The 112,420-nt window shown below is 41.2% G+C and overlaps 3 protein-coding genes across 5 annotated transcripts; all 3 read right to left on the bottom strand.

Moving 5' to 3' along the window:
• Positions 1 to 17,533: 17,533 nt before the first annotated feature.
• PLCXD3 (phosphatidylinositol specific phospholipase C X domain containing 3) lies at positions 17,534 to 93,261 on the bottom strand. The gene is made up of 3 exons (XM_056514488.1): positions 93,053 to 93,261; positions 45,859 to 46,567; positions 17,534 to 21,331 (listed from the first exon to the last, which is right to left on the bottom strand). Exons 1-3 carry the CDS (start codon positions 93,153 to 93,155, stop codon positions 21,175 to 21,177), a joined length of 969 nt encoding a protein of 322 aa, XP_056370463.1. The 5' UTR covers positions 93,156 to 93,261; the 3' UTR covers positions 17,534 to 21,174.
• Positions 93,262 to 106,923: 13,662 nt separating this feature from the next.
• Positions 106,924 to 108,550, bottom strand: LOC130264759 (E3 ubiquitin-protein ligase RNF185-like). 2 transcript variants are annotated; one of them, XM_056513224.1, is made up of 2 exons: positions 108,001 to 108,550; positions 106,924 to 107,820 (listed from the first exon to the last, which is right to left on the bottom strand). In XM_056513224.1, the coding sequence occupies exon 2, from the start codon at positions 107,776 to 107,778 to the stop codon at positions 107,365 to 107,367; it is 414 nt and encodes a 137-aa protein (XP_056369199.1). In that variant the 5' UTR covers positions 107,779 to 107,820; positions 108,001 to 108,550; the 3' UTR covers positions 106,924 to 107,364. The 2 variants fall into 2 exon arrangements, with proteins under 2 accessions (XP_056369199.1, XP_056369198.1); XM_056513223.1 differs by having other exon boundaries at positions 106,924 to 107,784.
• An 81-nt stretch (positions 108,551 to 108,631) lies between these two features.
• On the bottom strand, positions 108,632 to 111,900 carry LOC130264757 (uncharacterized). Of its 2 annotated transcripts, XM_056513221.1 has the most exons (3): positions 111,727 to 111,900; positions 111,262 to 111,546; positions 108,632 to 111,188 (listed from the first exon to the last, which is right to left on the bottom strand). In XM_056513221.1, the coding sequence occupies exons 1-3, from the start codon at positions 111,811 to 111,813 to the stop codon at positions 110,580 to 110,582; spliced, it is 981 nt and encodes a 326-aa protein (XP_056369196.1). In that variant the 5' UTR covers positions 111,814 to 111,900; the 3' UTR covers positions 108,632 to 110,579. The 2 variants fall into 2 exon arrangements, with proteins under 2 accessions (XP_056369196.1, XP_056369197.1); XM_056513222.1 differs by having other exon boundaries at positions 108,632 to 111,510.
• Positions 111,901 to 112,420: the final 520 nt, after the last annotated feature.

The raw sequence follows: 112,420 nt of genomic DNA, 5'->3' as shown, positions 1-112,420 counted from the left end.
CCTGCAATTATGGGAGCTGTACTCTTCTCCATGACTCAGAATGTTTTATTCATGATCCATTTATGATGAGACAAAGCACAGGGAACTCTGATGGTTCTGGAACTCCTTTGCATGCTAATGGCAAGGGTTTCAGCTGTGAGTCCCTAAGTCTCATGCTTTACACTGATATTTCATGTTTGAAGGAGAGTTGCATTCTGAACCTACTGCATGTGCATTTACCTGCACATGACCTGCACACAGAGCCCAGCTGGCAATGTAAATTTGGCAGTGTAAAAAGTGTGCATGCCTCAGAATGCAAGGATAACTGCATGCATGATTCCTTGAACACCTGTATGAAGATGGAAGAAAAATTATACACTATGCTTTATTGTTCAGGCAGTCTCCTTCTCACTCTTCCCATCAAGATCCTCCAGAGTGATGAGACCCCAGGCTGACCCAACTCCCAGCTTGCTACCTCTCACTTGCCCTGTAGAGCCTTCCACACCCAGAAAAATAAAGGGAGATCTATATTATGCCTGCATGATCTACTCATGCTGCTATTTCCTCTGTAGCAGACATAGGTGGAAACCCATACAGGTAGACTGATGAAGAGGAAGAGCCCACTTCTGCCTCAGCCCTCATTGTGAATATTCGTGCAGCCACAGGCTGCTCTTTCCCCTGCCCAAGGTGTCAGTAGATCCTTGGTGAGTCCTTTTTCAGTTTCTGATTTTCAGCCTTATCTGTATTGACATATTTTAAGGTGTTCAAGACATGGATCCAGTAGGTCATACTGTGATTTTGTTGTAAGTCTACTCTTCACACAGTTCATAGTTTAACATTTATTTTCAGTTGTCTTTAAAAGGTTTTGCAGGAGGCATATGTTCATATTTATAAAGGAACTCAGTGGTTATATACAAGTGCCCACAAACATAACAATTAACTGACAGCTTGACCAGGGTCCACATGATTCTTCTTATCTCCTGCTTTGGAAGCAGGAGGCAAATAAAGGAGCCTCAAATCCCCATTTACAAGTAACTGAAATCTTAACCTTTCTAATTGCTTTCAAAACCAGCAAAATCACTCCAAAAACCAGCAGCAAGTCTTTGACTCCCTTAACTGTCCCTGAAAACCCTAATCTAAGGCCTTGCTCCTATTGTCATTGAAGTAATTAAATTAATGAAATTCAAAACAGGGCAGCAGAGGGAAGCGTAGTCCAGACAACCAAATACCAGGTTAGGAACTAGAAATTACAACATCTAGTCCCATACCTCCTTTTCTACAGATTATGCCAAGTCACTCACTTTTCTTGCCCTTTTCTTCATCTATTTTTATACTCAGGGGTTTATTCATCTACTTAAAAAAAGATCTGTTCATCTCTGCATCCCCTACATGATCTTCAAGTTATTAATTTTCTTGGATAAAGACATCTCTGACAGCCAAATCTGTTTCTCATCACACATTTTGGAACTCCCTGGACTTCCTTTTTCACTGCCTGCAGCTGTACAAACTCCCACAAGAGACGAGAGAAGACAGTGCTGTGCAGGAAAGGGGAATATACCACAAAGGCTTTTCTGTGCTTGTGCACCACAGGGATGCAGGATGCCAGAAGTCTGCTGATGGAGGAAGCTGGTGAAGATTCAAGCCTACAGTGCCCTCCAGGATATAACCCACAGGAAGGAGGTCTCCTGACTAACACAGTGTGCTTGGCCCCTGGTGCATCAGCATTGCTAACTGCAGGCCTTTTGAGGCTTGCTTTCCCACCCACACCTCCTCCACTGCATCCACCTATTCCCATGTTTGGGCATGGATAGCCCATGGATAGCTCCATTCTTTATGCATTCACAGTACATAACCAGCACAGCTGTCAGACTCATCTTTCCTTGCCCAGATGGTCCCTCAGCAATGACCTGCTGCTGCTGTCCCCCAAGGGTCCCTTTCTCTCCAGCCAGCCAGCCCTGCATGCACTCACTCACTCAATCCTCTCTGCACAGAGGCTTGGCACCACTCTGGGCAGCCCTGGCTGTGGTTTCTCCTTCACAGGCTGCTCCTCATTGCCATCATGGCACCACAAACTTGGCACCACAAACTGCACATAGGCTTCATGCCTTGGAGAGGCTACCTAGAACACAGCCTATACAGAGTTAGAAAATAAAGCAGGTATTTATTAAAGGCCTTCAAAAGATACACCTTGGACAGTGCAGGAGCCTCCCTGAGACTACACCCAAGAAGGATGACAGTACAAGTTTCTCAGACTGAATATAATTTTGGTCTAACTAGAGGTTAGTTTTCCAATTTTAGCTTCAGGTAATGAAGTCACATTCCCCCAGTTTGCTTCCCCCCAATTCACTTTTGTTTATACTTTTCTGGCCTGAATCTGAAATGATGACCTTAGTTCCTGTCTAAGAAAGGGATTGTTTTGTCTGACCATACTGTGAAGAGAACTTACTAACACCCTATATGAAGTTCAGAGTTATACACGAATGCAGTACAGCATCTAAAAAATATAAAAGCTAAAACTTAAGGCATCAATGGTGACTAAGAAAGGGTATCCCATGATAGTGGGTTTGGCTATACAGCTTTCCATGTCAACATCAGAAGTCAGTCTTGGTGCAAGAACCTGGAACAAGCTGGACAATTACTGCAGCATCAGCATATTGCAATTGCCAGCCATACAGAACGTTACATGAACACTTGCTCAACACCACCTTTGCCCTGTAAAGATAGTCATAATGAGAGGGTTTTCAGCTCTGCTAATGAAGGCCAAGAAAGCTGACTGCATCACTTCAGTAATTTAGCCCAAGGGAACCTGTAGAAACAAATGAGGCAACATATATCACAGATTTGCCTTTTTTTTTCCTGTTATTCACCCTAGCCAACAAGGTCATGCAAAATATCTTTCATTTCATTACAGGCAATTAGAGTCATTAACGTCAAGCTGCAGTGTTAATTCTGCTCTGCAGAGGTAAGAAAACGGCCAGTGACCTGAATTTTGCAAAGACAGTGTAATTGCAATGCTGCAGCCAAGGTCAGTTCCATCTCTGGGTATAAACAGGCTGTTCCTTCAGACAAGGATTAGAAAGTCACACTGTGTTGGGTCTGACCAAGGTGAAGTTCCCAGTCCCTCACAGTGCTGTGCTCTCCATCAGAAGCTGGATGGGGGCTGGCAGCAGAGCAGTGCTCTGGCTACTGACATTCCCCACCAAAGGGATGGGACTGGGCAAGATCCTGGGAGGGAACACAACCAGCTGACCCAAGGGGATATTCCATCCCACATGATGTCAGCTCAGACATGCAAGCTAAGGAAGAGAGGAGGAAGGGGAGAGTATTTGTGAGTTTTCAGTGCTTGCCTTGCAGAGGAACCATACATGTGCTGAAGCTCTGCTTCCCAGGGAGTGTCCAAACATCAATGCTGATGGGATGTAGACTGGTCCTTTTCCTCTTTAGCTCTTGTGCATGCAGATCTCTGCTTTTTTCTTTCTCTTTGCTGTAATAAAACTGCCTTATCTCACCCTGCTGGTCATTCTGCATCTTATTCTCTCCTCTGTCCCAGTGGTCAAGAGGTGATAGAGCAGTTAAGGGAGCACTTGGCACCCAGCCAGGATCAACACACTACACAAGAAAGATCATAAACAGATTGGGAAGAACAGTAAAAGACTCTTAATTTTAAAATTACTTTAGGTATTTTGTGATCGTACTGGCTGGATTTTTTTTTTAATTAAGAAAATAAAAGCAAATCAAATGAGAAGATTCTCTGTTTCTGTCAGCCAAACTCAATGAGTGTAACAAAACAGAACTATCAAGAGGAGGGATTAGTAGGACAAGTAGGAGCTGGAAGTTTGGAGAAGTTTATGACAGCAAAGAGGACCACATTCTGTATGACCAAGCTCAAGAAGGAATTTTATTTATTTTTGAACAAGATAAGTAAATACAAAAGGTATTGTATCACCACATTAATGTAGCTTCATTTTTCCGTATGAATGACCCAGCTGAGATTCGGTTTTACTGACAGGAATTCAGTTTTACTGCTCTGATAACTATAAAATCCTGGTGGGAGAATTAGAAGAGTTGAGGAAAGGAAGGATCCATGGCCTACAAAAAAAAAAAAAAAAAAAATTTACCCAAAATATGAACTATCTATTTAAATATGAACCAGTTGATGCCTCATAGTAGCCATGCATAGAATCCTCACAATCTGACTAAAATGAAAGATGATGTGATCTAGAAGGAGTTTAAGGACTACTGGATTATAAGCAAGAAATAACTAAAACTATATATGGTGGATTTGTAAGACACATTCAGCACAGTGCTGTACAAGAGGGAGCTTGTGCTGAATATTCTCCCAAGAGGAATCACAACTTACTTGATACAAATATAGCCTTGAGCATGCCTGCATGTTTATTATAGCCAGGCTGTTTTCTGCCTAGCACAAGACAAGAATGCTGAAGAGGTGCTACTATAACATTGATTTAGATTCTTAAATGTCACTTGAAGTCTCACTGCACTATTCACTTAAGAATTTATAAATATGAGCAATAACCAATCTTTTCCAAGTTGTCAGGGATAACCCTGAAAGCCAGATCTGTAAGAAGTCACAGCAGAATGCTTGTTATCTGCACTCAGGAGTGTGTTTGCAGACCCACCACCACTCCCTGGAAGGGGAAGCAAACACTGCTACTTAATGCCCTATCAGTTCAAGAATTGCTGTGCTTTACTGTGTTTTGTATATCACTTTTAGGTCACATGCACTGCTGAATCAAGCAGCAGACACTTACAAATCAAGTCATGTCACCCTTACCAGTGGCTGGAACTGGAAACAATGCAGGGAGCACTTGCAGAGCAAGTTATAGACTTCAGGACCAGAGAAGCATGTATTGTATTTGGCTCCTTAATGTGGGATTTTGAGAGTTGTTGGCTGCTGTAAAGAAGCAACTTATCTTGATTTAAGTCTTAATTTGTTCAAAGTACCACACAAACAGGTCTGGCTGGTGACACTAAGGTAAATTGTGCCTGCAGCCCCACCGCTGCTCACATCACATATGCTTTGTTTGTCAAAAGTCCTTTTTCACCCAATTTGATCCTTGAGCAACACTGAGAAAGGAATTATCACAGACTCATGCAACCCAGACCCTCTAAAAGCTATCGATTTTGCAAGCACATTTAAGTGCATTTCGGTTTTAGTAGGAAGAGGATGGAGAAGGAGGGGACACTGTCCTGAAAGTAGATGTTTTCTTGTCCCTTCCCCAGGAAGAAAAAAATCCATGCTAGACTTATGCTTTGAAAATAGAAGACACAGTAGAGATGCCTGAGCACAGCTCAGTTCATAATTACCCACTGCAATATTCCTGGAAAATTATCAATACCAGTGAAACAATCTTTTCATGAGAAATGCAGGTCAGTCTGACAGGGAGTATTTTGAACCTTGATGATTCCCAGGAGAATGGATTCGATTTGATTACACAGTAAGTGAGACATAAACACAGATGAGACCCAGACAATAAGCTAATACATGTTCTGCTTCAATAACAGCAACAGGACTACATGGATTTTATAATAACTGAGAAGTGGATCCTTATAGGATGAGATGTTCACAAGCCCTAGTTTAGTCTGAAGAATGAGCTCATTAGAGTCAGATGTCTCTCCTGAATTCCCTGAAAATTCTTTCAGCAGCACACAGATATGCTCAGGGCTGCACAGTTCATCACCTTCAAAGCAGCAGGATCAGTGTAGCATGGAGACAGTGTTCCAGAGAAAGTATTCTTTCTGCCATCTGAACACACAGCAGCAACACAGGGGCATCTGGACTTGCTGTGGAGCCATGCCTATGTCCTGACATGACTGGGAGCTATCAGGAAGGTGTTGCTCAGACAGGAAAGCCAGCTGCACTTTTGAAGACAAACTTTGAGATACGGTGAGGAAATAGAGGAGCCATCTCCATCAGACATAAGCAATTAACAGGATCTCAAATGACACAGCTTAGATACAACAGTCAAAGAAAAAGCTGCTTCTAAAAACAGCATGAAGACGCAGAAACTCACAGTCATATTGAGCTTTAAAATGTAACATCCTTTCCAAAATGATGCAAAGCCTCTCCCAGCAGATGGGAAGGCTATTTCTTCTCACCCTTGGGCAGCCAGGCATGAGTGGGACACCCAGCCTCCACCACTGCTGTCCCCAACTGTTTGAAAAATCCTCAGAGAAGCTCCCATTCCCCAAAGCTTTCTGCTTTTTCCAAGTGCGTTCAAGGTGTTCACAAATTAAAGCACCCATATAATCTATGCCCTTTGCAGAGGTATAAATGTCTATGAGGCAAGCTCCAATCAAAAGGGCGTAACCAGGGCACAGCCCTGCAGCAGAAATGCTGTAAGAGGCAAGCCCAAGACAATTACCTGTTAAAAGATCACACATGACCCCCAAACAGGGTGTGCAAATATAAATCAGAATCAGCATCTGTTTGCAGAGGGTTTTCTGTCTGGAAGGTCAGTGTGCTCTGAGCCATCTGCTCCAGGTGTTTGTATAGCAATTCAAGGAGAGATGGATGAGAAAAAAAACAGTAGACCAATATGTTTTGTTCTGTCTTCTCCTTTGCTTATCTGAAGCTACCCACCCCTTTGTAATCACAAAATAACAACACTAAGGTGCCCAAAGCATTTTGTTCCCTTCCAACTTGTTCAATTACTCGAAGAGTATGGACCAGAATCAAGATATTCTGTTTTCCACATCTATCAGTATTTAAGTGTTTTATGCAACATAAAAGAGCCCAGGAGGAGAGAATGGAAGAGCTTCAAACCAGCTGGCACATAGACCTGTTCATGGGGAATTGCCTGGGGCTGAAGCCCAGTGATCTTGCATCGCTAACATGAGACATGTTAGCAGCTTTGTGTTGAAAAAGCATGTGTTTCTGTAAACAAGCTTCAAAATGGAAAAAAAAAACAACCCCAAATAAATACATAATCTTGTAAATTATAAAAACACTGGACAACTCCTCTTTGAAGGGTGCCCTCTCTTTCCTTTAAGTGTATTAAAGTGCTCACATTTATGCATTTATGGTGCTTACGAGGCAGAATCATTATTTCTTTTTTTCTGAGACAATAAAATATATAAAAAATAAAAATACTTAGACTTATCTTCAAATGGTTCAGCTCCTTTGCCTAGCTTTTCAAAAATAGTTCTTGCAACTCATTAGGATAAATTCCAAATGCATCTAAATGGCACTCAGATCATTAATGCTACAGTATTTAACACTTGCCTTTAGGTAAAAGAGAACTTCTACAAACCTGTGAATAAATCCCATTTATATTTATTAATAAGCTATTTCTGAACATGCCCTAGGTCGTACCAGATAAAACAGACCAAATATTAATACTGATATTTTGCACTCATTGAATTCCACTAAAACACTTCCTTCCACTCACCTAATCTAAACAATGCTAAAATGCTGTAATAGGAGCTGCCAAAAATTGCCATGACATGCCAGAGGTTAACAGCATTTTTATCCTGGTTTCTGTCCATCATGCCCAAGAAAGAGAAGAAAAGAATGCCTTGCAGCAGTAGCAGGTTGAAACATTTTGTTTGATATGTAAAGTGAGACATTCCAGTTCAATTCTCTATTATTCTACTCAGTGCTATGAAACTAAAAGTTATTACAAAAATTGTGAACATAATTCTCCGAGCTATTTATTTAATTTTTCTTGAAGGTCAAGAGATTTCTTCTGAATGTCTGGGAAAAGGACCAATTTAAAAAAAGTAGCAGGAGGTACATGGAATAATTTAGCAAAATATTTGCAAGTTCTGAGTATCAGTAACTTGGTCTTTCAAATTAGGCTTCATTTTTACTCTAAGAGTTGTATTTATTTAATCCAGAATCTTATCTTCATTGCACAAAAAGAACATCAGAGGAAAAGCTCCTCAGAGCTCTCCTTTGATAAACATTATGATTATGATTATGATTATGGGCAAATTAAAGCACTTTACACATACATGTTTGCTAACTGCAGCCTTTGCACAACTTATGCTTTCAATGAAGAGAAAGAACAGCCCTGAAAGCTGAAAAGCAGCTTCATCATAAACTGTTGATTTACATTTCTCTTTGTCAAGTCCTTTCAGCCTTAATTGAGGACTCAAGGTTTAATTAAAAAATGAAGCACAGGGAAAATGACAGACATTTGAGAACAGCAGCAGCAGCAGCATCATGTTTCCCCCTTCACGTGCAAACAGACCAGGAAGGATGCATTTGCATTTGCTTTCATTTGCTCCTATTCTTGATTTAAAATCACCAATTCCTCCTAATCAGGCTAAACTACAGACAAATTTTATGAAGTCAGAACCATTTAGCTGAACTCTTAGAAACTTGAGATCCTACCTGGTGTGTGCTCCTCTGGACAGAGTGGATGGGTAGCCCAGGGCACCAGCTCTTAATACATCACTGCCCATAAAAGCCAAGAGCCTAAATTTCCTGTATCTTAAGTTCTGTGTAATGGCTGGCTAGGATTTTCTTGTTCCTCTTCAGCAGTAAATGTAACCAGCCTTAGTCCTTGCTGAAACATCAAGAGTACTTCAGCACTTGCTTGCAGAGCCCATTAGCTTTCAGTAGCTCTGCCACGCACAAGCTTGGCCCTGCTGCTCTCCAAAGAGGGGCAGCTGATCCTGGCCCAGACCTCCTGCTCAGCTTTGGGCTGAAATCACAGTGCTCAGACACGTGGTCAGTTCTCACAGTGGCACCAATCAACTTTGCAAGAACCTTTTAGAAAAAGCTTCCTCCTGCCTTCCCCGACACACACAGGCCAATCATGCAGATAATACAAAAGGTTTGGCCCAAGTTTAGCTTGCTCCTTTAACTGTTGTAGTAAGGAGAATATAGATTACCTGATTTTCTTGCAAACTGTGTTGTCTGCACAAATAGATGTGCAGAGTAATAATCCTCATATTACAGAAAAGCACCTGATCTGACCATATTAGAGCTTTAGTGATGCAGTAATTCAAGCAGGCAACAAACTCATCTCCAAAATGTTTGATTAATTGAGGTGCTGCTGTTTCGCAGCATACCCTGTGAATCTCAGGTATGATTACCTCTTTGTATAACTACCTAGCTAATCACCCAGAAGAATTAAATGTGGGAAGCCTGCTTTTGAACTGGAAAGGGTTGTCCTTGTTTCCTTGAACATGGAGCAGGAAGACCCAATAGCTTGTTAGACCAGACCGTGGAGACAAGGCACGTGGATTGGTTTGATATCAGGCTCTGTGGCAAGCTGTGACTCCAGCTAATAAAGTTCTCCTGGCTCTTCACTCTGCTCTGCAATATATGCACAAATATTTAGCCCACAAAACTACTGTCACCCAAATGTGGACCAGGAAAATATCCAGGTAGTCTCATGAAAATCAATATATCAAATAGATGAACGAAGACACAACAAAACTCTTTTCTCCCAGAAAATGTTTTCAGCTCCTGATAATCCTGTCCAGCCAAAGGTATTAGGAAGGATTAAAAATGGAAATAAATGAAGCTGAAGTATTCTGTGACCCTGTGATAACAAATCAGAAGGGTTCTCAAGGGGCACTATCAAATCAGGGCTTATCTTCACATGCATATAATACAAATTGACTTTTCTTCTATTCATCACCACACAAGTGCTATCAGATTTTGATTAGACTGCAAGACTACTTCATTTAGTATCAGAAGTAATATTTGTTTCTTTCTGCTAGGAAGCAACTGCTCCTAAGCAATCCCCCAGCACCAAACTATTCACAGCATAGGAACTATGTGAGATGAGCCCACTGCCTCTGTATTAAGCAACCTTCAACAAGTTTATTTTCATGAACCTGCCTAATCTTCCTTTGTTCTGATGAAAACGTTCAACACCCATGGTGTGATAAGAAGTGTTGTGGTGTAACTACCCAGCAGGTGCAACTCTCTCCTTGTGTCTGCTCTGAACATGCCTCTGGAAGGATCCCAGTGATGTCTCATCCTGCTGCTTGTGGGCCACCACTTGCAGCTGTGGTTTGATAACCAGCTCTGACACCCTCTCCTATCAGCCTCATCTCCAGTTCAAGAAGTCCTGATTTCATCTTCCCTGAGCTGGTTGGTTGTTGTAACTGCTCATCTTTGTGTCCCTGACTGAGTCATTTCAGGCCTGCCACATGCTCCTTAATGCTGGCTAACCAAACTGCACTGGTATTGATTGTGCCTGGGTGAACACATAATGATGTGCTCTGCTTTGTTCCTATTTCTTTCCCCATGATCCCTACTGTGATTTGCTTTTTTGACTGTCAAAGCAAATTAATTTTGTTGCTTCATTATTTAAAGTTTGTTTCAGTGCTGATGGTAACAGTTAATAGAGGGTTGAAAGGTAGACAGATGACAAATCTACATTTCTCAATAGCCTGGAAAATAGACTGCAGACATTTGCTGTTTGTATTCACTGTTAATTGCATATTTCGTTTCAGTTAAAATATAAAATCATACACTTGCTCTTGAAGCAATCCCAATGGATTATTAAAATGTATTGGCCACTTTGGGAGCATGCAGTAACTCTATACGAGCAACAAGGTCTAAATAAGGTAAAAGTACACACAGAATCATTTTTCATTCTGACAGCTTTCACACTTCCTATTTCTCAATGGTGTAATTAGAGGAAAAGCAGAGATGTATTTTATAGGGTTGCAGATACATGGCATAATGGAAAATCAGTTTGTTCAGATTTTGGGTCAAGTGTTTAATGAATGTGGGCAAATCTTCCCATTACTGTAGGAAAATAACGTGATGATTTTTTACTAAGAAACCAACCCTCTAAAACCTTTTGCAAGATGTCAGATGACTGCCACTTTTATGAGTACAGCACTAGGGAAAGGTGAAAGTGGCAAACCCTGGCTGGTGTCAATATTCTTGTCCATAGCAGGTCACATCTGCACCGGGGCAGGCAGGGCTTGGAAACTTAGGAACAAGGAACTCATTCAGGTATCACCCAGTAACATAACTCCCCCTCCTCCTGGGTGTGAATGCAATGACAGATGGGTTCCACTTTTCTGAGTTTATAGAAAAGCAGAGCCAGAGGACTTAGTCAGCTGGCTAATAACAGGGTTTTTTTGTTTTGTACTCCTTGGTAGGATCTATCCTGGCTATTTCATCAGCACGGTACCTGACATGTCCGACACATCCCAGCTCATGCCCTCAAATTCTTCCTTGAAAACTTCACAAACTTCAGAAATGTGATGGCTACCCAGGGAACAGAAGTGGTTTGTTCAGACAATAGTTTTGCTAGTGAGGGTGATGCTTGCAACCCTGGATTCTGTACAGGAACAAAGAAACTGAATGTATCTGCACAGATGTCATGACATTAATGAGAAAGGGGCATGTGTATCCTGTAAATCAAGCAGGATTTTTAAAAAATTCTCCTCCTTTTAATCAGAATGCTGTGAGGGAGCAATAGCTAGAAAGAAGCACTGCAAACTCTCACCTGCCTGCAGATTATTGTTCAGTCTTTAAGTTTCTTTATTTCCATGGCCTCATCTGGCTCAACTATTTTTGTTTGAAGATGGATGTGCTCAGGTATGTCTTTCAGGCCATATTTTCAGGTTGGGCTGAGTCTGTGTGATTGTGATAGAGACAAAAAAGGTACTGGGTCTTCAAGTGTATCCTCCCCCTCTCCAATAAATCCCCTCTCCCTTTCCAAGGTCTCTGATGTTAAGTGTAGTTTGTCTAAGACAGGAACACCAGGTGAGTGTTTGCATTGGCTTTGGTGCACACTGGCCTGCTAAAGTGTAATGTCTATATAACTTAGCTCAAAGCTACAAGGTGCTTATACAGCTTGAGATATAAGATTTCAATATAACCTGATTACATCTATATAACCTGATATCAAAATGACCTAAATAATGACATTTTATTTTTCTATATAACCTGATACCTATATAGTCTGAATCATAACTTTTATACCTCTATAACTTGATATAAATAACTTTCTATACAATGTAATAGCTATTATAGGGTTAACTAGTTCCTTAATTCTGAATAGAGAAAAAAGAATAAAAGAACTCACCAGGTGGATATCTTTAGAGATAGGTAAGTATAGTACTATGAAAAACTATATAGAACTATGAAAAAGTTGGCAAGTGCAAAGCCAATCAGCCACAAAATAAAACTGGCTGGTTAGATCTAGACAGATCAAGGAACACTGCAACTGCACATGCTCCAAAGACAGAGTTGAAAAGCTCAGGTGTGAAGAAGACCTTGGGAGCCTTCAACAAAGACCCTCAATGACCCTGAACTGGGGAGACACAAGTGCAGTGCAGAAGAACTGTCTAGTAACAATGAGATCATGCTGTAAGTTAGGTCCAGCACGTGATGATGTTGTAGTGACAAAGTGATATTAAGCAATATTTACTGTATAAGTATACCATGGCACTTGTCAAGTCTGGGTGAGTTAGGTGGAGATACCCTGCAATAAACAAATACCTGCTCTATAGACACCAGTCTGAGGAGATTTATTTCCAGGCTATTTTCCAGGCATCAAGGGTATGAAATGCTGCTGGAGACTGAAACAACTGGATCTTCCAAAATTGCAGGCAGTTTCTGTGTGCATATTGCTCTGCCAACCCCACCCCTACATCTCCCTGCCCCTTCCCAGCAGTGATGATGCCTGTAGAGTACATCTAGCCTGAACACTTGGATATCGAGTAAAAGCACTAAGAGCCATCATGCTAAACTCAACCCCGAGTTTGACGTCTCTTCCAGCTGACCAGCTCCTGCTGCAATTTGTGCCACCCCCCATATGCTCTTGTCCAGCAGCCCTGCACTGCCAAGACCTGCAGATTTTCACTCCTCTGTGTGCAGGTGAGCTAGCTGTTGATAACCATATGAAAATTTGGTATCCCTCCCAACATTTTAAAGAGATTGAAGCTGGGCTGATTGATACTGATCCAAACTAAAGGCTGCATTTACTGTTTATCAACCACTTTAGCAATGGTAAAAATTTATTCGGCATACTGACCAATTAACATGCTCCTGTGGGTAAGACCTGTGGGGTAGGAAGAAGTGGGAAGACATTTTAAGCAGCAGACAAATTTAATTCATAGGTTTCTGCAGGGAGTAACTGAGAGACTTGCTCATCTTTTATGGTCTCTTCTACTGCAACCCTGCAGCCTCACCCGGCTCCCTGCCTTCACCTGGGCCAAGTGAGAGGTCACAAAGAGTAGGAGGGCTGGGTTTGCCTGTGACACCATAGAAGTGAGCAATAGAAGTTTGCCCTGAAAAACAAAATTTCTGGCCTTGCTAGGAAGATAAAGTAACCCCAACCTTAAACTTCAAGCTTCTGCCATGCAGAAAGGCTTTAAGCTTTTAAAGTGCCACACCCAACTTTTGTGGAACGCTGAGTTGTCCTGTTCTGAGGGGGTCCCAAACCCTACAGGAGACACCAGGGAGAAGTTGGAGGCACTCAGAGCCCCAGTGGCATGTCCTGGAGGCAGACGTGGGGCAGCAGGCAGCCTGCTCCACTGCACCTGCAGGCAGGAGGGGTTTGGCTTGCCGGGATGGGGCAGAGCTCACCTGGGCAGCAGCGTAGGGAGGGCGCAGGGGTGAAGGAGACAAGGAGCCAGAGTGGCACTTCAGAAGTGCTGTCCCCTGACTTCCAGGTGCCACCACTTGAGCCAGCAGGCTGCACCACTGCCCTTGTGCTTGGCTGCTTGAGGCAAACAGGGCTGGAAAGCCCCACTGGGGAAAAGAGGCACCGGGAGCCCGCTGTGTCCCCGGCAGCACGGACACATCACAGCACCCTGTGGCATTGAAAAGTGCCTATAATAGCCAAGAGAAAGGACACTCCCAGTGCAATGCCCTCACAGGGCAGTCCAGCACACCTCTAGTATAATAGCACAGCCTGTGTCTAATGCATGGCTCTGCCCCATAACCCCAAACTGTGCTTAAAAAAAGCATGAAAAGCCTCAAATGAAGCAATGAAGCCATAAAACAAGAATACAGGTACCAGAGCTTTATTAGATGTTTCACTGGATACAAACAAACTGGATTTTATATTACCTTTTTTTTTACTCTAAATACACATTCTTGTCATAAAAATTCACATTTGTTTTACAGAACTGTAGGCATTTTTAACACAACATTTATTAAAATACCATTAAACAGATCCTAAAACGAGAAGGTGCAGCTCTGTGAACCTTTGTGGGCACAACACACAGGGAGCTCCATGTTCTCAGTGTTACACAATCATCCTTCCCACCAAAACAGAGACAAGTCATTCAAATGCTTTAATGCTCACTGGGAATAATAAGGCTTCTGTACAGAGACCCTGAACAGTGTCAGGAGGCAGTGTGGCAATAACATGCTAATAATCATCACCTAGATGATACTAAACTACTGATGACTGAGGCAGTCAAAAACTTAACTGTCCTGGCGAGCCCATATAATTTTTATTTTTCTTTTTAAAATGTGTTTTTAACCACATATTTTTATTTTCAGCAATAGCAATTGCACATAGCTCCAGGATTCTGCTTTAAGGATTCCAGTTTCACAGGAAAACTAATTGCAGCTACTTGAGGAATTTCTCCCAATCAAACTAACCTTTGTAGGATCAAAGGCTGAAGGAGGAGATTAGTACATGCTATCTTACTGCAGAAACAAAAACCCCTAAGTGCACCTCCCTCTGAGGAGATACTCACTGGCCAAGGTGACTCCTCCTTAAGAGGATGTGTGTTTATAACTTGGAGCATAAAGACAAACCATCCTGGGACATCAGATGAGGCCCACTACCAGCTTTCAGCCCCACACACTTAACATCTTACATGACCATGTGGACTGCTATCATGTACTGAGGCTGACAAATATCTGGTATTCACAGCTGGCAGGGAAAGGGATGCGAGTGGACAAGTCCAGATAAGCAGCACAGAGCAGAGGCAAAGGAGAGAAGTGGGAAGATGCTGCAATTTAACTGGACAACTGAAGAGGCTCTGAAATCAGACTTGTGCCTTTCCTCAGTCACTTCTAACTGAAGCTGACCTCATACCAAATGTGCTGCTGGAGGGCAGGCACCCCACTCCAATCAGCCAGGCACAAGGTGGACACTCTCTGTGTTTAGTTAGTACCTCTTTCCTAATTACTTTTGGCATCAGGCATCTTAAACATAAGCCATGAAGGGAGAGCTAGACCTGGCTGTGGGAATAGTGCAGGAGTCATACCTGTAGGCAATGTAGAGATGCCTAAGTAGGTCGTTCAGGGGCAAGGAATTATTCTAGTTTTAAAAATTTATTTAAAGATACCACAATTCCTGAAAGCAGAATGCTGTACATGGGCAGGCCAGGCCAGGCCATGCTGGTCAGTCTATGGCATTCACAATTTTTACATGAGGATTTTTTTTTTTGATAGGTCCAACCTATACTGGAGCAAAGTTCAAAGCTCCTCCTGAAAATTTAAAGCTATTTTCCAACACAGGACATGAGCAGTATTGCATAGCATCCAGGCACTTCCTTAAAGCCAGGATATCCCCATCCTCCTATCATGACTATATTCCAGAAGATGAATTTTAGGCCACTCATTACATGATCACAGTTCCTGCTGACATCAGCAGGAGCTGTGTGTGCGCAGAAGTGATTTGATCTGTAACACACTGGAAATCATGTCTTTGCCACCTTGTACATTCAAGGCAGTTGATCAGGCAAACATCCTGTTCTTTATTTACAAATCTGTAAGTGAGCTCCAAGTAACTTCAAGTTTAACTCCTTCGTGCCAGAAAGTGAGGGAGTCAGCTCTATGGACAACCCTTGATAACATCTGAAACAGAACTGATAATTACAAGATTTAACAATATTATCCTAATGCATTAAGGCAAGTCACATAACTGCCCTTTTCCTTTAGGATTAATTATTATTTCCTTGTACACTGTAGACAATCCATAATCCCATTTACACACATACCTACGAAACAGCAGCACAGTAAAAACTAAATAGACCACTGAACTCCAAATACTTGTAATCAATACATTACACATACTATACAGCATATTTTAACCTCATCATTGGGTAAACATATACAATTCAGAACAACATTGACTGTATGTAACACAGAAGCTACCACTGAGATATGGCAAATACATCATACACTACTAGCTTTTGCTTTACTGAAAAGGAATTTAGAACTTTGAAACAGTGTTACCTGAACTCTTGAAGTCATCAAATGGCCTAATCAGTTGCTAATAACTAGTGTTTCATATACTAAATTGAGGATAAACAGCACTGGAACTGTGTTTTCAGGGCACTCTTTTTTTTTGTTTTGTGGAATTAAGCTCCACAGTTTTAAATTTCATTTGCAACACAGCCTATAATTACTACACGGTGACCATCTGCTCACTCTCATCTCAGGGTAAAGGCTTAATAACTACTTTGAAGTTAGTAGAAACTGTCTAGATTTGTATCAGTATGACAGAAAGATTGAGCCCAGTATACAGGATCATACATGCCCTCTCAGCCATGCATGCATATATATTTATATATACATACATGTGTATATTTAAAATAATGTTTTGAAATGGCAGGACCTACAAAACCAGTAATGTATCCAACTGCAAAATAATGCAAATAACCCACTAATTCTAAAACTACACTCCTGTGGTCTGATTCTGATTCACTCCTCACTGTACAAGGCAGGAATTGCACTCCAGGAACCACCTCCTGTTTGGACTGGATTTCTGCAGGTTAGATCAGTGTGGAACGAAGATGTCTCAGCACGTGCAAGCTGAAAAATGGAGCCAGGTGTGTTTACACAGCTGAAACATTCTGTGTGCAGCACAGTCACCATTTTTCAAGTATGGGTGAAAAGAAATGGTCAGGTAAACACATGAAGCTGCCAGAAAACAACAGCACTTGATGTACACATGATGAACATAGTGAGGAAGAAAAGAAGCAGAAGAAGCGAAAAAAATGTTTTGTCAGTGAGTGACATGAAAGTAGATGCTTATACAGATCAATAGTGTAGACAGGTGTTTTTTCCTTGATGGAAAACTATTGGTTTGATGGCCAACTAATTTCCCACGCAAGATTCTTCACAATACACTGTGAAGAAACCTTCCAAGTTAATGGGATCAGAATATCAGAATCTGACCCAACCCTCCAAGCTCATTTCTGATTGAAATCAAAGACAATTTTAGCTGCATATGGGTGGCAAAACTGGGCTCGTGAATGGTCCAGTTGTGCTGCATAGTACTCTCTGGCTTGTTCTTTTTTGGCAAGATCCCCAAACAACATCAACAGGGAGTGCATCTCCATCAGGACTTACAGTTTTAGGCCCTCACAGATGAAATCTTCAGAAGAGCATGGATAGTATATCCCCACATGCACTTTTTTCTTTTTGTAATTAAGGCAAGTTTGTTTACCTGTTCCTACCATAAAGTGCTGTGCTTCTCCAATAGAAAGATCAACAGCTAAATGAAAACATTTTTTTTCTGACCAGAATTTAACATTTTGTATTCTTCTCCATTAATGGACAAATGTTACAATTTGTCTATTATTGTTTCTTGTCAGAGGATTTTTTTTTTGCTTTGCTTTTATTTTCTATTTATTTCCAAACAAGAATTAGAATAAAGTTGACACTAAGCAAACATTTCATAACAATGCTAACAAACTCTAGATAGCTCTATACTTATTCATATATACAGGCACACACACATACACTTTTTAAAATACAGCAAAGCACTTGCCTTGAGTACACCTCTGAGTAAGCGAAAAGCCTAGTGTGTCTGGGGTGTGTTTGAGCAGGGGCACCAGCAGAAATCTGGTGTTGATGCTCTCAGATGCAACAGAATTTCAGCCAGAATCCAAGGGGAAAAAAAAAAAAAAAAAAAAAAGCAAAAAAAAAAAGCCTAATTTTCACTCCACCCAAGGATTTGGATCACTTTACTGTATTGGAAGGATAGAATAACTCTTCTGACTATATTTAAGCAGCTGAAGAATCACTAGAGGAGTCTGGAAACAACCAACTCCAGCTAAATGGAAAAAAGAGTGTTTCACACCATACTGCCAATAAATATGCAAACATTTTCACATATTTATGTAGGACACTCACATAGGTGTGGATTCAATAATTTATTTTCATGTTTAATTTTATATGCCTGTTACATAAATTTTACTTGGAGAGCCTGTGGAAATCAGAAACAAAATCTATCAAGCGAATCCATAACTTGCTTAGTTGTGGGTAAAGCATTAAAGTCATACCCCTTGTCCCACAAAACCATAACTTGTGACTCTAGGTAAATTTGTTGTGCAGTGTGGATGAATTTCAAATGCCATAAAAAACCTAACTAGCTTAGATCACAGATTTAATTTAGGATGACTCATACAGTCCTAACCTATACAGAGGAGAATGCTGCTGAAAGAGCCATAATGACTTCATAACAGCTGCATGGGTTTTTTTCAACCAAATTTATAGTAGTCCTGTCCAGAACCCCAAAGATCATTATGCAAGTCTACAAGAACATCTGTGTTATACACATACAGTTAAATGTGTCATTACACTACATACACTTAAATTATTCTTTACTCTACACTCACATGTGCATACACTTTTTCCAAGGCACCCTCTCAGTACAAATTAGCTGGAAGTGTTCTGTTTATTCCACTCCCTAAACTAAAGCCACAAACCCCCCATGATGCCTATGTGTTCAATAGTTACCCAGCTGTTCAATATGACCATTTCTGAATGTCTAAACTCTGATGGGAGATAGTAGTCATCATCATCTGACAGAAAATAGCAATGGACTATATGGTGCAATTTTCTCTTCTCACTCAACCAGAAGTTCTGATAATATCAACAGAAATTTTCCATTAACTCTATCCCATAAATCCCTGCAATATTTCAAAGAGCATTTCCTTGTAAGATTTTATGGCATCTATTGTTTTGTGCAGATGAGATGTTTTATTTTCCAAAGTTGTGTACCCATGTATTGATATGTCCATGAGATAAGACTGCCTGTATTTTATTCAGTTAGGTATCACACAGTTGCAATGCTCTCATTTTATAAATTACTGAGTTTTCCATTTATTTTTTATATATGTTTCTTTAAAACTAGGATGATCAGTGATTTTGTTGCTGGAACAGTGCCACTGAGTAGATTTTCAATCTTGTGTTATGCAGTATTATATCCCACAGACAATTTAAGGACTACAGAGTACTGCTATTAGCTAGAATTGAACTAGTACACTCTTTAGTACAGGAACTTTTCACTGATGAAACTGGCGCTGATTTTTTGTAATCAGTGGAAAAGTGTTCTGTTCATAGCTGCCTTAAAGAGAAGCTTAGACTGCACCTATTTTTAAGTGCAGTTTCAGTCTTGCAGAAATCAGGTTTCCACCATGGGATAAAATACTTACTGCACATCATTAGCACGCACAACACACTTACCTTATGCTCAATCCATGCTAAACACAGATGTTTTCCTGTCCAATGGATACAGGATCAGGCTCTTACATAAGATTAATCCTGGGAAGAAGTGGTGCTCAAAGCTGGCCTAACTGTGTTCCTGCTGGACCAGGGAAAATACGCACCAGTAGCTGTCCCTTAGAGGTTCATATTGTGACCAGTGTTATTTAATATCTCCATTAATGACATAGATGAAGGAATCGAGTGCACCCTCAGCAAATTAGCAGATGACACCAAGCTGGGTGGTGCTACTGACACACCTGAAGGATGAGATGCATCCAGAGGGATCTGGACAAGCTGGAGAAGTCGCCCATGGGAATTTCATATGGTTTAACATAACTAAGTGCACAGGCAGCCCCCAGTATCAGCACAGGCTGGGCATGAACAGCCCCAGCCCAGCCCTGCCCAGAAGGACTTGGGGGTGCTGTGGGTGAGAGGCTGGACATGCCCCAGCCATGGCACTCACAGCCCAGAGAGCCAAACGTGTCCTGGGCTGCATCCAGAGCCCCGTGGGCAGCAGGGCAGGGAGGGGATTCTGCCCCTCTGCTCTGCTCTGTGAGACCCACCTGGAGCACTGCAGCCAGAGCTGGGGTCCCTGCACAGAAGGGACAGGGACCTGCTGGAACTGACCCCAGAAGAGGCCATGAAGTTGATTAGAGGGATGGAGCACCTCTCCTCTGAGGAAAGGCTGAGAATTGGAATTGTTCAGTCTGGAGAAGAGAAGGCTTCGGGCTGACCTAATTTTGGCCGTGCCGTACCTGATGGGAGTCTACAGGAAAGGTGGAGAGAAACATTTTACAAGGGCATGTAGTGACAGGCAGGGGGGGAATGGCTTCAGACTGAGAATAGGTTTAGATTAGATATTAGGAAAAAATTCTTTGCTGTGAGAGTGACTGAGGCACTAGAACATGTTGCCAAGAGAAGTTGTGGATGCCACATGCCTGGAAGTGTGTAACACCAGGCTGGATGGAGCTCTGAGCAACTTGGTCTAGGGAAAAGTGTCCTGCCGATGGCCAGGGTGCTGGAACTAGATGATCTTTAAGGATCCAACCCAGGCAACTCTGTGATTACAGAGTGAGGCCAGTATCACATATCTGCTGGCTTGACCTGAGGCAGAGACATTGGAAACCCCCATTTTGAGAATGAAAAGCAAGCAGGATTTCATCTGTGCTTTGTGCAAGCTACACAGTACATCATGTTTACTGTCTGCTGATTATGGTACATAGCACATCATGTTTACTGTCCACTGGTTATGCATGTGTTAGAAGCACGACTTTGGATTTACGTTACAAAGGCATTTAAACCTGCAGCTCATTGACAAATATGATTAGTTAAACCACCTAACAGATGAAATGTAGCAGCTTAAAATTTTCATGCCAGATATACTGTCCTCAGTCATCTGGTGCAATGCTCACACCATTGAGAATCCTGCTGTGAGCAGGAGGAGGACAATATATACATCCCCTTGCTCTGAAAACAACAAATTTCTTGGCACTGTTCATAACCACAGAAGACACATGAATCACATTTGGTACCTCATGGAGAACCTGTACATGGCCTTCTTTTATCAAACACTGTAAACATGTTGAGTTTTGCTCTTCACATTAAACACAAATATGAAAAATGATAATAAATGATGAAAACATTTCCCTTATGCCCACCCACTAAAGCCCTAAACACCTCAGTGTGTTACAAGATGAGTGTTTTACAATATAATCCTTTTAGAATACAATCTTTCTTTTTTTTCAAATTCTGAATAACACAACAACACACATATCACAGTACTATCAAGTAGTGTCATCTTCACCTTCATCCAGAGAGTAGTTGAGCTTTATGACTGTGCTGATAAAGTCACCAAGTTCTACAAAATCTGCAGTGATAATATTCACACCACTCTCTCCTGCTTTCTGAGTTCGGACCCACTCCATCATTGCAGGAAGAGCCCTAAGGAGAAAAGAGGAACAATAATTACTCATAAATCAGTTAGGCAAATGCATCAAGGCAGGATTTACTGACAGTGTCTCCCACTGGTCTTACTTGGTTCCTAAGGGAAAGAAACCAAGTGAGACAGGACACAGGTTGCTGCTCAAGCTTTTTTAAAACTTTCTAATTTTCATTCTCTGGGGAAATAATATGTTGATTGCACTTCAGCTTCTCAGTAGAGAAGAATGGAATGAAGATCATGCAGGCTTAGAGTAATTACTGATTTTGCCTAGCACAAGGCAAACCTGGACCATGGGCCAGATACTTTTTGATATCATCTGGCCATATGACTCCAAAGGAATTGCTTATGGAAAAACAAGTAACAGAGACTCAAGCCATTTGCAAAGCATGTTTTGCACACTCAAGGAAATGCTGCAAATAGTATTTTGAGAAACACAGAAACAACCATGATTTCTTCAGTAAAAATATAGCATATATCAAAAAACCCTTTTTTCATCACTATTTATACACAAGTCATAAATTATTTAGACTAAATCATAAATCAGTGGTTAGCAACTGAAATAGCACCATAATCATATCAACTCTTTTCTAAGATGGCAGATTTTATTTATGTCAGTTCCTTACCACAGGAATACTGGGGTCTAAAGGATATCTGCCTGTGTTTCTGAATATCAATAAATTTTTCTGCCATTTTATGCAAAAATATAAACTAACAATCACAAGAAACATCTGTAAGAAAAATAAAAGATTCCTTAGTCCTGCTGAGGCAGCCAAGCAGCAAAATCCAGTCTATAGAGGAGAGAATTTAACAGAGTTAAAAAAAAAATAGAGTACACATTTTTCAGAGAAAAGGTATTTTTCAGAGAAAGGGCATTTTTCAGAGAAAGGGTAATTGACCATTGGTACAAAATCCCAATAACTGTGACAAACTCTGCAGCACTCTGAGTCTTAAAATCAACCCTGGGTATCATTCTGAAATTATACTTTTGGTCAACTTCAAGCTGCTGAGTTAAATAAAAGAACCTAAGGTCTGGGCAGGGCTGCAGTCAGTTTAGATGAACACTGTGTTCTTCCTTTGCTCTAAGATCTATAAATCTGTGATTTCCCCATAACCAGCATGTTGTGCAGTACTTTTCACAGATACAAGGTACATGGAAAATTTTGGTCTGATAGTAATTTAAATAAAGGAGAACATGTTGAACCTATATGTTTTCTCAAAAGCTTTAGAAAACAGATCTAAAGAAAAGAGAACTATTAGCAGACAGAGATTGTACTTGTCAGTGGCTACTAGAATTAGTCAATTTAAAAAATAATTTAATACAGAATAAAACCCAAGCAGCTAAAATTATTCCTCTCTATGATTTCACAGAATACCGAAGTTTTATTTTACCAAAATGTATTTAACCTACTATGAGATCCACATATTGGCAATAATTTTTGTTTCAGTCGTTGATTCAGTATGACTGAAGCATTGTATGTATGTACACCAGTTCATAAAACCAAATTCAAGCATTCTGCTGTTTATGAACCCAGGCAGCACCTTTAGATGTAAGTTTATGTAATCCTGAAACACTGCACTCCTATAGAAATGTAACAGGACATGGGTCAGGTGTTAAATACCTGGCAACATCTGGACTGCTTGAAAAGATCTGCAAGCAGCCAGAACCAGGACAGATCTTAGCAGAGCTGCACAGACCATCCAGGTGATAAAAGGCAGCTGTAAACTCCACTGCATCTTCACATGTGAAAGGTACTGCTGTACTCTGTGCAGAATACAAGGTCAAAGGTGAACTGATTCATTGATTGTAGGCTCCTTCCTTCCTTCCTGGAATCCTTCCTTCCTTCCTGGAATCCTTCCTTCCTGGAATCCTTCCTTCCTCCCTCCCTCCCTCCCTGCCTCCCTTCCTCCATCCCTGCCTCCATCCCTGCCTCCATCCCTGACTCCCTCCCTCCCTCCACATAAGTTCATAACCTCGATATTTTACTCCCCCTTGAAGCATAATTAACTTCTTTAGGTGTTTTTTACTTGTACTGAAGCTGGTTCTGATGTAATTATTTCTTCTTACCATGCAGTTTGCTGTCCATACACTTACCCATATTGACCAAAATACTATTTTCCGTTTCTTAATGTGTTCATAGTAAGTCAGACTCCACCAAATAATCATGCCTTCTTTTGATTAGTGCTAAAGTCAGCTGCCTTGCCATTTAATCCACAGTTGGCTTGGTTAGTTAAATGGGTTATTTTTGTTTTACTGATATTTCACATAGGACACAGTTGCATGACCCTCTCATATGTGAATTGCTAGATAAAGTCACGGAAATATTTTCTTCTTGAGACTAGAGATCATTTAAAGATAAGTCAGAAATGAATCACATTATCAAACAAAAAGCTAATTTGCATTAGCAAAGCCAAATAACATAATCCTATTAAAAAAAAAAGATAGCTAAAGAAAAGATTCCACTGACCTTAAAGATTTGATGTAGGTTCTATAACTCTGTTAATGACAGAAGTTAGTACAAAAACCATAGAAATAATCTCTTCCCCATGTGCCATCTTGATAGTGGATTACACCAATGATTCTAAGAAACCACATGTTACTCAGCTTCAGTGTGTACCTCAAATGCTCACAATAATTATTAGAATAAGCTTGCTTTAATATTCCTTGGGGTGCCTTTGTGGTAGCAGTACAAACCTTGCTCACCCTGCCTTGTAATTTCCAAATTGTGCCTCAAACTAGTGATTGTTCTCACCAAGGGTTTTAGTTGGGTGAACAAACCACCTACATGACTGAGCTCACAAAAGCCCAGTATGTACCGTAGGTCTTCATGGATATTCTTATGTAATTCTTTATCAGACATGGAGGAAGCTTCTAGAAGCTTCTCACAGAAGCCACCCCTGTAACACCCCCACTACCAAAACCATGTCACACAAACTCAATCCATCTTGCTGGGGTGGTAAGAAATTATTTTATGCGTGAGCATATACACAGAAGCCTCTCAGCCTGCAAACTCTTAAGAGCATCACTGCCTCTGTGTTAGGCAGGTTCTGGCTCTCCTTAGAGGGATATCTGTGCTTTAGGGTGCCTTCCACAGCTGGTAGAGTCCAGCCCTTATGGCCACAATCCCAGTTCTCACAAGGAATCGTTTCTAACCCCTGTGGGCTCCAAGCCATGATGTAACCCAGAGCCACATTCACAGAAGGTGCTGCTTGTCTTTGCATAGAGCCAGGGAGGAGAGTAGGTGTGCTCCTGCACAAGAGCTGTGCCAGGAGAAGGAGAGGAGTCCTCTCTTACCTCACTTCCTGGGACACTGTTTTCATCCTGCTGTAGCTCCTCTGACCTGGGTTGGAGTTGGCTAGATCTGACCCTGCCAGGTCAGTGCAGCACTGCCCCACAAACCAGCATCTGAAGTCAATTTGTTTTTCCACATCCCTGGTGGAAGCAGAGGGGTTAATGGCACCAGTAGTGTAGGGAGAGCAAAGACACAAGGCTGGGGTGCTTGAGTGCTGGCAGGGAAAGAGGTGAACGGCATGTTACCTCAGTTTAATCATGGATTGAGATCAGTAATCTTGGCAATAAATTTTCTGGCCTGAAGGAATATGTAGAGTATCTCATTTCTTTTCACTAGCTGGAAATTAGGAGGTACCAAACAGCTGCCCCTCACTGCCAGGATGGTGGCAGTAATGCCACTGTGACTGATGGATGTGGGAAGACCTCATGGGAAGGGCTGTGGTCCAGCCCCACCACCACCACTGCACCTCCACATAAGCAGACAGATCCACCACCCAGTGATGTGCCCAGCTGCCTTCTGGAGCAGCATTTCCACCTGGCAAAGACTGCATGAGAAGAGGTAGAGTAGGGGAGTAGGGACCTACCAATGCAAGACAATGCAAAGTCACACGGAGATACTTGATGTTACTGTATTTCTTCTGAGACCCAAGCTTTTATCTCAGGTGGCACCTCACTAGCTCAGTCATAATTTGGGCATGACCCACGTATCAGGATGGTTTACACCACGACTGCAAGCATGCCCTACATCACCATTTTCAGCCTTTTTTTTTTTTTTTTTTTTGGGGGAGGGGGGGAGCCATATACTTTTTTATATAGCATTGCTACAGCAATTTTCATTTACAGCACAGTAAAATTTAGGCTTAGCTTTGACACTTATTTTATTACCTCTATTTTCCCTGTTCTGCTTGCTCGCTTATATAAGCAGAAATGTGCACATATATTTATTTTAAAGATTTTCTTTTCAGTTCAAGAATCATTTTCTGATGCATTAAAGGCGATCTGCTGAGAAATACTGACCTCAACTACAAAACAGGCATAGCCCTTTTTAAAGTTACTGAATATTCAAGAACTCTTTTTTCTTTTTTTTTCATCTATCAAAGCTCTCAAGTGGACTTCAATAGCATTGAATTTTGTTTAAAAAATAATAATTAAGCATTCAAGTTGCTTCAGTTCAAGCAGTAAAATCATGAGTCCCATTAAAAGCTTTCAGAAAGAAAATATGACCTAATTAGTTGTATTAAGATTTGCTTTTAGAAAACTGTTCTTAGGCTATTTTAGTTCAGAAAGAGAGCTGGTTATTTGGTTTTTTTAATGCCTGAGTCATGAAAGCCTGACAATGTGACAGAAGACTAATGACAGCAGTGCTGTAAGACAGGACCTCCCATGGCGGAACAGCCGCTCCTTTCTGCAGAGCTTTCAGAGGAGAGGAGAAGGAAAAGCAATTCCACAAACACAAAACAGACTGGCTATTCATGATTAACAAGAGTTTGATCACTAAAGGCAGAGAACAGGTTTTCTTCTGGAGTGCAGGGAGTCAGTACAACCTAATCCACAGTGAGAAATTGGTCCCATTTACAGGGTGTGATGCTGCCGAGCATTAAGTGCCCATTCCCAGTAACACCAGTGAGAACTGCAGCAGGTCTCCATGCTCAGGGCAAAGTGACATGTGGCATTTCTTCTCTCTCCATTGAAGCACACACCCTGCTTCCTGCAGCCTTTTGCAAATCGGTGTTTCTGCTGAACAAAACCAGCACCCCTCTGCAGGAGGCTGTGCTTGCAGGAGTCCCTATATTCCTCAATTTTCCCCCCTCCATTCAATTTTACCACTGTCTGCAACAACACTGAATTCCAGAACCATAATTCAGCATATGCTCACCTTGGCTTTTCAAGGATGCTGAGAATTAATCGCTCCAGTGGGAGCAGTGGATTTCCCGCGTGTCAGTGAAGCACAAAAATCACAACTACAAAGAACTTTGATAAGTAATCCAAGTTCATCCAGCCCACTCTGAAGAAATCAACTGCACAAAGATCAGTGATCTGATGCACAAACCACTCCTGATTCAGCTTAATCTACTTACAAGCCCCCAGTAAGAGAGATATCACAACTTCTCTGTGTATTCAGAGCACCCCAATACAGATATTCTTATACATCCTCATTAGCTTCAACTGGAGTACCCAGAAATGATGGTGTTGTGGGACACTGCTCAAGTGTTCACCCATGACCTCACTCTGCTCCTGCTAAAGATTTACTCTGCATCTGTAAATAAGTTTCCTGCAAAGGATGAGCCTTAGGTACCATTCCACGCTACATCATTCTACCATAATTTTCTTTGTGGCAAAACTACTTTAAAAGGTCCTCCTCTTTTATATGCCAGCTGTTTGTTTCCACTCCCTCATCAAAATTTACAATTCTCTCAGTTGTGCTAATAGACCTGTAGAGGCACAATTAATACAGCACATGGAAATGGTCTGAATTAACAGAAACAATCAAGTGGTTTTGCTCTCCCTCTATCCCTGATTCATTGACAAGTTTTGGTTTGCTAGGTCCTCACTAACTATTGAGATATGACAAACAAGGAAGAATTGAACTGAAGCACAGAGATTTACATGAGTTCAGCACAAAAAGCCTGGAAAGGAACTCCTCAGATGCACTTTCACATCCCTTGAATCCTCTTTAGGCAGCAGTAGCATTGTCATAAAATTGGGACCATCAAGGTCAGATTGACACAAATCATAAAATTTGGGCAACATTGAATTTGGGAATTTCCTTCTGTGGATCCTGAGTGAACATTACTGTAAGTGAGCTGCCATGTTGTAAGAACTACGTAGATTAATATCTAGTAACCTTGAATTTATTCTTCTGAAAACCTTGTCTGTAATTCAGTCATCCTCAATTGCTTCATACAATTTGGAAATGCAACTATTCAAATGACACAGAAAAGCACGCCAGGAACAGATGAATCTTTTAATGTAATTACCTTAGCAGCATACTCTGCAGAGTCACCAGGGCCAGATGTCTTCCTTCTCAGATTGAACTGGTGTTGGCTTTCTGGGTTTCATTTATAAAGGGCGGCAGAAATGAGCTCAAAAGGAATATTCCTGCCCTCCCTTCAAAAAATATTTCAGCTAAATTTTTAACCTACATCTTGTACAAAAATGCAATGGGATATCTAATAGCAGCAAATGGTGGTTTCTGGAGGTAATTAATGTTCAACACTCCATTTCTCCCTTATTCTCTGTTTTAAGCCTTTGCATCTGGAGCATTAACTAATAGCATTAGGAATGCAGGCAGCAGGAAAAGGACTCAGTGGACTCTGTAGTATAAAATATCTCATTAAGGAGATAAGTTTTTGGCTACTCTCTTGGTTCATGCAGTAGGGAACTGAAGTGGCAAAGACAAAGCTAAAAGTTTGAGCTGCTGCCATACAAACCCTAGTGTTTAGCTTTTACATTATGACTGAAAAAGGCTTGTAAAACATGTAGTTAACCTTGTATGGGAAATACACAATAGCCAAAGTATTTAAAGGAAAAATACTACTATACTTGCTATGAGGACGTCTCTGTTCAAAGGCTGGTTTTTCTCAGTGATTCAGCAGATCAAATTAGACGAGCTCATCAGCTGCTTCTCTAATCTGGAGCTGAGCAAAGCATTTGACATGGTCATGATATCCTTGTCATTAAACTGAAGAGACATAGATTTGGTGGATGTATCACTTGGTGAATAAGAAACTGGCTGGAGAGTCACACTTAAAGAACTGTGGTCAACGGCTAATGTGCAGGTGGAAAGCTGTGTCAAGTGGTGTTCCCCAAGGGTTGATACTGGGACAGGTGAAGTTGATCTTTGTTGGTCGCATGGACAGTGAGATTGAGGGTTCCCTCAGCAAGTTTGCTGATGACACTAAGCTGTGTGGGGCAGTCAGCACACTGGAGGGAAGGGGATGGCATTCAGGGGGACCTTGATAGGCTTGAGAGGCAGGTCTCTACAAACCTCATGAAGATCAAGGTCAAATCCAAGGTTCTGCACATGGGTCAGGGCAACTCCCAGGCTGGGAGCTGATGGGATTGAGAGAAATCCTGCAGGGATGCTTTTGGGGGTGTTGGTGGATAAGAAGCTCAACATGACTCAACAATGTGCACTCGCAGCCCAGAAAGCCAATCTGGGCTGCATCCAGAGCAGTGTGGTTAGGAGGCTGGAGGATTCTGGGGATTCTGCCCCTCAGCTCCACTGGGGTGAAACCCCACCTGGACTGCTGCATCCAGGTCTGGAGCCCCCCAGATAAGAAGGAAATGGACCTTGGAGTAAGTCCAGAGGAGGCCATGAAGATGAAGCATAAGGCTGGAGTACCTCTCCTATGAACACAGTCTGAGAGAATTGGGATGGTTCAGCATGAAGAGAAGGCTTTAGGGAGACCACAGAGCACATTCCAATACCTAAATGAGGCCTATAGGAAAGCTGAACATGGATTCTTCACAAGGGCATGGAGTGAAAGGACACAAGAGTGGCTTCAAACTGAAAAAGAGCAAGTTTAGATTATATGTTAGGGAACTAATTTTTCACCATGAAGGTGGTGAGGCACCAAAACAGAGAAGTTACAGATGCCCCATACCTGGGAGTGTTCAAGTCCAGTTTGGACAGGGCTTTGAGCAATCAAATCTAGTGGAAGGTGCACCTGCCCATGGCAGGGAGCTGGCACAGGATGACCTTTAAAAGGTCTCTTACAACACCAACCATACTATGATTCTATGTTAATCAGTTTTCTCTTGGAGATCACAGAGTGGTGATCAGGGGGGTCAGAGTGGTATTCAGTCATCATCCCTTTCAACCTCCTTCTGCACAAACACCAAGCTTGGACACGCATTAACACAGGTACCCGGATAAGGAATATTTTATCTGTGTGGGACAGCTGGTCCTGCTCTCAGTTCCACATAGAAATCTGGGTGCTCAAGAAACATTACAAAATTCACATAAATGACAAATGCATGGAATATGCAAACTGGAATTGAAACTTATTCCACTGTCTGTGAAACAGAAAACTTCTGCTTTACAGAAGAAAACACCTGTCATCAATCAAAGGAACAGCTACAGGGTTGGGTTTTTTTTCCTCCCTCACCTCGTAGTTCTTTAAAAAAAGAGTTATGATTTATTCATACATCCATTACACCTGAATCCCTGTATTAAAACATCCAAATCAGGCATTAGAATCTGTCAGCAGAGCTGGAACTCCTTTGTCACAGATGTACGTTGTAGCCAGCACCAGACCATTCACAGCCAAGGTTTCCTCCACCAGACTCAGCCAAGGAGCTGCCACCATGTGTTATCTGGGACCTTTCTCAGAGCTGTCCTGCTGAGGAACTCATTTGGGTACTACAAAGTATAGAACTGTTCAGCTACTCCCTATTTCAGAGTTTCACTTGCTGCTGCTGCCTCATCGTGTTACAAAATTCACATTCTTGAAAATGTAAAATTTGAGTGATTCAAGGAAGAAGACAGAGATTAAGAGGGGGAAAAAAATAGAAGATAGTGGATTGAGGAAATACTCTGAAATTTAATGTGGAGGACAATAAAAGAGAATCTACCACACAAGAGGAGAAGAAGTGATTTTTAAAAGCATCTAGCCCTGCCTAGAACCTTGGAACACAGATGAATCAGCAGAGTGATTATGAAAATCATGCTTTGGAGTAACAGGAAAAATTAGTAAAAGGTATGTAACACTAGCAGAGAAAAGCAAAGCAGCTAGGTGAAAGGCAAGGTTTATTTAAGAAACTTCTGACTGCCAGCACTAAGTCTCTGCTGTACAACTTGTATAGAACTTGAACAGTACGACTTGAAACAGAATTTTACACATCATTGCACAGTTTCCTCTGAAATTGTTGCTACAACAAATCTAAATTACTTAAGTAAACAGATAAAATATTAAATTTGTTTCCTGACTAATAGTGTAGCCTGCAAAACTGTTTTTTCCTGCAGACACCTTGAAATGAAAGTGAATCTCACCAATATTTGACTTCTTTGTTATTGAATACAGAGACAACCAAAAAGTACAAATCTGCAGGTGACTGTTTGCATTAGTACCTTATTCAGTATATTCCACAATATATTATTCAGACAGACATATGCAGAACAATTCATATGGAAGGCAAAGTTGAAACATGCAAGGAAAGTAACCATATTCAAATAAGAGAAAGTCGCAGAAAAGAGATGCATCTAATGGTGTTCCCAGGAGTTTAATACTTTCTCACTGTTTAGAATAAAGGTGAAAATGTGCTTTGTTCATGACACATTCAGGAAACAGATTATGATGAAACAATCTACCTAAGAAAGTTTAAATGGAAAATTATAAGAGAAAGAATTATTTCTGAAGAAGAGAAATAATAGTTTTTCATCCCTACTGCTATTTGGACAGCAAGAAGCAAAGAATATAGTAAGGGTTTCAGGCAGCACATCCAAGTAACAGAAATTTGGCATAATTACAGCTCTGATTTGAATGATGTTGTGATTAAAACAAGTCAGAAAATTAGATGGTGGAAACAAAATGACATAGGAACACACAGTTTTTCAGTTAATTAAAAATATATTAAATGTGTAGCTCATGTTCAGTATAGCCAATTAAACATTCTTTTCTCACTCCTTGGTCTCTTAAAACTGTCAAAACACTTCAATATTTCTAAAACACTAAGGCTGAAAATATTCGCACGTAAATGTTTTCTTACATATTTTTCTCATATACAGCTAGTCTTCAAGTTTGTACCCTTTTCACAAATAGAATCTACAACATTCACAATTCTGTTTTCCCAGCACATTTCATCTAGCACAAGAACTCCTCTCTGCTGTACCTCTCTACATCTGAGCCATCACTTCTTCTGCTTCCTGATGTCTCTTTTTTTTTTCTTCACCAAGCCATCATCTGCATGGTTGGCTTTATCATTTCCCTTGCAAGGCATGTATTAAATGGATTGACAGCACATATAATAAAGATGCTTATTTCACTGCTGTCATGGCCACCTCTAGTTCTGTGGTGCCCCACAACCCCAGCCTGGACCACAGGAACACACCTATTAACTCCTCCACAAAAACTGCTTCATCTCACCACAGAGAAGGATCAAGCTGCTTATTATAATTTATACATCTTCTGGCTTCTAGCTCTGGACTCCCACAGCTAAACCATCTTTGTTAATCAGCTGGATCCCAGAGGCACTATCCTCCTAAATTGCATCCTGGGCATTGCTGTGAATCATTTACCAGGAGCAGCCTTCCCAGAGCTATTCCTCATTCCTTCTACTTAGGTTTCCTCACAACCTAGAATTAACAAGCCCAAAGCATTCATATGATAAACCCTTTACTATGCCAATTATAATTATCCAAAATACAGTACCCAGGAGATACTACAAAATAGTCACTGCTCTTTTACAGTGAGAAATGTTTGTCCTGGATACAGCTGGTGGAGAAAGGCTCACCAGGTTATTTTTCTGCCAAGCTGGTCCCACATCAGGGGGTGTGCCCCTAACACAGACTTCTCTGGTTCCTCAATAACCAGTGGGGTCATGAGTGAATACTGCAAGAGCACCTGCTTCCCCACCCCCAGGTGAGAGTCCCCATCCCATGTCTCAATACCAGAGTTCTCCCAGGACTCCCACAAGCAGACCAGCAGGGAATAGAACATCATGAGGTCCTGTCCTCCCATCTCCAGTGACAAAGCCAGTGCCATGGACAAGACCATGCACAGCTTCCTTTGGTAAAGCAGGTTAGCAGCCACAACATTCTCCTGTAGAATGGGGTCTGGGAGGAACTTGATAACTAGTGATCTCTGTTCCTCTTCCAAAAGCTGATGAAGCTCATCTTAAAAGCAGTCAGTTTTCTCACTCCCACTTTTCCAGCTGAAAAACTTCACTGCTAGGGTGCCTTTCTCTCACTTCCAGCTAAATTTATTTAGTCAGTGTATACTTGTTGAGAATGCTGGTCCTTAGCCTAAACTGTTTTCCCTCACTGGTATTTATTCCCATGATATTTACAGAGAGTTGGTAATCACAGAAGATCTCAGGATTCACTGTGCCAGGATAAACAAGTTTTCTCAATGTCTTCTATAATTCACTCCCTGTTTATCCTAGTTAGTGGTCCCTCTCTGCAGCTCTGCCAGTTTTATCTACATAGAACGTGGATGACCAAAGTTGCATGGAACACCCAAAGAAATATCCTACCATACCTCAGATGGTAGTATCAGCATCTTTCTGTGCATGCTGTGAATGTCTAGGTGCATAGCACGAGGGTATCACCCTTTCTTTGCCAAGGTTTCTGCTGAGGGCGAAGATTTAGCCAGCCACGGGTGATACTACAGCAGCTACCTTGCCTGGCAGTCCCAGCTGATGAGATCCTGCCCTACAAGAGCATGCTCCCATCATTATGACCTTACATTTTATACCACTGAATTTCATCTCACTACTGCAGGACATCCAGGTCTTGCTATATGTTACCCCTCAGCTTCCCTCACTTACAATGACAGACTCTTACTTTGTGTTATCAGCAAACTCCCTTATTCTTTACAGCAGAATTCAAGGTCCTTAGTGGCAAAATTAAAGACAACCATGTTCTTTGAGGAAAGCAACCATTTCTACAGTCTGGTACTTCTAGCAAGTCTAACTTAATATCTGATTTCCAAACTCCATTTCAGTTGATAAAACACCACTCAACACTTTACCATCTGCATTAGGCATTTACCAGCTGCATCAGGCCATGCCATGTGTGAAAAATAGGGAAGTAATTATGCCCTTGCCCTCATGAGACCCCACCTGGAACACTGTGTCCAGCTCTCAGGTCCTCAGCACAGGAAAGACATGTACCTGTTGGACTGGATCCAGAGGAGGCCACAAAGATGATCAGAGAGCTAAAGCACCTCCATGAATACAGTATGAGAGAGATGGGGCTATTCTGCCTAAAGAAGATAAGGCCTTGGGGAGGCACTGGCAGAAATAACACCTGCTTCTTCCATTTTGTTATATAGTTCTGCTGATCTCTGGGCCACCCTTTTTGACACATTACTAGCACATTTTGTAATCTAACAATAATACTTATTGTTTCTTTTAACCTTATAGCCAACAGTCTAGAAAAGTTGAGATTATACCATCAATGGCAGCATAACATGACGGACAGCAAAATGTGGATCAGTCAAAAAGCTGTCAGCCTCTTGCATATTGCATAGTCCTGAACCACCTCTAGGCTATGTCTGGCCAATATGCTGCCTGCCTTGAGTCCAAATAATTTTAGATTTTAGAGAAGGCAGTTGGGTCATTTAACTTCTAGGCAAAACAAAGCAATTGAACTTTCTCAGAGAAAAATTCTGATCAAAATTCTGATTTATTTCTCCTGCAAAAAAGTAAAGGACCCTGAAATGCACCACATTATTACTTAGACAATATAGTCTCCTGAAGAACTCCATCCTTCTACATTGTTTATTATTGTGCACACCATGTCAATTAATACTGTTAATAATACTGATGCTTTGCTTGGCTGATGGCGTTCACCTTACAGATAGCAGATAAAACTGTAGGTTATAATAGTCATGAGCAAAGTTAAAATGGATTTTGAGAATGAGAGAAAAAGACTGTCACTTGCTCAACTGTGTTACCAAGGGCAGGCGAAGGCTGGATGCTTCAGTTCCAGACATCCACTGTGGTACTAAACAGATGTGAAACCAAGATCCTGAAATCAGGAACTGCTGTTCTGTTAAACTCCAGCATTTCAAAATCTGATTTTGTTTCATATTAGAAAGCAAAACCAAAATGTTTGCCTTTCCACAAAATAAAGTCCAAGAAAAATGAAAAGCTGTGAATATAGAAACAGCATTAAATATTGTAATTAAGAATATAACATAAATCTAAAGACAAGACAGAATTATTAGGAGTGAAAATCGAAATGTTTTGACATGACGTATTTTGCTAAAATAGACTTTTCCCTGGGGAAAAACACTGAAAGGAACATTCTGAGGGAAAAAAAAAGAGTAGACTTTACAATAAATTGATGGGAAAAAGAACCAATGGCTTTGTAATCTCTGGGTTGAAAAAATTCACAGAAACATGTACTTGATGTCACATTTAAAAAACTAACAACTGTAGACCAAACTCTTAACAAAGGAAATAAAATATTAAACAATATACTACTGATGTGATCTCAAATTAGCTTTAAAAACAAAAATTTATTTGGTGACTTGGAGCACTCTTACTGGTTTGATCAGCACTAAAAATAGGCAGACATTGTGAGAAGTCTCATGTTTCCAGTAATACTGATAACTTTTGAATTGATCTCATATTTTATTTAACGAGAACTCCACAGCAATGAGCCATGGTTGCTAACCGTCAGGGAAGAGGTAGACTAAAAAATACATTATACATCTTGTAAAAATTTACCAGGGGACTACAGAGAATGCATCAGCAATAAAGTAAAATACCCATGGAGAGAAGAGAGGTACTTGGCTGAGAAACACTTTAGCAAAGAGGTCATGGAATAACTGAACTGTTTGGGTTGAAATGGAACCTTTAAAAGTCATCTGAGGGACACAACTTGTCACTGACGTCCATCAGGAGGACTCTGAGCTGTTAGCAACTACACTCTGGATATTTATCCAAGCCATTCCTCTTTCATCAAAGTCTATTCCTCAAATCCATCTCTCTCTGATTTAGAGAGAAGGACGTAGTGAGGGACCACTGTCAAAGGCTTTACACAAGCTCACACAGATGACATCCCCTGTCCACTGATGTGGATACTCCATCATCACAGATACTTACTAAGTTGGCCAGGCAATACCTGCTCTCAGTGAAGCTGTGATGGCTGTCTTGAATCACCTCCCTGTCCTCCCTGAGTGTCCATGGAAGTTACTGTGATTTCCATGAGGAACTCTTTCATCATCTTCTCTGGCACAGATGAGAGGCTGACAGGTAAGAGTTCCCAGGGTCGTCCCTTCTACCCTTCTTAAAAATGGGTACAACATTTCCCTTCTTCCAGTCACCTGGGACTTCACCTGACAGCCATGAATTTTCAAACACCATGGACAGCAGCTTGGCAAGTCCAACAGGATGCATCTCATCAGGTCCTATACACTTACATACTATCAAGTCCCTAAAAAGAACATTAATCTGATCTCCCTCTTATAGTGGTTTTCCTCCCCTGCTTTAATTTCAATTCACTTGAGATACCCAGGAAGAAAGGGTGCCAAGAGAAGCCATTCTCTTCTCCATCATCATGGCAAGGGACTCATCAGGATCATTGTGTCTAACTCCCAGCCCTGCATAGCTCCATCCCAAGGATTGTGCCTTAGAGTGTTGTTCAAACACTTCTCGAGCTCTGTCAGGCTTGGTGCTGTGACCACTTCCCTGGGGAGCCTGTTCCAGTGCCCAAACACCCTCCAGGTGAAGAACCTTGTCCTGCTGTCCAACCTCCCTTGACACATCATCATGCCATTCCCACGATCCTGTCAGTGATGAACAGAGAGAAGCGATCAGTGCCTGACTCTCCATTTCCCCTCGTGACAAAGCTCTAGCCTGCTATGAGGTCTCCTCTGAGACTCCACCAGGCTGAACAACCAAGTGAACTCAGCCATTCTTCACACAGTACCTCCTCTAGACTCTTCAGCAACTTTGTATACGTGTACATCCAGTTACTAAAGGATAAAGCAAAGTCCTTCCAGAGCTGAAAACTATCTTTCAAACAGTCCACCTGTATTTCTTATGAGAAATAGCTTAGAAGAAAAAACAAAACAAAACAAAACCAAACAAAACAAAACAAAACAAAACAAAACAGGAGCTCATCATATGGATTAATACCTCCACAAATGTTCCTCAGACTGCAGAGCTCAAATGAGGGGTGCCTTCCAACCCAGAGAAAACCATTCAGCTGGATTTACGTCTCTCCTGTTCTAGCACAGCCAGACACTAACAGCACTGAAACACTGTCTGATGGAGAGAGGAAGCCAGCAGCAAATACCACTAGGCGAGACAGATCATTATCAGCCAAATGTTCTGAGCTGCAATTAGCAACAGGCTCAGAACTCGCTGTGCCTGGTGTGAAAACAGGGCAAGAGCATGGCTCTTGTTTGCAGAACCACAGCAGTGACCTTGCTCACCTCCCTCAGCTGAAGGACACCTGTAGCAGAAGGACACTTAAGATGGACCAAACTGGGCACAGACCCTCCCCACACCATATGCTCTTACTCTTCATGGAAACAGAACCAGTCTTGGACAACACACAAGTACCTTGCTGGCATTCCAGCAATGAGCTTCAGGACCACCCACCTGGCACCTGACAACAGCCTAAAACAGCATCCCTAAAACATCCTTTCCTAAATCTTTACCGTCTTTAAAGGCTGGTAACACTCTGGCATCAGATCTATATTTTCACCCTAATTACCCAAACCCTAACCAGCACCTCACATGTGGCCGAAGTAGAAATAAAACCTGCTTGGCTGATGACTTGCAACAGCTTAGAGGAAAAAAGCAAATCTAAGTAAAAAGTTCATGTGGGAGGAGAGAGGTAAAGAAAGGTGGCTAAGGTAAGGATGTGACAACATTATTCCTTTAGTATAGACAGATCTTCCTCCTGACATGGGGTGGTTGGCATAAGACCCACACAGTTGGACAGATCAGTTGAGAGAGTATGAAAAGTTGTGAGGAGCCAAGTCCTCACTGTTTCAGCGTTTTCCTCAGCCAAAAGCAGGGAACAGAGCAGTGGCCTTGCTTTTCTCCTGGTAAGATGTACAAATTTAAGACAATTTGCAATGAACTTAGCTCTGAAAAAAATGTCTGCTCACAAGGAGGCAAGTTTCTTTCCAATATCTACTCAAACCTTGGGAAACAGCAGTGAACACACTGTACAAAATGACCCCTTCCCCATTAGTCAAGCAACACAGTGCACTACTATACCTGCAGGAACCATTTGGGATTATAGCCTTGCCTCAGAGCTGCAATTTGAACAGGACTCACTGGAAAATCAAAGAAGCCAGTTTCAGACATCAGAATATGTAAGTAAGTTGGATGGGAGTGTTGGTCTGCTGGATGGCAGGGCTGGATCATGGCTGAGGCCAATGGTGTGAGGTTCAACAAGGCCCAGTGCTGGGTCTTGCTCTTGGGTCACAACAGCCCCAGGCAGTGCCACAGGCTGGGACAGAGTGGCTGAAAGGACCTGGGGGTGCTGGTGCCAAGCAGCTGAACATGATCCAGGGTGTTCCCAGGGTGCCAAGAAGGCCAATGGCATCCTGGCCTGGATCAGCAATGGTGTTCGATAGCAATCTCTGACCTGACAGCAGGACCAGGGCAGGGATTGTCCCCCTGTACTCAGCACTGGTGATGCTGCACCTCAAATCCTGTGCCCAGCTTTGGGCCCCTCATCCCAAAAAAGATGTGGAGGTGCTGGAGTGAGTCCAGAGAAGAGCATCAGAGCTGAGAAAGAGTCTGGAGAGTAAGTCAAATGAGGAGTGGCTAAGGGAGTGGGGATGTTTTGCCTGCAGAAAAAGAGGTTCAGCAGTAAACTTTTTGCCCTCTACAAGGCTGTACAGGTTGCAACAGGTGGGGTTGACCTGCTCTACCAGGCCAGCAGCAACAGAACATGAGGAAATGGCCCCAAGGTGTACCAGGTTGGACATCAGGAAGAATTTCTTCCTGAAATGATGGTTAGGGATTGGAACCGGCTGCCCAAAGAGGTGCTGGAAACACCATCCCTAGGAGTGTCCAGGAAACTACTGGACATGGCACTTTGTGGTGCAGTTTACTTGGCATGATGGTATTCATCAAAGGTTGGACTCCATCTTGGAGATCTCTTCCAAGCTTATTGGATTCTTCGATTCCAAATCCAAGTAAGAAGGAAATACAGATCCATGGCAGTCCCTCTTTGCTGTCCAACAGTAAAATTAATGTGTCCGTTACCCAAGATCTAATTTCATGATTTACTACACAACAGTGCCTGCTCTACAGAACTGAGATTGTAGGGTGCCAGTTTCAATACCTCACCATGGAACAAATAATGGTAAGGTTCATCCTTTGTGCTATAGCTCTGAAAACAAGAATGTTCAATAGGAAAGTGCCTGCATCTCACCATGGCTCCTATTTCACTCTAACTACTTAGTCTCCTTCATATCTTAATACTCTTTTATGATATAATACATTCTGGATGACAGTTGCTTAGCTACAAAAACCCTCAGATCAACAGCTACAGTATTAGAATATTGCCAAAGGTCAAATCCCACTGTATGATCATTCAGCATCTTATAGATATGTCTTTTATTATTTTTCTTAGTGTCTGAAATAAACACTGAAAGACATTTTAATATAACAGGCTGTGCTCTCTAGGGCAACTACACAGCCCAGGACAATACACTGCAATTATATCATTATAATTACAGTCAAATTCTTTTTATAATCTTTGACTACACCAAGTTTGTATATTAGACCTAGTCCTCACCTCCCACTCAAAAAAAAAAAATCGTTCCTGGAGAAAAATATAATTATTAAACATTTGCTTAAAAGTAAAGTTATAAAGAAAAGATCAATAAAAGAAGGCTAGATATTTGCAGAAAATTTGTATTCATGAAATCAGAATCTTTCACAGGGACAGTGGCTCCTTAAGAAAAAATTACATTGCAACCCACAGGCATTACCAAATTCCTAGGGGAAAAAGTGTATCACCTCTGCTTCAACAAAAGAAAAACATGGGCATTTTTATAGCTTATGGAAATGCTGCATCATACAGAAGGTGGTACATCAACAAGACCTTTGGCCTGGCTGCTTTCACTATTTCCAGTCCCTTGGTGCAGTAATCTCTTTTGAACAATTGTGGCAGCATGTGCCAGAATCCCTACTGCTTCCTCTGCATGCTTTATCCAACTCATCTCTGGCTGCAGCCTGCATGGCCAACTGATCATTCAGCCAACAAAGGCTACTTTGTTTGTTTGTAAGCACGGGGAAGCATTTAACCAAATTAGTTGCAGGCTTGGTGTATCTTCTGAAAATGGATTTAAGGGGTTTCTTTTGCTAAGACTCCTTTAACACCCCTTCCTGTCTTAAATCTTTCCTAGGGAGATACCCACTGCAGAAGCTGAGGATACGCAGGTGACTTCTCCAGGGACAGTGTGGATGCATCTCTCCAGATTGCATTTGAAAGCCCCCTAAGGTTTTAGAGGCTGCTGAGAATTGCACAAACCCATTAGAAAAGATACAGCATGTTCAACATTGCTTCTAAGAGCTGACAGGACTTTGTTTCGACATTTCTATTCACATCCTACCCCTCTAGGACTGTGGAGCAGCTACAGAAAATTAAAAATTCAAACTTTCAAACATACAATGAGCATGTAGTTCGTGCAGGATTGTCAAGATCTCTACTTAAACTTCGACAAGGATGTGCCTATAGATCTACTTATACAGTCCTGAAAGCAATGGTTTGCAGCATGCAAGAGCTAACACAACACAAAGACACGGACGTTGCCATATCTACTGAGTCTGTATTTGCTTGAGTTTGTGTGAAACATCTTTTTTTAAAAGAAAATTATTACCAACTTGAACGCCACCTTGTTAATACATCTGGAAAAGCTTGTTTGTATAAAGCTCTGTGCTCTTTTTGTACCTTATAAATGAAGAGCAGAAGGATCAACTCATCAAGGAACCATTTCCTTCACAATGAGGTAAAAGCATTTACACAGACCCAGGCCCAACATTAGCAAATGCATTTTCCCTGGGGTCAGCACTTGTTAGCATCTATTAGCTTTTGAGTTTCCTTAGTGATCTGAGTAATGCAAAAAGATCAAAGAAAACCCAAGCAACTTAATGAGACATTTGCAATTTCACTACAGCAGCTGTAAAGATTGAAGTGTGAAATCTTTGAGACAAGTAGATGTTAGAGACAGCTTACAGCAGTGGAGCAGAGAGAATGAACATTTCCTTTTTGGTGATGAAAAACACTTGCTGCTGTCTGTATGTGTAGGGTCACACTGTGCCCAGAGTGTGATGACAGGGAAATATAAATTATATTTACAAGTAGTCACACAGCGCACACAGTAACTGTAAGCAGGTGTTTTGATGCCCAACATGATAAAACTCACCAAACAGAGGGACTCCAAAAGCACACCAAACAGAGGGAAAAATTGTGAGACAGCCCTACCTGCCACAAGAAAACATCAAGACAACTACCCCAAACAAACACCCAAAAGCCAAGCCACTGATCATGGAGGTCACTGTGGTGATCACCACACCAATCTTCTTCCTCCACCAAATCCCACAGGCTATGTAGATAAATGGCTTTTGCAAAGTTATTAAAAATCTGTGCTCCTAGTATTTTGCAACAAATTAATACTTTTCTAAGTTCACCACCAAAGCCATCAGACACAGCCACACAGCCCTTCCTATGGGAATGCTATACTAAAACTCTCATGCAGACAGATGGTCTGATGATGAAATGCCATTACAATACACAGCCCATTGGGGATTTCATTGTGCAGGTCTGTTGACGTGGTAGATAGATTCTATGAAATCTTCCTGTGTTGTGCTGTGCTGCTCTGCATGCAAACACTGAGATCGCCTCTTGTGTAGAAAGAATGGAAAAGTAATTAAGGATAGTTTGAGGAAGGACAGAAATACTAAGGATTTGTCTGGATTTCCCCGAGTTCTTTTGAAATGCCATTTTGTGCCTTCTGTCATCAGGAAACAATAACAAACAAAAACAAAAACAAAACAAACCCAAAAAAAAAAAAAAAAAAATAAAAAAAAGCTGTATGCCAAGGCAAACATGGTGTGGTCAGGCCTGCTTGTACCACACGCATTAGTGAGGGACTGAATGTCCCCTCACCTATCAGCAGCTAAAGAGCTGACACATCAGCTTCTCAAGTCCTAAAATCAGAACCAGCTCACTGGAGACTGCTGCTCTCCTGCAGCCTATAACGACGACAGACAGCAAGGTTACAATCAGGAAGGCTGCAGAAAATTAGGCAAATACAGTTGCCATTGTTGCCATTTCTGTTGTTTTTCTTTTTCATATAAAATAGTTTAAGAATGGCATCAGTCAGTATGAACTGCAGATTAAAATATGATCAATTCCCACTCTTTCTTCCACACAGAAGCTCAAAAATTCAGCTGACTGGCACCATCAGTAACTGACTCAAAAATCCCACTTCTTGCAACTTCAGGGATCATTTTTCATACAATATCCATCTATTCTCTAGCTAAATCTGACTCTGCTTAGTTTATGACTGTACCCGGAGATGGATTTTCTCCTCACGATTTCTGTGGCCTACTTACCACCCCTTCTGTTAATACTGTGGATTGGATGCTTTGCCTCCACTTCAAAAGGTTCATTCTCATGTGCAGGATATTTTTTTTTTAATTTGGTTTGGTTGCTAAGGAGGAAGCTTTAGCATGGTAGGCAAGGATTTAGTCATATGTGAGCCACAGGGAACATTATCCTTAGAGATTAATTTGGAAATCAAGTGACAATTGGTGGGGTATGTGTTTACTTTCTATTTTTTGAAAGCTTTACAAGTACCACAGGATTTCTGCATCTTCTCAAGGAGATTTATTCTTCTGCTACATTAATAAATGACAGAGAAAACAAAGAGAGTATCATGCTTGTTTCAAGTGTCATAGATAAAATTAGTAATTTCACTGCAAATCAGAAGACAAACTAGATTATTAGGAACAGCTCTACATTAATCAAAAGGGTGTCTCACAATCACCTTTCAGATACACTGACAGCAGCTGCCTCACTGTGAAGTTAATTCAATGAGCACTGCAAATGTAATTCATTTGGCATATATTGTTTGCTAATCAAAGAGCATTTCTTGGCATCTAAACTGTGTGTGTGACAGAATGTTAAGCCTGGAAACACATTGATATCCTCAAAGTTTCTCATCAAATCCAAGAAACATAATGTGCACACATGCAAGCCATTCTCCTCTTTCAAGTAATGAAGGTGAAATCTGTATTATCAAATTTAATTACACTGAACTGTGGTCCTAGGAAAACCTTACAAGAAATGGCTTTGTCCTCTCGTATTTGTGCAGGACAGAAAGCTTCACAACTTTTAATTTCTCCTTCTTTTCAATTACTGTACCACAGAACACTTCCTGTGATGACAGCAAAGCTGTGAGCAAATATTACCAATGTAGAAAACTCCTGGTATATCTTCACTGAATTGAGTCTTAGCAGCATAAAAATATTTTGGTGTTTTGGTGGTTTTTGTTTTTTGTTTTTTTTTTTAATTGAGGTTATTTTGGGCCTCACAGCTTGCATATCTGCACTCTAGAGAACAGGTTAAGGAATAACATCCCTTCTCCTTCTGAAATATATTGCCTTGGAAAGCTGCTCTACTGCAGTGTGTGTGTGGACCTCCACCACCACAGGCAATCATGATGAAAAGCCATTAAACCAACCTTCCTGGTTTCAGAGAAATATTTAGCTGTGCTCTTTCCCAACACAGGCTGCAAAACAGCAGAATGGAGTCCGGATGGGATTGCAGCATGGGGTCTGCTCACAGATTTCCTAGTCCAAGGGGTGCTGTGACTGAGGGAAACCATGCTGCCCTCTAAGCTAGCCACTGCTCTTCAAATCATAAACAATTTCATGACTAAAAACCAACTTCAGAGATCAAAACCTGGTATGTTTTATTGCATCTGAGAGGATCTAAACTTTACTCTCTTTTCAAAACTAGATTAATATGTAAAAGGCCACTGTACAGATGGAGAAACAAAACAAAATACATTACTACAGGTTTTATGTGAAAATGCCAAAGGAGCATTTCTTAAATGTAATACTTAATTTAGGGGAAAAAAAACCAACCCAACCCAAACCAAACCAAATCAAATCAAACCAACCAAGCCCCTGCACCAGGATTATTTGAAAAATTAATTTTCCTGATTCATTTGCACTCAGAACTTTTAAAATTCAATGGGAGGGAAGAACCCTATCCAAGTACTGTCACAAAACTGCTTCAAAAGCAAGATAATTTCATTCATAATATAAGAATGCTTCACCAGCATTTCTTAATAAGGAAAAAACAGTATAATGTATAAGTCTACGCAGTAACTGGCAACAAAAGCACATATGGTATCTACCTGGACACAAAATAATATTTTTACTAAGTGGTGGTTCAAAGTAGCAAATGTAGCACAGCAGGAAAGTACATCTTGGTATCTTTTGTATGGATTACATATTTTTAAGCTACTGAAACTTTAAGGCAGTGAGATGGAAGACAACTGTGCAAATTCTACTGTGTAAACTGTACTTCATCTTTTAATTGCTTGCCTATTTATTTTTTAACAGAAGCATCAAAAAATGAGAAGCAGTTCTGAATATATTTGATGCTTACTTTTAGAGCAGTTAACCCAAAGTACAAGCTCAGTATTGTAAATTCCAAGCCTGTTTCTTCCTACAGTGTATTTTTGTATTAAAAATAAAAATTCAAAATGAGATGCCACACTTGGAAGACTAAATATTAGCCTTGGAGATTATTTTGAAGGTTTATTTCTCTCATAATAGCTAAAAGAATTAATGCAAAAAAGGAAACAACTTTTCATGTAGCAGATGTGACTACACACTTGGGGATCATGTGAAAAATCTCAGTTGAAATCTGGCAAAACAACATTTCCAGGTTTTTCAGCCCAATTGTTTATTGATTTTTGAAAGTAGATGCAATTTCAAGATTTGCTGTTGGAAAAGGGATACTAAGAGTTCAACAGCTCTACTAAGAGTTCAACTAAGAGTTCAAAGCTCAGTCAAACACACTCAGCATCTATTTCAAGTTTGCTTTACAAACAGCTTCTAAAAAGCACATTGTAAGCCAAAGATGAAGAAAATGGGGTTTGACGGTGATTTTATTGATACAGCAAGTTTTCAAGAACAACCTGTTAGTTTCCTGATCGTGCTGCTTCATGTTGTAAGGATCACTCAGAAAGATCTCACCAAGGGAAAAAAATCCCTGAACAAGGTGTTTATTGGTAAAATCCATCAACAAAGCAGTGTTTTAGTGTGGAGAAGTGCTCTTCAGTCTCAGGAGAGAGGGAGACTCCCCAGTCCGATGGAGCCCATAAAACACAGATGAAGGATATACCAACAGCTGCAAGTGCAGTCACACAAGGACTTCTAAATAACATTCCACTGCTCATAAAACCTTCCACGTCAGTGTTTTACCATGTCAGGTAAAGTTTTTACCTATTTTTTCAAGCTAACAGCTGCATTGGAAAGCTGCCATAAAAACAGCTCGACCTTTCTCAAATATGAGGGATGTTTTCTTTGCAGACATTGCATCTTTCATCTCACAGAAGGGGATATGCTCCCAACAGACTATCCTGTCACAGCCACATCCATGCAGAGAGCAAAACATTAGCATGCCATGACCCCCATGGTAAGTATTTTTTTACACTTTGCAACCCTTCTTTGTTTTTAAGGAGAAAAAGAAAATAGTTCTTGTGCCTTGGTATTAAATTTCAGTTTTCTTACCAAGTTGTCAAGAACAGAGTCACAAATATATGCCTTTAAGATCAAAATCGGCTGTGATTTATCAAAGTCAGAATGGTATAAATAATGCATATCTTGCACAGGTGTCTTTTTTTGTAATGTAACAACTAATGGCCTGTCAACAAACTGTTCCATCTACAGAACCTATGCAATGGTCTGCTGTCTCTTTCCTGTGTGATATATAAGAAAGACTTTAAGGAATCAAATTCTCTCTAGTGGCATCCTGTTGTCTTTGACACAATGTGTGATGGTACAGGACAGAGAAACTACGTATCTTTGAGGAGTGTAAAGGAAAAATTCTGCAGCATCAGGCTTTGCTGATGAGCCAGGACAAAAATTTTTCAAATCCAATATCTGAGGCCCAATCCACAAATAAAACTTAGATTTTCTATATAATACAGATAGATTTGTCTAGAGATTTTCCAGTAAGAAAATCCTAGACACGGTCTCAATGCTTGTGGTAAGAAACCACATTAGAAAACAAAACAAATTAGCAAAACCTGTATTGAGAAAAAAGAGAAGGTTAACCCAATCCCCTAATATTTCATTATGCTTCAGTGGCAGATTTTCTTTCAAGATGCAAGAGCCTGTCCTTCAATGTGCCTATCTTTAAATATTTCAGGATTATGCTGAGTTCTGACTAGCCCTCAGTAGCACGGAAGGAATGCATCTGCTAGAGTGCCTTTAAAAGGAATTGGGAAAACTCACTATGAATACACATTCATCACAGTCAGTGCACCCTACCAGCCACAAACTCACCTCTCTGTGATCGTTTCTCTGAGACCACTCGCAACCCCTTTCACCACCGTACTAGCCTTTGGCGTCAGCACTACTTGAGATATGAAAAAGGAGCCTTTCTTTCTTCTTTCAGTGATTGATGCCTGCAGGAACTGAATCAACTTTTCCGTATCCGTCGTGTTTGCCCAGGGAGCTGGCATCATCTGGCCTGGCCACAGGAAGGCGACCTCGACAGCCACGGGGCTGTGGTAGAACACTAGCACTTGGTGCTCCTTTTCCCACAGGTACTGGAGGCTGACTTCGTGGGCAAATATAGCAGGACACATTTTGTTGCCATAGGTGTCCTTGAGCATCTGGACAAGCTTTTCATGATGGCACTTCTGCATCCCATAGAAATGATTGAAGTCCAAGAAGACTACTTCTTTCGGGTGCTCAGTGAGAAATGCATTGATCTCCTCCAGACCTTCCTTGACTTTGGCACTGAATAAGCCATGAGCAAAGTAGAGTTCATTGTCTGGGTCTCTGGGCTTGGTGGAAATTCTGAGATCAAAATACCGTATACCTGCCCCCAGCTGGCTGGTGAAGTTCATGGTCTGTGTAGCCAACCACTTCCTCATCAGCTTTTTAGCCACAGTCCCAAAAACTGACACAAAATTCTGGACCGTCTCTGGCTGTTCAGGCCCGACTGGAGAGGCTTCATCAATGTAGAAGCTAAAAGAGTCATGAGACCCTAAAAACACAAGAAAGAAAAATTATCAGCATTGTACTCATATATTAAAAGCCTTTAGTAGATTTTTCTCAATGAAACTAATTTTCTGACCTGTACCAACACCCACCAACCACTTCCCGTGCCTTTTCCCTCAACAAGAGTACATTTGTCTGGCAGGATTTTCCCCAACAACACCTTGTAGGAAACTTGAAAAAAAGTCTGTTTCACTCCTTGTCTGGGAGCTCAGTCACTCTCTTCCAGGTCTTACTTATGCCTTTAGGCTCAATGAACCCAGTAGTCCCTGAACATCAAAGCAATTCTGGTAGCAAAGTTAGTCACACAATAAATCCCTTGAGCCAAGGAGGAGAGTTTGGCCCTGCACACTTAATAATGCACTGTCTAGTCTGTAGAATCAAAGGAAAAAATCAAAACAAACTAACATCCTTTCACACACACCTTCATAGCCAGATAAAATAGGAGTTGGAAAAATGTCAAGGAATATAACCTTTCCGTTCTTAATTTCAAGTCTCATCTGGTCATCCACAAGGTTTTCCTTCTTAAATTTACTTCTAAAATTCCTTACTTTCCTTTGCTAAATAAGTACAACAGATAGAACCAAGAATAGCATTGCATTCCACAGATAAAATTGAGAAACACTGCTGCATGCTCTTCGCAGGAATGGGATGTAAAACTTAACATGCCTCTGTACAGGAGTCACCATTTTCTACAACATAAATACATATGGCACATGAATAGAAATACGTTTCGCACTCTCCTGTATAAAATTCTCTGTCTCAAGGTATGTCCATTCGTAAAACCTCACAATCTCAAAAGCCTCAATTAACAATGCTCAGCATTCAGATATCGACATGAAATGCAGTTTTATGGAGAGATAAGCTGACCCTAGGAGATGCTTATCACATTTTTCAACCATTACCCTGCTGAACACCTGGTGTTTGCACCTGACAGTTTACACAGAAACACTGTCCAGCTGCTGGCAGAGCCACACTCCTGCTATTCCAGCCATAGATGCTCTGGTCAGACTCGCAGCAGCAAGCAGGTCTGCTGCTCAGCCTGAGACATACTGCCTGCAAAACTCCTTCACAGTCAGCAGGACTTGTATTCTGGAAATGGACTGCAGTACTAGGCAGTCAGAGATCCAAATGCTACAATCTTAATGAGTTCAGAGCACTAGTCTTGCCTGTCACCACTGCTTTTTGCAGGTGCTTTTAAAAATTACTTTCCACAGCACATATGCTGTAGCAAGTATCACATTAGTGAAATTCGGCTAGTCAGTTATTTCTGAGAGCAATGTACTTCACCTGCACTGGAATAAACCCTATAAACTGAAGCAGCAGCTATAACATTTTCTTCTTTAACAATAAATGGAGTCATGACAAATCATCTAGACTCTAGCTTGGATTTGGCTTTGTTTAATCTGAGAAATGTCTTTAAATTTATAGTATGCACCTGCTTCTTGAGGTTATCTCTTTGAACTGCATTTTGCTTTAGATATTAGATAAGCTTTCCATTTTGATGAAGCTTTCTACTGCTAAGCATTGAAGTGATAATATATTTCTTGCAGAACCTGATTAGATCACAGCAGTATCTGGTTACACATTGATATCCTTGGGGACTAGATCTGCATACAGAATTCTAATTGTAAAACAAATTATTAGATCAGTGACCTGTGTATCAACAGTATTACAGGGAAAATCAATGAGATGCATTAAATGTTCTGCTCAGTGTAACCTGCACTAATCTAGAAATCAAAGTAAATCCAGTCTTGTTTAAAACAAGGCGCATCTACTGATATTAGGAAGGGATGGATTTTGCAAACCTGCCCTTTGTCCATTGAATTCTATTTGATTTTTGTAGGGTTTTATGCCAGATTATGTACCTGTGTAAACATGATCTACTGATTAGAGCAGTAGTCTGAAAATGGTATTAATGGTATTAATGGTATTAAGACTAAGGTATTAAATCACTTGTCATATGTCTTCTGATGTGCAGACATGGGTAACCTGAAGTTGCAGAAAACATAGTAGCAAACCTTGACCCCAGCACTACCAGTAGGCACATAATGGTTTAAACTATTTCTTAAAACTACTTTAGTCGAGGAAGACAGTACAATTCTCACAGCAGAAAATTAAGGTGAACAACCTGACAGGAGGTAGCTTTTAGCTACTGGTAATGAAAAACACAGAGAAGTGTGTATTTGTGTATGCGTGTGTGTATACACGGCAGTTAGAAACACCTGAACACTGCAAGTAGGATGGTATAAATATAAAAATATTTTCTCCTCAGTAAAGTTTTTGTGCACATATTTGAGCCTAAAAATAGGTATTCCTATGTGGACAGTAATGAGAAACTGCACTGTGCTCTGAGAATTTCCATGTTTTGTAACCCAAACAAAGAAGCCCTACAGCATAATACAAAAAGGAATAAGGCTTAACTTGATTGACACAAAATGAAGCAGAAATCAGCTGTTCAAAACTATGTAAACATTTCTTCTGACCAAAGAATACAGCAAATATTTTGTCTTTCCACATGTATAAGTAATTTGAACAGGTCAATTAAGATTCATTTCCATCATGCACTCATTTACATTTCCTTTTGGCTTAATCTGCTCTGTTGTTCCAGAAAGCTTACTTGTTTAACTTAGAGAAATTCAAAATCATTACACTTAGCAGAGCAAATTAGGGTACTGCCATGCCCAAAATCACTATTTTCCTGGTAATGAGAGAATCCTGTACGAACTTGCTTTCAGCGACCATGCTCCCTTCCAAATCTTTCTTTTGTGCATGGGGGCATTCCCCTTCCACATTTTCATTGGAAAGTGCTCATGCAGGTTCTCTGTATCACCAATCTTCCATGAAGAGAGGATGCAAGTTACATCTAGGAATACAAATGTGATGATCACTGCAATCTTTGGAAGGTGGCATAGTGCACATTATGTATCTCTGTTATGGTAGGTCTGTACATAAACTTCATAAACTTCACAGTCTGAGGCCTGGAGAAGCAAAGAGGGGAAATGGCCCATCATTCCTTTTATGTGCAAACATATTTTCTTGCCGTTTACTTAGTGTCTAAAATTTTCTTAAAATATTGTCCACTGTTTTCCCACTATTTCAACAATCCAGCATATCATTGACCCAAGAAGTCAAGAGTGAAGGCTCACAGATCAGAATGATAGAGGTAGCAAAGAAGGGGTTAACATGGTGTGCACATATTATAGACCGCCCAGTCAAGAAGAGAAAGTGGATAAAGCCTTTAAAAAACTGGAAGAAACTTCATAATTACATATTTTCATGGGGGAATTTTGAGACATTTGCTGGCAGAGCAGAGCAGCAGTGTAGGAAATCTGGAGAGCATCAGAGACTTTTTCTCCTGCAGGTACTTCTTTAAGTAGTGAAGTAGCACTGTTGGATGTTGTATGAATTAAGGAAGAAATGGATAGGGACATAAAGGCTGATGACAGCCTTAGACTGTGTGACTGTGAGGAGAAATAAGAATTTGAAATACTCAGGAAAGCAATGAAGGCAAAAAGCAGAATAAAGATCCTGGATTTCAGAGCAACTCTCTTGGCTTGTTCAGGAAATTGCTAAGTGGTAGCCTGGAAGAACTCAATTACCTTAAATACCAAGAGACTCAGGAGAAAGGGCTGAACTTGAAAAGTAACTTCTCTAAAGTATATGAACAGAGTGCAAAGAAACAAGAAGGTAAGTCAGGAGGCAAGTCTGGCTGAAGGGGTAGCTTCTGAGTGGCATCAAACTTAAAAGTCACTACAGAAGGTTTTAGCAATGACAGATTGCCAGGGAGGAACAGAGGATGAAGGCACAGAGGGAGTTAGGAAGGGCAGAGCTGGGAAGGGAAACCTGCAAGGAATGACAAAGGTAACAGAGCTTCTGCTGATACATCAGCAGCAAAAGAAAGCACAGAGAGAGCTGGTCCACTACAGAACAGGGCAGGAGACCTCCTGAAGGATGGGGATGCCATCCAGAGGGACCTGGAAAAGCTGGAGAAGTGTGTCCATGGGAATCTGATGAGGTTTAACAAGGCCAAGTGCTGGTGCTGCCCCTGGGTCAGATCAACCCCTGATATCAGCACAGGCTGGGCATGAACAGCCCCAGCCCAGCCCTGCCCAGAAGGACTTGGGGGTGCTGTGGGTGAGAGGCTGGACATGCCCCAGCCATGGCACTCACAGCCCAGGGAGCCAAACGTGTCCTGGGCTGCATCCAGAGCCCCGTGGGCAGCAGGGCAGGGAGGGGATTCTGCCCCTCTGCTCTGCTCTGTGAGACCCACCTGGAGCACTGCAGCCAGAGCTGGGGTCCCTGCACAGGAGGGACAGGGACCTGCTGCAGTGAGCCCAGAGCAGCACCTTTGATCATGAAGATGATGAAAGGGACTGGAGCACTTCTCTGAGGACAGGCTGAGAAAGCTGGGGTTGTAAAGCTTGGAGGAGAAAAAGCTGCTGAATATCAGCTTTCCGGTACCTAAAAGGGGTCTTATTTAGAAGAGGGAGCTGGAGGACAAGGAGGGATATTTTTAAACTAAAAGAGGAGAAATTTAGATTAGCTGTCAAGAAGAGGGCAGTGTTTCTCAGAGGGCAGTAAGGTACTGGATGAAGTTGCCCAAGGAAGTTGTGGATATACCATCCCTGAAAGTGTTCAAGGCCAAGTGCTGGATAACATTTGTAATCAGGTCCAGCGAAACATGTACCTGACATGGTTGGGTTGGAACAAATGGTCTTTAAGATCCTTTCCAACTGAAACCACTCAATTATTCCATAAGAAATTATCAAGAGACACTTAAAATGTCTACACCTAGCCATGACTCAAAGAACAGAAGTGGCCAGTTTCAACCAGTGAAACACTAAATTTTCAAAAATTAGATATTAAATTGTGCAGTATAATTTAGATTGCTAGAAAACACCTGCTAGTACTTTTACTAGGGAGAATTGTCTACTGTTTTCTTTACTGGATTCCTGTAATAGGGCAGTTGGGAATTTTTAACCCACTACAGCTCACTATGGACATATTTATGGCTTCCCTGGAGGACTAACTCCCCCCATTTAAAAAGTAATTGGGCTTGGTGCTGAAAGAAGTCCCTAAGGGAGAATGCATTTTAGTTCAGAATTGTTTCTTCAGTCTCTTGGAGATTTACACAGAGGCATGGTAAATCTACTATTTTTGGCAGCTAAGCTTAAATACATCATTCACAAATATGACAAGTGTAGCTGAGTTTTGCTGTGCATTCCCTTGCTTCCCTGTCAGCTCTGGCCATCCCTTGGCAAATACAGCCTTGTAAACAGCACCTAGAATTGAACAGCATATGACCATATGCTCCCAACAGCAGCAATCACACACTGAAGATCTGCAAGTATCAGAACAAAACCACAAACAAATAGAAGTAATAGTTCACAGCTTTGGGCATGTTTTGCTCTCTTTCTCTTCTCCCATGGATCTCTTGTCTCTGTGCTAGGAGTTGTCCAATAGCTGTTGGAAGTGGAATGATTTACTAGCGCCTTGGGTGTCATTAAAAGCTTTACCCATTGTCTTTCTGTATTTAGGAGATGTCATCCCTCTGTGACTATTGCTGAAATGTCACATGCAGTGTCACATAATTTCTTTAAAGACATCCTTATCAATGAAGGATCTATAGTGACTGACAGTAGGTAATATGTTTCTTGGATGATGTAGAGAACAGCCTGGACAGAATCCATGACCTCTGGTACACAGGAGTTCAATGCAGGTGTTCTTGCAATCTCATTTAGTCTGTTCTCCCTGTCTTTTTTGACCTTAAAAATCAATCAGTCAAGGGAGAAACCCTGTCCATTGCCAGCTAGTTGTACTGCCACTTCAAGGAACAGCAAAGTCTAGTCATGAACACTAGAGTTAATGCACCTCAATTTTGCCTTCTTTTTAAGATGGCTGAGCACTGTTCTCTTCATCAAAGCCACACCACATCTCGGGAAGTCAATAGGGCTGCCAAGAGCAATGTGATTCAGACTTGACAGTCCAGCTCCCTTTAACATGTAAACTTCTTGGTTGATATCAGCTTTGTTTAATAAAAACACTACACAGGAAAACAAAAGCAAAACTGGGAGAAACAGAGAGATTATAGATTGCCCAGTGTCCAAGTGTTCCCACAGGTAACTGCCTTACTTTCCAGTTTTTCTTCCTGTGTTCATCACCAGCTGTGTGTCCCTGACCCCTGCTGCAGGTTACAGAGCTTAGTCACATTCACACTCAGGAGTCCACAATCTAAAGGCATGGGAAGAGAGGTACACACTCCTCAGGTAAAGCAAAAATCCAGATACTGAACAATTCCTGAGAACAGGAATACTTACATGACATTAAAAACTGACATACATGTACATGTATACACCATATATACACTGATATACTCCAAGAAATTACACTCTTCTTGTATCTCATTCTGCCTTGAAGACATTGGTTATAATCTGTGAAACAACAAGGAAAGGAAACGCTCGTATTCTTCTTGCCCCATAACTTCCAAGTAGTTATAGTACCCCACCTCTCCTCCTGCATCTTCACTCCAACATCAGGGGAGTTCTGGACCAGTCACTGAAATTGCACATAAAGGTAATTTAGACTTTGGTCCTATGCCTGGGAATACAGCATTGGGAGTCTGGACTGTGCTGCTTTACTGAGACTGTCCTGCAGACAAAAGGGACAATCTGAGAAACCAGGCAGGAGTGCAGTAAACACCCTGCAGGCATTTTAACATGGCTTGCTTGCAAGGGTGAGCAGAACTACTTTGTATTATATTTTGCCAGCCTCTGCCTGGGTTTCTAACGTGACTTCCACCGGGATTTCCCGGCCAAAACAAGAAATTTCATATGGATTGAGGAGCCCCTCAATCCATCAAATGTCCAAGCACAACTTCAACAGACTCATCAGCTACTGGGCCGATCTAGGACACAGCATAGAACTGCACATACAAAACAGTTCAAAAACCAGGACAAAGCATCTGCTTCTTGTTCAGTTTAACATAGAACACAGAGTTTATTTTCAGAGATTTGCAGGACAACTGAGTTTGGAAGAGACTCTGGAGATCATCTGGTCCCATCCTCCCTTCTCCTGAGTGAAATAAAAAAATTATGCAGAGTTGGCAACAGATTATTGAAGACTTCTCCAGAACACCTCACTGAAGCAGCTTCTTAGCCAAGAAGAAAGCAGAACTAGTAGACCATCGGTCTGAAAATGGCATTACATATCTAATGGCCACCTTTCAGACTTGGGATGACTTTGTTTTGTTCTCCCTATTAAAAAAATTAATCCACACAAGAGAGGATTTTAAACAATTACTTGCTCTCGTTCCTCTTACATGTCCTTATCACCTGTGAAATACTCTTGTGAATCACTTTGGTTTGTACTTTTGAACATGGCTATAATTGCTTCCATGGGGAGCCTACTACTGTTGGCATTGCCAGCACTCCATGACCATGATGAAGTGCTCCTCACTCAGGCCAAAGATGTTACCATTTGAAGCTGATAAGAAACAGTTAATGGAATATGGCAGTGCCTGCACTGGGAAGTGTTTCTGGTCACTGGATTGAGCCAAGATTAGTGCATTGCCTAAGTACTGCTCCTTTCCCTAAAGAATTCACTTCTGAAAAATAAAAACGGTAAGGAGGTGGGGATAGATTTGCTTGGTATTAAGGCCCTGGGTAGCTAGTAATTATCACAGTATGACAGGCAAGCTTGGCTACAAATCTGATTAGGTTATTCATTATTCAATTCATACTAATATGTTTGGTGTATAGAAAAGGACCCACATTCAATTTCTTGAACTTCCCTCCTGCCAGCACAAAGACCAGCTCCTATTCCTTTTAGAACACTGCATCAGTCAATTCCACTTTTCAAATTCTCAATACTGTGTTGAAAAGTAAAGAAATAGAAAAAAAACCAAGCTGTAATTATATTTCTAGCTCTCCAAACATGTGTGAGCACATTCACAACCACAGCCATCACAAGCTCAATTTTGTTCTTTAACAGAAGTTTAGCACATGCTGCCCCCATGAGAGTTTTCCCTCTTACTTAGTAAGTTCTTTAATGTCCTGTAATTGTTTGTGTAGGATGAGGTGGAGTAACTTTTTCTGAAATGCTGCCAAGTGCAGATAGCCTCCCACTTCTTCCCAGGCAAACCACCTCCTGACAGATTTCCTTGGAGGCTTCCTGCAGCCAGCACTAAGAAGGCAGCATGGTGCAGCAGTACATAGACAACAGGGGCTTTCAAAGAGCCCTAGATTATGTATTTTCAAAGCTCACCTTAAAGGGAATAACTAGTTAATCAAATGCAGGCACTAAACAAGGCAGATTTTACACAGGCAAATATAAGATTAACACTGCTGGAGCCCAGAAAAAGGGCAGCAAGGCCAGGACACAGCACAGGGTGGAGCAGGCTCCTTCTCCTGTTTGCCCAGCACAGCAGAGCCCTTGCTCACCAGTGTTGCAGGAGCAGCAGGGCAGGCTCAGGGCAGCAGCCCTGCTCTCCAGGCCCAGAGACATCCCCTTCTGCTCACCCTGAGCAAGTCAGGCTGCCAGAACTCCTGCAAAGTCAAAGGCAAACAGAAGTGTGGGGAACATTTTGCGTTATAGATGTAAAAGCTGAAAGGATAATCAGGAGGACTGAGAGATTCAGCTGGTGTTTTTTTCCCGACGTTTTTTCCCAAATGTGGTCTAAACCCCTCATCTGTACTCAGAAAAAAGGCGAAGGAGGAAGGCAGTGATACTGCTTGTGCATATACAACATTAAGAAAAACAACCCTGTTGAACATTTGTGCATTGCACTGAAAATTTTAAAAGGTGCAAAAGGCCTAAAACTTTAAAAACTTGCCCAACAAAAAGCCACTAGAAAAGTTATATTTTTTGCATTCAAGCGGAACTCTAAACATGATTTCACAGTGTTTTGTGTGCAGACACATATCACAAATTGTCTAATAGAAGAAGGCACCCTTCATCTATCAGGCTAAAACCCACCAGGATTCATGAAGAACTTCAACCCAAACTTATAAAAATTAGTAAATCAGCTCCTAACTTTTGGCAGAGCAAGAGTAAAATAAAACTAACAGTTTTTAAAAATAATCTTAACATCAGGATTGACCAAGCACCTAAAACATATGGTTTAAGATCATCAGAATTTATAACTTCAGCAGCAGACTGGACACACCACCGCAGCTTGCACTGGTGCAGGCCAAGTGCTGTAGTGTGCAGATTGCATTGCCATGGTCCTCTTGTTGCAAACATTTATTCATTTTTTGGATATATAAAGATTGTATAGAATATTCTAGATCACATAAATTAGCATCACATTTATACAACCTTGTATTTTATGTCCAACTATAATCTGAAGACAAATTAACTACCTAGTCACTTGGAAAAAAAAATTAATTGAGGCAGAGCTGTAGCTACTATTAGCCAAACTCTAAAAATGAAAATTCTTTCAAGTCTTTGCTCTTCTGTGAACAGTGCAAAAAAAATCTAATATTACATCTTTTCACCCTGCAAGCTCACTGCTGTGTGTTCAGATGCATGAGAGATCTCTATCAGAGCTCACATTTGAGTTAAACACTAGTCTCAGAAGTACTGTAATAGCAATTTTTTGTCTTAATTTAGGGACTAGCAGACAAGAATGTGAAGGAAGGAAAAAAGGAGGAAAAAATAGCAAGAGGTATATCTGATTCTCTGCATAAAATTATTGTGCCAGGAATAGTTTGGGGCGTATTTTGTTCCAGCACCAGCTCTGTCTGAGTATGTCATCAGCACCCAAGTCATATCTCCTGGGGCAATCAGAAGCACTAGAATTGTGAGCCAATAGCTTTGGGACTAGTGAGAGGCTGTGATGATACCAGGCAGCTCTGCTGAGCCTGCTGAAACGGCATCTGCCAACAGTGAACACCTTCTGACCATAATTCTGGTTCATAATCCAAATGTCATCATTGACAGAAAAGCCTTGAATGCACCTGAGAAGGCTCCTAAAAAAGAGAGGGATCATATTTCTTCCCCTCGGCTGCACACAAAGAGCACAGGAAATTCAATGTTCACACTCTAAAATAGCATCAGATCAGACAACTTCTGTTTCTTGAGCTTTTACTTGATTTACTTTCATGAAAAACATTCTTTAATACTCTTAAATATAAGAAATTTCCCTTAAAATAATTGTCTCTGATTACACTGATATATCTTTTCCACCTATTGTACCTTTTTGGCAACACAGAAGATTTTGGATACTTGGTTTTGTCTTTCCCTCACCTCTTGCCTATGCTCTCTTCTTTGATTTTTTTTCCCTGACAGTACAGCCTTTTCCTAATTCACGAATGCACTGACACATCTACTAGCCTCAGTATAGCTCTTACTTCATTGAACTCTCCTTTCTATTTAAACAACAGTAACAGTAATTTTAAAAACCTAACAATATTCAAAAGGTGCAGTATTTTCTACTGAAGCTGAGCATCCCTTCTAAACAGTTCTAGTGATGTTGTAGCTGACAGAAACTACTTGCACAGCATATGTAGTTTCTGCATCTTTACCCATAATTTTAAGGCCAAGAAAAGGACAACCAAGAGGTGTGTCTGGATAAAACAAAACTTCATTGCAAAGCCAGTGGGAAGAATGATCCCTTAAATCAGGTTTCCCATAAATTTTAAGATCTCCACAAGACAATCACTGCCATCTGAGATGGATTGCCATAAGAAATTTAAAAGGCGAGATTTTTCGGTTTTTCAAATATCTGTGCTGCAAGAACATCTGCAATGCAGAGAAAAAGAACTCTTCCTGCACTGCATTGAGTGCACTGGCAGTCAGTTTACCAGAACTGTACAATGGCCTGAAGACAATACAGATAAAGTCTTCTATTACCACACAAGAAATCCAGGTTAGCTTTTTTTCTTTTTCTTGGTCACTGAGTTTGAAAAACTGAGGCAAATCTGAGCAGTTCATCTGATGCTTGGGGGGAAAAGCTGCAAAACATATCCTGGGATGGGAGAAATATTATATCCTTTTCTGAGTCAGTCTGCAAAGGCTTTCACAAAGAAATACTCTCAAAATATCACTTTAAAAAGCTGTGCATTTAGACTTAGCTGACTGACCACACCAGGCCTGAGAGAGAACAAAAGGGTGCAAAATACTGCAAAGTAGAAGGAGTAAGAGAGAAGCTTGGCAGGTGTTTTATATTTTGACCACTGCCCTTGTTAGGTACTCCTCCTTATCGTTTGATTGCCTCAACGTTCACATTAGACATTATTCTACTTTGCACTGCTTGGCAGATTTGACAAACAAAATAACTCCCTAAGCCAATTTGCTGAATGCAAAACTCGTCTTCTGAGATCAAGTGCTCTAAAAGAAGTCTCTCATCCAGAGCCTCTCCAACTATAAGCAAGGACATTGTAATGCTCAACTTCACACACCCTAGACAAAAATACTGAAGCCATTTCCCTTAGGATCCCTGAGATACAAACGGAAAACACTAAGTCCTTTTTGCCAAAGCATTTTTCCTGCCAAACTCCAGAAAAGCATTCCTAGGACATTGAAGCCTGAAGTTTAGGGATTCACCAGCTACACATGCTCAAATGGAGCACTGCTCCCATGCAGTCAGTTTACTTTGCTGTAACTCAAGAATGGGCTAGTGGAGCAGTATCACCACAAGGGAGCACACGGGCTCATTCAGCTGGCCATAAATATAACTGCCAAGCCTCCATCCCATGGTGTCACTGGCCTTCTCAAGCCCAGAGGTCTGCAAATAACAGCACAGCTTCTGCTTTTTTACCTACACCACTGCTTTGCAGCATGACTGCCTCAGACAGTAACTACAGACAAAAAACCCTTCTAGAAGGCCTCACTGTCTCTTCCACATAATAAGTATTTATGTTTCAGATCTGACTGCATAACAAGGAAAACAGTCTCATTCAAAGATTTTTGTATGTTCAAGCTGTGGCCTTTCTAAGATACCATGAGCCACCAGGAAACAGCACCATCTGAGCTTGGTGGCACCCGGAGACCAGCGCAGGTGTCAGAGCACATCCTCCCTGTCAGCCCCATCCTGCACCAGGCTTTGCTGCTCAGATCCTCACAGAAGTTCTCCAGTCATGTTTAGTTACTATAGACTATCCTTTCTAACATGTATGGAAGATAGAAATGTCCCTTGCTACACACTGAATGAAGAAAAGCAGCTACAACACCTGTAAAACAGAGGATCAATGCCAGAAAAATACCCTCCTGTTGTGAGGCTGCACCACAGCTGGAAGACAATGAGCCAAGAGGATTTTTAAAGGAAAGCAGCAGAGAGATGCACCAGTTGGAAAAGAAGAACCCAGAGAACAACTTTAAGTAAAACTATTTTTTTGGTGATGGCTAAATGGAAATATAAGCAAAGGTGAGCTGTGTTTCTAGCCATGAAAATATATAATATAGAACAGAAAACACAGCAAAACACCAGAGGTATCAATCAACAGACAGGAAATGGTACACACCTGAATGCTATTTCAGCCTGTAGATGAAACAAAAACTGAACAAACAACTGAAACAAACCACCACACTGTGATACAAGAAAGAATTACAAGTGCCACTGTAGGAGGAGTCTTAGCTAGGGCTGCCAAAACCTACCTATCTGCCTCATCACCTGATTTGTACCCTCACCAGCCCAGTAATATAAAGACACTTTTAATTTCATTTTGCAAGCTGAATGAAGACAAGTAAAGACGCATAGAATAGAGAGAACTCAAACTGTCAATACCCATCTTCTACCATCTCTTCTACCATCACTAAAGAGGCAATTTAAGGGCCACATGATCAGTCAACCCAGACTCCTGTCAAACACCTTGTAACACCTAGCAATCCAATTTCAATCAGTTCTTCTTGCATTATTTGCTGCTAACATTATCCCTGCCTGATTCAACACAGAAATCAAATAAGCCACTACACAATACAGAGGGCTACAAGAAATGAATGAAACCAGTTATAAAACAGTATTGATGCTATTTCATTTTCTAAGTTTCCAGCCTACAGTCCACACCAGATCCCCAGCTGGCATTTATCAGTATAGCTCTAATGATCCATTAGGCCAATTTAGACTGCTGCAGATCTGGCTGTTAGTGTTAGACTTCAGCATTAAGAAATCAATGAAAAAGCACAGGTGGTACTATTGATTAACTGAAAAATCAGACAGATGATCTGTCCTTTTTTCCAGACTCAGGATACAACTAATTTACACTGGATATGCTTATGTCTTCAAAAGAAATTATTAGTTTAGCTGTTTCATACTAAGACTATGTAAAATACCATCATTTCAAAGCATTTTCCTAATATGTAATTGCATCATCCCCTAACTAATTTCAGCTGTTTTCAAAGGTTCAAAAGCTAACCTTAATTCAGTAAAATTTAAAATTAGCAAATGCATTGTAAGGACATTTCAAATCACCTGAAAATGGAAGGTTTTCAGTCTTGTATATGCTCAAAAAAGAAGCCATGTCTTCCCTAGACATAATGGCAATGACTACAGCCCACCTTGACTGACAATGCTTTGGCTTCAGTGTGACACATAGCTTAGAAGTCAAAATATTGTTATCTGTAGTAATTCCACAACTGGTGATACTGGTAAACTAAAGGTATTAGTAAAGATGACATTTAGAGTGTGATGATAATGCCAGCAAATATTCTTTCATGCCTCCTTTGAATTCTCAAACAACCTGTATGTCACCCTTTTCTTGTGGATAGAGATTGCCTTTATTATTTGGTCAGGAAAACCACAGATCAAACTGCTGTAACATCCTCTTCCTCTCCACTTTTTAGCTCTATGTCATCCTGAGTATTTTCAAGGTACTTGCACGGACTTACTAATTTCTTACCCAGTTGTGTGAGGATGTAAGTGGTCTGCATGGAAGGAGACCCTTTTCTTTAAATCATTAAGTAATTCTTCAATAAATTGACACTGGCAGACAGCATCTCTGTTTAACAGTTGCACCTCAAAGCCAAACACAGTGCTGTTCCACAATGCTTCTAGTGCTGCTTTTCAAGGAGACTGCCAAAGTTGCACCATGACCATTGGCTTTTTCTTCCCTCTCTACCTGTCCTCCAGTTATGGACCAATACATTAATTCAGCATTTTGAAAAATTTTGAGTAGCTGAGATATTTTGAAATATAAAGTTTTGTTTACCCAATTTAGGCTCAGCTCTCATGAGTAAAATAACAATACAGCAAGCCACCTGCAGTGACCTTAAAGAAGACCAACTGGCAAGAGACCCAGATCTTCACATGTAACTCTGTTTAAAAAGCTTTTCCACAACTTTAACATCCCTGTTGGATACAGAACTGTACTCTGATTGGGACATCACTGAAGCTGTGGGGCATGTGAAACCAAAGTTCCCAGGACCTCTCATCCTTCCAACTCACAGCTGTGATTGAGAGAGAGGTGTGAAAGACAAATTCAGGACATAGCTTTGGTGGAAACCTCTTCATCGCTCAATAGTAATTTCTGCGATACTGAGCTAATAATACACTCTCAAGGTGTCCTAGTAAGAAGTCCCATGTAGGAACTAGGTATTGCTGGATTTTTAGTTGGGGCAGTGTTTGATACAAATACACAATCAATGTCTGTACAACGTTCTCATTAATGCCAACCACAACCATAAGAATATCCACATTGCCCACAACAGTGCAGCTACATTTCCACTACCCTGCAAACCAGGGATTCACCCTGCAAACCTGCACACCATGGGCAGCCAGGGCCCCTCAGTGCTGCTGCCAGCTCATCCAGCCAAAACCAGCCACCACAGAGCTGCAGAGCCTGTACTTCTGCCCTGATGGCATATGGTGCTCCAGATGGTATTGCAAGGACATTGTCCATCCTTTCCTGCCCTGGAAGCAACGTGAGCTACCAGACAGATCCCACACACAACAGAGGAGTCCTGTTCATAGAAGTTCAGATCTGTGCTGTGCTCATGACAGTAAACCATTCACCCCTGCATATGGTTAAAATGTCTAGTATTTAAAAAAGAAGCATAAAAATAATCACAGGGCAAATTGTTTCTCACCTAGGAAAACACCTGGTCTGTAAATCTTCTATAATTAACAATATCACTGACACATAAACAAAAAATAAATACCTCCTATCAGAGTGCATGTTTTTAAATCTAAATATATTCATCAAAATTAAAATTTGTAAGAAGCTCCAAAATCTTTCCTACAACTGGCAATCAGCCATTTGTTTACATTAGGTTACTGACATACTTTAATTAGCTCTAATTCACAAATTATAATCACTAGGAAAATTGTGACACATTTGTTATGAAGCAGCTGTGCATCTTTATCAACTTGTGGTCACCTTATTCTTATAGAATTCACTAGGGGAAAAAAGGGATCTTTTCCCATCATGAATTATGACATACCTGTCTTCCACTTAAGTACTCTGGTTTTCTGAAAATCATGTACAAACTACTAGCTAGAAGCATTAGAATCTCTGTTCATTGGAAACAATCAAGAAAAAAGGAAAAAAAAAAATCACTCCCTTGCAATAGAGACTAGTACTTTTATCAAATACATTTCAAGAGGACACAGAAACTAATCATCAGTTCTTTTGAAAAAACTCTTGAGTATATCATTCCATCTTTCTGTTAAGGACTTTTGAGAGACCCTGACTTGTGGGATTCTGTCTATTGCTGTGAGTCAGTGACCTCTAGGCTCTTCCAAATGAGATGGTTTTAAGCCTGGTGGTGTTTAACTACATGCTCTAATACTGCTATTGAGGAAACACAATTTTAAAATTGAAATTAAAGATTTCAACCCTTTATAATAATGATATAGCTGTTGGTGTTACTGAAGTTCAGGTTTCATACAGTTCTTCAACACCCACAGTTGATTTCCAAGCAGTTCCAGGCAGTTTTATTTGAGCTCAGTTTTCAAGTGCAGAGTTTATCTGCTGGATTTGCTAGGTGAAATGCAATCTTCCTGAAGCACTAATAACAAAAAACAAACATGGTGCAGGTAAGCACAAGCCAAAGGAATAATCAGCACAAAATCTTGAGAAGAAAGGCTTTCAAATTGCAAACTCTATTGTCTGAGAAGAGACTGGCAATACAATGCTTTCTATATTTGCTGAAGTGCACTTGAAGCAGAGGAACTTCTTGCTTTATGTGCTTAGCTACTCAGAAAAGCAGAAGATACATTCCACCTTTTGCCTTATTTCATCTTACATATCCATTTGTGACAAGGTACAAATTCACATAAATCATTAATTGTTTCCCTCTTTCAGAAGTCAGCCTCCCTTGAAGAGCTCCAGAATCAAGATAGTTCAGTTATTTGCATAAAAAGAGCCAGATTTAATGGCACTGACTGATTTTCACCAGCCAAGCAGGAGAAGAGAGGTACAAAAGGGAACTATGCTCTGGGCAGTTAATGACATATGACAAGCCAAGTGTGAATGTAAGTGCTAGACATGGGCTTCTGTATGATGCCGCACATCCAGAGCCCATAAGGAGGGACAGGAGGCAATCTGTGCTGAAAGTCACCCCCACTGCATGCTCCTTTTAGTGGCTGCACACAGGCACATCACCCAAAAGGCTCCCCCATCCTGTGCAGCAAGAGCAGCTGCAATGGAGGCAGAATCTGGCCCTCAGTGTAGGAGGAAAATGAACAGTGAGCAGAACAGCAGTTCCCACCCTCATGGCACCATTTAACAGTTTTGCTGGTATGTGACCTTTTGTTTGCCATCAAATCATCTCCCTAGCATTCGGATCATATGTTTGTCTATTCATCAAATCCCCTGAACATTCAAACCACATACACAAAGGCTGTTTGGATTCTTCCTGCCTCTATTGTGGCAGCTCAATAACTAAGACAGGGAGTTCCCAGCTGGGTATCAGCAGCACAGAAACACTGCACAGCCAGAGGGGAAAGACATGTCAGTAGAGCACACTTATATAGGGAGAAAATTAGAGTCTGGTAACTCACCAAAAAGTCATCCCTTTTCTTTGAGTGTCATAAAAAAAGATGCTCAAAATAATTACTACACTAGCAATGTTTAAATGTTAATTTGTACAGTACTCTGTGGCACATACAGCTCTGATTGACATTTTGGCTAGAAAAATAACCTTACTTAGCAATCTCTGTTTGCTGAATTAAAGCATTAATAGAGGCAGTTTGATAAAAATTATGTCACCCTGTTTGAAACCAAGCCAAAGGAAAGATATACTTTTATGATTTTGCCCCTGCAATTGTATGGTGATATTTAGACCTAGAGACTTTCAGGATGGATTTCAATCCTCACCATTAAAAATCAGGAACTAGGAAGTCATTATAAAATTATAGCACTAAAACTGCCCCCAGTTGAAGAAGTTCTGTATGCAGCAGCAGCAATTCATTGGGTATTTAATTTAATCACACAGAAGCACATTGACTTAGCTGGCTCATTATTATCACACCAACTATCTCATCAAGTTGCAACCACTTAAAAATGAAGCCTCTTATCTAAACTGGTACTGGTTATCTAAATTCCTTCTGAGGTGAAAGACCTCTGGTGTCTATTTACCTTGTTCATGTATCTGTGACTAATGTAAGTTAGGACACTTCATTAGTGAAGGTGATTCTTTTTCTCCCTCTTCAAATGAGTTAAAAACAGCTCACTTCAGTCAGCTAAAACTGAGTTGTATCCAAGAATACGTATTTCTACTATTAATGAATGGGTTTTTAAGGGGAGGGAAATCTTATCCCTTTGTCACTAATGGGCAAATTGTGATCCTGAGAGGCTCTAAGTTGTACTTTCAAAGAATTTAAAGTCCATCTACACTGAATGTAGAAGTTTACAGTCTAAAACTGTAACCCTGAAAACCCTTCTGTGGCAGACAGGTAATTAATAGAAAGTCTTATCCTCTTTTCTGTCTCATTGAGGTCCAATTATAGCAGTTACACCTGTACAGGGCAGCTTGAAGAAGTCCTCAATAAGGAGCATGTCTGCTTTGCTCTAGGTAGGAATTGGATAAACTTCTACAGAGATATAATACAGGGATGGTCTTGTATATGCTGGGCAGGGCTTATGCAGAGCCAAGGTCTTTTCTGCTTTTCACAGTGGCACACTAGCAAGGACCCAGCATGGGAGGCTCGGGGGAGACACAGCTGGTGACTCCAGATGACCAAAGGGATATTCCAGACCATGTGACATCATATTCAGGACAGAAGGTAGGGGGGAAGAAGAAGAAAGTGGAGGGGGGGATATTTGGAGTAATGGCACTTTGCCTTCTCAAGTAACCATTCCATGTGATAGAGCTCTGCTTTCCTGGAGCTGGCTGAACACCTGACTGACCATGGGAAGCAGCGAATGAATTTTTTGTGTTGCTTTGTTTGTATACGTGGGCTTTTCTTTCTCTGATAAACTGTCTTTATCTCTGAGTTTTCCAGCTTTTACTCTTCCAATTCTCTCCCTGATTTCACTAGTGGGGCAATGAGAGAGCAGCTGTGGTACTTAGTGGCTGCCTGGGGTTAAGCCACAACAGACTGCAATAAGGCTCCCAGTAATACACACAAGCATAAAAGACAAAGATTATGGTTTTGTGGGAAATGCTGACTCAGGTTCAAGAAGTAGATGCCATTGCTAAAGGGATGCAGGTTATCAGGACTCTCCAGATGGGCAGAGGCAAGCTGGGCTCTGGAACCAGGGGTGAGCACCCTGTGTTCGGTGTTATGGGCAGGAGGTGTGCACAAGGACAAAAGGAGTGGGAGCCTACAGGACCAGAGCTGCTGCTACAGGTCATGTAGAAACACCTGTAGGGAAACATATCCTTCTTCTGTGTGTTTGCTCTGTTTGAGTGATGATGCATGTACGTGGCTTCACACAGCCCAGACACTATCCACCACTACCAAGTGTTCTCTGTAAGCTGTAAGAGAGACAGAAATCCTACTGGGAGAAACACCCGTAACACTTTCTGTTTAACAAACTAAAATTACACAAGCCAACTTGGTATTTCTCCCACCATGACATGAGAACAGTGTCCAGACAGTCAGTTCTTGGTGTACTGAGGGAAAGCATTTTTGGGAACCCAGGCTGGAATACACTCGATATCTAGACAGTAACACTTTCAGGTTTCACAGACAGAGCTATTTAGACTGCATGTATTCTTAGACAGTGCTAGTATTAGTGTCAGGTTGTATTTTTGTATATAGCTTGGAGTCTGCTGCTTCCATTTCAGGCCTGGAGAAAGATTTCTATATCTAAAACTTTTTCCAATTTTTTCCAATTATAGCTGCTAGTCATCAAAAGTTATTACCTTTCCTACATGCCTGAGACCATCACAGGCATAAGAAAACTACTGCAATATGGGAAGATACTGAATTTGGTGTCTGAATGGAGATTGCCCAAAATGAAGAAAAATGAAGTCACATTACCACTTAGTTCTCAAAGTTGCACACCATGCCCAGAAGACCTATACCCTAAACCTCTAAGTATTACTCATTTTTAACTACTATATACAACTAAGTAGAGAACTTCAAACACTGAGAAATCATCTGTTTCATTCAGCCAACTCAACTCCACAGGAAATAACAGAAGCAAGGAAAGTGCTCCGTAACACTTAAATATTCATGCAATAAAACCAAGCACTACATAGCAAACCCTATTAGGCTGCCAAAATAATCTGGTAACACAGAAAACAAGGGGAAAAATAATCTCATTAGGATGAAAATACCCACTTCCAGCAACAAATTAACCTGGAAACCCCAGGAATGCATCAAGAAATAACAGTGTCAGAATCAACACCCTTGGGCACAAACTTAAGTCCTTCAAAAATTTATTTAATAGAAGAGACTAATAAAAACCCAAACCTCTTAAACCTTTAATTTTTCTGTTAACTGTAAGTTCTTCATTAGCTAATCCCTTTAATGCCTGGTCAATAAACTCAACTGCCAGCTCTTAACAATACAGGTAGCAACACACAGCAATCTGTGCTAGAAGTTTACATTTTCCCTCTGCCAAGTTCATAACCTCTGAACTAAGACTGATCCGATATCAAAGGCTCCATTTTTCAGATGGGAAAGAAACGACAGAAGATATGTCAACTTCAGGGTACAGAGGTGGCACTTTTTGGGAGGCAGAGCCCCTCTCCCTCAGTCATCTCCACCAGCCCTCCCTGCTTACATGCCCGAATTTTTGCTTTGATATGCTATTGACATCTGAGGGGATACACAGCCTAACAGGCAGGTCATGGCCAAAAAAGAAACACATCTATAAATAAAAAGCATTACACATTGGCAAATGTGCTGATATTTCATCTACATGCATCTTCCCACCTGCACAGCACTGGAAATTAACATTTTCTCAATTTGCTCGAAGAAACACACAGAAGGTCGGCTCAATCTTGTGATTTCTATGAATTATATTACCTGACTTGAATGCCAAACACAGTTTGGTATTTCCAAATATAGACGTTGCATGTATTTTTCTGAACTGTCTCAGCAAAGGGCTGAACAAAATTTGATTTTCTTCCTTCCCAAAACTGATTATGCTCAGTGGCATATCCACTCCTAAACACTCCCTCCCCATCCCTCTCAATTCTCTCAACCTTCTGTTACCAGCAAAGAAATAAAAGGAAATTATAACCAACATCAGGTACATTTCAACTGAAACCTGTAACAGCATTTTTCCATAAATCTATCAGTTATTTCCCAATAATTAATTATTTATGCATTTGCAGCCAAACAGACAATGGTTTGTATCACAAAGGGTGCACAAAACAGACAGATAACCATACAGTTTCTTAATCTGGCTGCATTCCTCCCACAAAAAGTGGCTTTAGCTTTGCAGAAAACATAATGCAAAGGTACAACAGAGAACTTGAAAGGTCAATCTGACCTTCACTTTGACAGGTTTTAGACATTAAAGGTTAATACACCCAGAAGATGCTAGTTCTGTCTCAAAGACCCCTTTCATATCCTCTTTGTGTATAGAAACCGTGCTTCTATATAGAAGCACAGAATCATTTACACTGGAAAAGACTTTTAAGATCATCAAATCCAACAACATATATTGTTGTAACTCTGAGCCCACCAAAGAGAGGCATGAATACAAGCAAGACTTAAAATGACATTTTAACTGACTTTAGATAAATTAATGCAAGCCTGTCAGAGGACACTGATGGACGCCAGTTCAGGCTGCAGGGCTGCCGCAGGACACTGTGTCCACACACTGTGCTCTTCTCCATCCTCTCTATCAGGGACTGGCATCCCACAGCCACTGCAGTGTGATGCACCCAGGTGCTTCCCAACCCCTGCCTGTTTCCTCCCTGCTACAGAAATGGTTCCATTAATGATACATCATAACCTCGAAACCTCATTTTTCTTGACTAGGGTTCATCTTTTCATTACAGATGCAATAATTCATTAACAAGGAGGATCTGCCATTACTAAAAGACTAAATTGTAACACAAGAACACAATTGTCATGAGCTACATTTCAAAACCTGAGTGGAGCCATATCATCTGTTGTTTAATGGGAGACTTCACAGCTCTCTGTCACACTAAAGTTTCTGCATTTGCATTTGATACTACAGACACACTTTCCACCCTGCACCTCCTCCCCAGAAATATATGCCTGTAAAGGAAATGAGAAGAGGAGATCAATTCAAAGACAGGTTGAAATTCAATTCCACCAAAACTGGAAAATTTTGAATAGAATATTTTTATCTAGGTAGTATTTGTGAGCCAGAACTCTGACAAGGACATATTGTAAACTCAAAAAAAAAAAACCCAAAAAAACCCCTTTCCAGATCTAAAATAAAAGCAGTGCATTTAATTACTTCATCGATTTCTCTTCTGGCAAAGGCATAAGCAAATAAAATATTTTAGTATAGAGCTGTGATTCCTTATGGCTTTGGCCAGGTTGACAAATAAAACTAGCATAAACCTCAAAACCTGGGAGGCAAACAGTTATCTCATTAAAGTGCAGTACATTAACTTGCCATCAGCTCTGCTGCATGCTGTGCTGTGAATAAATTAAATGAGAATTTAGAAGAATTCTGACTGTCTGTGCCTGACAAGCTTTATTACTGTGCATATACCAGCAATCATCTCCCCAGTTTTGCAGGAAAAAAGAAAAAAAAAACCACCAAAATCATTGAGGAGGCAAGAGTGAATCAGTCCAAGTTTTTCTCTTCTGGCAGCAAAGGTTTATAAACTAAACTTATATGCCAGAGATGGCCTCACAAAAATGCTTTAATGGCAAATGCACAAACAGAACTGATCTTTTGGACAGCCACAGTAAAGCAGATATTTTGGTGACCTACCATTAGCAGCTTCTCCTTGTGGCCAAACCTATTGAGAGTCTGTGGTTCATGCAAATGCAATCCAAGCTCTCTCAAACAGAAATGCAACCTGAGCACTGACTGATGGATTTTGGCTCAGTCAGGCACAGGGGAGGTCACTGAATAATACATTTTCCTGGGGCAGTAGGAAACATTTCCTTGCCTTCTGAAGTTTTGTCCTTTTTTCTTGTAGCGTTACTTTATCTTGGAACATGAAGAGGCTCCAGTACCTTGGCTGTGTGTAATCCATTTCAATGAGACAACACTTGACCCAAAAAACAGGTTTTAGCATTTCTTTTCCACTATATTTTCTGAAGTTTGGTTTCACTAGTGGAAATCAGGATTTGTGACCACCTTCATGTATTTCAAAATACAAACATAATAAAAATTAATGCATTTTAATGTGGCAAAACCATCAAGCAACCAAAACACAAATGAGGCCAGAAGTGAGACAACCATCACTCTAGCTGGTTCAGGTATCCCAAGACACTACCAGAAATGTGAGTATTCAAGACTGGAAGCCGTTGACCCAACACGATGAAGGAAAGTGCAACTACAGAAATTTTGTATCTCTGCTTGCATTCTATTATTCTTCAGATATGCTAAACAATGATGTATTAATATACGCTCTCTGGCATGAGATTTTGAAGACCTTATGGCTGGTTTAGCTCAATGAATGCAGCAGTATGTGGTGACCATCAAAGCATATGCAAGTAGCAGAATTTGGGACATTGGCAAAACTTCAAATAGTAACACATGGCAAGAAAGGTCAGGGAGCATGTCCAGAGAAGGTCAACAAAGTGAAGGGTGTGGAGAATAAGTCTTGTTACAAAGTGGCAAACAAGTGGCTGAGATAGCGGAGTGGTTTAGCACTGCTCTCTAAAACTCCCTGAAAGGAGGGTGTAGCCAGGTGGGTCAGCCTCTTCCTCCAAGTAACAAAGTAAACGAAAAGGAGAAATGGCCTCAAACTGTGCCTGGGAAGGTTTAGATTAGGAAAAATTTCTTCTTGCTTCTTCAAGGGATTGAAAGCATTGGAACTGGCTACCTAGGGAAGCAGTGGAGTCACTATCCCTGGAGGTATTTAAAAAATGGACAGATATGGCATTAAGGGACATGACTTAGTGGTGAATCTGGTAGTGTTAGGTTAATGATCGACTTGATAATTATAAAGGTCTTTTCCAACTGAAATGATTCTATGATTTTCTTCTATGACACAAAGCACCTTAGCCTTTGGCAAAATAAAATTCTGTAGCTCCACGATCATTTAACTTGCAGACGCATTAAACCATATAATGTCAGCAAGTCTCGGATAGAAGCACACTGAATTTCTAGTAGTTCAGACTGATGGGGAATTAAAAATTAACCTTTTACTCATCAATATTTCAATGCCCTATTAGGTTCCATTCAGTAGAGAACGTCCTTAGCACATGTCCTTACAAAACAATCAGAGCAAAGTTGGCAAGGATGACAAGCATTTAACTGAAGAAATTAGAAGGGCATAGAATTTGCCTAAAGCCTCCAGGGATGTGGCCCATTTCATTGATAAAGTTATGTTGATAAGATGACACAAGTTAGTCTACAGATAAAATCTATGCATTCCACAGTAGGTTCCCTCTGACATTGGTCAGAAGTCCTGAAGGAACTCACCCTGCCCTGCAGACCACACAGAGACTTTCCCAGGGGACGTTTTAGCTACTAAGGAGGCTTGGAGGCAGCAAAAAGGCATTTGATCTGTGGCCCTATATCCTACAGTTTTTTTACAACACAAAGCATCAATTCCAAGCCACTCACAGGGAACACGTCTTTGACAGGGTTACTGAGCTCAAGTGTAATCTTGCAAACATGTAAATTGAAAGCGTGGGGATGCTCTAAGTGCCTGGTACCCACCTGCAGCAGAAAAGTGGGTTGTAGCTCTCACAAAGAGGGCTTCTGGGGAATTAAAGCCCCTCCACAGCAAAACACAATTCCCGTATCTAGGTTTTTTCTCCTACCAGATTTCTCCAGCCAAATCAGACAAGTCATGTACAGGTGTTGGGGATGAAAAAATAAATGGAGAGAAAGGAATTAACTACAATGTACCTTTTAAATGGGAATTGTCCAGACACTGTGATCTGCCAATTTAAATTAACTTCCCTGGCATTTACAAGTGGTAAAGAATCAAGATATTAAATATCTAGTAAATAATTTGCTTTGACAAATATGCTGTTTGTCTCTGGCAAACAGTACAGGAATCACTATAACCTACCTGAGCAGACACAACTTCTGCATGTTCTCTGAGAGGTTCAACATGGGTTCTTGTTGCTCAACTGCTTCTGCACTAGCTGGTGTAGGGCACCCATGTGTCCAACTGCCACACACAGAGAAAACAGAGAAACAGAGAACTGCAGAAAACAGTGGCAATGTTTACTCTGAAAAAGGACTGTTGAGCTTTTCAGGGTTTCCTAAAAAGACATAAAAACTTTCTAAACAGGTCCTCCTTTTCTAAGTTGTTAATCTGTCACTTGATTTGTCCCATATTCTTTGTGCAGCTTGCAAAATAAAGTTTAATTTCATCCTTTACAAACTTTCAACATGGAGCTGTCACTTGGAGGAAAAAAGCACAGAAAAATATATGTGCACATACATATGCATACACACATACATATTGGAATCAATGCAATGATTAATAAACATCCAAATTATTATACTTCCTAACCAAGTGATTAGTTTACATCATGTGAAACCTTGCTCTTTATGAGTTAAAGAGGAACTCTGCTTTTCTGGGGTAGGAAAGTGTTCTTTTGTCTTCAAAAAGGCAGATTTCAAAACAATCAGGATTTGGCCCAGAATTAGTCTTTCAGTTCCTGAGATGTCCACTCACTTTCACTTAGTTTGGTTTTGGAATGGGGTTTTTCTGTTTATTTGTTTGGTTTGTAGAGTTTTTTTGGTTTTTATATGTTTTGCTGTTTATTGGGATTTTATAAAGAATTTAAAATTTTACTAAAATTACCTCTGTGTAGAGCTTAAGTTTGCTAAGCCACAGGCAATGTCTGCCCTGGACATCTTATAGTCTACAAGGAGAAGAGATGGACAGACAAAAAAAAACGTGCAAAGGAAGAGTAAGAAAACTACTGGTGGCAGCCAAAAATGGAGAAAAATTTCGAATGCATGCTCGTATTAATGTTGGTTTGGTCTCCTGTACCCCACACAGGAAGAGTAACCCTCCTCAGCTCTCCTACACAGAAGGGTGGTCTAACAGAGACCTGACTCAAAGTAAGTCCATGCTCATCTCTGGCAAGTGTTTACTTATGAAGATGGCCCTGCTTATTGCAGGGGGCTTGGATGAGATCAACTTCAAGGTCCCTTCCAAATGAAACTATTCTGTGACTCCACAATTCTAAGCATCTGCACAAATTCAACAAGACTTAAAATAACACATAACTACTCCTTTCAGCGCACAAGGCTTGTGCCCAAATCCAGTGCAGATCTTTGATCTTCGAGCCCTCAAATAGGATACCCAAGTGAGAACACTCAAATTTGCACAGAGAGCAGAGGGCCAGTTTGGTCCTGTGAGTACATTTTTAACAATGTGTTTCAAAGAGCTAACTTCTATAAATCAAGGAAGAAACCCCAGTGACTGAAGCATCTTCTTGTAGTAAAAGTGAGTCAGTTGTCTTGAAGCCCAGATATGACCGACACTAGTCCTTTCATTCAGATTCAAGGAGATAAGTTAGCTACAAAGCTCCCTGTTCAGCTGGTTACAATATTTAATGGAGAGAAGGTTAATCTTTTTGGTACTTTTAATAACCACCTCTCAAATCAGTGGCACAGCTGGTGTCTGACACAAGGGTAAGGACACCGAATATTGCCAGCTCCAATGTATCAATTAAGTAGCGACGAACTCTGAGAAGAAAAGTCGTACTGTGTTTCAACCTCTTTACCCTGAAGAGCTGTAGAGAGAGGATAATTAAACGAGCAGATCAGTACAGGTGAAAACCTAACTCAACATCTGGAAAAAGCCCTGAATGAATGAATTACATATACACATACACACATGTAAATATATATATACATAGACCACAGTATATACACATATACACACATAGAAATTTTAAAAAATCTTTCTACATATATGCATATTTATATATATATGAATTACAAGGTTTGCAAACTCCTTTGAACGTGAGCCTAAAGAGTACTCCTGCAACATGTACAGACACCTTCAAAAGGCTGGGATAGATTCTTGCAGTCATTTGTTACATCCTAATCCCTCTCACTGTAGTTTCCAGGAATAAAAAAACACATGATGAAATCAGCAAGACATCCAGACTGAGACAGACAGTAGTCTCTCTGTATTAGGGATGAGGGAAGTACCCTGAACATGGTCACAGAATGGGGTCACTTTTAAAATGTCTTGAAAACATAAAAAACTTCTTGTACACAGGGGAGCCCACATGTATTTACTTAAGGCTCAAATGGGTCAGCTTAGGGCAACATTACATGGACCTCAGCAGTGACCTAATTCCGACTTCTGGAGAGCATGGTTTCATGAATTCCAGAAGCACCTAGAAATTCAAACTTAAACTTTTACCAGTTCCCATGAAAGTAAAATCATATATCCATGTTACCCGAGCAAGACAGCCAAAATCCCAAAGAGTATTTGTTAAACTACATCGACTAGCACAGAAAAATATTTGCATTCTACATCGAGTAGCACAGAAAAATATTTGCATTCTGTTAATCTTCATTTGATACTAAGCATGTGGAAGCCTGAAAACATATATGGATATTTATTTTTCTGAGGCCAGTGCTAGTTACAAACAAGGAATTAAAAATGTTTTCACTAACTTTACTCTTCTGCTGATCACTTACCAAAAAGGTTCCCTGTCCTTATAGGGCTTGTATGTTTTTATTCATTACGTTAAAGCTGAGCTGTTCACACTCCAAGCATAGGATTCACTATTCACAGTATGTATCCTAGTCCACAGTTTGCTTTGAAACAGCGAACTTGGCCGGGACTAATAGCACTGTCTAAACTTTGCAGCCTATTTATCAGCCAGATTCATCAATTTATTCTCCTATGAGTAGTGGTGGGTAAACACCCACAAATTGTTTTCCTGCACATAATTGCTTTGTGTAAGAAAGGTTATGCAAGTGTTCAGGGAAGTTCACTTGGTCAGTGCATTCAAGGAGGACCTTTTTGTAATTTTAATTTACTCTCTCCCAAATGTTTGTAAGCTACTGAACCAGGGTCACAGCCACACTGCAACCTATTCCCATTCTGACTTTTCCTGTTTTGAGCATATGGGTAAGCATCTAGAATTTAAAGTTCTATGAAACATCTTGAGAACACAGTTCTACCTCAGCAATTTTGATGACAAAAAGAATACACTTTAGATAGAAAAATTGAATACAAAGTATTGCTGAAAACAATTTCCTTATTGCTATACCTTGTTCTCCTTGTTCTATCTAATAAAATCTACCCCACTGTGGTCTATGTTTACAAATTTATTCTAAATAGTCCATATTTGACATCTTACTCTGCTACAGGGCATACAAAAACACAAAGAAAAGCCCTTACCAGACATTATTTTTTCTTTCAAAAAAGGATTAGAAGATAAAATACCTAATTAAAATGTGACAAAATAAAAGTTAGATTTTTAAAATATTGAAGATGAAAAATATCACAACTAATGTGAAAAGACAGAGTAAGGAAAAAAATTCTAAAACCCAATGTAATTACACTATCTGTTATGTAAGCAAATAATTAAGTCTAATAACTATGAAAGGAAGAAATAAACTAAGGAAAAAATCTAGTTATAAGAAATTGTTGAAGCCATGATTAAATGTCCTTAATTAACTGTGCCACAACTACTGTTCCTTGTTCAGTCAGGAGAGCAATATTGTCCCAGCCCACATATTGTCTATATAATGTCTAAGTGAATATTTTCAGATATCATTGCCTGCTTCTGGCTCCTAAAAACCAAAGTTCTGCTCCTAAATGCCAAAAAATGATTCAGTGCTTCAAAGCATGTACAGGTGAAACAATAATTAAGTCATCCAGGTGAAACTCTTCCTGAAGCAGACAGCAAAATTGGCATTTAGGTGAAATATCCTTTCATAACCTTGTCAGAAGTAGCCTGTCTCTTGAGGAATTTTTTAAAATCTTATTTAGTTAAGAAAAGTAGTGATAATGGTTTAGTTTCTGACAGAGATCTCTGCAAAGTGGTGAGACTATCATACTTTCCATGTCTTGCAGGTAACAGAAAAAGGCTTATTTTCGTTAGATCTAAATTAACCAGACATGTTCATTTCATAAAATATTTTCTATATTTTTAAGTCGCTAGGATATAACATTAATTTTTATGTGTTCAACTATCAATCTACACTTACACATTCTATTGTTCAAGAGTGCCTGAAAGGTAGTATTTTAGAGGAAAGTAATTTTATATAGTTGGTTTACAGAACAGAAAAACCCAAGGGGATTAACAGATAATATCTATAGATTCAGACCAAAATCATATTAGAATAGGCTGTTCAACAAACATAGTTGCAACAACTTTGTCCACAAGAAAAGTAGCTTTAAAATATTGGAGGCTGGAATATACTTTAATTCTTGAGTGTTTCCAGCCCATCTTTACTCTTTGCCAGGAATTTCCATCCCACAACTCCTGTTTCTGATCTAAGTCTACACTCACCAAAAACTGAAATACGTAATGTAAGCAGATTAAAAACAAAATTTAAAAAAAAAATAAAATCTGTATTTCAGACATCACAAAAAGGGAAGCTTTCAACAAGAAATCCTAATATGTGTAGTTTTGATAAAGTACAGTGTTCTGTACAGGGACATTTAACTCCCCCCAAATGAATCCTTTACAAGAAATAAATATTCATAAAATGACCCAGACACAAGTTAGAAAACGCTCCACGTATGGAAAAACTCACATAATAAAAATCCTTAGAGGCTGACCTGAGAGGCTTTCTGAATAGAACTCAATGGACATTTTTCATGGTCCTGAAAAAGTATGCATCTCTCTATTCAGCAGCACCAAAAATCTTAGAAGTGTTTCAGTGAAACCAAAGCAAAGTTTATGTCAGTTTCAGTAGCTAACATAACTGCTAGCATAACTAGCTGGCAGATCTGTTCTTGTTCTTCCCTGTAACTCTGCATATGGTCACTTCTGGAGAGCAGGACAATGGGGACATGGCAGTACTGCTATTTGCATGTCACTTTAAACATAACGTCTCGGTTTGAAATGAATACTTTGGGTTTGATACAGCTAGCAATTACTGAAAAAATACACTTTTGATGATTGAAGTAAAACTTTCCACTTTTGAATGACAGAATGGCTACATTCCATCCCAAATGGAGTATTCCTTTTCTGCTGTCCTTCATCAACCTTGGATGAAGAAATGCATTTATTACTTTCCAAGTTCTTTTCCTCATAATACAGCATTTACTGGAAAATGGACAACAACAGTAAGGGCATTTCAGATCATGGCTTCTTTACCTCTAAGGCCACAAGAGGTAATGGTTATTGATGCTGGACTGTTGCCTTGCATGGAAGAAATCAGTTCAAGCCATGGAATAATTCAATTCAATAGACTCTACAGCAATTCTGAAACATCATACTAAGATGGAGTACTTTTTCTGGAAAGAGCTCTGATCTCACTTTTAAGAGACTTCTCAATCAGTTGTTCTGCAGTCTCATCGGTAAAAACATACAGTTTAATTTCAAGCTGAAAATATATGGAGAAAAATGACATTTATATTTCACTTCTTGACTACCTCCAGAGCATGCTGTGATAGTTATAATCCTACCAGAAAACCATTCTGAAAAATCATTGCTCATATTCTTTAATCAGACTCAGAAACATTTTCATACCCTGTAGGAAGAGACAGCTCCATCAAAAATATGACTCTCACAGGGTCTCTTAACACCAACTTTCTTCATGGTCTTGATATAGCAAATGGTCTCTTCAGGATTTCATAATTTCTAGTATCGGGATAAAATGTGTCATCATAAGCTTTAAAAGGACAGCTTATGGAATAACTTATGGAACATAATCTTCAACTGACACCCAAGGATACAGAGACTGAAATGCACAGGCAGAGCAAAGATCTCAGCATCTTCTCCTGGTACCTGCCAGCTTCCTCCTCTTCCCTTTCACTGGGATAAGAAATTCCTCATCATTTGGTCTTCTTGAGGCTCTGAAATTCAACTCTGACATACTAAACAGCAATACCCTCTTCCTGGGCAACCAGAGAACTGTGATTATGGAGCACAGCACAGGCAAAAACATTCTTTTATAGAGAATGACACTGTCATCCTGCTTGAACCTCAAACACACTTCGAAAGGCATAATGCCTTTATGAGGGTAAAAAGAGGATTGCATTAAGGGTGGAAGGGCTGTCAAAGCAGAATGAAAAGAGTAACAAATATTGCGGTGATTATGGTGTTTTGGCTTGGTTCTTTCATCCCTTTGCAGATACAGGGACAGCTCAGAAAGACAGCATCACTGCCTAAAAAGAAGATCATTTGGTATCATGTGGACTCCCCAAGAGGTACTCCAGCATTTTAAAACACATATTCAGAAACTGAAAGTAACAGGAATTATTTTTCAATATATATTACAAGAAAAGCTTCAAAGAGGGAGACACTAGTCATTTTTTCTAACCACCAGACCTTTTGTTTGTCCTCATCTTATAGAAGTATTTCTACAAAACAAGCTATGACTAGCATCCTAGAACAACACATTGAGAGATCAAATTTTCTGTCTGAATCTTGCAGAAGTTAAGGATGAAATGCTGCCAGAGAACAACAACAGTGTAGGCACTACCAGAAAATAATAGTTGAGCCATCCTAGCTGAAATCTGATGGGAAATGAGCTACCGACAGCAGCCATACAGTTTGTGATCAGGTATGTCCCATGTGTCAGCTAACCTCAAAGTATCACTGTATATTGAAAAGTACTATTAGTTTTAATTGTTAATATATTTCCTTGCATCGTCCCTGCTTTACGTTTTTTTCTAGGATAGAATATGCTTTGATTCCGGCAAGTAACTAAAATATAAATTTACTTCTCATCTGAGTTACACCAAGGTCTAATTAAGGCCCAACTGGAGACTTGTCCTCCTGCAGTTGAAGAGAGATTTCTTATAGTATACACAGTCCTATCAGCTGGCTGGTTCATGTAAAAGACCTCACTGGTAGGAGAAGAAGAATCCAAAATTTGCTGCTTAATAAGTAGTGACTTCTGCATAATCATCAGGGTGTAATTCAATTGGTTCAGATCTATCACACACAACAACCTAGACACAGGCTACAAGGTCACAGATATTGGCTCTTCACCAGACAGAGCTACTCATCACAAAACTTCACTATAAAAGAGTACTGCATTTTGACAGAGCTTCAGATGCCCCCTGCAGAGAAGAGCTTCAAGGACCAAGTTAAGTCATGTAAAAAATTCCGTCTTCCTGTGCCTGCCCAGGCTTTTCATATGGCATGGGAAAACCACTTACCAAGGCATTCACAGCATCAAGTTTTATACAGCAACAGCTGTGGGAAGTCACTCATAGCCTGACTTAGCAGTAAACTCTCTAAATTTACAATACCCTTCCAAACTTGCCACTGTCCCTGATGAAGAAATAAAAATGCATCTTAATTGCCATTCTCTAAACTACTTCTTCTAAATGCTTTCAGACAGAAATTAATTTCAATTCAAGAGAAATCAACAAGGCAAGGATGAATATTTTTCATCTCTTAAGAAGTTTCTGGAAGTGTTTTGTGGAGAGCTCCCTCGTGACTACACCCCACCTGACATGCAGCCGACAGGAGCATCAGCTTCAACAGACAACGACCAGCGCTCCTGGAATCCGTCTGGCATTACCCACATGCAGCCTAACGTGATTCTTAGGGATGGTCCTGTGCAGGGCCTTAAAAGTCCCTTCTAACTCTGTGTATTCTGTGGATACTGCATCTCATTTGCAGCCACACCAGACCCACCTCCTCTTTGTTTACCATCATGGCTCTGCTAACAACAGCAATGGTGATTTCTTCCCAGCTGTCCCACCTGTCATAATCCCAGCCTCTCCACTCTCCAAGTCTCGCCCTGAATGTAACATGCTTTAAATCCTCCTTCTAAAAAGAAACCTTGACTTTCAGTTTATTTTTATCCAAATCAAGTCCATTTCTCTGTGATGCAATAAAGGCCACTGTGTTCACATGCTTCTTTATGTTGGTATTACTTGTATATTTCAATAATGAGCTTGTTCTCAGCTAGGCTGTTAGTGAAAAAATATTAAACAAAACACAACCCAAACACTGAAGCAATGAAGAAGGACCCTGTTCAGTAACCAGTTTTACCAGTTCAGTGCTGTCTTTACCAGCAAGCCATTTAGATTGACTGGATGCAAACACTGCTACCAAGATTTATTTTGAATTTTTTAGGAAGTATAATGCACAACAGGACTACTGTAAAGGAGTTTTAACCTGTTGCTTTGACAAAGTCATTATTCAGCTTCATACTTCATCCCAAAAGACACTCCTTGACTGAAGTCATCATGAATTCACTATCAAGAAGAGCAGCAGGAAGTACTGCAACAGCAGGCATATGCTTTTAGGGCTTCAGTAATTTAACATTCTGATTTAAATTAAAGTTATAAAAAAATTTAAAGCTACAAAAAAATTTGTCAACAGTTTTCACTTTAAACATACTAGTTCAGCACTCATTAAGTACTTCAATACTGCAGCATTGCTCTATTGTAGCACCAAATTGTCAAAACACAGCCCCATTCTGCTGTGAGCTTGCAGAAGCCTTTTACCTGCATGGTTTATCATTCACTTTGCTAAAATTTCACAGCAGATTCTCCCACATTTTTTTAAAGTAAGGCTTGGGCTTCAATGGTATATAGATTTTTCTCTCCAAACAGGGGTCCAGAGCACAAAATTTACTAGCCAGGGGTATCACAGCAATGCATATTTTCAGAACACACATAAGAACAGCAGAAGTAAAATACCTTTTCAGAGCCCACAAAAGACTTAGCAGCTGGTGAAATGCCTGGGTATATCCTGTTATTTAGCAGTAAAATGCAGGCCTTGTTACTGTAAATTTCACTTATTTTCTCCAACTGCAGTGTAATTAATACCTGTGATCCCTCTTTCTGAGCACACACTTTCCTTAACTTTTGCTGAAGTCTTCAAAGCAAAATCGGCCAACAAAAGACTCCTGGCTATGCTCTAGATGCTTTCTGAAGCAACGTTTTGCAAAGAGATGGAGCTTAATCTGGCAGTGATCACCCCCTAATCTCCAGGACAGTGATTTAGGGTAGTAACCTAAATAGTTCATCTGCATACCTTCAGCCTTCTTTTTTTTTCACTTTATACTCTCCTGCATCACTTTGGGAGCATGGATGAAACTACTGAAGCCTTCATTCTTTCAGGCATCTCATGAGACTCCCAGGTGGTCACACCTTGCTTCTCTCCCCACTAGAATACTTTAATGATTACAGCAACATGCAACTTGCTTAATAACCTTCACATCAGGAAACAATTCCACACCTTGGTTCTTTTGCACAAGTGACTGAAGGATGCAGATAAAACCAGCTGTCTGTGGTTGCCAGACCGAAAGGGGAAGAAGCGCTCCAGGTGTCACACAGGAACATCCAGTGCAGCATTGAGGCAGGGCTTGCATCTAACTCCAAGACAGCACACACAACCCCTAATATAACTCAGACTGTGCTGCTAACTGGCCTCCCTTGCTCTTCAGAGCTCGCAAACCTCCCATTTAGCTGGAGCTGCTGTAACCCTTTATTCGATTTTCAAGGGAGGCCAGAAACCTTATCTCCTGCAGCTCACCCTCTAAATCAGGGAGATCTGCCAAACCACTTACAGCCTGATCTCACTTCTGACTGGTCCTTCTTTTCAGAGACCACTTCAGAGGCATGTGATGCAACACAGTATTTTGTATGCCATCACATTTGATGCACGTGTTGCTTTCCTTGAACGTTTCCTTTCCTTGCTGGTATGACATAGTGCAAAGCACACAAATCTCATGTACAAGACATAAAAACCTGACACATCCGCTGTCATGAGAAGCTTTGTACACCCTCTTTCTCCTCTATGCTTCAGAAAATGCGTGGTTTAAAGGTCAAGTCTCTAAATTAAGATCTATAAAAACAGACTCATTTTCTACTCCTGCCTCAGCATCCCCTATTTTAATCACGTAATTTAGTTTTCCTGTCAACAAAACATGGAAAACATCCTGTCATAATAGAGACAATGAATCCTTTATAATTTGTGTTTAATATGGAGGCTATGGAGACAGCTAAAACATGCACACACCTTCCATGCTCTATTTCTTTTAGACATGCTTTAAGCCTATGTCTTTGTCTCAAGCATCAGCAAAAGCCATTAGTCAGAAACCCTGTCCTATACCAGCCCCACCCCCAGTCATGGGGTGTTTTCACATGGTGGTGTAGAGCCGTATTTATTTGGCAGGACTAATGTTGAAATCCCCACGTCTGATCACTCGCACTGTGATGTCTCAAGGATCTCCAGCTCTACTACTCTTCCCAGTGCCCAGTCTAGGTATCAAAAACTCCATAAATCCTTACCTTCAATGCGATAGAAAAATCTATGCCATGTTTTTGACAGCTACTTTTCTGTACTCCCCAGCATAATTTACAGTATCTGTTTTCAAGCCATGCCACAGCAATGCAACATGAAAATTAGCCTAGATCAGAGACCAAAGGAAGTGGATTGGTCTTTTGGAAGAAGCTGTTCAGAAGAGGTATGATGAGCCTTGGTGTTCCAGGGCTTCAGAAAACAGAGCAATACTGCTGTTATGAAACAACCATATGCAGACTCAAATAACCCAACTTTTACAGCTATTTCTTAAAGAGTATTTTCTGTTTCAATGCCTATCTCAATTCCACAGTAATTCCAGGAAAAAAAATCACTACATCCATACTGGGAGACAAAACTCAGAAATTTCAACCTTTACTTACTCTTGTTCCAAGAGTTCTCCAGACCTCAATTACATCAACACCTTAAAAGATATGTTTAGACTTTGTAAATAAGCTAGCTTGTTTCTGAAATACTTTGGTCTAAATATTAGTGTATTGTTACAAATAAATGTTAATACACTGATATTTTCTACAGTAAAAAGGAACAAGTCTGTGAAAGGCCTGCTACCTCAAACACCATTACAATACAGATAAACCCCAAAATATTACTTAGTGGTATTTCAGCCTCAAAATAATCAATTAGACTATATGCTATTTCCTCCTCTTCTGTACATAAGGGTTTGATCTAGCACCATTAGTCACCACAGTGTATGTGTCAACTGACTTTGCAATGCAATAGGTAAAATCGCCAAACCTTTTTTTCCTGCTTTTCTTTTGTTGTGCCTTGATTTATATTTAGGTCATAAGCAAAGATAATGGAATTTTTGGATAAAGCTGAACCATAAATCTTGTGATTTTTTCCCTCTGAAAACAGATAATTTTTTCTTTAATGTAGCTATTTATAATGATTCACTTAAAGACTATAAGCAACAGGCCAGTAGTTTTCTTTCTGAAAATGCATTACATTAGGTGTTTTAGAGGGCTGTATTTAAGTTCATAATCTAGTCAGCATTGCTTTCTTCAGCTGTTTAGAGCAATTTATTCATCAAGAGCTAACTGAGGCAGACTCAGTTTCACCCTGCATAGTGCACAAAGTAAAAATACAGTTACAGATCTGATTTAGCGACATTTCATACAGATCTGCATTTACACATGGTATAAGGCAGTGGAAAACCAGACTTGGTTAGATTCGTGTCAAAATTTCTCCTCTCAGTGAGTGAATCCTGCTGTCCAATAAACTGCTGAAAACAATCCAAAGGAAAAAGAAAAGCATCCAAACCAAGAACTAAGCTGAACTTAAGAAGAAAAGTTCACCTTAAACATAGTAGTTGCCTTCTCTCCTTCTGGATCTTTCCTGGTTTGCCAGGAATTTTTAAAATGCATTACTTTGTCTTACATAATAACTTGTAAGCACTGTTTCATTCTACCAGGCAGAAAGACATGTTATCCAATCCCTACTTACTTTCAAATGGCATTTCCAATTAGAATACTTCTCCATATCTCTACTGGTTTTACATAACCTTTAACTATTCCTGGTCTGTGTCCCACACTTAAGACAGAGCTGAAGTAACACCTGATGGAAAGTGAGATGTAAAAGGGATTGCATTTTGCTTCTAGGCTTCTGCGTTGCAAGAACAGCATGCTCTTGTAGACAATAGCAATTTCAAATTGATGAGGGATTATCTCCCACTTGACTTGGAGAAGCTGCTTTCAAGGAATTTAAGTTGTTTATCAGAACTTCTGAATACCTTTTGAAATATGAAACCAATTAATAAAACTCTAAAATTACAACAAAGCACCATCATCTTCCTTCTCAGGAAAATTCAAGGTAATTCACAGTCTAGGAGAGATGGCTTGAAGATTAAGAAACTTTATCTCTTTTAGCACACCTGGGAGAGCCATGCTGAATAAAGGTAAAATCCAGTTCTGAAAACTACACAGGCCAGAAGAGTAAAAAGATAATTGTAGGAAAGGGGAAATATCCACTTATTCTCACCTTGTCCTTGAGCCTTTTCCATGATACACACCAGAGGTGACACCAGAGTCAAGGCACTGAACAAACAGCACCTTTGATCTCCCTTCAGGACAGCACTTTTCCCCCTGGCCCCAGACGTCCGCCTTCATTCGGTTTAATCCTGTTTCACTTTAAACCTTCTTCTGTTTATATATCCAGATACAAACAGGGCTGTCCTGTAGAACTGAAGTCACTTTCCGATAGCAGAGATTACTCTTGGTTTTGTGGAGGATGCAGCCTCAAAGGAAACAAGTAAGAATTCTGTAGTGCATAAAGCATATTAATAAGCAGCTAGGAACTGAAATCCCAAGAGGGACCAGACCACCCAACTTCACAGTGATTTGTTCTCACCCCTGCAGGGTAGGAGGATGTGACAGGGCCAAATACATGATGGCATAAAAGCCAACCATGTCTTAGTGGTACCGCCACCACCACCACATCATCCTATTCTCTCAAAGAAGACAGTGCTGGTTTTATTGCTTCATACACTGTTTTCAGCAAGGAAAGTCTGAGGCATTGCTAGCCAGTTCATTAAAACTGGTCTTAGAAATCTCAGTTTTCTCCATATTCTACACTATGATTTCTAAAGGAAATCCTGCCTCATGCACAGCAGAAGTAACAGCATTTGCTTCTACATGTGCTGTTCATGCCCTTCACAGTGTCCCTTGGCTTGTTTTCCCTATAATACAGCTACATCCAAAAATTACTAAAGCTGGCTTGTTTTCTCCTTATGTATTGTCAACTTACAAAATGTTTCTCAAAACACTCACTCGGCACATTCACTAAATAACACTCGGCCAAAGGCAGGAGTCCAGCTCCCTCTAACAGCAAGAGCCTGCACTCTTAGATAAGCCTTGAAGCATGTCTAGAATGTTCCCCATTCCCATCCTGGACAGCCCCTGTTTTGAGGTAATCTCTCCTAACTGAAAGAACAGCTGTCAATTTTGCACCAGAAGCAGAGGAAGGCAAAACTCCAACTGAGCTACACTTTGCAGATTACAGTTCATCAAAACTGAGTATTTCCATACCGCTCACAAAGTTTCACTTCAACCATGGAAATGGTGAGAGAACTATGCAAGGTGAGGGAAAAGTCAAAGCATTAGAAACAAGCCAAACCAACCAAACAAACACAAACAATAGCCCAAGACAAACAATTCCGGGTTTGGATTCACATGGTCTAAGTGTCCTAAATTTAAACATACAGGTTTTCTATTCCAAGAAATACTGATGCAACCCCCCAAAACTGCTTTTTTTTTTAGTGCAGTGAGGATGCAGATGAATGCAAAGACAGCATCTGCTACTCAGTATCCAAGCTAGACCTTTGCCTCTTCCAATCAATATCCTCCTCCGCCTTTTTGACGCTTAGGTTAGGGGAATTTCTGTTCAAAATCATCCAGCCTGTTTGTTCCATCCCAGTGAATGAATTACTCCTACTCCTACCACACTGCCATGCAGAGTGCCAACACAATCCTCACTGCTTTCCAGCAATGGAAAAAGGCAACTGCCAGGTGCCTCCTGCAGCAGCTTCAAAGTGATCTCCTGACCTGCCCACCACACACAGATGAGCACCTTTGGAGATGCAGGCCTTCAAGTCTGAGGGAACCCATCCAAGTGTCTCACATTTTGGATCACATGATGTGAATATGCATTCTCATGCATGAAGTACAAGACACACAACTACCCCAGCTTGCATGGCTTCTGATACAGCATTTGTGAACATTATCTACACAATTAGAACAGTCTTGCAAAATTTGAGGGTTTCAACAGAGAGAAAGAAGACTAATCTCAAAATAGCAAATCTCTTGGCATTCCTGTGCTAGCTCCTGGACTGAGCACCTCCTCAAATTTCCCCATTGACAAAGCAACTTTTGGGTAGCATGCACAGTGGATGGAAAGTAGCACTCCACCAAAATCTTTTGTGAGCTTTGCAGTATAAAACAAACACCTTTTCTTCCAAAGCACAGTCTAGGGGTCAGTGAAAAATTTTCATAACCCACTGAGCAGACTTCCCAACACAGCTCTCCTCCTACAAGCAAGGCCAGCCTCAGTATCAATGGTCTCCTTGAGATTACCAGACTCAGCCTCCACATCAGAAAACAGGGCAGAGATTTCTAGCAGGTGTCTTAATATTTCTAACAGCCAGTCTTAAGATCTTCAGCAGCTTCACAATTAATGAAAATGTGTCAAACTTTTCCATTTCTCTTCCACCTTTTAATGGCAGGCATCTGAGTGAAAAACCAGAAGACAATTCTAGCCACATGCTGGTTCAGGAGAGGTACAAACATGCCACTTGGCTTTGGTGTGAACACCCAGACCAACCTAAAGCATTGATTTTTGAAGCATGTATTTTGCAGGTCCAAGTTCTAACATCAGGATTTAGCAAAACTAACAAAGTAATAATCTTTGAAGCTCTGAAGTATTAATTTGATTGCACAGCACTACATGCAACACATCTTTTCTACGTTTTTCTTACTCTCACTTAAATCCCAGTTTAGCAACCTTTTACAATTATAAAACCAAACTGCATGGCTGCCAATGTATAAATAAAAGCCAAACGTTTAATAGGATATTTTAAAAAATTCTACTCTAACACAAAACCACTATGGATGACAGCATGACAACAACATAAAGCATGAAGTACACTATTCATCTCACTGGAGTTTGTTTTGTTAAAAAAAAAATGGCTACAGAATTTATTAAAGGCTAGATTAGTTCAGTGCTCTTCATCCTGGCTTTTTTTTTTTAATTAGAAGCAAAATTCATAATGCAGTAGACTTCATGGATGGGTTTTTGCCTTGATGGCAGCAGCACATGTCATGTATCTCCAATCATCTGAAACATCCTAAGCGACAGAAGGAAGCAAAGCTTGGAACCACAACAAAGGAAATCCATTTCTTCTTTCCATCCTCTATCTTTTTTCAGTATTCTGCAACATTTTATTTTCACAGTTGAAACACTAAGTATTTAAGCATGAGGTATGTGAGCTAACCAGGTAAGAGATCGGATGAACCAAAGATTAACTTTATTTAATATGAAGAGAGACACTGTTTCGAAGGATGGCAAAGCCTCTGAAAACTGTTTTAGCAATTTGTTTTAAATTAGATTATGGTGAAAACTGAGATGGTATTAAAATAGACAGAAAGACAGAAAAACAGAAATCTGGACTTTCTAAAATGAAATTATATATTTCAGCCTTTATGCACAGCTATTAGCTGACACTATACAGCTGTTCAAAATAATGGAAAAGATTAAACCAAAGTTTGCTGCAGTAGGTCAAATGAAAAACCATTCAACTTCGCAAAAACTTAGATTAAAATCCAAACCTTCAGATTTTAAACCACATATCTTCCCAATTTTATTGTTTGCAGAGTCCCAAGGGCTATACTTGTAGGGATTGCACAAGGAGATCTGTTCACAAATTAAGCACCTGTAATTTGAACCTATTCTGAAGAAAGGACAAGATGGGAATGAAAGTTATTCTACTTGGAACTGGCAGCTTTTTGGAATGGTTAAACACAAATCTGTCTACTAAATCTGAATGGTATTTATAAATTATATTAAATTAATTTCTAAAAAGTAGTGAGCATTTTAATTATTATTTCTATACAGAACAGTAGAAGAGATTGCACAGCACTCTTAAGGGGTTTAAAACTACACTCTGCATAACCGTGTCTACCTAGGACCTGCATTTTAAACTACTTACACCGTTGAGTGTGTCTCACAGTTAAGCATCTTCAAAGCAAGATTTATTTTGCATGAAAGACAAGAGTTCAAGCTGCATTACAGTAAGAACAAAAGGAAATTATCAAACATAAAACACACACCAAACACAAAGTTAAAGACTATCAGAAGGTAAGGGCAGTTTGGATACACAGAACAATCAAGAAATTTTCAGACAAGAGATAAAAAACCCCAGCAGTTCACTGAGTTGGAAAGACAGAAATAATTCCAGATGGCAACAAAGCTGTTCCCTCTACCACACCTGCCATGGTGGCAGGATGCAAGGCAGGCTGGAGAAGGCAGTTCTGCTGGAACTGAGCCGCAGGAGACACAGTGGACAGAGATTGCTGGATTAATGAACAGCCCCTGTTGGGAAACCAAGCAAAGGCAGTTTCGAATTACCTCTGGTAGCAGATGGGCAAGTAACCGAAGGGTTTGAACTGTTTGGTTCTTACGGCAGGGTGAGTAACCGAAGAGCTTTATTTGTGTGTGCTAGAAACACGTCACAGCAGGAGAAATTAATGGCAAAGGCCACAGGAAACTGTATCACACAGAAATATTTCTGGAAGAGTTGGAAATGACACATTAGTATGTGCAAGGCCAGTGAGAAACTGTTACGTGGATAGAAGTGATTGATGTAAAAAAAAGACTGTCAACAAACTAAAAAAGAGCTTTCTGCTGTTTGCTCATTTTCTGATCAGCAAAGAAAGCATAAGCTTCTTATTTCTAGTAGAAAAACACTGATAATTGAGTGCAAGGCGCAGTGGAAAAAGAGAGAACTCTTCTAGGTACATATGCATGTCAAAAGCTAATGGTCAATTTGCATTACAGTTTACCTGCATCATCAGTTTACAGTTCTAGCCAAAGCTAATTTTGTACAGAATTGGAGTCAGGCAAGTGAAGCAGGGGTATTCCTTGCTGACCATGAGCAGACAGACAATGGGTGAAACAGATCCCACTTCTCAAAGACAATCATCCTTCACTCTTAAGCCAAATCCAAATCATTGGCTATTCAAGATCAAAATTAAAGACTTCCCTAATAACATATAAACAGTGAAAGTGCTCTGTGTCTACATAACCAACAAGGAAGAACTTCTAGCCTTTTCTAAGATGAAAGAATTTCCCCTAGGGGGCTGAGCATGAGGAATGTCTGTCCAAGAAACAAAATATCCTTTGAATATTTGCAAGCTATTACAACTGGAAGTTAAAATATTTGAAAGAGAGCTGTTATATCAACCTAGCAGTGCTATCATTCACAAAAAAGGCTAATATATTCCAGCTGCATTAACTTGCTTTTCCCAAGTCTCCCCATACCATCTTCAATATCCTAATACATCTTTGACATTTGACACTAGCACATATCCTCCTCTTTGTAAAATAACTCCCTATAAGGTCTTACTCTTTCTTTTCAAAATATGACAGTGGGAAACAGAAATTTCAAGTCTCAGAGCCTTTTTCTAAAGATGGAGAGTATTAAAAAATTCCACCTGACAACTGCTTCTTACTTAAGGTGAGTCAAGCTAGTTCTACTGTGTCTAGCAACTGCTTTCCTGCTGATGGACAAAGAACTTCATATGTAAAAAAAAAAAAAATCTCACCTGAAAAACCACAGAAGCCACAGGTCCTGGGCAAATATTTTTCACAAGAATTGTAGCATTCATGTTGCATCTTCAAGCAAAGAGAACACATGCTGAGATCAGAGGTTTCTTTGCACAAGGAAATCAGAAACTCTCCAATGAAACAAAAGCTTGAAGAATCATAGTTCTGGAAAGTTATGCTCAAGAGATATTCTGGGTCTTCAATTCCTTCAGAAGATTTTACTCACACTATAGAAACAAGCCCTTAATATGCATCAAGACTGCTCATATGGCAGATCTTAGGCTAATACCAGTTTTGTTGAGGTTACTTATGGAAGAAAATACTCTCCTCCATCATAAATTATTCTTATGGACTTCTCAGATTCTTGAAATATTAGCACCAGGGGAAAAGGCAACAAATGATTACACAATTTGTACAAAAACTCTGAAATTAAACCAGATACATATTTAAAGACTGTCAGTAAAGAAGTTTATTGATCAGGTAAGTGGAACAATTCATAAGGAAATGCTGCCTACTGATGTCTATTTACTGCACTGCACATAACTGATATGATCAGCTCAGATTAAGGAAGGTGCATTGACACAGCAGAATACACAGGCTCTCCATACTTCACTTTTCAGCCTCAGCTTGGCAGCACAAAGACTTCAGTTCTATAAACTTGCAGTGCCTTTAAAAACCTATTTCTTATTCTGGTCAAAGAGGCACAGGCAATGAAAAAGCCACATTTTATCAACTACTGAAAGATATCCTCCCCCAAAAGACCAGAATCCATACTCCTCCACCTTTTTCTTAGCCAAACTGTTTAGAGTTTAGTCAGGCAGGATCCTTTAACACAAGAGGCAGTTTGCAAGCATTAGAAGACATAGACCTTGACCCAAAGTCCTAAGAATATATTATTTCATTATTCTAACTCTCATAGTAATAGAAGATTAAATATGTGTGGCATTTTCTGGAAACTAAGATTATTTTGTTTCCGAAGACTGTATTTAACTTCCAAAGACTGTTATTTGTTACCACTACCACTTGAGGAAAATCTTCCACTTGCAGCATAAGAGAACACAGACACAGTCAGCTCAAAGAAAGAAGAAAACCTCATAGAAAATGTATCATCCTCATACTTGGAAGAAATTCAAATAGAAAAGTTTCTGACAGACAAAGCTGGCAGATGCTATATTAGAGATTTCTGTCTCATCTAGAGGGTTCCTACAATTGAGAAAACAAAAGGACCTAGCTTGAACTGTGGAGAATGAAGAGTATGAGATCTTACTGAAGTACTAGCAAAATCCAGCACGGATTTGTTATTTACAAAAGTATAAGGGATGGTAAATAGTATAAATTTTTACCTGCATAAGCTTAGCAACTGAGCAATAAAAGGGTGTGTGAGCAATGCTTTTAAACATATTATGAACAGAACATTCCTTCAACAATATTGTTTAAATACAGTCATGACAGAGTATGATGGGGTTTGTGCTTCTCTTTGCATCAGCTAAAATGATACAAGCATATCTGTGCAAAGACAACAGAGTGTATCACCGCAGTTCCAAGCATTCCTTTGACACAATGAGAAATGTACTGATGATTTCTGAAACAACATTTACCCCCTAATACAGTGGAACACCCTCTGCAATGGAAAACGTTTTCAAGCTAATAGTTTGTTTTCTTCAACATTAGCATTGGACTGACTGTTGAACTCTGGCTCCAGAACTGAATTTCATCCGGCTGAATTAAGGTCAAAATCAGTATTCCTACTGCGCAAGGGAAGTCTAAATCCTGCTGGAAAAAAAAAATAAAAAAAATAAAAAAAATGTACTGTTAACTTCTTCTGGCAAGGAGAAAAAAAAAGGCAATGTAAATAAAATGGTATGAATACTTCAGTACTTAAACACTAACTTAAAAAACAGTGAAAAATTTGGAAGTTATAGCTATGAAGATTTGAAGGTTTGGCTTACACACATACCTTGCGTTAACCACTTGAATACTAGCCATATGCTAGCAGCTGGTATGCACACATTATTAATGCTCAGCTGTAGACACATGGGAGAAAACTTTCCTCTAAATATTATGAATGTCTGGAATGTTGTTTCTTCTTAAAGGATGAAACCAATCCCATGTTATCCCTTGTACTAAATACTAAGATGTATGTTGAATATAATAATAAATCTACTCTTAAAATATAGTATTTAAACTGCACTGATACCTACAGCCTGCGTGCCATGCTCCCTAGTAGGCAAATTCATATGAACTATATTGCCACCCTCCCCATAAGACTCTATTTGCCATACCTGGCATTTTAAAAGTGAGACAGGCAGATAAGAGGTCTGTGTCAATTTACACTAACAGAAGGACAAATTTCAAAGGTCTTAACACTATGCCACTCAAATAATGTAAGTTTTTCTGCTAATTTCACAAAGACCAAGTCTGTGTGCATTGCTGTTACATAAACAAAATCATGCTGCCAATGTAAGGGATCAGTCTCTGCACTTACAGCCTGCAGAACTTGCCCACTGCTGGAGGCTACATAGGGATTCATAGGGATTAACTGGCACAGCCCACTGTAAGTTGGTTGGTTTGTTTTTAATTTAAACACGTTAACAGGGTGTGAATGCTTGTATTATTACTGCCAAAGCTCTGAGAAATGTCCACTGCAAAAAACTGGACAATTTTTAGAAAGAGGCTTTGAGAAAGTAAGAGAGATCTTGGTGAGATGGATGTACCAGTAACAGCCTCATGATGCTTCCTTCGGCAGAGGAAGCCCCTTAATGGTGATGCGCAACAAAGGCAATTCTTTGCATCTGGAAGCAAGTTAAGTTTCGTCATATCTCCTCAAACCAGGAAATAGTGTCTGAAACAAGACATTTAACCTGAAAAACCACCATGCATCCAAAAGAGAATGATTTCTCATCATGCCAATATTCCATAAGATTATTCCATAGTTTGTTGGTTAATGAAAAGTTATTACACTGAAAGATTTTTACAGCTCCAAAGGAATTTGATGTAAGAATTGCAGATGCTGGATTCATATGCCTTGGAGGTACAATTTTATACAGTATATATTCAACCAACATCAATATTCAGTGTAGCAAATAAAATGCTAGATACAAATTGTGTAAATCCTAAGAAACTAAGAGACACTTAATTTTAGAAGGGCACACCTGTGTCTAAGTGAAACCATAGAAAAAACATTCTCAAAAATACCAGCTGCTATAACATTGTCCTAAAGTATCTTTAGCATTATAAAAACTGGTGTAATGTGAGCAGCTATTGCATGAAACTTGCAAGAAGTGAATATTTCTCAAAAGAAGCTTAAAAGACATTAGAGCTTCAGCATCTCTGAAACATTCCTGTTTAGAACCTTATAGAGGAAGGATGCTGGTAAAAATGTCTTGCAAAACCTTGAGGTGCTCCCTCAAACCAGAGATCATCGGAATCAATTAATGGTTTGCATTCTAACATGTATTTTGCCTAAGTCTACAACGATAGTTAATATCTTATTAAAAAAAAAATACAGAGAGGACAGGAAAGAGTTCGTAGTCTGAACACCATCACCTGCCATCCCTCGTCTTATTTAAAATTGTGTTGAGATGGAGCGTTTTCTGACAGCGACATGACATGAAGCCGCACACTGCCGCAGCCTGCCTCCCCTCCCGCAGCCGCAGCCCTGCGTCCGTCCCCGCTCCGACCGGCCTCGCCGCACAAGTTTACGGGAAAAGGGGCAGTATGTGGCATTTAGGTCCTAGGCGAGGTTTACTGCTCGGGCTGTTAGGCCAGTCCGGCGGTACGGGAACAGGCTCCCTTCCCTCCCCGACACCAGGCAGAGCCGCGCACCCCGCACCCGCCGCCTCAGCCGCTCACAGCGCGGGGCCGCCGGAGCCGCGTCCCGCCGGCGCCCCTGCCCCACCTGCCCCGCTCGCTCCCACACACTCCCCCACGCAGCGTGGCAAGGGATCTCCGCGGAGCCCCGCGGCACCGCGGTGAGAGACACCATGGAGCCCCCCGGCAGCGCGGTAAGGGACACCGCGGAGCTCGGCGGCAGCGTGATGAGGGACACCGCGGAGCTCCGCAGCAGCGCGGTAAGGGACAGGCACGGAGTTCCGTGGCAGCGTGGTGAGGGACACCGCGGACCCCCCCGGCAGCGCGGTGAGGGATCTCCGCGCGGCCGGGGCGCGCCGCCTCCCCAGCGGCGTGGAGCACTGAACCGCGCCGAGCGATTCGCCTTCCCGGCGCAGGGCGGCCGCGGGGCGGGGAGCCGAGAGCACCCACCGGGGATGGCCAGGTTGGTGAGCGGGGTGCTGTGGAGGCTGGCGGGCAGCGCTGCCATCCAGTCGGCGAAGAGCAGCTCGTTCTTCCCCTGCGACGAAGCCATGCTGCCGCCGCAGCTGTACCGCCGCCACCGCTCGCTCCAACTCGCCCAGTCCCGACCACTGCCACCGGCACTGCCACAGCCCCGCCGAGCGCGGCTCCGCCCGCCTGGCACCGCCTCTCCCCGCCCCGCCGGGCCCCCGCCGCCTCCCCGCGGCGCGGCGGGAGAGCCCTCAGGGTCGGCGCCGAGCGCGGCGCGGCCGGTCCGCACCGTCGGGCTGGGCCCGGGCGCTCGGCGGGCGATCCCAACCCGAGTACCGCGGGGGGCTGTGAGGGAGCGGCGTCACGGCCCGGCCGTGGCGGGTCCGCACCAGTCCGGCCGGGGCACCCCCGGCCCCAGCGCCCGGCCCTGCCGGGGGCCGGCAGCAGATTCCCCCCGGAGCGCGGGGCCGCCGCCGGCCGGGCGTCTGTGCCCGGGATGGCGCTCGGGCCCGCCGGCCGCTGGTGGCCCAGGGCCTCCGCAGAGCGTCCCGTGACCTTGGTGGTGGCTCGGCTGAGCCCCTCGCCGGGACCCGCATCCCCCGCAGCCGGCTCCCGGGCAGCTGCATCTGCCCCGACACGAACGTCTCTTTTTGCAGTGAGTTGTTCACATGAAAAAAAACAACAAACAACATTGCACCTTAGTTGAACATGCCTTGGAGATCTAATGTTTTGGCAATAATTTTTTATTCTTCTTTGAGGATGGTCCAAAGTAGTATTTTCTGTTATCATCTCCAGCGCGTCTTTGGCAGCAATTCCTTACAGCATTTGGGTGGCTGCCTCCGGATGGATGAATGAATGAATGAATGAACCTGATAAAGCTCTGTGAGCCATTTTGAATTGTTAGAACCAACCTGGTTTTTTCACCTTCAGTGTTACCCGTTTCTGTGAAAGTTTTTTATATGTGTGGCAGAAGTCCACACGTATAAACGACATTTATACGTGTCACACATTTTGACAGGTGGAGCTGTGAAAAACAAGGCCTGGAGAGAGCCACAATTGAGACAGGTTCAGTTTATCAGTTCACCTTGCATTCTTATGAGGGTCAGCCCTACTTCTGTAGCTTGTGTTCTTACTCAAACCCTTCTATAATAGGTGGGTTTGGTAATAAAACTTCAGGGAACAACTAATAATAGCCCTCCTCTTTCTGTCTAAAGTTTCCAGAGCAAGTATGATGAGAAACTTCCCTTGGCCACAATTTCTTGAAAAGCAAGTGAGTATTTCTGAGGTATTTAAATAAAGGAAATTTTGCTGGCTCACTTTTTGCAATAGAAATGACTCTTGAGGTGGGATTTGGCTGGAGAAATGTGATCATATGGTTGACCTTGGGGGAGATGTTGAGTCAGATTTGAACAATACGTGAAAAAGAGGGAGGACAAAGCAAACAGCCACCAAGGCCTGTTAGTTTTTTGCAGTATTGCATCCTGTGTATGGACATGCTGATCTGGCCCTTCCAAAATTACTGGTATTAGCGAGGATGGAAAAACGATAATCCACATTTTGGATATGATGATATAAACTTCACTTAAAAATGGAAGATGTTACATTACGTGAATCTTCAAAGAATGGCAAGAAATTTTAGTGGAAATTTCAAGTTTTCTAAAGAGCTTTCCAGTAAGGAGCAATGAATGTTTCTATCAACATGATTAAATCAAATCAAGTTTTTTATTTAAGGGACAGAGTTATTAATGGATTGCACTGGTCACCTGGAAAATTGCTGCTTTCATCCGTTTCACTATGTGGCCTATATTTTCTCAGAGAAAACTGGAGTATACATCTTTTTGAAAGATTAAACATGTTGTTAGTGCTGTTGTTGATCTCTTATGTCTCTGAAACTTTGGGGATAGCTCAGTGCAAAATAAATACCAGCAAACTCATCACTTTAAAATGTATTAATATGTATTATAATTCTAAAACTACCTTTCAGTAGTGCTTTCTATTCTGCTGAAGACCTGTAAATATCCCTCTCTGTACTGACTGGAAACTTGTTGGCATTTGCTTCTGCAAGCAATTCAGGCTTTTGTATAGTCTTTTCTTTAATACCCAAAGAAAGATTCTTCATAGTCTGGATTTTAAAACCATGGATACTCTGCTTCATGAAAACTGGCCCACTCTAACATATCTCATACTAATCATGCTTGAAGAGGTCTGCCTCTCTTTCTAGTGCAATGTAACTGCTAAGATGGCCAGCTTAAAATCTGTTACTGAACCTTTATGAATTTGGGAATCACAGACTTATATAATTTGAAAGGGAGTGGGAGAGGAAAGGAGACTTATGGGACAGAAAGTCAGAAACATTTATAGAGCAAACTAAGAAACACTGATTTGGACGCTTTGACTTTAAATAAAAAGGTTTTTTTTCTAGCTTCTCAGTGGTATGAGACTTCAGCATTTGTCTGTGTCTTCAATATTTATCTGTCACTTGGGAGGTGTTTAATAAAAAAGAAGTAAACCATTTATCTTGATGAAAGAGCAGCTTATTGTGGTTCAGTTTGAGCCTGTAATTTTACTAATTTTCACTGATTTATAAACAATGACAGCCTGTAAATCAAAGGCAGAGTATCTATACAAACTTCTATTCCTATTTAAAAACAGTAAAAACCAAAAAAACACATTTTTGGCCATATTACTGAAATCTTTAAACATAGCAAGTCTGAACTGTTAAAGAAAGTAGATTCCAGGAATGAAATAATTTAAAAGCTTCAAACTACCAGGTAAAATGAAAATTAAAAGCGGTGCGAAAATACAAAAAAATACCATCTTTGCTCTTTTATTCACAGCTGTGCTGAGCTCACTGAAGATGCCATGAAGAGATGGAAAATTGAAATTGTGCTATCTGTTCATCATGTATTATGTTCTCTTCAGTCTGCAGTGTGGATGAATAGAGACACCTCTGCTTCCATGGAATTGCAAAACAGAGTAATTTAGCCAATAGGAATGCTGCTTCAGCATTCAAAATTAATTACACCATTAAAAAGACTTTCTGTTGTTTTTATTCTCCTAAAAAATTGCACTTTAACAGTATGCATTCACTGTTATGCTTTTCATTTTAACAGTCATGTAGTTTTCTTTTTCATATGTCCTTGTCATCTATTTTAATCATGTGAATAACAAAGGACTAACAGGATCTTTTTTCTGTGAATTACATAAAGTACATTGCAGTCTGAAAGGTAAAAGAAAAAAGTACTTAATGTGGCACTGTATTTTTGTGACGTTCCTATTATATAGAAAATTTATTTATTTACTTCAAATTTATTGTTAATTAATTCAAAATGAGTCTTGGAACTGAAGAATTAGTGTTGTTTAAATACTTGAACTTTTTCAGTGGATTCTGCACCTGAGGTTGGTTTATACCTCCTTCTTACTACCCATTTCTGTTCATAGAAGTTTTTCAGAACAGATCCTGGCTGCCTATCCCATGTTTGCATCTCTTATAGCTTTGAGTGATTCTATCAGTAACGTTTGGCCAGTAAAGCCCTTGCAGCTGAGTTCCTAATCATATTTTTGTTACTTGGGAACACAGAGGATTCATTATATTCTCAATTTAGCTACTTCTCATGACTAACAGGTATAACAAGTAGGAAAAGTACATAGAATCTCAAAGTATATTGACTGAATGAGTTAACTTATTCAGTAGCCATATGGATGAATAGAAGTCATGACAGGTATTTTGTTGTCATTTTATACTTTGTCTGGCTTCTTTGACAATCTCACCCTTCATTCATTAAGCAATCTCTATTTAGCAGTATTTGTCCTGTCAAAACAGATTACAAAATTCCTCAGTAGTCAGAAACCTAGTGGAAAATAGTATTTTCTTAATTTTATGTGAAAGAATAAATCTGTTTCTGTTTCTGATTTTCAAGCAAAAGAAAATGTGGTTTATTCTGTACTCTGATTTGTTATTCCCTACAAAGAAAACCTGGGCATCTTTTTGTGTGCCAGTAATGAATGTGAGAAGAAACAATATTTGTTCTGAGTGGCTACAAATGTCAGGGTGATGCTAATGTTCCCTACTCTCTTGTGGTAAATTACTGTGACTGGGAAGATGATGGGTTAATATAAAGGTACAACACAGGCTTTTACTTGCATACTTTACAACCAAGACAAAGGACATTATAAAAATATACAGAAAATGAAGTAATTAAAGTGTATGACAAGACTGTTATAGTGAACCAAATTCTAGAGGCTTGAAATGAACAAGATAAAAGGCAAATTTGAGTATTTATATCCAGTCCTCAGGTGGAAATCAGTTTCACCTTAGCTACTTTCTTTCTGAAGAGTATTTTTAGGTTTCTGGAAAAAGGTTTGTTTTGTCTTTTTCTTTTTTAACTTTTTCAAGAAGAATCCCACTGTCTCTCACCTAAGATGTCTGCATCAGAGCACACCAGTGGCTACTTTTTTTACCTGGTTAAAAACAAAAAGGTTCAGTTGTGTTGGCATTGCTGAAAATACTGATGGCATTATCAAGAACAGTGGTGGTGGAACATGAAAAACCCTATTTTCTCATAGCCAGTGCTACCACATCACAGCAAAGTATGCAAATTTGATACAGGAAAAGGTGAGAAAGAGATTGCTTTTTATTTCTAGACCAACCTGACAATTTTTAAAAGCTTTCTGTAGAATCTCATGAACATTTTCTCATAAATAAGCGTTTCTGAGACTTGAAGGCCCAATGTTTGATATGGTTAAGAACTTGCAGAGAAAGCTTGATTCAAGCATTTGAATGTGAGCTCATTCTCTAGGTAGAAAACTATTGTTTTATTGAAAACAGAAGCTAAACGAGATAGTTTAGTGGTGGGCTTACGACGGCGATGCAGAAGGAAGCATTAGTGTTGATCATAATCCTTGTAGCCTCCCAACACAGTATTGACATGGTCATAAATTATCAATGTGAAAATATCTACTTTTAGTTAAAATAAATGCTTGAGAGATTCAAAAACACCTCTCTCCTTCTATGTTTTCCAGCCCTGTCAAAGAGAAATGAGAAGTTTTCGAGGCAGTCAGATACAGTTTTGTCAGAAAATACAGCCCTTTTCATGAGTAGAAAATTTTGAACAGTTTAAAATGTTCTCTAGAAAGTAATGTTAGACAAAACATTCCAGAAGGTTGTTTGGATGATGTCTGATCTTCTTTGGGATTGTGACTAGCACAGACAGATTAGAAATGTTCAAGGCAGTGTAAAAACTTAAAAATGCAAGACCAAACCAAGTGAAATAAAATAGTTATTTTCATTGACTATATATTGTGTTATAGCATAGTGGTAAATAAAAACAAGTCCATACACAGGAAAATCAGTGAAAATAGCAGATATTAAACAGATGAGATAATCAGAAGTGGTTCATGCATGCAGGATTTTACAGTGGACCACCAGAAACAGAAGATGCAACCTGCTTGTATGTGCAAACCATTTAGGAATGCAGTTCAGAACTACTGTGCACAGTATTTAGAAAAGAGAGAAAAGAGGAAAATAGCATTTCTAAATAGATATTAAAGTACTTTTTAATTTGCCAAGGTATGGAAATTAATTGCTATAAAAAGAAACACTCAGATTTTACAACTGTTTATTTACCATCAAGATATTTAGAGTGGCATTTAGTTATTGATCCTGGATTTGACTAGCAGCAGATATATACATGTATTACATACTTCCCATCTTTTTGCTGTATGATTACTTCTAAAATAGTAAACATCTGTCAAACAGTTCATGATCTATAGTAAGTGATTTCTGAGACATTCTAAAAGAAATGGGAACTGCATTAAATGAGCAAATAGTGAAAGCAAATAAATGTATAATGACTGCTTAAGCAATGAATATTAGGCAATAATTAAGTATTTTTATTTCTGTGCCTGTTGAAGAATAATTCAAAATCAGTGAGATGATGAAAATACTCCATTGAATTTGGGTCCCTTGGATGTAAAACTAGTATCAGTTTGTTAATAGCTGATGCACCTACTGTGCTTATATTCTAAGCCACTGGACATGAAAAGTCTTTTCTGTTTTTAAATAGAAAAGATGATGGATGATACAGAAGACTTTCCAATGGGAGCTGCGCTGTTAACAGTGGTCAGTTCTACTCTTGGCAACTAGAGTCATGTTTCATGAAAGATATACGTCCTGGATGAGGCTTTCCAAACAAGCTCTTGCTGTTTGCTTGGTAATGAAGCACTCCTAAAAGGTGTTGGAAAGTAGTCAGCAGGACTAATAAGATTTTAGCACATGACTCAAATCATTATGCCATCCACATTTCATGGGCTGCAGTTGATGCCTACTGAGTGGATGACAGGTCATGTTCCTTTTTAATTACACCCACCCCATGATCGGTGGGCAGTGCAGTTGTTTCAGCCTGACATTTGCAGGTTGGATACTACAGGGTGCAAGGCAGTGTCTCAACCCCAGACAAAAGGGTGGTGCAGTGGTGCATCAGACTTCTCTAGGTGAATAGGCAGGAAGAGGTTGGCACAAATGCTAGAGAAAGAGAAGTGAGCGTTATGTGTGAGAAGAAAGCTTTTTCAATGTTCTGCTCTTCCCCACTCCGCGTTGCAATGTGATGGAACACTATGTGGTCATTAGTCAAGGTGCAACAACATAAAACTTCCTACCTGAAACCAGGGATTCTTATTTTTGTAGTGCAAGAAAATAGGGTGAGAGAAAATATGAGATAGAGCAAGAGAATGGAAAATGTGGATGGTAACAAAGAAAGAAAAGGAATCCCCCAAAACCTATGGAGCGAAGTTGATACACAAAGGTGTTTGTATCACCAAGAGCTTAGAAATCGAATTCTGGGATTTGTGTTTGCCCCTGGACATCCATTCTCTGGGACAGTGGAGCTGGAGGAGCTGGTCTTGCTTTTCTTAGAGTGTGTTAGAGTGTGTCTGTTCTGCTGCCATCTAACTCTTGTTTTTTCTGGAATCATCTCCACATCTCACTGCTTTGAATTGCTGCCTCATCCCTTGGCCTTCATGACAAATTAAATTACACACCTAAGACCTTACTTTCATGACTGCACTGTACCTAGTGAACTATTCAAAAAATCTGTAAATATTTCTAGCTAGAGATTTGAAATCAGACATCAGTTTCTGAAAGAATTTTCTGCCTTCAGGACTGAGCCCTAATTGCTGTTCGTCGCGACTTGCTACTTGTTAAAAACAGTTTCATTAAATGCAGCACAGCTCAGGATTATCAAGATAATTAAGTTTGTAATGATCCATGTGACACTGAGTGAATAAAATATATCTGGAATTCCTAATATGAGTACAATCCTCTTAAGACTAAAATTCATTATTCTTTGCAATATAAACTAAAACATTTTAGCCTCTAGGTCATAAAGTATTTTTTCAATTTTCTTGGGGAGAAAATTGGGATTACATAGGCTGAGGAATTAAATAGGATCACATGCTTTTCCCCAGGTAACCAACAGGCACCATAAACCAATGCAAAGGACAGAAGGTGTAGTTTTGCTCTGGCCAGCTTCCTTCATCTGCTCATGAGCAGGCAGGAGGGTCTGCAATTCAGCCTCCAATGTGCTGCATATGCTGCATGATTCCAGCAGCTGATAAAAGTTGCAGCTTTAATACATTGCTTCTGACAACCTGACAGTATTTTAGCAGTGTTTTCCCATTATAACCATTTTTTACCCTTTTTCATTGCATGCAGTTGCTTAGTAATCAGAATAATGCCTTCATCCACTGAAGCACTTACTATGGTTATAGTCTAGCAAAGATGGTTTCAGCATCTGCTTTTTGGGATTCAAGACCTTAAAGTCTGGCTGTGTTTCCCTGACATCCTGAGTCCTGTTGAAATATACACATTGGCCAAATTAAAAGTCTTTGGCTATGAACTGAGTCAAATAGGGCCCAGGGAAGATGGATGCCAGAAGCACAGCAGAGGGAGGGATCAGGCCATTTGAGATGAGCAGCTGGAGGAAACAACAGTGCTTGCACCCTTGCCAGCAGGACTAGCATGGGGCTGGGAGTGTGGCTGGTTTTGTGTTATCTCTGCAACAACCACTGCAAGCACTGTGGGTCATCCACTGTATTTGTTTAAGGGAGGAGAATTTAACATCAAAAGTGGAGTCTAAATTCCAAGGCTCACTTGTAAATCCAGAGCATCACCCTGATGATCAAACAAAGCCCTAGTTTTTCCCACAACAGTGCTGGACAGCTGCTTTCCTTGACACATAGACTGAACTCAGCCTGCCATCACTTTGCCTAATAAATGCCTGAGGTTTTTTTCTGATACTCAGTTTTCTATTTACAAGCTTTAAGGGCAATAGAGAAAAGCAGTTCTTTATAGAAACAGATATTCCCTGTCCTTTCCACAAACCAGCTGCTTTAACATGTGCTTTGCAAGGGCTGGACAGGTCAGAGCATGACTGTGCTATAATGTGCAGTGCCTGCTCTTCTTCACATTGGCTCCAGGCCCTATTGAGATTAGTGAGGGCTCGGCCAGACAAGACAATGAAAAGCAAAATAATTCTGTAGGAATCTGCACACAGACATACAGACCTCACTGAAATATTCTGTCTTGTGTGTGTGAAGCAACAGATATCCAATTTCTGCTGCTGTGGAAAACAGAAACTTAATTCAGCCAGTGAGCAGGCTGTTTTTGTTCACCTTGGGGAGATCCAAGGTATTTTCCTCATGATAATTAACAGCTTTGCAACCCTGCAAAGGCACTGTGAAACAAAGAAGGCTTAGATGGACATGAAGGAATCAAAGAAGCTGGGGATGAAAGCCCAGTGTTCAGTTTCATTACTCTTCAAACTAAGGAAAAAAACCTTTCTGAGCAGAGCAGAGTGGCAGAATGTAACAAAGTATTTATTATTGCATTTAATTAGTGCTAGGTTCAATTTGAAGATTGTTAAGTAGCCTTTTGTTTTCACAGGATTCTTTGCCAGTTGAAGTGTGGTGCAGTTGTTTGTACACTAGCAGATTTTTGCTAGTGTACGTATGAAATCATGTCAAAATCAGAAAACATATTTCTGAGTAGAAGAAAATGTACATTGATTCTAGGCATAATTATTCTGTTTGACATTTGTGGAAATGTTTCAGCAACAGCTGAATTGTAAAGGTAGAATGCTGAAGTCTCATTGTTATGTTAAGCTTGTACCATCTAAGTAACACGAGCATTCATGTGCTATTCCACAAACCATTTGAAGGGAGAGAAACACCAAAACTCTGTCCCTGTTTTTAGAATTCAGTTTTTAGAAGAATTTTCCACTGCTAAAAGGGAAGTAGCACTGGGAGTTTTATGAATGGTCTAGATGATAAATAACTTGAATCACACACAGACTGAGGAGTCACAGTGGGTAAAATCCTCTCTCCTCTGAAGTTGCTGGGAGACTCTGTGGCTGAATGTGAGACAGCCAACCTGCACAAGTGCTGTTTTGGCTTTCCCTGCAATGTTTCAAGAGTTTTGTACATAATTTTCTTTGCTAAACAGACCAAGTGTTGTGGAAGGAGAAGGAAAAGCAGGACCTACTTTTTCTATTGCAAATGACAGTCAGAAATGCTCACTGATCTGCATCAATTTTCTTCCCTGGAACCAGAATTTGGATCTCAGGTTAAAAATTTTCTTGCATGTGGGGAGAGATGACCTTAAGACGTGAAACTAAAGAAAAACTTTGAAACCAAATTGCCCCCAGGAAGACCAAAGCCAGGAAGCATATTTTGAGAAACATGGTTCAAGCACACACACATGCAGTTGGAAACCCATCTGGATGTGGTTCACTACTCATACGAAAGGGGTTTCAACACTCTGAGAGAATAACACCTAGTTAATCACCACCAGAGCTCTCTTTTCCAATGTTTCTTTCTATAAAACATTCTAGAAATTCTCCTTATAGGAAGAAGCTGTTTGAGCAACTTTCAGTAAATTAGAGAAGTTTAGCTGAGTTTGGTTTGAAGTGCCACCTTCTTTCTGCTGCACACTGAAGAACCGTAGGACAAAGAAGGATAATTAAGAAAAATATGAGAGCAAAGGATTTCAGAAGTTGTGTATGTGCCAGCAGTGGGTGAATGGTTTGCTGATTGAAGTATAATGCCTTTGGGGGAAAAAAATCCTCACAAAAGTACATTGGTATAATCTTAATGTCCTTTTACTGTGCACCCAATACTTGAAAAAAAACGAAGTCTTACTAAATGTGGAAGGAAATTCTGGCATTTCATTTACACACATAAAAAAATATTTGAAAACATTAGTATGAAAAGGCAATGAATCTCTCTGCTAAAACTGTCTGTGTCTGTAAGAGATAAGAGGGCAGGAGGAAGGAGAAAGAACAATTTCTTTTAAATTATTCTTATAATCCATTTACTTACAGAACAGCACCTACAAAACACCTTGCAATGACTGGGCAGATGTTCTGGCAGAAATAAGTACTCTCACTGTTCCCTCATTTTTCCATTTCCTTGCAATTCACTTTTCTCTAAAGTAGTGAATTTTTCAGCTCAGGTATTTTTCACAACGACATGCTAATAGGGACCTCTACTCATCAACGCAATAGAAATTATTAACACGAAGGAATTATTAGCATAGTAGTGCTCATGTGGTTAAACATGCACGTGAAGTCTTTGGTGGGCTTTTGCTTAGCAATTTCTACAGCTCAACTTGGTGGCTCACACAGCTTCAAAGTCGTCTGTGGTGGGCAAACCTGCAGAACTCACCACAGCTAAACCTTCTGCCAGTCATCACAAGGACTGACCATGCAAGGCCTTGCCCTGCACGAGAGGGGAGGAGTTACTGGGGAAGACTTGTCTTGTTTAACATTTTTGTTTTGCTTGCCATCTTTCCTACGGGAAGATATTCTGGTCAAGCCTGTGAAGCCCAGCTCCATTCCAGAATTTTGAAGGAAAAACTTATCAGAAGGATAAACAGTGGGCATTTAAGCTAGTGTCTTTAAAATATTCAGAAGAGTGAATAAGTGTTTCTTGTGCTACATCTGATAAAGCTTGGGAAGTGTAAAATATATCTCAAAAGTTATAAGGAAGGCTTAGGAACAGTCTGTGAGGCACAAGCAACAGCAGGGACAGCAGTGGCAGCTACAGTAAGGTTCTGGGGATGAGAATAAGCAGGGCAGGGGATTCCTGGAGTCAGGGGCCCCCAAACAAGGGCCTAAAGAAGGCACACAAGGAGCTGCTGAAATCACTTGGCTTGTTCAGCCTGGTGAAGAGGAGACCTCATAGGTGCCTGCAGGCTCCTCACAAGGAGAATCAGAGGCACTGATCTCTTCTTAGTGACAGAACGCAAGGGAGCAGCAGGAAGCTGTGGTAGGGAAGGTTCAAGTTGGGTGTCAGGAAATAGTTCTTCACCTGGAGGGTGGTTGGGCACTGAAACAGGTCCCCAAGGGAACTTGGTCACAGCATCAAGCCTGACAGAGTTCAAAAAGTACTTGAACAACACTCTAGGTGCAATCCTTGGGATGGGGCTGTGCAGGGCTAGGAGTTAGATGCCAGTGATCCTGATGGGTCCCTTCCAGCTGTCCCTTCCTTCAGTGGTTCACTGAAGAGCTGAGAGACCTGGAGGCAGCTCTCACAAGCAGGGTGAAGTGTCAAGGTTGTTGCCAAGGGCAATCACGGCAGATTTCAGTGACAGGAATCTTCTGAGGGGAGCAGTAACAGTGGTGAGCAAGAGAGGAAGCTGGGCAGGGGGACTAAGAAAGGACACCTGGTGGCTGAGGTTACACACAGGCTGCTGATCAGGAGGAGCCTGCTGATGAGGCCTTCCTGCTTTGGCTGCAGGGCACATCATCCTCACCCCCTCTCATCCTGATGGAAGGGCTCAGCTGCCTGGACATCTGCTGGGAGAGCAATACAGCCAGCTGTAGCAATCCAGGACACTCCTGGGGTGTGCAGAGGACAAATTCCTGGTCCGGGCATTGGCCAGACCAACCGAGGAGAAGCATGACCGGGCCTGGTGCTCACTGATGGGCATGAGCTCATTAGAGGGGCCAAGTCTGGACACACCTGGGCTGTAGTGACCATGCCCTGGGGAAATTCATGATCTCATGGAGCGTGGGCCTGGCAAGGAGAATGCTCAGGACCCTGAAGGTTAAAAAAGATGATTTCAACCTCTTTAAGGAGTTGGTGAATGAGATCCATTGGGAAACTCCTTGGGAAAGGACATGGGGGCTGACCAGAGCAGGCAGCACTTCAGGGCCACTTTTCTTAGAGCACAAGAGCTCACCATCATAATGTGTAGGAAGTCTTGCCAGGCAGGCCAGAAAACAGCATGGCTGAGCAAAGATCTGCTCCTCAATTTGAGAAGAAAGAAGAACATGCACAGCCAGTGGAGGAGGAACAGGTGATTTGGGGAGAGTACTGGGATATGGTTCAGATGTGTAGGGACAGCATGAGGAAAGCCAAGGCACAGATAGAACTGGGCTTGGCAAGATATGTGAAGAATAACAAGAAGGAATTCTATTAAGGATATAGGGAAGAAGAGAAAGGCCAAGGAGGTAATGATCACTTATAAGTGAGAATGGAGAACTGGTAACAACAGATAACAAAGAAAGCTGAAGTACTCAATGAGTTCCTCCCTTCAGTATTCACTGGTTTGTAGTCAGCTTACCACTTCTCTCAAGATCTTGAACTTTAGGTGGGACTTGGGAGACATGAAGCTGTGAGAAAAGAGCAGGTCCTGGATCACTTGATGAAACTGAACAACCACAAGTCTATGGACTCTGACAACATGCATCCCAGGGAAATCCCATCCCTGAGAGGAACTGAGTGCTGTTGTTGCCAAACATTTCCCATCATATTTGAAAAGTGATGACAGTGAGGCCAAGTACCTGGTGACTAGAAAAAGGAAACATTGCTCCATTTTTAAAAAGAGAAGTAAGGAAGATGTGGGGAATTACAAACCTCTTAGCCTGACCTCTGTGCCTGGGAAGATAATGTTGCAGATCCTCAGGGAAGCACTGTTAAATCACATACAAGACAAGGAGATGATCCAAGACAAACAGCATGGCCTTACAAAGGGCAGATCATGCCTGACACTCCACTGACCTTTGATGATGAAGTGACTGCAAGAGCCAACAGCTCCCAAGCAGTACAATTTGATGCACCTCAGTGCTGTGAGTGAGCAAGTAGACAGCTTGATCCTGATCTGAATTTCTAACTCTTCTGCTCTGTGGCAGTCCTAGTCATGGAGTATACAGAGAAGATAACTGTAGCTCAATACAAAAATTGAATACAGTTTGTTTTGGCTCAGTAATTTTTTTAATCACCTTTGCCTTACTTGAAAGTAACAGTATTCTGGGTCCACCATTGTTTTTCAGTGGTTTTGGTAGTTTTTGGATGTCAGCTGGAGTCTGTAGCCTGTACTGCCAGTAGGGGCATTAAAGGTGAGGCTCTACATGGACCATACCATACAGTCTGTGGTACAGCAGAGTAATTTTAAACCAATTTACAATTCACTTTTCGCTGCCACCTTGTGAAAAACTGGTTAGAAGAGAAGATATTCTGGGTGATATTTGGGGTAAAGCATAGCAAATGGGTGATGTGGAAGGACAAGATGCTTTCAAGACATTGGTGCTGTTGGTACCAGGGCAGAAAGGTTTTTTCTCCTTTTATTTTCAGCTGATCATAGTATGGAAATACAATATAATGAGAAATGGCACAGCCATAGGAAATATTCGGTATAAGCTCTTATAGAAAAATGTAACATAGAACAGGATGAGAAAAGCAGCAGGCAAGCTTCTAGCTTGTTACCCTTATAGCCTTCAGCTTCATTGCAAGGGTCTCTTTAGATTTTCCAGTGCATTTTGTAACAGACATTAAATGCTTGAGCCCAAATTTGATGGATGGAATTGACTTTATTTTTGGAATTGTTAATAGGACCAACTTTGGTGTAAAGTAGTATAATTTATGGCACTAGTAGCACGACATACAGTAGTACCCTGTAGGGTGTGCTACCTGCCCCTGTGCCGCTCAGGGCTGTGGGATGTCCGCCGGGATCGACGAGGTCGTCTGCTTGTTGCCCGTGATTCCCTGGAGGAATCCCGTTGTGCCCACTGACGGTGCTCTCTCCTCCCCAAGCGGACATTGGGCACTCCATTCGTGCCCTGCAGCTCGGTGCCAATCTCGAGACGGTTCAGAAGCCATGTCCCGAGCCCTGCTGTGCTGCCATCTCCTGCTGCTTGAGAGGTCATAACTCTGGGCCTGCTGAGCCCTGCTGTGACCATCATAGTTCCTCCTCCGGGACCTGATTCGGTCCCTTTCCCCAGTCTCTGGCACGGCTAGTGCCGCGCTCTCCTGCTGGAAGATCTGTGGTGCCGGTGGCCTGCAGAAGGATGCCGCCTCCTTTCTGCAGAGTGGTGACCATCTCTTCTTCCTCGATTACATCTAGTGGAGCTGGTGTAGTGCCCTACCGAGTACACCTCATAGTTATTGTCTCCCGCTTTGCGGAGGAGGTATCGGAAAGGCTCCCGGCAGACTGGGCACACAGCTTTGTTGCGGGACCATTCTAGTATGCAAGGAAAGCAGAAACTGTGGCTGCACCAGCTCACAGAGACTTGGTTTTTAAGGATGTCCAAGCAGATTGGGCACATTTGGTTCTCCGAGTTATGTAGAGACTGAGCCTGGAGCACCTGGTTGTTGTTGGCAGTAGAGGAAGAGGTGCCACCTTCTGCCAAGCCCTTCTGCAACGCCATCTGCCGCTGCAAACCAAAGAGACACGAGGCTCCTGGCCTGCCCTGGAGACACAATCCAGAGTTGCAGTCTGCAGGCAGCAGGCAAACTGTCCACATCAAGCACTGAAGAGCTGCTCGTTCTACCTCAAGGGGCTGTGCTTGAGCTGCCACAAGGGCCAGGGACTATTCTGGGACAGACAAGTGACACCACAAGTGTCTCTGAAGGGCAGGGCAGTGACTGACCTCTCTGACATGTGCAAACAGGAATTGTGAAGGTGTAAAAGCAGTTTCTGGTTCTCAGCAACAGCAGCTGAAGCCTGGGAATGTGGCAGTTTGGGACTAGCTCCCCAGGTCCTGCTGTTATTGCTGCACAGGAAATCCTCTCTATGCCCTCAGAAGGCAGCCAACGGGATGGGGATACGTCCTTCCCCCACCTTCTGATGTCTATCCTCACTGGAGGAGGGCTGGCATTCTTAGCATCTTCAGGGCTGCCCCATGCTGCTAAAGGGATTGATGCCACACGTGTCACAATGACTTTCTGATGACACCACAGGGCTTTCAGAATTGCACACAGAGCACACAAGCTCTGGTCACGGGGACAAAAAGCTTCCCAGGTAGTTTGTCCAACTAGGCTGCCTTGCTATCAAGCAGTATCCCAGTATCCCTTTTCTGTATTTTTTATATAAAGTCATGGGTTTCACCGTTTATACCAAGCACTACATACTAATTTAGGAATAAACCAGCTCAAGGTGTTTCTTCTAGCTTCTACCTTCTAGCCTGTTTTCCTCCTAACCTTGGTCACCCTTCATGGTTCTCTAGATTTTTGGATGTCTTTTCTGATGGAGAAGGTATTTTATGGTCCAAGCGCGATGGTTGGAATTGACTTTATTTTTTAAATTGTTAGTAGGCCCAACTTTGGTTTAAAGTAGTATAATTTGTGACACAAGTAGCAGGACATACTACATTGCAGTAGTACACTTCTTGGTAGAATTTCTACCTGCCCCTGTGCCAGTCAGGGCTGTGGGATATGCACTGGGATCTACAAGATCAACCCCTTGTTGCCTGGGGTTCCCTGGAGGAAACTCATTGTGCCGGCTGATGGTGCTCACTCCTCCCAGTGAAGTCAGGGGCATCCTATTCAGGACTGGCAGGGTGTCCCTCATTGTGATCCCTCCTTCTTTGCTCTTCTCTTTGTGTTTGTCGCCAAGTACTGTGGGACCTCCTCCAAAGTCTTCTGCTTGTTGCCCGTGATTCCCTGGAGGAATCCCATTGTGCCCACTGACGGTGCTCTCTCCTCCCCAAGCGGACTTGGGCACTCCATTCGTGCCCTGCAGCTCGGTGCCAATCTCGAGATGGCTCAGAAGCCATGTCCTGAGCCCTGCTGTGCTGCCATCTCCTGCTGCTTGAGAGGTCATAACTCTGGGCCTGCTGAGCCCTGCTGTGACCATCATAGTTCCTCCTCCGGGACCTGATTCGGTCCCTTTCCCCATCTCTGGCACGGCTAGTGCCGCGCTCTCCGCTGGAAGATCTGTGGTGCCGGTGGCCTGCAGAAGGATGCCGCCTCCTTTCTGCAGAGTGGTGACGATCTTGATTACATCTGGTGGAGCTGGTGTAGTACACCTCATAGTTATTGTCTCCCACCTTCCAGAAGAAGTATTGGAAGTGCTCCTGGCAGATCGGGCAAACAGGTCTGATGGAGGACCATTCCAGTATGCAAGGAAAGCAGAAGGTGTGTCTACACCAGCTCACGGAGGTTTCCTCCTCAATGGTGTCCAGGCAGATTGGGCACTCAAAAGCTCTTTGAGGGATAGCCAGAAGCACCTGGTTGTTGTTGGCAGTAGAGGAAGAGGTGCCACCTTCTGCCAAGCCCTTCTGCAACGCCATCTGCCGCTGCAAACCAAAGAGACGCGAGGCTCCTGGCCTGCCCTGGAGACACAATCCAGAGTTGCAGTCTGCAGGCAGCAGGCAAACTGTCCACATCAAGCACTGAAGAGCTGCTCGTTCTACCTCAAGGGGCTGTGCTTGAGCTGCCACAAGGGCCAGGGACTATTCTGGGACAGACAAGTGACACCACAAGTGTCTCTGAAGGGCAGGGCAGTGACTGACCTCTCTGACATGTGCAAACAGGAATTGTGAAGGTGTAAAAGCAGTTTCTGGTTCTCAGCAACAGCAGCTGAAGCCTGGGAATGTGGCAGTTTGGGACTAGCTCCCCAGGTCCTGCTGTTATTGCTGCACAGGAAATCCTCTCTATGCCCTCAGAAGGCAGCCAACGGGATGGGGATACGTCCTTCCCCCACCTTCTGATGTCTATCCTCACTGGAGGAGGGCTGGCATTCTTAGCATCTTCAGGGCTGCCCCATGCTGCTAAAGGGATTGATGCCACACGTGTCACAATGACTTTCTGATGACACCACAGGGCTTTCAGAATTGCACACAGAGCACACAAGCTCTGGTCACGGGGACAAAAAGCTTCCCAGGTAGTTTGTCCAACTAGGCTGCCTTGCTATCAAGCAGTATCCCAGTATCCCTTTTCTGTATTTTTTATATAAAGTCATGGGTTTCACCGTTTATACCAAGCACTACATACTAATTTAGGAATAAACCAGCTCAAGGTGTTTCTTCTAGCTTCTACCTTCTAGCCTGTTTTCCTCCTAACCTTGGTCACCCTTCATGGTTCTCTAGATTTTTGGATGTCTTTTCTGATGGAGAAGGTATTTTATGGTCCAAGCGCGATGGTTGGAATTGACTTTATTTTTTAAATTGTTAGTAGGCCCAACTTTGGTTTAAAGTAGTATAATTTGTGACACAAGTAGCAGGACATACTACATTGCAGTAGTACACTTCTTGGTAGAATTTCTACCTGCCCCTGTGCCAGTCAGGGCTGTGGGATATGCACTGGGATCTACAAGATCAACCCCTTGTTGCCTGGGGTTCCCTGGAGGAAACTCATTGTGCCGGCTGATGGTGCTCACTCCTCCCAGTGAAGTCAGGGGCATCCTATTCAGGACTGGCAGGGTGTCCCTCATTGTGATCCCTCCTTCTTTGCTCTTCTCTTTGTGTTTGTCGCCAAGTACTGTGGGACCTCCTCCAAAGTCTTCTGCTTGTTGCCCGTGATTCCCTGGAGGAATCCCATTGTGCCCACTGACGGTGCTCTCTCCTCCCCAAGCGGACTTGGGCACTCCACTCGTGCCCTGCAGCTCGGTGCCAATCTCGAGATGGCTCAGAAGCCATGTCCTGAGCCCTGCTGTGCTGCCATCTCCTGCTGCTTGAGAGGTCATAACTCTGGGCCTGCTGAGCCCTGCTGTGACCATCATAGTTCCTCCTCCGGGACCTGATTCGGTCCCTTTCCCCATCTCTGGCACGGCTAGTGCCGCGCTCTCCGCTGGAAGATCTGTGGTGCCGGTGGCCTGCAGAAGGATGCCGCCTCCTTTCTGCAGAGTGGTGACGATCTTGATTACATCTGGTGGAGCTGGTGTAGTACACCTCATAGTTATTGTCTCCCACCTTCCGGAAGAAGTATTGGAAGTGCTCCTGGCAGATCGGGCAAACAGGTCTGATGGAGGACCATTCCAGTATGCAAGGAAAGCAGAAGGTGTGTCTACACCAGCTCACGGAGGTTTCCTCCTCAATGGTGTCCAGGCAGATTGGGCACTCAAAAGCTCTTTGAGGGATAGCCAGAAGCACCTGGTTGTTGTTGGCAGTAGAGGAAGAGGTGCCACCTTCTGCCAAGCCCTTCTGCAATGCCATCTGCCGCTGCAAACCAAAGAGACGCGAGGCTCCTGGCCTGCCCTGGAGACACAATCCAGAGTTGCAGTCTGCAGGCAGCAGGCAAACTGTCCACATCAAGCACTGAAGAGCTGCTCGTTCTACCTCAAGGGGCTGTGCTTGAGCTGCCACAAGGGCCAGGGACTATTCTGGGACAGACAAGTGACACCACAAGTGTCTCTGAAGGGCAGGGCAGTGACTGACCTCTCTGACATGTGCAAACAGGAATTGTGAAGGTGTAAAAGCAGTTTCTGGTCTCACAGCAGCAGCAGCTAAAGCCTCGGAGTGCATCAGTTTGCGACTAGCTCCCCAGGTTCTGGCACTATCAGCACAGAATAAATCTTTCCTCACATACAGACTTCCCCAGTGGAGGAGGGCAGACTTCTGGCCCTTCAGGGCTGCCCCACACTGCAAAAGAGATTGATGTCACACGTCACAATGACTTTTTGGTGACACCACAGGGCTTTCACGAGCTACACACAGAACACACAAGCTCTGGTCTCATGGAGCAAAAGGTTTCCATATTCACTGGGCTGCCTTGCTATCAGGCAGAATCCCCTTGCTCTTTTTTTTATATAAAGTCACTGGCTTCACTTTTGTACTCAGTACTATGTTTTGTTAGAAATAAACAATTTGAGGCATTTCTTACTCCGCTGACTTTGCAGGTCTGATTCAACTCCTCCTGCTCAGCACTGGGGAGGCCATAACTGGCAGATTGAAAGTGTGAGGGCTGTATAGGGTTAAACATCTCCCGAAAGATACTGGTATGTTTTCACAGCATGTGGTGTGTTGCACATGACCATAGTTTTCTCAGGTGCTTGTCAAGTCACAGTTTGCAACTAATTCAACCTGCTGCCTATCAGTGCTGTGAGTGAGAAAGTAGGGAACTTGATCCTGA

This window comes from Oenanthe melanoleuca, chromosome Z, assembly GCF_029582105.1.
Source record: "Oenanthe melanoleuca isolate GR-GAL-2019-014 chromosome Z, OMel1.0, whole genome shotgun sequence".
Lineage (NCBI taxonomy): Eukaryota > Metazoa > Chordata > Aves > Passeriformes > Muscicapidae > Oenanthe > Oenanthe melanoleuca.
The sequence above is the reverse complement of the archived record's forward strand: the minus strand, read 5'-3'. Positions and strand labels throughout refer to the sequence as shown.

Excerpts from the sequence above, each read along its gene's own strand:
- PLCXD3 (XM_056514488.1), bottom strand. The coding sequence starts at position 93,155 with ATGGCTTCGTCGCAGGGGAAGAACGAGCTGCTCTTCGCCGACTGGATG. Across the intron at positions 46,568-93,052 it reads CACCAACCTGGCCATCCCCG|GGTCTCATGACTCTTTTAGC; the intron begins GTGGGTGCTCTC and ends TTGTGTTTTTAG. Across the intron at positions 21,332-45,858 it reads AGAGAAACGATCACAGAGAG|GGCTCTTCCTGCAATGATGG; the intron begins GTGAGTTTGTGG and ends TTTTCTCCTTAG.
- LOC130264759 (XM_056513224.1), bottom strand. The coding sequence starts at position 107,778 with ATGGCGTTGCAGAAGGGCTTGGCAGAAGGTGGCACCTCTTCCTCTACT.
- LOC130264757 (XM_056513221.1), bottom strand. The coding sequence starts at position 111,813 with ATGCACTCCGAGGCTTTAGCTGCTGCTGCTGTGAGACCAGAAACTGCT. Across the intron at positions 111,547-111,726 it reads TGTTTGCACATGTCAGAGAG|GGCAGGCCAGGAGCCTCGCG; the intron begins GTCAGTCACTGC and ends TTGTGTCTCCAG. Across the intron at positions 111,189-111,261 it reads TCCAATACTTCTTCCGGAAG|AAAGGAGGCGGCATCCTTCT; the intron begins GTGGGAGACAAT and ends ACCACTCTGCAG.